The 141,572-nt window shown below is 44.5% G+C and overlaps 8 protein-coding genes and 1 pseudogene across 15 annotated transcripts; 4 read left to right on the top strand and 5 right to left on the bottom strand.

Moving 5' to 3' along the window:
* The window catches only part of LOC120730759, a 10,237-nt pseudogene extending 5,305 nt beyond the window's left edge, over nt 1–4,932 (bottom strand).
* Nucleotides 4,933–11,064: 6,132 nt separating this feature from the next.
* On the bottom strand, nt 11,065–25,171 carry LOC120730757 (T-cell surface glycoprotein CD5). Its single transcript, XM_040027231.1, has 6 exons — nt 24,987–25,171; nt 19,181–19,336; nt 15,558–15,680; nt 14,818–14,868; nt 12,155–12,220; nt 11,065–11,388 (listed from the first exon to the last, which is right to left on the bottom strand). The coding sequence occupies exons 1-6, from the start codon at nt 25,036–25,038 to the stop codon at nt 11,318–11,320; spliced, it is 519 nt and encodes a 172-aa protein (XP_039883165.1). The 5' UTR covers nt 25,039–25,171; the 3' UTR covers nt 11,065–11,317.
* Nucleotides 25,172–28,980: 3,809 nt separating this feature from the next.
* On the bottom strand, nt 28,981–40,979 carry vps37c (VPS37C subunit of ESCRT-I). 2 transcript variants are annotated; one of them, XM_040027230.1, is made up of 5 exons: nt 40,454–40,979; nt 39,745–39,854; nt 37,588–37,759; nt 35,350–35,432; nt 28,981–33,139 (listed from the first exon to the last, which is right to left on the bottom strand). In XM_040027230.1, the coding sequence occupies exons 2-5, from the start codon at nt 39,835–39,837 to the stop codon at nt 32,423–32,425; spliced, it is 1,065 nt and encodes a 354-aa protein (XP_039883164.1). In that variant the 5' UTR covers nt 39,838–39,854; nt 40,454–40,979; the 3' UTR covers nt 28,981–32,422. The 2 variants fall into 2 exon arrangements, with proteins under 2 accessions (XP_039883164.1, XP_039883163.1); XM_040027229.1 differs by having other exon boundaries at nt 40,244–40,972.
* A 17,271-nt stretch (nt 40,980–58,250) lies between these two features.
* si:dkey-9i23.16 (uncharacterized protein LOC571915 homolog) lies at nt 58,251–67,896 on the bottom strand. Of its 2 annotated transcripts, XM_040027224.1 has the most exons (6): nt 67,661–67,896; nt 62,949–63,015; nt 62,754–62,864; nt 59,653–59,709; nt 58,720–58,869; nt 58,251–58,585 (listed from the first exon to the last, which is right to left on the bottom strand). In XM_040027224.1, the coding sequence occupies exons 1-6, from the start codon at nt 67,879–67,881 to the stop codon at nt 58,478–58,480; spliced, it is 714 nt and encodes a 237-aa protein (XP_039883158.1). In that variant the 5' UTR covers nt 67,882–67,896; the 3' UTR covers nt 58,251–58,477. The 2 variants fall into 2 exon arrangements, with proteins under 2 accessions (XP_039883158.1, XP_039883159.1); XM_040027225.1 differs by lacking the exon at nt 62,754–62,864.
* On the top strand, nt 67,817–82,930 carry tmem176 (transmembrane protein 176). Its single transcript, XM_040027226.1, has 7 exons — nt 67,817–67,928; nt 78,123–78,251; nt 78,833–78,943; nt 79,065–79,121; nt 79,245–79,394; nt 81,430–81,546; nt 82,088–82,930. The coding sequence occupies exons 2-7, from the start codon at nt 78,126–78,128 to the stop codon at nt 82,145–82,147; spliced, it is 621 nt and encodes a 206-aa protein (XP_039883160.1). The 5' UTR covers nt 67,817–67,928; nt 78,123–78,125; the 3' UTR covers nt 82,148–82,930.
* A 6,949-nt stretch (nt 82,931–89,879) lies between these two features.
* Nucleotides 89,880–92,643, top strand: tmem109 (transmembrane protein 109). Of its 2 annotated transcripts, XM_040027228.1 has the most exons (4): nt 89,880–90,188; nt 90,303–90,439; nt 90,684–90,786; nt 91,743–92,643. In XM_040027228.1, the coding sequence occupies exons 2-4, from the start codon at nt 90,341–90,343 to the stop codon at nt 92,114–92,116; spliced, it is 576 nt and encodes a 191-aa protein (XP_039883162.1). In that variant the 5' UTR covers nt 89,880–90,188; nt 90,303–90,340; the 3' UTR covers nt 92,117–92,643. The 2 variants fall into 2 exon arrangements, with proteins under 2 accessions (XP_039883162.1, XP_039883161.1); XM_040027227.1 differs by having other exon boundaries at nt 89,882–90,439.
* zgc:165520 (uncharacterized protein LOC571872 homolog) lies at nt 91,402–100,671 on the top strand. Of its 3 annotated transcripts, XM_040027221.1 has the most exons (11): nt 91,402–91,407; nt 93,947–94,141; nt 94,613–94,687; nt 94,801–94,900; nt 94,981–95,055; nt 95,210–95,280; nt 95,532–95,640; nt 96,279–96,352; nt 97,171–97,305; nt 97,764–97,874; nt 99,062–99,174. In XM_040027221.1, exons 2-11 carry the CDS (start codon nt 94,112–94,114, stop codon nt 99,137–99,139), a joined length of 858 nt encoding a protein of 285 aa, XP_039883155.1. In that variant the 5' UTR covers nt 91,402–91,407; nt 93,947–94,111; the 3' UTR covers nt 99,140–99,174. The 3 variants fall into 3 exon arrangements, with proteins under 3 accessions (XP_039883155.1, XP_039883156.1, XP_039883154.1); XM_040027222.1 differs by lacking the exons at nt 91,402–91,407; nt 93,947–94,141 and adding an exon at nt 92,467–92,580; XM_040027220.1 differs by lacking the exon at nt 91,402–91,407 and having other exon boundaries at nt 92,776–94,141; nt 99,062–100,671.
* A 183-nt stretch (nt 100,672–100,854) lies between these two features.
* Nucleotides 100,855–118,030, top strand: kdm2aa (lysine (K)-specific demethylase 2Aa). Of its 3 annotated transcripts, XM_040027217.1 has the most exons (26): nt 101,029–101,808; nt 101,877–101,977; nt 104,307–104,445; nt 105,478–105,556; nt 105,641–105,687; nt 106,159–106,337; nt 106,441–106,547; nt 106,616–106,709; nt 106,880–107,033; nt 107,103–107,218; nt 107,289–107,415; nt 107,517–107,746; nt 107,832–107,909; nt 111,329–111,456; nt 111,665–111,788; nt 111,883–112,011; nt 112,844–112,927; nt 114,177–114,212; nt 114,293–114,398; nt 114,487–115,116; nt 115,200–115,353; nt 115,898–116,149; nt 116,235–116,398; nt 116,471–116,617; nt 116,960–117,178; nt 117,399–118,030. In XM_040027217.1, the coding sequence occupies exons 2-26, from the start codon at nt 101,894–101,896 to the stop codon at nt 117,578–117,580; spliced, it is 3,789 nt and encodes a 1,262-aa protein (XP_039883151.1). In that variant the 5' UTR covers nt 101,029–101,808; nt 101,877–101,893; the 3' UTR covers nt 117,581–118,030. The 3 variants fall into 3 exon arrangements, with proteins under 3 accessions (XP_039883153.1, XP_039883151.1, XP_039883152.1); XM_040027219.1 differs by lacking the exons at nt 101,029–101,808; nt 101,877–101,977 and adding an exon at nt 100,855–100,995; XM_040027218.1 differs by lacking the exon at nt 101,877–101,977.
* Nucleotides 118,031–123,337: 5,307 nt separating this feature from the next.
* spcs3 (signal peptidase complex subunit 3) lies at nt 123,338–131,330 on the bottom strand. Its single transcript, XM_040027216.1, has 5 exons — nt 131,079–131,330; nt 130,656–130,729; nt 130,103–130,179; nt 127,257–127,372; nt 123,338–123,563 (listed from the first exon to the last, which is right to left on the bottom strand). Exons 1-5 carry the CDS (start codon nt 131,219–131,221, stop codon nt 123,431–123,433), a joined length of 543 nt encoding a protein of 180 aa, XP_039883150.1. The 5' UTR covers nt 131,222–131,330; the 3' UTR covers nt 123,338–123,430.
* Between the last annotated feature and the right edge of the window lie 10,242 nt (nt 131,331–141,572).

Here is a 141,572-nt window from a genome sequence, read left to right as displayed (position 1 = left end):
GCTGTTCAAACTGACCAAGGCTCTAATTTCATGTCTAAGATTTTTGCTCAAGTTGTGCAGTCACTTGGCATTAAACATCGGAAATCTAGTGCCTATCATCCAGAGTCGCAAGGTGCGCTCGAGCGGTTTCATCAGACATTGAAATCGATGATGCAGAAGTTTTGCCTTGAGTCTCAAAAGGAGTGGGATGAGGGGTTGCCGCTGCTTCTTTTAGCAGTGAGAGAAAGTGTGCAGGAGTCGTTAGGATTTAGCCCTGCTGAGCTGGTGTTCGGTCACACAGTGCGTGGCCCGTTGCGATTGCTTAAGGAGAACTTCCTGTCCGACACTGTTGCTCCTAAGGAAAATGTGTTGGATTATGTGAGCTCTTTCAGAGAGCGTTTGCATAAAGCATGTGCAATTGCACGTGATGCTCTCATTGCAACACAAGGTAGGATGAAGAGGAAGTTTGATGTGAAGGCTGTGCAGCGAAAATTTGAGGTTGGTGATAAAGTTTTAACACTTTTACCGGTCCCTGGATCTTCCCTCCAGGCCAAGTTCAGTGGTCCGTATACGGTGCAGGCGAAATTGAGTGACACGGATTATGTCATCGACACCCCAGAACGAAGGAAAAAGTGTCGTGTATGTTATATTAATATGATGAAGCCCTACTTTGCTGGCGGTGTGTCGACAGTTGCGACTGTGGTGCCAGTTTCTGAAACTCGGTATGACCCTGTGGATGACGATTTGGTTTTCGGTGGTGCGGCGGGTTGCGCACGACTTAGGAACTCTGAAATCCTACGTGATTTACAGTCACATTTAACTGAGGTAGATGGTGATGTTCGAAATGACGTGTGTCGGTTGATTGAGAATCATCCTAATCTTTTCTCGGACACTCCATCCTGTACCACCGTGTTGGAGCATGATATTGATGTGGGGGACCATCCTCCAATCAAACAGCATGCCTACCGGGTGAATCCCACTAAACGTGCTCTTTTCCAGACAGAAGTTTCTTATCTGTTGGAAAATTGTCTTGCTGTCCCTAGCTCTAGTGCGTGGAGTTCCCCGTGTCTCCTAGTGCCTAAAGCGGATAAGACCCCACGGTTTTGTACAGATTTTCGGAAGGTGAACAGCGTCACCAAACCTGACTCCTATCCTCTTCCCAGGATGGAGGATTGTGTTGACAGGGTCGGTTCTGCGACGTTTGTTACTAAGCTGGATTTGTTAAAGGGCTACTGGCAGGTTCCCCTAACATCACGTGCGGCCGAAATCTCTGCTTTTGTCACTCCTGACCATTTTCTCCAGTACACTGTCATGCCTTTCGGGTTGCGCAACGCTCCCGCCACATTCCAGCGGCTCATGAACATCGTGCTGGGCGGTGTCTGCAAGTGTGAAGTGTATTTGGATGACATTGTCGTCTATTCAGACACCTGGTCAGAGCATATGGAGACACTCACTGATGTGTTCCATCGCTTGGAAAGGGCATCCCTCACCCTCAATCTCGCCAAGTGTGATTTTGGTAAAGCCATGGTGACGTACCTAGGAAAGCAGGTGGGTCAGGGGCAAGTGCGCCCTATCTCGGCCAAAATCCAGGCCATACTGGACTTTCCTGCCCCTCAGACTAGGCGTGAGCTTCGCCGTTTCCTCGGCATGGTGGGCTACTACCGAGGTTTCTGTCAGAACTTCGCGGAAGTCGTCGCACCCCTCACTAGCCTCACTAGTGTGTTGAAACCTTTTGTGTGGACCTCTACGTGTCAGAGTGCATTTCTAGCAGTTAAGACTCTCCTGTGCAGTGCGCCAGTGCTGGCCGCCCCTGATTTTGCACGCCCTTTCAAGCTGGAAGTGGACGCCAGTGCAAACGGGGCAGGTGCCGTATTGCTGCAGGAAGACCATCATGGTGTGGATCACCCGATCGGCTATTTCTCAAAGAAATTTAATGTCCATCAGCGGGGGTACAGTACGATTGAGAAAGAGGCTCTCTCTCTGCTGTTCGCATTGCAACATTTTGAGGTGTATGTCGGTGGCAGTCCCTCGCCTGTGATTGTTTATACCGACCACAATCCCTTGGTATTCCTCATGCGGATGCAGAACTCGAACCAAAGGCTAATGAGGTGGTCTCTCCTGGTGCAGGACTTCAATTTGGAAATCCGTCATAAGAAGGGCACTGAGAACGTGCTAGCAGACGCCTTATCCCGTGTTTTCCTTTAAAAGTAACTGTTCAAAACATCTATCAAGGAGATGTCTTTGATTTTGGGAAGGGGGGTGTTACGGCTGTGGCCATGTGTGGGCTGTTTTCTGTCTGTGTTTTCTGTACTGTGCTTAAGACTTTTCCAGGTCCCTCCCCTAATGAGGAGTCGTGAGCGACTGATTGGACCATGGAGCGGTTGACTACTTTCAAAAGGCCGCTCTGACAGCTCCGAGAGGGGGGAGAGAGAGAGTGGAACGAGCGAGTAGCCAGCCAGCCGTCGCAGCCCTGACCCTGGTGTTCCCAGCCCGTGCTTATCTTGTGTATTTGTGAGAGTGTGAAATTGTGAAAGCCGCTCCTAGTGAATTAGTTGAGCGCTTAGGCACTCTTGGGTTGAAGCGGAAGGGGTGAGCTGCCTTTTCTTTTGGAATCGTTTTCTCCTGTTTTCCGGGTAGGGAGCGAGGGATAGCTCTGTCATTTGTTTGTTCTGTTTTTCTTTCCTAGGGTTTAGTTAGTTTTCTCTGGTGGGACTTAGTTGGTTTTGTTTATTATTTTGGCCTGGGCTCACCCTGGAGCTATGCTTCTTTTCCTTAAATAAAAACACCTTTTTACTCACAACTGGTTTGGATGTTTGGCTTGGGAACCAGGGCGGGGATTTGTCTCTCTCTCCTCCAACCTTATGTGCGTCCCTACCCGCCTAGACTGGGGGCGTAACATACCTGTAACTAAAATGTCATCCAAGTAAACAGCAACACCAGGAATGTTTTGCAGAAGATTGTCCATAGTGCGCTGAAAGATAGCCGGACTGGATGCAACGCCAAACACCAGGCGGTTGTACTTGAACAGCCCCTTGTGTGTGTTTATTGTCACATATTTTTTTGATTCCTCATCCAGCAGCAACTGCTGGTAAGCATGACTCATATCCAACTTTGTGAATGTCCGACCACCCGCCAGTGTGGCAAAAAGGTCATCCACTCGAGGCAGAGGGTAGGCGTCGAGCTGAGAGGCTTGGTTCACTGTCAGTTTGTAATCACCGCATATACGCACCCCTCCGTCCTCTTTCAACACTGGTACGATCGGGGCTGCCCAGTTCGAGAACTCTATTGGCTCAATGACCCCTATCTGTTGTAGTCTCTCCAACTCTGCTTCCACCTTGGCCTTCATGGCGTATGGTACAGTGCGTGGTTTGAAAAAGCGTGGCCGGGCAAAAGGGTCCACACACAGCTTCACAGTGGTGCCCCGGAGAGTGCCCAATTCATTCTTGAACACATCTGCATACTTTCCCAGTAACTCTGCTATTACCGTTACATACCTGATTTCCCTCCAGTTCAGGCGGATTTTCTGCAGAAGGTCACGACCCAGCAGACTAGGCCCCTCCCCTTTCACCACCAGCAGTGTTGCTGCAGCTTCTTGACCCTGATATGCTGCATGCACCTCTATAGCACCAAGCAGGGGAATGCATTCACCTGTGTACTGTCTAAGGCTTATCTCAGTCGCTTGGAGGGCTGGTGCCCCGCCCGAGTGCCACAAGCTGTGGTAGGTGGCTTGGCTGATCACCGAAGCTGAAGCCCCTGTATCCACTTCCATTTGTAGCTCCTTCCCATTTACCTGGATAGTGGCATAGATGGGCTCCACACAGCACTTATTAAAGCCAACCAGATTAAACATGTTGAAAACACACTCATCCTCTTCAGGCGCCATGCCCTGCAGGTGATGTGTGTTTAGTTTGTGTTTTGTCTTCCATTCCTTCTTTGATTTCTCCTTAGCGCCCCTGCATTTCTTGGCTAAGTGCCCCTTTTTCTTGCAGTTATGGCAGGTACTGTCTTTGAAAACACAGTCCTTGGCAAAGTGTGCCCCCCCACACCGGTAACACTCCAAAACCTCCCTCGGTTTGCCCCTCACACTCCGAGATACATGATGCACCTCGGTTGAGTGCATATTGTTGTTAGCTTTCCGAATGTCTTTAGTGTTATTAGCTGCCGTTTCTATTGCCTGAGCAATTTCCAACGTTTCTTAAAGTCCAGTGTGGGCTCCCCCAACAACCGACGCTGCATGCCATCATCATTTATACCACACACCAACCTGTCACGGAGCATGTCATCCAGCACACCTCCAAACTCACAGTGCTCTGATAGCTGTCTCAGCTCCGTCACATACGCAGCCACCGAAACTCCCGGCTTGCGTGAATGAGTGTGGAATTTGAACCGCTGAACAATCACGGAGGGTTTCGGGCAGTGATGATTTTGCACCAACGTCACCAGTTCTTTGAAACTGAAGTCCCCGGGTTTCCGAGGCGTCGTCAGGTTACGTATCAACTTGTAGGTCCTCGCTCCACACGCACTGAGAAGAACTGACCTTTTTTTTCCTTCGTCTGAAATGTCGTTTGCCAAGAAAAAGTGTTCCAGCCTCTCGACATATTCAATCCAGTCGCCGTCTCCCTCGGCGAACTCCGTGAGCGATCCGATCGTAGCCATAGATGCGAAGCGGTAGTCCGACTGCAAAATCCGTAGCAAAAACTCAAAACTGTCCGCGTTCGGCTTTTATCCTCGTCGCCAAAAAGGTGTTATAACCTCAGGATAAAAATGCTCGGAAACTCAAGTGCCAGTTTTAGGACGTTTACTGACCACTTTTAGAAACAACCACAGCTAGTCGCACACATACAGGAAACTGTCCCACACCTAACATTCCAGCAGGGAGAACCCTGAAAAACCTCTGAAGGTTCCGGGATGCAATGCCCCCAAACATACATTAACAACACACTGTCTATAACAATTACTATTACTGAAGGATACTCGTCATACCAATACCAACTCGATTTTTAAATCTTAAAATGAAATGAGTAACAGTAGGGTGGACATTAGGTAAGGCTGCACTTTTTGCTGCGATCTTGTATAGAAAACTATTTCTGTATCAGTCATATGTTTTCTTTCTGTCTGTTAATAATCATGTGAAACTGCACATGATTATTTGCAGCTAGCAGGTTGTTAATGCTATCCATCAAGTCTAAAAACAGCATGTTAAAACGTCAAATATTAAACACAATTAAATTACGAGGGGATGGCTACAAAAACTCCAGAGGTGCGATGTCATCATGCTCTGCGTTCTTGACACCGGACTCCGTGAATTTACGAAGTCCAGACTAGCAAGAACGCGAGTACAGACGGGCGTACATAAGTATTTAGAAACAGCCTAATAGTCTAACACCAGCTAACAATGTTAGCTCGGTGGTGAGTAGTCTACATTAATAGTAACAAAAATCACACAGCAATAGTATGTCGCCCATCCCATTTCCAAGTAAGAAATGCATTCCTGCCCGTGCACTGCTGGCTCCAGGTCCATTTTGTATCTGACACCACTAACATTAACAGGTCGCTTACATTAGAACCTCTTCTCACATGTTTTGTTTGGGTTTCCAGCAATCAGAATCAGAGAAACTATATACATCCCAGATGGAAATTGAGTATAAAATGTTTTTTTAAAAGGACATGTCGTAGTCGAACCAGCCACTCTTAGGCCTGCAATATATGATACATTCCCATCCAACTGAGCTGAACCTGCGCCCAACTGTGTTCAATCACCAAAATTGGAGAAGGCATAGAGAGGGGATAGCCAAACAAATGAAATCGGAAATGACCGCCATGTATTCTATTTATTTCAACAAAGCAACTGTATTCTGATTACCAACGATTCAAAAGGTAACTGTAACAGAATACAGTTACTCACATTTTGTATTTTAAATACGCAATGCCAGTACATGCCGTTACTCCCCAACACTGTTTATGCTGCAACAGGTGTAGGCTGCTGGGGGATTCCCATAATGCACTGGGTGTTTCTTCTTCCCTCACTATGTGTTAACAGACCTCTCTGCACTAAATCGTACTTGTTATTAATCTCTGTCTCTCTTCCACAGCATGTCTTTATCCTGTCTTCCTTCTCTCACCCCAACCGGTCTCAGTAGATGGCCAGCATATGACCCCCTATGAGCAAGCACTTTGGCGACAGTGGGAAGGAAAAACTGTCACGGTTCTGGGTCTGTTGGACCCAGTATTTTGAGTTTATTATGTTTTGGTTTAATTTTGCATCATGGATTGTTTTCTTGTTCTCTTGTTGTGGTTGTGATGATTATTATTAGAGTTTCATGTTTCTGTTATCCATGTTTTAGGAATTGTGGTTTCATGTATAGTTCAGTTCCATGTGTCATTTTCTGTCTCTGTGTTGAGTCCGTGTCTCTGAGTTGTGATTCATGTTTCCTGTTTTATTGTGAAAGTCTTTGTCTTATGTTAGTGTGTGCAGCTTTGTTCCCCATGTCTCGTTAGCCCTGATCTCTCCCAGCTGTGCCTCCCTCCTGTTGCCGATTCCCCCGTTACTACCCTGTGTATATAAGCCCTGTGTTTTCCCATGCTCGGTGTCGTGTCGTACCATCAGATTGTGCCTGTGTGTTTCTGTTCTCCGTATTCAGTGTTCACGTCATGTTTTGTTTTCGTACCAGCAATAAAGCTGAGGTTTTTGAGTTTCAAGTTAGTGTCTGAGTCCTGTGTTTGGATCCTCCTCTCTGCCTTCCTGCACACAGAGCCCTGACAAAAACTCCCTTTAAACAGGAAGAAACCTCCAGCAGAGCCAGGCTCAGGGAGGGGCGGGGCCATCTGCTGCGACCGGTTGGGGTGAGAGGAGGACGACAGGATAGAAGATCACGGGTGTGTCCATGTCCTCCTAACAGATGTTGGAGCTGGATGTGTTGAGAAACAAGATCTTTTTGTTTCTTTGTGCAACATGGGCCAAAAGTGCGTAGAGGAGTTATTGTTGTATGAAGAAAGTTTAATAACTCAGTTAGTACATTATGAAATAACATTCTTCAGTAATAATATAGATAATCAAGATGAGGCAGTAACTTACCTATATATATATATACATATATGTAAGAAATAAGAAAGAAAGACACTGGGCAACAATGGCCTACATGGCAGAGTTCAAGACGAAACCCACTGCTGAGCAAAAGGAACATAAGGGCTCGTCTCAGTTTTAACAGAAAACATCTTGATGATCTCCAAGATTTCTGAAAAAACACTCTGGAGTAAAAGTAACAGCATTTCAGAAAACATCATACCACAGTAACATATGTTGGTGTTGGCGTGATGGTCTGGGGCTGTTTTGCTGCATCAGCACCTGGAAGACTTGCTGTGGTAAATTTCCATTTACCACAGCAAGTCTTCCAGGTGAGTTCTGCTGTTTACCAAAACATGATGGAGAATGTCCGCACATCTGTTCATGACCTCAAGCTGAAGCTCACCTGGTTCTGCAGCAGGCCAATGATCCAAAACACACCAGAATATCTACCTCTGCATGGCTTAGGAAAAACAAGATGAAGACTTTGGAGGGGTGGGGTCAAAGATGAGCGAGCCTAAATTACATTTTTAGGATAGGGGGCAAAGACATTTCATACAGGCCCATGTAGGTTTGGATTTTTTTCCCCTTACCAATAAATGCCTTCATTTAGAAACTGCATTTTATGTTTACTTGTGTTATTGTTGTCTAATAGTTACATTTGTTTGATGATCTGCAATGTTTAAGTGTGACAAACATAAAGAAAAATAGGAAATCAAGAAGGAGGCAAACCCTTTTTCACACCACTGTGTGCTCCAGTTTGTGCGATATATAATGTTAACATGTTTACATGGTTACTGACTTCGACTGGTTATATTCCAGTTTATTGTGACAAAGCCAACACACAGCCATGGTCTTTTCCTTTTTGCTTCATCAGAGTTCTGCTGAACTGTGCCAATGAGCATGGCTGCCTTCTGTTTGCTTTCCAGCACATTTACAGTTTCCATTCACAGAAAGAGTGATGGTGTCAGAGCCAGGCTGTTTTGGCTAGCAGGGAGGACAAGGCTCTCTCTGGAGCGTTCCTACATGGTTTGAGTGATTATATGAAAGATGGATTAGTTGCTACAAACTTGCCTGTTCAACTCGTGTTGCCATTGGCTGCCACCAGGCCTGAAATGGTAATCTGACATGCCAGGTATTTGCCAGGTGGCATGAAGAGCATGTGGGGCAATGGGTCAATATAGTTTTATAGCAGGCTAGGTAGTGCTGTGCACCAAGCCTACAACCACTGACAGCAGCCCATTTGTTCATTTTCATTACTGACACTGGATTACCCAAATCTCTTAACACAACCAGCCCCTCCCCTACCTCCCGTGTGCTCATGCATCTTTTCAGTTTATTGTTGAAAATGTGGTTGATACAGATAGACAAACAAAAGTGAAAAGACAGAGCGAGAGAAAGAGAAAAATAAACTATACATAGATGCAGCAATGTGATTGGTACATGAGCCAGTACCAACACGACTAAAGGAATGAGGTGACCTTTCTGGTCCAGTGGTGTAAAAATAACAATCAACATTAAAAACATAGAGCAGTTTCCAGCTGTACGTGCCCCCACATGCTCGGCCTGCAATCATCATCACAGTCCATGGAGCCGATCCCAGGCTCACCTGTCCCAGCCCCACATACTTGTCTTCCTGTGCAGTACCGCAGTTCATTCTGTTATAGTTTTCTCTGCATTTATGCCACATTATAAATTATGAAAAAGAAATAATGCACAATGCATTACCATTACTGGTTGTATTACAATACTCCCAGTAGCCACAGTGTATGTGGAGTTATTTTTTCTTGTTCAATATACAAATTCCTTATTGGAAGACTTTTATTCTTATAAAGCTTTTAGTTGGTATATCATTGGTTAGCTCTTTAAGACCACATGACAAAATGGCAATTAAAAAGCTCTATTTAAAATCTGCAACACAAAGTGTGTAGAAATGGTGATTGTGAGGTTATAGGAGAAAGGACTCCTCTACAGTGACATCACTGAAGTTTTCATCAGTAAGAAGCTTTTGGTTCAAATCCTTTCAGTGGTAGTGGAGACATTGTGTGACACGAACAGCTCAACCCCCAGCCCTCACTTCACCACACAGGAGATGGAAAAATGAGCATAGTGAACAAGGAAGGGCTGATAGAAATGAGAAGAGAACATGAGAGAGAGTTAATGAAAGACAAGAGGGAAGACATACAGATTGCACCAGAAATAACACAAACAGGAAGCTGGTGTCAACGGCAAAGGAAACCACATCTCTGCACTCGGTAACCACCTTCATCCCTGTCTCTCCCCATTTTCTTTGTCTTTCTGTCTTCTTTAAAATCAACAAAATGTTCAAAGAAACAATCAGGTCAACTTGGTTGAATCATTTTACTTATGACAAAAAGTTGCACTTAGTATAACAAACAGTACTATATTACCATGTTACACTCCAATTGTTCTTTTTCTGAAAATGTTTTGATGAGGAGAATATTTACAACATGTTGAAGATTGTTCCTGCAGTTCTCAGGGTCATCGTTGGTTATTCACACACAAAGAGTTCAAGTTGTGAAACTTGTAAGCAAGCAAAGTAAAAAGTAAAGTGAAAAGGACTGTGAAGCCGCTGAGGCCACTAACTGCACTAACACTAGAGTTATACTCAATCAGACACAACATTTAATAGAATAAAGCACAGAAAGAAAAACATTTATCTGCAAGTTACCATTTAAAAAGCTGGAGTGCTTGCTTAAAATAGCATTTTCTGTTTTCAATCCTTCTTGATGACTAACTTTCATATTAAACAATAAATAAAAAAACAAAAAACAACTTTAGACATTTCTAATTGCTTAGTGGATTCTTCTGAATCATTGGGTGATGTGAGCTGAACTCCACCCAGGAGTTTGTTGCTCATGAACACGTCAAAATGTGACGCAATTCAAAACTTTATTCAATTCAGTTATATTTAAACACGGAAGTTGTCTCAAGGTGCTTTACACTGTAAGGCAGAGACCCCTAATTAAAAATGTTTATGTGTGTGAGATATTAATAGATTAAGTGGATTAAACTAAAACTAAATGGACTGTGATGGAGATAAGGCTCTGCAAAACAGGACAAAGGATTTGGTTAAAGTTTGAGAGGATGAGGGCGACAACTCACATGTCAGAGATGTAGAAATGATTTAAATGGTCCTGTCTCTGTCTTATATTTATTCATGGTTAAGTTACAGGCTTTGCACAACATGTAAAACGCCATCTGTTTCAGTGTCGAGAGTAATTTGGACAAAGCTGCAGGTGGTGTAACCAAAAAGAAACAAAGACTTACATTCAGACACACAGAAACATGGGGAGCTTTGCACTAAGGTTATATACGACTGTTTTGGAATAGATGTGGTTTTATAGCTGTGTGATTGAGAAAAAAACTCAACTACATTAACGTAAACTTGGAAATCTAGGTGTGTGTGCTACATCCTGTATGTTTTATTGATATAAACTTTACATGATTGGCACTTGACAACAAACTATAAACAGATGTCTGATTTGATGAAGCTCCTTTTAATGACTTTGTTCTTTTCCAGGGTGGAATGACTGCACAGCATTCTCTGACATCACTCTCAAAACAAGAATTGGGTGAATTGATTTGGATGTTATCTACTACAAAACTGTGCGCTGTACAGTCATTCATGAATATTGTGTGTGTGTGTGTGTGTGTGTGCGTGCGTGTGTGTGCATGTGTGCGTGTGCGTGTGCGTGCGTGTGTGTGTGCGTGTGTGTGCGCGTGTGCGTGCATGTGTGTGTGTGTTTGCATGTACAGTCATTCATGAATATTGTGTGTGTGCGTGTGCGCGCGCACGTGTATGCGTGTGTGCGTGCATGTGTGTGTGTGTGCATGTGTGCGTGTGTGCATGTGTGCGTGTGTGCATGTGTGCGTGTATGCATGTGTGTGTGTGTGTGTGTGTGTGTGTGTGTGTGTGTGGTCTACAGTTTTTGGGTTGGTGTTGTAGCTGCCGGGCAGGGATGAGACCCTGTGCAACGTTTTTGTTCTCTCACAGTGGATCTCTCACAGTGGATCTCTCACAGTGGATCTCACAGTGGATCTCACAGTGGTGAGGCCACAATGAAACTCACTTTTACATAACTTTGAACCTATATTTGTGACTTCTTGATAGACTCACAAAATAGGTGAAATATAGTTACAAATGAAAATATACTACATTTCCAGCTCACATAAGACAATGATGACAGTGATTATGACGGAGGAAGATGATGGAGGAAGATGACGGAGGAAGATGATGGAGGAAGATGCAAGTCAGAGGTTGTAGTCACTGTTCCTATTGGATGAAGGCTCTCTGCTGTCAGAGATTACCAAACGATCCAGAGCTGTCGGCACACAGGAGAGACATCAGATTTAGAGCAACAAAATGAACTCTTGTGTACAGACACACACACACACACGTGTGTGTATTTATGGCCTTGTGGGGACATCTCGTTGACACAATGCTTTCCCTAGGTGCTAACCCTAACCATTAAAAATGAATGCCTAACCCTGACCCTTATCCTAAACCCCACCATAACCTAATTGTAATCCTGACACTAAAACCACATGTTGACTCTCAACAAGGCCTTCAAACTCGTGGGGACCTGGTTTATGGTCCCCACAAAGATGTTAATACCCGTCTACACACAGACACACACACACACACACACACTGTCTGGATTTATATATTATATATATTTCATATACTTTTCATAACAACATGCCTGGGTCTTTGAGAATATTATTGATGTGGCTAGATGCTGAAGTCGGTGTTTTTGTTAAATCGGGGATAAAAATGTTTTCCTCCGCCACGTCGTTTACCTCCTGTGGTCTGTTCAGGTTCAGTACTCCTCTTTTACAGACTGGACCAATAACTGATTTGGACAGTCCTAAAGTTTCCTCTACCTGTGATGTTTTTCTTCTGTTTAGCCTAATTATGACCTCTTTTATGACCTTATCAGTGACTTGTCCTATTACTTTTGCACTTGTAAAAATATGTACATGTATGTAACAATTAAAGTCTAAAATTTGAAATGCATTTTTCTCAAATATTGTAAAGAATTAAAGGAGGAAATAATTATACATATTTTTTGACTTTGTGTGTGTTACCAGGGTAGGAGTGTCTCTTATCTCCATCATTATTTTTAACTGCCGTTTTCCCTCGATGATAAGACACTGAAAGAGACATAAAGAGATGGGATGTCCGTTACTTTTTTATATGTCTACATGTTTTTCCTTTATTTTTCTGATCATCAACAAAGCACACAAACCACCCATGTACATTTATGAGTGCAGTCCTGTGAATAAGACAATTACATAAACTTTATGAGTCAATAGCTTGTGGAACCACCTTTAGCAGCAATAACCTTAAGTAATCATATTGTGCATGACTGTCTCTTGCAGATCCTTATTCTGCCTCCATATTCTTTACAAAGTTGCTTTAGTGAAGACCTTCAGTGTGTTTGCATAAATGTTTCTCTAAGGTCCTGTCACAGAATTTAAAATTTAATTCAATTCAACTTTATTTATATAGCGCCAAAAGACAACAACAGTCACCTCAAGGTGCTTTATACTGTACAGTAGACCCTACAATAATACATACAGAGAAAAACCAACAATCATATGACCCCCTATGAGCAGCACTTTGGCGACAGTGAGAAGGAAAAACTCCCTTTTAACAGGAAGAAACCTCCAGCAGAACCAGGCTCAGGGAGGGGCGGGGCCATCTGCTGTGATTGGTTGGGGTGAGAGAAGGAAGAGAGCCAGAGATTAATAACAAGTATAATTCAGTGCAGAGAGGTCTGTTAACACATAGTGAGTGAAAAGGGTGACTGAAAGGAAAAACTCAATGCATCATGGGAGTCCCCGGCAGAAGTGACTGCATTGGGCAATCTTAAAAGTAGAGATAGTGTCTGTCTCCTGAATCAAACTGGAAGCTGGTCCCACGGAAGAGGGGCCTGAAAACTGAAGGCTCTGCCTGTCATGGTGCCTGTGGCTCACCAGCTGATCCTGTATTAGGCAACATGTGTTTTTGATGTTTTTGCTCTTTCTCTCTCTCTCCTGCCGGGGCGATGCTCATTATGGGCTCCCCCCCCCCCGGCCCACGCACCTGTCATCTCCACACCTGCTGCCTATCTGCATAATCGTGAGCCCTACTTAAGATAGCAGCACTGTGCTAATCGTCGCTGGATCGTTGAGCTATCAGCGTCAGTCGCTCAGTAGTTTGAGAATCTGAATCTGTGAGTTGTTTCCATCTGTTCATCTATAACTAAGGTTTCTGTGTACAGATCTTTCCCTACCTGCCTGTCATCTCATGGAGGAGTGTTGGGATTTGTGTAACCCAGTTGTGGAGAGAGCAGAGTGATTCTTTGGAGCGCGTCTGATCCCCTTCCTTTCCCTCCAGCACATTGTATATAGTATCAACTGGTGTTGTCTGTATCAATAAACTGTCTTCTCTACAAGGATTTCTGGTCTGTGCATCAGTCCGTTAACTAAACGTGACACTGCCTCCCATTCTACTTTTAAATACCGCCTGTGCTTCGAGGTTTCTGGTAGTTAGAATGACTCGGGGGTGCTGATTCATTTAAACCAACACAATCATCCTGCTGCAACCAGGTTTCTGTAAGGCAGAGTAAATCGATTTGTTGATCAATTATTGAGTCATGTACTAACAGAGACTTGGAGGAGAGAGACCTCTTCAAACGCCTGGACTTTGTGCCATTGCAACACCTTGATTGTTTTCATGGTCGACCTTTCAGATTTTCTTTTTTCCTCATATTTGACCCAATTTGAGTCAAGCTTTACCTGTCATTCAGATGGCCTCACATTTGACTCTAGAGTATTATGCTATACAGAGGAAGTTGTGGCGTGGTGATGTGATTGTTTCCATTGTTGTCTCATAGCAAGAAGGCCCTAAGTTATAATTTACTTGCTGAATGGTTGTCTGTCTCTATATATTACAATCAGTCATATACAGAGTGTTGCCATCCTCTTCAATCAATCAAAGCTTTATTCGTCACATGCAGGTTGCCCTGCAGTGAAATGGGACCCCCCCCGACCATACACATATAGCACAAACATTACATGGGGATACAGGTCGGAATGTAATGTTTGTGCTATATGTGTATGGTCGGGGGGGGTCCCATTTCACTGCAGGGCAACCTGCATGTGACGAATAAAGCTTTGATTGATTGAAGAGGATGGCAACACTCTGTATATGTGACCAATGGAATAAGCCCCTGATTTGGATGGATGGATAGATATGGCTTAGATAGTTCATGGTCCGCTCGAGGACTGCAAGATGTCTGGGTTTGCTCAAAGAAATGTCAAAACACCCAGGAGCAACATCTCAGTTGAATCTTCAGGCTTGTGAATGCTGATTATAGTACAATATGAAAAAGACTCCACAAGTATAGGTTCTTTGGAAGGATTTCCAGGTAAAACCTCTTTTCTTAAAAAAAGAACATGGAAGCACAACTTAAAGTTGCATTTGAACAAAACACAAGACTTCTGGAACAGTGTTTGGATCAATGAGACCAAAGATGAAATCCTTGGCCATAATGCACAATTCCATATTTGGTAAAAACCAAAGACAGCAAATGTCTGGAAACAATCTAAAGCAACATTGTTACAAACAGGAGTTCCACAAGCCATCGGATCCATTGAGTCCTGTGAAACACTTCTTACATGACCATATATCAAACAGGGTACTATTTTGAAATACAGTATGTGATCAATGATATTAGAGCTGAGACTTAGAGTGCATGACTCACCGCTGTGACTCTGTGTTGGTCCTATCCAACGATTCTGCCTCCTGTCTGAAACTGGAAATCAACAGTGAACATGTGTGTCAGCACGTTAGCTATGCCATACTCTGGTTTCTCTGTTGTGTACCAATTAAAAACACTCCCAGAAAGTTGATTCTATTCATCGGTACATTTACAAAGTGACCAAATCTAGCACCACTGGCTAACAATGGGCTGTGAGGTCAGTTGCATGATCATTAATATGCAAATTGTCACATGACCACTGATCAATACCACGAGTACCATCCACACAGAGATGACTATGGCTGCAATCACATCATTGTAAGATGGTGACAGTTGTACCCTTAGGCCCCCTCCTTGATTCAGAGATGGTCTTTTCCAGAGATGGTCTCCTCGACTCCTTGATCCTCCTGGCACTTACCAGTGTACACTATATTACTCTGTTTGTGCCAATGGAGCTGATCCTTGGGGTGATTTTTTGCAAAATGATCCTATTGGTCATTGTGCAAATGTACTGTTTATTATGTTGAGGAAACCTGGAGTCAGCTGAGACTAAAGAAGTCACTTGGATTAACGAAATGGTCCCCTCATTGAAAACGCCATTTCCAGATGAGCAGAATGAACTTTCTTGGATTTCACTATCTGAATGACTGAGTGTGCATCAATTTGAATCTGAAGTCTTCCAACAGCACGTCATCTATTCTATTTTATTCTGACAAAGACCTGTGGACTGTGTGTGTACTCACATCTCTTCTGCAGGGCTTTTACAGTAGGCCTGGTGAAGCGCATCAGGAAAAGGATGAGCAATATGCAGAAGAGCAACGCTGTCATCACTTTGTAGGTCTTCAGCTGTGCCGCGTCCTTCTCAGCTGGACACACACAAACAGGAAAACACACATATTATCTGAATAGCACATATACTGTATGTATAAAAGCTGGTATTCTGTGTAAAGTACAAATAATAGTTTAACGCAATAGTATACAGATAATTTATTTATTTGATAATAGTACAAAGGTTTGGCATCATCTTTTTGAAATAACTAACATTTTTGTGAAGAATCTGCATATGTTGCTCCTAAACCTGCCATGTAGCATTAATGTGGTTTTACACAGACTGCTCCACGTTTTTATCAGAGTACAGCATGAAGCCAGTTAGACTTTTGGGAAGTTGCTCTCATCAGTTAAGTAGCAGAGGGGGTCATTAATTAGTTTCAGCTGCTACTGTGTTCACGAAATTACCAACATGTTCAGGAACAACAATGAGACAACCTCCAAAACATGAATGGTTTTACAGGTGGAGGCCAATATTTTTCCTTCCTCATCTTTTCTGACTGTTTTTTCACTAGTTTTGCAATTGGCTAAGGTTGGTGTCACTACCGATAGCATGAGGTGATGCTTGGACCCCACAGAGGTTGTGCAGGTAGTCCAGCTCCTCCAGAATGGAACATCAATAAGTGCTATTGCCAAAAGGTTTGCTGTGTCTCCCAGCACAGTCCAAGAGAAAGGCAGATAGGGCTGTAGAAGGTCCTTAATCCATCAGGAGGACCGGTATCTGCTCCTTTGTGCAAGGAGGAACAAGATGAGCATTTCCAGAGCTGCAAAAGATCCTTTGGCAGGTAACCGATTCTGATTGTTCTGACCAAACAATCAGAAACAGACTTCACGAGGGTGGCCTGAGCAGGCAACTGCCTCTAGTGGGCTCTGTGCTCACTGCCTGGCACCATGGAGTTGGACTGGTATTTGCCATAGAACACCAGAACTGGCAGGTCCATCACTGGCACAATGTGCTTTTCACAGATGAGAGCATGTTGACTGAGCACATGTGACAGACGTGAGAGGGTCTAGAGAAGCACGCTGCCTGTAACATTCTTCTGGATGACCGATTTGGTGCTGCATCAGTGATGGTCTAGGGACACATCTACATGATGTCACAGGCCTCTACAGGCTTGGCAACAGCACCCTGACTGCCATTAGCTTTCAGGATGAAAGCTCAAATGCTTGCACCCTTGGACCCTACACTGGTACACATTCCTCCTCATTAGGAGCATGTCCCAATGTTGTCAGGCATGCATACAAACACATGGGGGCTTGTGTGCATGCTCTATTGCTGCAAAGAAATTTAGGTAAAATGGACTAGCCCGCAGCACCTGTCTTTGAATTCAGCCCTCTGTAGGGTGATAATTTACATTTCCATCAAACAGTGTGGGATCTTCTCACTCCCCGGGCCATATCAGTTTAGATATCCAGCGTGGTTTGTTTCCCCACTGAGATCTGATTTCTTGTTTTCCAAGTCTTCCTGTGATTTTTTTCAGCATATTTATAGAAGACAAGTTGTCAGCTGCACTAAGTGAAACCACAGCATCATTTCCACCCTAAATGTGCTTGTGAGTGCAGTGACGACCCATGTTTACAGGTAATGTTTGTTAGTGTTTCTGAGGCCTGGCATAAATTAACAGAATCAATATAGATTCATGTATTTATTTTCCCTCAGTGCTGTCTAGACTCCAAGATCACAACTGGTTTCGGTTGTCGATCATAAATTTAAAAGAGTATCACATGTGTTGCAGTTCTTAAATGCACAACTTAAAGTCTGCAGAGAAAAAACAAGTCAAACCACACGACATGAAATTGGCACCGTTGAACATCTACAAAGATCTGCAGACAGCAGACCAGCCTTTGATCCACAGCACAGGCTGGCGTGTTGTTTGCTACTCCAGGGCTCTAGAGTGCGACCAATTTGGTCGCAAATGCGACCAAATTTTTCAGTGGTGCGACTAAAAAAAAATATTTGGTTGCACCTGTGCGACCAACTGTTCAGGGGTAGCAAAAAAAAAAAAAAAAAAAAAAAATCTGCAACCTTCCCTGTGGTCAACAACAGACACATTTTGCCCCTATCGTGGACTAAACCAATCAGAGATAGTAAGGGGCGGGACCTCTCTGATTGGCCGTGGTCCAGTTGAAAGTGCAGGTGGAAGTGGGAGGTGAGTAGCTTGAATAAAGCGATATCAATTCATTAAATCCTGACTTTTAAATATAACTGTGTTTTGCCAGAAACACCAGATTCTCAGATTAAAGCTCACAAAACCATTTCAACAACAACCAAACAGCAAATGAGAGCAGGTACACGGACTCCACACAAAGACGTAAACACAGACCCGACGCATCAGAATCAGCTTTGTCTTTCTCGGCTTTCTCACCCGACGGCCCGTAGACGGACACGCTGTCGGAGCTTAGCGATCCTGATGCGTCCGGTCCGCGCTGTGATTACGTCTTTTTGCGCTGATTCTGAGCTGCAGGTTTTGTCTCTCCAGCCAAACTTCACTGAGCCAGCAGCAAAAGAAGCAGCAAACTGCGCTTCACATTTGATCAATGTCGTCATGAATTTTGCTGTTTTGCTTCCACGACTATTAAAATCACACTTCATGCACAGCTAGCTCTCTCTCTATCTCTCTCTGTACTTCAAGAACAGTTTCCCGTCTCCAATCTCTGTTTTCTGTATTATTCATTGGCTTATTACCCACCAGTCTACCGTTGTTTACAGCGCTGTGGCTGCTGTCTGTTTCTTTCTTTTTTCACTTAAATGACCTCGGACAAGAAAGCCTATATTTTCTGTTGTTCAATACTGAAGAAATTTAAACTTTATATGCAGAACATTGTAGAATATTTTTAAGGTTATCTGCTATAAAAAGCCAGACCAGGAAAATCTCCTTCATGTTTTTCTGTTTTATTCTCAGTTACTTTCACACAAAGGCATCTGCTGTGATGTTCACAATTCTGATGAAGTCAGTGCTGATAAATGATCAGAATTATAATATTTCTGACTGTCTGAGGCTAAGTTGAATCGAACCGGGACTTTGAAAACCGGAATCGAATGGATTATAGAAATCAGTGATGATACCCAGCTCTAGTGAGCAGCCTAGGCACGACAGAAGTGGATGTAGCTGTAATAGGAAAAGAACTATTGCTAACTTTTCTGTTAAGGCCTGATCCTTCTGAAATTCATAGCCAGTGCTCTGACACGGTGTCATCAACCTTTGAATGCTGAAAAAGCACAGTGTATCCAGAAAAACACATTATATTATATAAATTATTATAAAATTTGTGTGCGCCTAACTTTTGTGCCGGTACGCCTAACTTTTTAAAGTTAGGCGTACCGGCACGCCCATGGCAAAAAGTTAGTCTAGAGCCCTGTACTCTCTCAGTAACGCTGTCACCTTGATGATCTCTGCCTTCAATCCGATCCAGCTATGGCTCTCTGATCTGACACGCATCTTTCAAATGATGCCTGAATTGTGTTTGTTTTTTTGTTTTTGTTTTTTGACCAAACAGGAAGCGGTGGATAGAAAATGCAGGATTACCACAACATTACCTTTACATTTGGTTGAAGAAGTGACTGCATTGGGCGCTTTATTCACAACGTTTGTAGTTTTAGAGGTGGTGGCAGTTGTCACAGGACTGCTAGTCAGGGAAATGGAGCTGACAGTGTAGTTTTCAGTTTGGGTATAGTCTGGAGTTTGGGTATTTCCTGGAGGACACATATCAGTTAGTATATATAACAAAAGTACAACAATAATGAATGTGTCCCTCTGTTGTGGACTTCAGTATGTGGACTAGAGACGCTGTGAATCAAACCTTATGAAGACGACCTGCAGGGAAGAATAAAGTTACAAGAAACATGGAACAAAATCATACATTTACAAGAGAAACAAAGATATTCTTTAAGATTATGTTTGTGAGAAAATAAAAAACAACAAACGAAAAGATTTTTCAAGGAACAGCATCCTTAAAGTTTATCTTCCATTGGACGGTCGTTGCTGTGAAGCTGACTATGACCCAGCTAAGCTCCTGCAGATTACAGCATATAAACCTTTGATCCTCAACAACTGCAGACGCACATTCAGGACCTGCTCTACACTGTTCCAAAAAATAGTAATGTCACAGTATCTTACTGTATATTTTACAGTTTTGTCTTTCTAGAATATCATTACATTTACATAAGTAGACTGTGACTTTACATGTCAAAGGTAAAATAACATCACTGTAAATATAGTAAAACACAATTTACTTGTTTTTTAAATATATTTTTTGTACATGTGCATATTTAGATTGTAAAAATACATTCAGAAATGTATCATAATCTCACAAATATTTGTCCGTTATTTGAAAGATTGAACTGCTATGGAAAAGTATGTAACATGATTCCTATAAGCTTGTGTTACATCACATAAGTATTATTATCATTGCTGTTTCTTCACCTACCGCCTACTGGTGGTGGCCAGAGGGGCCGATGGTGCGATATGGCAGCCTCGCCTCTGTCGGTCTGTCCCAGGGCATGCAATCCATTATTATTTAAGTTAACTGTATATTTCTGTACATTTACGTATTATGATTCATATTGCCACATTCAGTGACCTTGTTTACAGGTAATTTCATTGTTTGATCACATTAAAATGTTCCTAATTTAATGTCTAAAAGCACTTGGAAAAGGCAGAATCCCATGTGAAATGAGCCCAACAAACCCTATTTACATTACTGGAAATAACCGTATTTTCATGAGGAAGTTATTTTACGGTGGTATTTTGGCGCCCCAGCTGCTGGAATATTACAGTTTTTTTAAGATGTTTTTTTAACAGTGTACTCAAAGCACTTTGGAAATTGGTGAAACCAGAAGAAAAGACTTGATGCTACAAATTTATAGTTTTGTGAATTTTGTCCCGCATGTTGGAAATGTTATTTTTTAGAGCCGTAACAAACTGTAAAAAATGACATCAAAGTTCATTGATGGATATTTAGTTTTTAATCAGCGATGACTTTCTTAGTAAACTAGTAGCAGGGGTACGTGAGCTCTGATGTGTTTTTAGATATCACCTTCTTATTCTCGAAACACCAGAAACCATCTTCTATTTGGTGCCGCTGAGCTGTAGTGGTGACACAAGTTTCAGCGGCATGGATTTCAAAGCCTCTGCAAACAGAAGTGAAACTATGTGCACGACTAAACCGCTGTAGGGAAACATGTACAGATAAGACCTTTTTATATAAAGATGAACAGTACAGACTGACCCACATTTCAAACTTATCTTACTAATAAAATATGCTAATTTTATCTGGAATACATACAAAACATTTCATATGTATGCATGTTATTTTTAATTTATTTTTACTGGTATTTTTTTCTTATTTATTTTATTATTTGGCTTGTGTCACAGTCGAGGTCTGTGTGGATCAGAATGAACAGGAAAGCTTTAAAAAGCAATCGTTTTTAGGGACAACTAAAACAACAAACAACAAAGTGTAAATGTACAGTAGTACTACCATTAAAATATACCCGACGTATCAAACCAGTAAAATTACCCTTTGAGTATATCATGAACAGTATCAGGGTGCTACTCCTAAAGCATAATTCAGTGCCCGTTCGAATGTGAACTCTATTGTATGGTCATTTTTGGCTGACGATAACAACGACTGTTTGCGCTACGACAAGCAGATCAAAATGGCCAAAGAGGCTGACGGCCCCTCTGAAGCATTTTCTCTGTTTTCTGCAACAGTGTCGGGCAGCGATCATCCGAGGCTGGCTGTGAGGACCCTGAAAGCACCACAGGTGACCTTTGTAGACGGTCTAAAGCAGGGGTGTCAAACTCAAATACACAGTGGGCCAAAATTCAAAACTGGAACAAAGTCGCGGGCTAACATTAATATTTATTGAAAAAAAAATCTTCCTCCAGATTTAAGAATGAATCTTTTCTTATGGACTCAAATAAGTTTTGCTGGAAAACTGAATATAGAACAAGCAAAGCTTAATACTAAACGATATATATATTAGCTGTATAATACCAGTAGGCCAGCTCTAATAGGAATTTGGTATGGCTTCGCGGGCCAGAGTTTGACACCTGTGGTCTAAACTAACATCACATCCTGCATTCACCTTGAATTTATTCCCTCTTCCTGCTCAAAATGAGTCTTTGTTAGTATCTCGGACTCATTGTCTCATGTTATCGATCCACCGCTCAGGATCATTGTGCTGCTGAAGTAACGCGCCGATATTGAAGTATCTGTGGAGGGTATTTAAGTACGTTCTACTTTTCCAGCACTTGCTTTTACACTACAAGCCACAATCACACATTTATACAGTGCTTCTTCTTCTGTTACCTTTACTACACACACTCGCACCAACAGATAATCAACAGTTCAGTAACTTGCTCAAAGATATGAAGGAACTCTGCAGAAACCAGGAGCGATACTCAGATTAGTGGACGAACGCTGTGCTAAATCGTATCTGCCAGTAAAACTAGTGTTTAATAAGAGTGCGCTTTTCTCTGTCAGTTAAAGCAGGTTTCAGACTCACTGATGTCATTTCTAGTTTTTGTCTCATTCCAGGTAAATTATTACCTGTAAAAATGACTCACAGCACATCGTTATCTCTCCATATATTTACTTTAGTAACTAAACTCATGAAGATTTGTAGATTAAATAAGATCAAAAGTCCAGCTGACGGTTGTTTCTGGAGTGCATCATTGATGCCTGAAAGAGGGCAGCTACAACACATCGCACAGGCTGTAACTGCGCTGTGGTGTGAGCGCTGGTGATACTCAGTTGTAATAAAAATGAGTTCATGACCGTTTTACAGTTCACAGCAGTTTACCATTGATTTGTTGCATTGGTGTTATGACAGCATTTTTTATTTTGGTTAGAAAAATAGCTTTTTCTCATCACTATCCATTCCAGACTAGCGATCGACACAATAGCACGCAGCACCCTGAATACGCAGTCAGCGGTGGACAAACTCGGCCCAGCTGCTGGGATATCACAATATCAGCATGTTGGTGAAGACAAGAGTCATACGAACAGCACACATCAATGACGAGTCGGCACCAGAAATGTTTTTCCTGTGCTCAGATTAAAATCAGTCCAAAATAAAAGAAAGATGAAGACAAAGGATGATTTGGGCGATACTTTGCTAACAGCTTCCTAGTTCACTAAGATAACGACGAAGGTTTTGACGCCGAGTAAAACCAGCAGGATTGTAAATGCAGGGAGGATTTGTGCTTGTGTCGGTGGCCTTTAGCTGTGCTCTGTATTGTTTGCATCATCACGTACTGCATGAAATAATGTGCAGCAGACGACTTGGAATCATCAACATTTAACCTTTGAAATCTCTTATTTTAATGGATGTGAATAATCTGCATCTGGTCTCTTTATTCTCATGTTATTTGTAACCATCTTCTGTCTGGTTTTGAGGTGTTATTTTATTCTGTTTTTTACTTCTTTCCCCGTTTAAAACAAGTTTAAAACCATGTTGCAGTCACGCGTGCTTGGTGCAAACACACAAAATAAAACAGTGTAAAAACGATGCTTGAAAACTTCCTGCATGCAGTGTGGGTGTCTCCTGTAATTTATATTCAGCATTGTTGTTGCACGATGTTCACAGAACCTGAACGACCTTAAAGCAAATCAAATCAGATTTAAACATCCCACATTGATAGTTTTCAACATTTTCCAATCGTGTGAGCAATGATGATGCAGAACAGACAAGAATTAAATGTTTAATAAGAGGCTAAAATATATATTTAAATTTATTTTAATGTTCGGGTGTTTAACAGTAATTTTCTTATTGTCCTGGTGTTATCGAGCTCACGGCTTTATTAGAAAAATAATGAATTTCTCAGGTTTACGGCAAACTTTGCGATGCTTGAATTCAAATTGACGCTTCTGTCAGCAGTTTAAGGTCAGTAACAGCTTTTCATTAAAAACAAGATTTTAGGTGATGGAAGGATGAAAGGCCGATCAGACCTGCCAGGCTGTGGCGACGGTCGGCACAAAATCACCTGGATAAAAAGGTGAAGTGGAAGAAATGAATTAGAGGTCTCAGAGAGCGGGTCAGACGCCAGCGCCTTCAATGGAACGGCGCTCTGCACTCGCAGCAGCAAACGGACTGACACTGGAAGGACGACCCACTGACACCATGCTGGTGTGTCTCTTGTCTGTGTTTTATTTCCCAGAAGCCGTTTTTGTTGGAGTGCATCGTGAGGCTGACTGGGCCACACCGATCTTTGACGCTCCTGCATGTTTTCACTACTGATGGCAAATGACATGACGCACAGCGTTCCTCTCCAACGCCCGACGTGTGATATGTTAAAATGACTTTGTTGTTGAAAAGAGTAAACATGCTCAGTGCTAGTTTCCTGCTGCTCCTTTTGTTTCCATGTCTAAAGTATTTGTGAGTGTTTAGGGTCCGTGGACCACAGCTTTGTGCTGCTGGGAGACACTGGAGCCCACGGCGTCAGTGCACATGTTAAACTCGGTGAACAAATAGGAGGCCAGTATTCACATTATCTTTACTATACTATACTTACTGTACTATCTTTACTATTTTAAGTTTGTGAGGTGAAAATAAGTGTTTGCTGCTGCGGAGGTCTGCTTCACTTTTTGAGGAAGCACCTGTTAGTTAAGTTCAGCTCCACAAAGAGGCCTTCGGCAGAGGAGCAGGACGCTGCTGCTCAAAGCTTTGAGTTCTTAGTGACGCTGACAGTATTTAGCTCATTGTTGGTGGTGTGGTAGAGGAGACGCTGCCAGTTAGGTGAAACCAATACGATGAGATACAGCAGACTCTCCGGACTGTAAAATATCCAAGTTAATTATTGGTGACACGGACGTGTTCCCGTGAGTTAGTAACACAGTGACCGCTACCTTTATAGTCGTTTAAGGTAAGAAGGTGATCTAAAGGTTACAATGCAGGTCACTGAATGTTTTCAGCAGTGACACACGCACAACAACAGGGCTGACACTGTAAGATGGTCGTGTTGTTGTAGTGTGATGCAGTGATCACAGAGTCCTCCACACGCTCACTCTTTATCTGATGTTTGTTAGCATAAAATCAGCTCCGGGCATTCATTCATCCTCATGGTGAATATATGACAACATGTCAAACCACGAGCTCCACATTACAGCTCTAAGCTCTCGATTATTGCTCGCTCATCAAGGTTTGTCTGATGAAAGCAAAGTTAAATGAAAGGACGGACTTTACTGACCTCTCGCAACAAAGTGAGGAGTTTATCTTGTGCCCCTAAGCACTGCGTCTACAATGCATCCACAGTTACAGCGAAATGAGACAAACCGGTCTGACTGAGAGGCTGCTTTGCTTTTAGTATTCAGTTTGCCCCAAAATAAAGCAGACTTACCATTAGTCACAAGTAAGAGCGCAGAGATGATCACAAGAGCCCTCAGATCCATCACAGTATCAACGTGCCACCAGAAGGTAAGTGAGAAGGCAGACAGACGACACAAATCAGATCAAGGCAGCAACAACAGTAAACCTGATGTGAAAGGAAATGATGCAGAAGTGTCAAACTCCTCTGCCCTGCCCTCCCTCCCCCTTCTCCAGGCTGTGAATCACTTCATCCCCAGCCTGCTGCTGCTGCTCGTGCTTGTGCAAAAGTGCAAATTTCCTCCCTTCAAAGCGAGCTGAGTGAAGAAAGGCAGAAAGGGGTGGGGAAAGTAGCACGATAAGAAGCGAGGAAGAAGGAAGGGGTAGGAGGAAGAGGTGAAGGGAAGACTTACGTGCATGTGTGTATTCATTTTCACTTCAGCAGTTCTGACTCACAAGTCTCTGTCGCCCGCCGAGTCCGACTGCAGCAACATAAACCTGTTTTCAGGTGGCGTCGCTCTCGGTTAGCTTTAATTCTGAGGCTGAAATCTTACACTAGTGTGTCCCTCTGCTTTTCATAAAGACACCAACACACACACGCTGTGGAAGCTTCCTCGGACACCTGACTTTAGGGGTAACGAGCCCACACGTGTTAACATCTATACGTAAACACACATAACGTACATATTTACAGTCGTGGTCAGACGTTTACATCCACTCATCACGTGGTCCAATGTCATGTTAGTTTGGGGCTTTTCTTTTTCCAGGGTGGAACAGCTGTTCAGCTTTACAAAGAAGAGTTTATTTTGGATCATCCAAAATACACGAACTGTTTCAAAAGTATGTATTTATAAACCCCACTAACGTTTGGTTAAGTGTCTCTGTTGTAACTTGACTGGACATTTTTGTAGTCATCAACAACCCGCCTGACATTCAACCTCTCGAGCAGAGTTCTTTTAAAGTGGCTGGCTTCCCGGCACACAGCCGGCTTTGGGAAGGCCATTCCAGAAACAGATTTGTGGTGAGCTTTGACTGTAATGAAACTGTGTTGTTCCTGTGGCTGACTAACTGATTCAAATACAAACAACACAGTTTATAAAACAATGTCTGCATCTTTATTCTCCCCCTTGAAAAAAATCCGTGCACACAGCACACTCGTAGAAGTAAAATTTACACAACACATTACTCCTGAATAAAGTGGGATTAGCGTGAGGACACAAACTCTGTGCGGCCAGGGTGGCTGCGTTTCTGCACCTCCCACATTAAACAATGCTCAAAATAAAATCAATATCGTATTATACACGATACTGCACATTGTAGATAATCTAATGTATAACAGGCTTACAGCAGTTTTAAGATAAGTTTAAATTCTTATAACACAGCATAAAGTCACATGACCTCTAAAATTCACACAGCATATTTATTCATTTTTATTTTTTCTTCTCTGCATCTTTGTTGTGCATTTATTTGTTGTAGTGGTATTTCACATTGTAAAGCAATTTGTGCAGCCTGTTGGTAATGTGCTATATAAATTAAATAAATTTCAGTTCAGTTCATTTTTATTTCAAACATTTCAAACATGTGCCTTCACAATCATTACAAAATATCATTCCATTACTTGTTTGAAAAGGAGTAGGCTGAAGTATTTACTTATTTGTCCCTACCCCCTCAAGTTTTACCTCTCATTCATTTAATTTTTTTTTTTTGTCTTAAATTAAACAAACAATAATAAAAATATATATTCGAGTAAAATCAAGTGTTGGCTTTTTTAAAATTCTCTATTTTTAACATGTTTGATTTTATTTTCTGTTTATGTTATTTGTCTATGTTTAGCACAACGTTTGATTTTAAAGTGCTTTATAAATAAAGGTGGTGCTGAGAGTCGTTCATCATCACCCTTCAAAGGGTGATGCATGAAGAAGAATAAAAGCAGTGCAGCCATGTTATTAGCAAAACGTAAAGACAAGAAAACAAACTTAATACAAAGTTTTAACACAAAATACGGCACACTCAGACAGTATGTGTCAGCACACACTCAGTTTGCCGTGCTGTGTGCAGACACAGGCTGGGGGGGAATACAGTTTGGCTGCTGGAGCAGAGCCGAGCATCGAGTTGGCTGTTTGTGGTCATGAATGTAAACGTTTTCAGACATGACAAATTAAGATGTTTGTACCAGGTTATGAGATATAATATAATATAATATAATATAATATATATACACACACACACACATTAATAACAGTGAGCTCTCAGAGTACACGCTGTAATCTGCTGCACTGGGGAAACACAAGAACTGTGCTGCTTACAGCGAGCTACAGCTGCAGAGCGTAAATATCAAGCACATTGTCAGAGATCTTTTCAGTATAAGACATGAAGCAGTTACAATGTTCCAAAGTAAAAATTCATATAATATGAACAGTACAGGGAGGGACGGGTGGCTGTAGCTCAGGAGCTCGAGCTACTCATCTGCTGACGGGACGGTTGGTGGTTTGATCCTATGCTAAAATGATTTCATCAGAGTGTGAATGTTAGATTCACATAGAAGAAAGTGAGACGTGGTGTATAATGTGCTATAATCACTGCGGCTTTTTAAACAATGATGTGCTGTATACATATGACAGAAACATGTACATCTGATCCCACAGCCTAAACGTGAGCAGTGACCATCCCACAGCAGGATCTGGAGGCCCTGTGTGCGTGCTGTCATGTTAGCAGCAGATTAGCGTTTCCTTAGACTTCACCATGTGCAAAGATCCGAGCATAAATTACGACACCACAAGATGACAAGTTTGTGCAGGAACTGTGACTAAGTGAACTCATACATCATCCTCTGGGTCTGTGACAAACAAAAATATCTTGTGTTGTTGATTCATCTCGGCGTGGACTTTGCACACTACTTTACTCCGTCACCTTCGTCACTCTCGTTTTCTCTCATTCTCCACCTCTGGTTTACGGCGCCGTAGATACGACAAAACCCCCACAACTTTCAACTCCTACTCCTCTCTGCACTGAATTTCCCAAATGTCTGCGCATTTTCCCCTCACAGGAGCTGGCGTCATGAGCTTCACAAACCATCAACCACAGCACATCCACGAGCTCGTATCAGTCTCTCAGGCAAGAACGTGATGTTTGGGAATAGTGTTTGCAGCGTATACAACAAAACTCACTGACCCATCTCAAAGGAATTGTAAATGAAAAAGTCTTTGAAAAACCGTAATGTCTCAAATCAATATCATGGTATATCACAACACACTGTAACAAGTGCAGCACGTGGACTACTGAAGTGAAAGATGTGACATTTATTGACATATTAGTTCCTCAGACATGATCAGAAGAATGATTTTTTGCACATTGACACTGATCTATGAATCATTCAAGCATGGAAACTGCACCATGTACCATTTTTAAATGTATCTTTAGTAACTTTGTCAAAAAACACACCATGTGTTCCCATTTCTGTCCTCGAGTCTGTGAGAAATGAAAGAAAACACTTTGACAGCCATAAAATAATAATTTTACACCAACAAGGTGAATCCCAAAGTGCTAAAAAGGGAAACTTGTGAAGTACATCCTTAAAATACCTGAGGAGGCTCTGGCGTCCTGAGTCCAGCCGCTGTCTGTGAGTGGTGCATGCTGTGGAGTCTTACGTCCTTCCACGATGCCTCCTCTCCTTCGTTCCCAGTTTTCTGCTGTAAGTAAGCACGCTACCATTGGACGCCATCGTCCTGTGTTTGTGTTTCCATCCCGGATGCTCTCCAGTCCTCGGCCTCCTTCCTTCCACTTAGCGTGCAGTCTCATGGTCCTGGTGTGAAGCCCTCCACTCATGTAAGGCGCTTCCTTGTCTTGATATCAGTGGCTCCTCACTGATCCAGTTAAAACAGAGAACTTTACACACCTAACTTTGTGATGAGTGAAGGTTTTGATAACATTTAAGATTCATTTTCATGACTCGATGCATTCACACAAATCATTTTTATAGCAGTATGACTCCATGAATCCTAACGTAATAAAGACTCTGAGCATTTTACTTCAAATCAACTTGTTTAATTATTCACAACCAAAACAAGAAAGAAAACATTTTCTTTTTCCATCTACATCATCAGTAATATAGAATCCCTCCAGATCAGAACCATTAAATCAATCTGATATTTCCCTCCAGAATATTAATGCTAACTATATTAAGACATCTGCCTTGTGCTTGTTCTAAAACACTGTAAAACTATTGTTATTGTTGTCGTCATTTTTCCTAACAACACTGAAGTCCTCAGGACAAATCCACCACCGTCATGTCTTCATCGTATGTGAAAGCTCGTCATGCTCGGGTTATTGCAGCATCTCTATGTGAAGTCGTCACCTACTCGTGTTCACGTAAAACCAACTGAAACCAGTGAGACATCTGCTGTGTGTGTGTGCAGTAAGACTCCACAGGTAACACCAGAGGGCGACGTTAGCACCAAGAGAGGTGCAGCGTCAGCTCTCATCCAATCAGACGGCGCCAGTCTGTCAGCTGGTGCCACTGTGTGGACATCTGAGGTACTGAGAGCTGGATTCAGGTGAGCCATCACATGCACTCTGTCAGCTACAGCCCACATTTACCTGTGAGGAGTAAGGCACCCTTTATAAAAGACAAATTCACCTAATGCTGAAATATTTGTTTATATGTTAGTTTCTATCAAGCATTAATCAATTCAGAGTTGGCAGTAATCGTAAACCAGGAAAAGCAAACAGTGAACTGCCAATTACATCGACTACTGCCATGAAAGGTCTAAAGTACATTTGCAGTCACTGCCCTCGGGGTACCTGGTTCCTGCAGAGGAGCTAATGCTGGTCTGTTTCCTTCAGTGTCTTTGCTCCGTGACAGACATCAGCTCGGTGAGCGAGCGGTTTATAAAGAGAACCTTACTGCCGTGGCTTAGCGCTCTGTGGCTAGTAACAGACAGGTCAGTTACACGCAACAGCTGACTGTACCTGTGCCTCTAAGTGTTTTCTATGTGCAGACGGTACACGAGTGAGTTTCATCAGACTCCCTCCCTGTTCAGAAGAGCGAACCTTCCATCTTTGTTTCCAGCAGACCTTACAGCGAGTCTGATGCTCGTGTCTGTGGTGGAGCATGTGCTCCTTCACCACAGCGAGCCACTTTACACTTCTGCTTTCTTTCTGACAGCCAGCCGTCCATCACAGGCTCTTTCAGACAGGCGGAGGAACAGAGGATGGTTATACTAACCTGGTTAAATAAAAAATAAATGACCTGTCCAAACACCACAGAAACCTCTGTGTGACTGAGTGTACAGTGACTGTTTGCTGACTGACTGAACACCTGCTACTGCCACTGTGAAAGCCTTTGTGCTAGCAGTCTTAGCGACAGCTCTTAAAGCAGGAAGAGGTGATCTTTGACCTTGGCAGGGAAGTCAGCTGATATCCAACTTCTTCTAAATCATGTGACATCTGAAGAAGCGTGGCTCACACTGGCTACTACGATAATGACTGAATGTATCCGCACAGTGCTCGCCCTAGCATTAGCCAGCTCTCAGCTGAAGCCTGCACAGCCCGTCTTCAGGTACAGATTTACCGTGTTTTGATTAACAGCAGGTTCAACTTTGCTCTGAAAGGAAATCTTTGCGTGTCTGACATGCACTGAAACAAAAAGGATTTCTGCACACCGCTCTCCGCTGCACAACCACACCGGGATTCCTCCCCCTCTTTAACATCATCATCATTCAGTCGCCTGAACTCTGAGCTCGCTTCACTAATGCAGCTTTCTGGAGCTTTCTAGCGGTGCAGTATTTCTGAGTGCCAGATCACTTTAGATTCAGTTCAGTCACTTGGAGGGATGTAAGGTACAGCTCGTCACCAAAGAAATGTGAGATTTACGCGTTTGCCTGTCACAATGTTGGCACTTCAGTTTAAAAATACACACATACTAAATTCCCTTCAACACCTCCACCTCACCTACGATGGTCTGCAGTGCCAAAGTGTTTGAAGCCAACACAAAGCTTGACTTTGGAGAGCCTCCGTGGACCAATCAGAGAGGTGCAGGGAGTACACAGCAACATGAGTGACACCAACTAATCCCTTTGTGTCAGCTTCTCCACGATAAAACATGCTTATAAGGAAATCAAGAGTGTGACCGTTCTGACAAGCGACCCTTCCTGGGTTTCCCTTTGAATTACTTATTGGAAAAATACAAAACAAAAGATCGTGAAGATGTGTGGAGAAAACCAGAAACCTGCCTACAGTGTCGGTTCTCCAGCTAGTGCCCTGTGAGTCGTCTCCAGCTAGGCTTCCACTCACAGAAACAGACATGTTTGTTGACTTTACAGAAAAGTAGGAAAGGACATCACAGTCGGGATCAGGAATCTGAAGAATTTTCCAAGTCTGCCTGTTTCCTCTTCGAGTGCTTTAAGCAGGGCTGAGAGGAGAAGCTGCTGACACAGCTGCAGCTGGGGACGTCGCAGCACCAACGCTTACAGTAGCTTCCAAATGCTGTACATGTACTGTGACCTGGAAATACACGTGGTATTTTCTGTGTAGTGTACTGTAGGTTACACACGGTGGGCTCTTGTTTTAAAGGGGCAGTGCGCACACTGCTGCTGCTGTTGAGATAGTCACCGGCTGTTTCTACTCTGGTATCTGCTACTGGCATTGGTGTGCACTACTACAAACGTAGTACTGTGACATCTCTTGCTGCAGTTTGCTTCCTCTGTCCAACACTAATGAAAGGAAGAGGAATGAAAGCAGCGTCATCAGCAGAAGTTTCTTTGGTTAAAGGAAACAAAGTGGCCGCGTTCACATTCGCTTGCAACTGGAAGAGCTGAATATCCGGGCAGCTACAGATAAGAATATGGGAACTTCAAACCCTGCACTTTAACTTCATGTAAGAATCGTACTGTGTACCGGCCTTCTCCTTTTTAATGGCATCGTTTACGCCCAGAGGTCATCAAAGCAGAACATAAAGCTTCCATATCTCGTCGGTGCTCACAGAAAACAATGTGAACCACACAGACTATGGCAGGGGATGGGGACACTGTCACAGAGTGTGATTCTTGCCATGTATTTGTCATAAGGGGGAGTGCACTTGTGTCTATAAGGACTTTCTGATTGCCAAACAGCAACACACACACACACACACACACACACAAATGACATGGAAGAGGAGGGAGGAGACAACGATGTGCAGAAGGAAGAAGGTGAGTGAGCCAGAGACAGTGTTTGAACGCTTAAACACAAACGCAACAACCTGAGACCAGAGTAGGGGGAGTTGGTGGGTCGACAAAGGAAGGGCAACGAAATAAACAGAGACAGACTGATATTAGAGAAATAGTGCAACAAAGTAAAGCGAGAGACCTCTTGAGTCTGGGAGCATCGGAGAAAGGACAGGGCGAGGAGAGCAGGAGTGAGGGAAGAGAAAATGGTGAGACAGCAAAGGAGGAAAGATTTAAGAAGAAGAGAGACAGCGGAGCAGCAGTGCTTTCAGGAGTACGGCTGTGGAACTCCATATCCCGGTCTGTACATGGGTCTCCCTGTTGCTGACTGAGAATTGGAATAGGCTGGCCCGGATGGGTAGCTGTAGCCCCCGTAGCTGTAGGAGGCCGGGTAGGGCGCAGGGCCACTCTGAGCGTGGCTCGGGGTGTACTGGCCAAATGCTGAGCCCGGATGTGGCGAAGGAAAGGAGGGCTGGGCTGGGTAAGGGCAGCTGGCCGAAGCTGGAGGCCCAAAAGGGGGGCTAGGGCCAGAGTAGCTCCCTGCCGGAGGGAAAGCTGAAGTGGGACCTGGGTAAGGAGGGAACTGTGACGGGGCATTGGCTGGAACAGAACCTGCTGCTGCCACTACAGCAGGAGGAGTAGGGCCCGACACGGGGTACGGACTGTAGGGGAGCCCAGATGAGCCCCCTGCAGACGAGGACACGGGCTGAGAGGCGTTCTGAGGTTTGGAACTCGGCTGCTGTTGATTCGTCGTCGTTGCTGTTGTTGTCTGTTGATCCCACGGTGACAGCGGGGTGGCAGAGTCCTCTTTCAGGCATGCTGACGACGTCATGGCGGTGGCATTGCCCTCGCTCCTCTGTCGCAGGATTTCTTGGAGTTTCTCTATCCGTACGCGTCTTTTGTGAGCGAGCGAGCGCAGGGAGAGGAATCGGTCGAGGAAGGAGTCCAGCGGAAGAGATCCCTCCAGAAACTCATCTGCTAGAGCCTGCGGGACGAGACAGGTAAGACAAATGAGCGGTGCTTACTGCTGAGCAGGTATCAAACTACCTCTAAGGTCAAATTACTTGTAGTAGCCACAGACTAATGATGTGCTGCGGGGTGGGACCCACTGCTTCACAACCTGCACAATGTGACGGCACCCTGAAAACAAGCCCACAGCCTGCCACAGCCCAGATAAACAGCAGCCGCTGTTAAAGGAAGTGCAAAATCCTTCAAAGTAAAAGCATTTCTAGTTCGAATAGGTCTGCACTGCTGAGCTGCCCAACTAGATAACACAGTGTGCCCAGGGGCGCACTTAGTCCAGCTAGTCTTTAGTTGAATTTCCTGATGAATGAAGCAACTAATCCAAAACACAGCACGGAGACACGAGCTGTTCGGGCGACTGGACGAATATACCGACTATCGCCGATAGGCTGAGCCCATGAGTAGGTTTGCTAATAATAATGTAGCTAATAGAAGCAGTCAACAGGAAAAAAAAAAAAATAGCGCTGTTTTAACAACACCCTCTTTCATCTGCGATGCCCCTCCTCACAGGGCACTCAGATGCTTGTTGGAGCTGCAGAAGCTGGTGACAGCCTAACACACTCAGCTGGATGGTGGGCGCGTGCATGCTCATGTAAGTTAGTCGTGTTTGAGGACTTTGCTCACACTATACGTCTGCACGAGTGACACACCGCTTTGGTTACATCCTTAGGTTTACCTTTTTCATCCCAAATTGGTGATTGGCGAGTCAATGAGGCGTCATCACGACAAACACGATTGCATGACAGACTGAGTCAAAGTCTCTGAAATGTCTCTGTCAGCGTATTTTGGGCAGTTTGTCCAAAGTTCGTTCGTTCTGCGCTCCAGATTTTAATGGCGTTAATCACGTTAATGCAGCGTTAACGCTGACAGCCATAATTGTTTTTGGAAATGAGTTCGTCCATGTTTGGACTTCTGTGTTGTAAACACGCAAATCAGTCCGTGCATAATTACATTGCTCCGCCCATCAAAAAGCCTGCGCATGCGTAAATATATCGCCCATCGCCGACTATTGGACTGACGATGGTCGGTTGGAAATTTTTTATATATCGCCCAACCCTAGTCTCCACCATGCTGTCACAAACAGGTGGGTCGCATATTTACAGGCATCAGTGAGTGTGGCTGAGTAAAGAGGAGGAGCAGAGTCATCAGGAGGTCACGTGGACCCTCACGCTCGCTGCCTGATGGTGACGTTTAGGTCAGTCACATCTGACTGGAGCATAGTGAGCTCGTGGGAAGTAGAATCCCAGCTCACCCATCCATCGCTGCTTTTCAGGGGGTGGGTACCATAGGCAGCAGCTCAGACGCTCTTCCACGGGGACAACAAAGCGTTCCCAAGCCAGCTGTTGTCTGATCACTTCAGTGAAAGCTGACCACATCCTGACACCTGTGGCTGCAGCTCAGCTGGCAGAGCAGGTCACCTACTAACCAGATGGTTGGTGGTTTGATCCCAGTCTGCATGCCAAATATCCTCGGGCAAGAAACTAACTCCACGTTGCTTTCTGATGCATCCATCCGAGTGTGAATGTGTCCATAAATTTTTATGAAGAGAAACTAACTTTACACTGGCGTAGACGTTCACAGGCTGAGACCTTCTGAACCAAAGACATCATCTGATGGTGATTTGTGTGATTCCAAAACCTGCATTGATGTGTCAGCATTAATGGGCTCTTCACTCAGGAGCAAATTCACCGTACCATGTGCACTAACGCACAGCCAATCATGGCTACAGAATGCATCGTGTAATGATATCATACCAGGTCGTCTGTCTGCTCCATCTCAGAGATGGCGGCATCAAAAATCATTTTGATTGGTCAGACCACAGAACAGTCCAGTTAATCTGAAACAGCCTCAAAAATCCGAGTTAAAACTCATCAGTGTTTCATCGAATGGTACATGCATTAGTGGGTGAAGCAGGAAACGCTGCTCCTGAGCCCACACACTGACTTCCACCACGCTGTCATGTCTGCATGCATGCAGAGACTCATAGGAAACAACACATCCCATCTTCAGGAAACTCTTTAATCTATTCGTGATCGTCGTCGTTTAGAACCCAACTTTAAACTGTTGCCTTTCATATTACCTGAACATGCTGAGCCCACGTTAAAAACATCGACGCGTCTGCCTTTACGTTAAACGATGCACCTGCAACATGTTTGACAGTCGATCACTAACCTCTGACTCTTCTTCTGTTTTGCTGCCCTCTGTCTGTAGTCTTGAGAACAGCGCTTCTGGAGACACCTGACCTGCCATGCCATCTGAGGGGAGCAAGAGTTAGAAAGAGACCGAGTATGAGCCTGGGCGTGTCTGATGATGGAAACATTAAACGCTCAGACTGATGAGAGCTGTGGACTCACATTATTATAATGGATTAAAAACACAGGCAAACAGAGGCATGCTGGGAAATTCCCACCTGTGTGTCCCACAAATAGACTTTACCTGGGTGGGCTGCACAGGTAAAAGTCCAGCTGCTAAGGACAGAGATTCTGCAGACTGTTTCCAAACGAACGTTCAATAACGGTGCTGCCCAGCCTGGAGGTCACTGCAAACTCTCGGTACCTCAGCAGAGCTGGCAATACATTCAAGGACTACTCTCACCCCAGCAACCAACTGTTTGAACTATTACCGTCAGGCCGACGGTACAGGTCACATAAAACCAGGACAAACAGATTCAGGGATAGCTTCTTTCCCAGAGCTATCACCGTAGTAAATAAGCACAAAAACAACTGAACTTATTCCATACCGTCACTGTCATTATATTAATGCTGCTATCCTGTATATATCGTACTTACTATTGTTTTTTTGTACTTTTTATATTTTACATTTATATTTATTATTGAAACTTGCACCAAGGGAGTGGCACTCCAATTTCGTTGTACTCTGTACAATGACAATAAAGGCTATTCTATTCTATTCTAAGTGCACACTTTCAGCTTTGAATCAAGAGGGTTTATACACATTCTGAACGAACCATTTTACACACAGTGCCTCGCTCACTCTGGCTCGGTGGCTGTACACAGACTCAATACTGCCATGGTCCCCTCATGTATCGATCCATCTATCTGGCAGCTCCACCTGCACAGCGGTGGAGGAAGAACTACGACTCACTGCAACACTGCACATTCATCTGGTGCCAGTTTATTAGGGTTTGTATGTATTGGGCACATAAAGACTCAGCTCTCTGAAGCTGGCGCTCCCTCTGTTTTTAAACACAGACACAGATAACCATGTACTGTCGCACAATGAGCCACTGTCAAATCACCAGCTAACCTGCCAAGCAGGTTTTTCAACAGGTTCGAACTGGGAACCTTCCTTCACTGAGGTGACTGTTTATTACCGACTCACTCTTGTAACTCCGTCTGACTATCAGGTCCATGAGGTTCGTCCCACCCAGTCTTAGTTTGGCCCATGGTACAGGGCTGTCGTTTATATGGTGTTTTTCACTCTCACCTAACACTTCAAGGACATTTGAACTTTGAGCTGCATCCATGAACACATTTAACAGCCTCACATGCAAACCTAGATGGATGCATGAAAGAGTACCTGGAGTATCTTCTCCAAAGGCACTTCAAACATACAGATGCAGAAGAGAAATAATAAAATCCTGAGTCACATAAAGCAAGGCTTTCAGGGGCCACGGTGAGGGATGGGTCCAGTGCCCACACTGTGTGTACTACTACCACACCCAGGGCACTGGCACTGCCAGCCTCATACTAGGAGCACCTGTGGTATAAATGTGAAACTCTTTTCAGAAAGGCTGACCTCTCATTTTGAGGTCAAGGTCACCAGGAGTCATCTGAGACTTTCATTTTAGTAGATGTCAAACTCCCTTTACATCATCGCCTGACCCTGACCAGTGACACTCCCCTTTGTGTGTTTAACTACACATTAAATGATAAAGAAACGCTGCTGTAGTAAATGATGCACGGCGCTGACATTTTCAGAAATAAATGTGTAAAATGACACCAAGTGTACCTATGTAAAAAAAAGAAAGTCCTATAACAGACGGAAAAATAGGAGCAGTTTGACAACAACACCCCATCAGGTGAAAAACAAAGAAACGCTTCTGAGTGACACTTCAGGTCACTTACTAACCAGAAGGTCGGTAGTTCGATCGCTGCCTCCTGCAGTCTGCAAGCCAAGATACTCAACCAGGTTCAAGTTCATCCATCAGAGTGTGAGTGTGTGTGAATGTTGTAGTAAGAGCTCAGAGAGAGTAGAAGAGTGCTGTACGTGAATCAGTCCAGTTCCCATTTCAGACATTTATAGTCAACGTCCAAAAAGACAAATCTACTTTAACCTTTTTTGACAATCAGTGGCTTTTATGTGATCATCGCACGTGATGAAAACTCACTCAGTGACACAGTGAGTCAGGTGCAGTCAGTAGTGTGCAGTGTTCATCCCTCCCCCTACCTTTCAGGGAGCAGTGCTGTCTATAGGTTTCTCTGACTGCCTCTAGTTGAGAATATCTCTCCACCAGCAGCTCCTTCTGCGACTCCAAGCGAGGCTTCATGTCCAGGTTTTGCTCAGCCAGGCTGCGATTTGATGCCAAAGCCATTTCTCTCTCCAGCTGGATGTTCTGGATCTGAAAAAAAGCATGTGATGCAATGGGAATTATAACTTTAAGTGTCGGCATCAAACACGTGTCTATGTAGATCCTTCAGTGTGTCTGCATCACCACATATACAAGTACTGAAATGTGGCGTTTAGTAAGCCTCAGCAGTCTTCTCTAAAAGACCGAACGATGGACTGACTTGGTGGAAGGATGTCAGCAGATTCTCCTCGTGTAGAACATAGAGTCATATCAAAAGCACTACTGCAACCACAGCGACTAACACAGGAGCCTCGTGTGTGCTGCAAACGAGCCGGATTCTCCATCTTGTTCTTGGCGTGTAAAATAACTGCAGTAAATAAGTTTGTTAGGCTGACATAAGTGTGTGCGTGTCCTGTTCCTGTACTGTGAGTACGCGTCACAGCTGAGGGATATCTTTACAGTTTTAACACGAGCCTGTGTCTTTGTGTGTACAGCCCTGCGATGTGAAACAGCTGAACAACGTTCCTAACGCTGCGTTCAGTCAAGTCAAGACCAGGATGCAGCCCTGGACTGGACTTTGGTGGCATCAGTGGGACAGCTCTGCTGTCTGTCCGCTCTCTGCACAGCTCATCAGTTTTATCTGACTGCTGTTTTTCATGCGTGAGTACATAATGTTTATTATTTTGTGACGCACATATACAGCTATGGGGACATTTTTTCCACGATTACGACCCCAAAAACATCACACGACTTTCAAAACAGTCTTAATACAAGACGACTAGAACTCAAAGGAAACTGTGTCGCAGCGTCATTATTTACTGACTCAATATTACACATTCGTCAGTGGAAAACGTCTGTTGGCCTCTGGGATTAGCAGCATGTTTGAAAGTGTCACTGCAGTCAGGCTGGCATAAAGTGTTGCCCAAAAAGCCTTCGCCTCATTTCTTTCCATTTTGCTTCCACGCAGTCAGACGCGTCATTTTCAAAGTGAGCAACAGTTCTCAGGCTTTTCTTTGGACACTGGCTGTTTTCAGTACTTGTACCTGATCGTGTTCAGAGGAATGTTATTTGGTTTGTTAAGCCACCTAACTCTGACCTATAAATCACTCAAGCAGAAAAATCGGCTCACTCAAGGGATGAACCAGTATTGTGTCTGCACACAACAGGCAGCTTAGCAAAGTTAGAAATGTCATCTTCAGGCACTTTGTTGCTAGCAGCATGCCACAAAGCACGTCATTTCTTCCCATTCCTCCCAGTTGAAGTTATGAAAACTTAACACAGCGTGACAACCGACAAAGTGACTCTCTACAAGCTTTAACCTGAAACCCTGCTCTGTCTTGGCGTGCACTCAGTCCTTAAAAATCGGATTAAACTGGATGACAAATGAAGAAATGGCAGATAAACCACTGAGACTCCTCTCACAGGTGACTGTGCGGTCTCTGTTCACCTTGAGTAGCTCAGGTTTCTGCAAGCTTGTGTCAAATCAGCAGTTCAATGTCAGTATCTAACCTAATGGTTTCAGGAGATCTGCCATCATTTGAAATCATCAGAACACTTTCACAAAACAAAACACCTGAAGTATTCTGGACTCAGTTTGAACCAGCTCAGAGATAAGGGGACATGAGTCAGTCATTTGAAATAGGAGGTGATGAAGGACATGAAGTTCCTCGGAACAACTCAACAATTTTGCATGACTGCAAACAAAGCAAAGGTTACAGGGACAAAGGCAAATCCCTATTTGCTCACTTCTAGGACAATTATAATAACTCCTAACTTTATTATTTTGAAGAAGAAAAATACCACACAACTACTGAACATTTAAAACTAAAATCCTTCCCACTGACCGCCTCGTCTTTGTCACTTTTCACTGAGCTGATGTAACCTTGGCAGAAAGACTTTATAGACAGTTTGAGATTTAAATTAGAAACCAGTTGTAGGGTCACTGCAATGCCACATAATCAAACTCCTGACTTCTCATTAAGGGGATTTAATCGGCGTTTCGACAAAGGGGAAGAAGAATGAAGCACCAGTTTCACCTCATCGGACTCCAGAGCCATCGATTCCACCCTCTCCGGACTGTCCAGGAGCTCCTGTAGCTCTGATTGGCTGAGGTCCTGAAGCTTCTCCATTTGATTTGCCAGGATGGCTGTCCAACATAAACAAATCAGGAAAGAGACATTAGAAACGCTCGTTAGAGACAGAAAGTTGACATTTACAATCTCCGAGGAGCCATGAGCCGCTCTGAGGCAGCCCGGAAAATCAAGAAAACACTAACCACGTCCCTCGCTGCTGTTCCCTAAAGAAAGTCACCACGATGTAGGCGATATATGAAAACTGCACTTAGTTATTTTCCCGCAATATGCCATTAGACAAATTATAATACAACAAATTAGCCAATGACGGCTAACAGCTAGCTAGCATAATAAAAGCGCAGTACAAACATATGGAGGCAAGTGACTGTAGGCCCCAAAACACAACAAGCTGTCTGGGCGCACAGTGAAGCGAGAACACGGGTGAAAATGAGCCGGTACTTACACGACGCTAGCAAACCAAATTCAGTGCGGCACAGAGTGGCGGTGACATCCAACAGCACCTATTTATTCCAACTGACAGGTGACGTGACACGTCCTCGGGATCTGTAATCTGCCCCGGCTCGATCCACACACACAAACACCAACCGCTTTGTTTCCGACGCCCTTTGGCCGCAAAGCTATCTACTGCTAATCGACCGACGTCCAATCTCACCTGACGGCTCGGCGCTAAGCGATACGATGACAACAGTCGCTATGATCGCAATGTCAGGCACTCAGCTACCGTCAACTTCGAAGGAAGCTCAGCGATTTGGTGCTCAAAACCGGAGCTTAGAGTCACCCCCTCAGTCCTGACGACGACTGTCAAACGCCGGTGTCTTCCGAAGATGCCTACTTTAATAAACACTCGACTACAGTCGACAAAATGCTAGAATGGAGGAAGAATTTCGCTGAAAATAGGAAAGTTTCACTCCACACTGACAGAAACCGCCGCCATTTTTGGAAGCCTACACGAATTGCGGGTGGTATTCGGACAAATCCCAAACATTCTGAATACAGCGCTCGTGAACTTTAATTACATCGAAGTTTGTATGTATAAATGCTTCCCGATAATTATTATTTCTGGGCACACTTGGATGTAATTATTTTAACTGTGTCCGTTTCCCCTAGGGTGTCCCCCATAAGGCAGGGTAATGGTACAGTCCGGTGCTCAGCTGATATAAGGGAAACCCCTGCGTGACGGTAATGTTCCGTCCTCTGCTGTGATGTCCACTTTCCACAGCGGCAAAAACACCACTGAATCCATAAAAGCGAGCTCTCACGTATTTGGCTCGTATTGCAGGCGGGTTTGTGAGCAGTAATAGCTATTAATACTAATAATAACGTATTGTAGCACTTTTTCGAGACTTGTCTTCAAATGTTATGTTTTCCTAACTCAGTGGTTCCCAAACGTTGTTGCCAGGCCCCCCTTTGTTTTACAAGAAAAATGTTCGCGCCACCCCCGCGCGCGCACATGCACGCGCAAACACATCCTTTAACCACACACGCCCATATTTTGCTCCATTGCGGTTTATTTCACACCTCAAACATTTAGGAAACAATTAACTAAATACAGGTAATCTGCAGGTAGTAATAAAATAAACTACTAACTCTTTTACGCTGCGTCCGCACCTACACGGGTGATTTTGAAAACGCAGCTGTTTCGTCCACGTAAACGGCGTTTCGAATCACTGAAAACTAAGATTTTTTAAAACTCCTTTTTTGCGTTTACATGTGGACGAGGAATACAGAGTTCGTCATGCAACTGCAAGACTCAGCAGTCCATCTGCATCTAAAGGTCAAAGGTCACTCTTTCGAGGATGCCAATGTTCACATTTTGGACAGAGAGGACAGATGGTTTGAAAGAGGAGTGAAAGAAGCCATCTATGTCCACTGTGAGCGACCATCTTTGAACAGAGGCGGGGCTTACAACACCAACTCTCTGCCATCTATAATCCAGTTTTGAGATCCCTTCCCAGACGCCTTAACGCCCACTCACATCCTGGGCCATCTGACCTCAGGAAATCACATGATAAGGTGGGGCCAGGTGTCACAATGAACTCACCCGAAACTCTGGCTGATTGGGACCCACACCCAGTTTCACACCTTGGCTCAGGCGATTAGAGGATCATCAGGGGGTCCTTTTGTCCCTCTGTGGGGGGAAACTCCCACTAGGTTTAAATCTGGGACTCTCCACCATTTGACCTTAGAACTGAAGAAGCTTCTCGGATGAGAGGTGAAACGTCTTCAAGCAACTTCTTCATTTGCATTTCTGAAACTATTTGTTGAACACTGAACTTGCCAAAAGAAAAAAAACAGACTGAACATACCTTCTTAAATAAAACCAAATAAAACCTAATTAGAATGACTAATTGAACTCAATGCCACTTTTGTCCTTCTTTGTTAGGCACAAGCCAAAATGTCCCATCCCACCACATCCCAAACACATGCTCTGTTACTGGTTGACAGCTGATATTTTGCTGTGTGGTTAGCTTTACAGAAACCCTCCCTTCTACAGATTGGTGAGTGAAACTGTAGGTTTCTATGTTACTCGGCAGTAATTAGCACGATTCTGTGTCCACACAGTTTAATGATATTCAACTTAAAATAATTATGTTGAACTGAGAAAGCACTGGGTGACAATGGGAAGGGAAAAGTTTGTTTTAACAGGAAGAATAACTTTGGACACATTAAATAAAATGTAAAGAGGAAAACTGAAAAACCATCCCCTTAAGTAACAGCAGTGACACAGTGCACACGTTACTTCCTCTGGAATCAGAGATAAGCTTGTTGAAAGTGTCAGTGTTATTAATGTTACAACACTAATGCTGAAGTATTGCGCATTCTTGATTTTGCAGGGATATAATAACCTGAGCTCTTTCCCTGTGGATGATGAGAGTTTTTGTAACCATGGTTACTCATTGTCACGCACACCCGTGTACAGCACTCTGAGCAGCTGCATGATTTCAGGTTTACACCATCACAGATGTGTTCGCCTGTCCCTCTGACCTTCTGTCGTACTTCATTAGGAATGAATAAACAACTTCGAAGCACTGAGAGCCTCTGATTCACTTACACAAGTTTGCATTAGAGCCAGAGGCAGCTCCGTCTCACCTCACGTTTGTCTTTCTCGTTTACTTTTTTAAATAATTATTATAACCACTGTTGAAGTCTTTTAGCTACCTAATCACCACCATATCAGCCGGCTTTGCAGCACAGCTGCTGGAGTCCTGCACAGTGTTGAACCCAGTTTGTCACCACTCACAGTTTACAACAGTAAACTCACATATAACATAAAGCTCACAGTTATACTCAGCTGGTATTGATTTCTTTGATTAGGGTAGTTTGGTGAGACAGAGATGGAAGTGTCTCAAATGTGACTTTGCCCGTGATAACCAGAGATAAATGGATTCTGTCCTTTGATAAAGACCTGCGGTTATTCAAAAAGTTTCCTGTGGATAAGACGTGCTGATTCAAAGGATAACCTTCACTCACTAACACTGGAGTGTAAAAACTTAATCCTGTCTGTAAAACCAGTTTTGCAACGTTCTACCACAAAACTGTACAGGTTACTCTACACACAGCTGGCAGATGTAAAGGGAAAGAGCATCAGTGCTTGTGCAGCCTAGCTGCTAATCCCTGGGTAACTTCAGAAGATCAAGCCACTTCCAACATAATGGATTAAAGTAGAAATACATCCATCTTTTAACAGCCTATCCAGTATGTGCTTATGAAATTGCAGACACGGTTTCACATAAAGCTGCAGAAGTAAAATATAAATTAGTAACAATACACTAAATGTTTACTCTACAGGAATACATGCAGGGAAATTCTAGTTCAAAGTAAAGTGTAAATATGAAGGATTTTTCTGTATTATTTTATGTGTACTTTCCTGCAGTGAAAGCTACTGCGACATCATCTATTAGTCCTGTTTTAAGGGAAGGATATGACGAAGAGGGCGGGTCTGACTGAAACTGTTTGCCCATTTCCTGATGACCTGTCAATCATAAATCCTCAGTCTAGATTAGATTAGATGAAACTTTATTCATCCCTCGGGTGGGTTCCTCCGGGAAATTCAGTTTGTGTAATATAATGTAATATAAGCTTCCATTGTGAAACATAGTATCAGTACAGAATGCAGGTTTAGGCGCTTTGCATTTTTGCACCGCGAAGCTATCGCAATGTTTCTGTTTTATGTGATTTTTTTGTTTGTTTCCTTTGGTGTTTGGTATAGAAGTCATATCCTTTAATCCTTAAACACAGCTCTAACCATCTCTGTTTTATTTGTTTATTTTACTTTATTATTCACATTATTATCTGTGCCCTGTGACTGTCCAGGCAAAGAAGAAGGCCAAGCCACCTCGGCTCGGACCACAACCCCCAGGAGAGCAGGCCAGCAACCATCCAAAACGAGCAACGCCGAGTGGGGAACGGTAGGAGGTGAATCCCCACCCCCACAGGCCAGGTGGCAGCTGTTTTTTAGCCCGAATCTGAGTCTACAGGGGCGGCCACTATCATCCCCTCGTCCTGCGTGGTGGGGGCCGTGACGTGGGAAATCGAGAGCCTGGTGCGCCATGCGCAGCTGCAGGAACCGGACCCCGGTTCGGGCCCGCCTGACAAGCTGTTTGTCCCGTCGGCCGTGCGCGCACGCGTCCTGCACTGGGTGCACGCTTCTCGATTCGCCTGTCACCCTGGCGTGCGTCATACGGTTTCCCTGTTAAGGTGCTCCTTTTGGTGGCCCGCTTTGGCGAGTGATGCCTGCAAATATGTACTGGCCTGCAACACCTGTGCACGCAATAAGAGCCATCACCTGGCCGCTCCCGGGCTGCTACACCCCCTGCCTGTCCCGGGTCGGCCCTGGTTGCATATTGCGGTGGACCGGGTTGCCGCGTTCCTCTAACCACTCGGTTATCTTCACCATTGTCGACAGGTTCTCCAAGGCGGTGCATTTTGTCCCTCTATCTAAGCTCCCTTCTGCCCTCGAAACTGCTCACTTGCTCGTTGATCACGTTTTTCGTTTACATGGGATTCCTTTGGACATTGTGTCTGACAGGGGGCTTTTTGTGCTGCTTTGGGGGTGGGGGTGAGCCTTTCCTCGGGCTATCACCCGCAGTCTAATGGACAGACTGAAAGGGCTAATCAGCAGCTGGAGTCCACTCTGCGCTGTGCGGCCTCCTCTGACCCCGCTTCCTGAAGTAGTCATCTTGCCTGGATTGAATATGCTTATAACTCCCTCACCTCGGCTGCCACTGGTTTTTCTCCGTTTGAGATATGTCTTAGATATCACCCGCCGCTGTTTCCTCTCAGGAGGCGGAGGTTGCAGTCCCAGTGGTGCAGGACCATTTACGTCGCAGTCGGCGGATCTGGCGCCAGGCTAAGGCAGCGCTGCTCCGGACCGCAACTCGGACCCGCCATGCTGCTGATCGGAGGAGGACGCCTGCGCCTCGATACACGGTGGGCCAACAGGTTTAGTTGTCCTCTGCAAATATTCCTCTGAAGTGCATGTCCAGGAAGCTCGCTCCTCACTTCCTGGGTCCTTTCACGATCCAACGCATCATCAACCCTGTTTCTGTGAGGCTGCAGCTGCCGGCCTCCATGAGGGTTCATCCCACATTTCATGTTTCTCAACTCAAGCCTGTCTCTCACAGCCCGCTGTGCCCACCCTCTGGGGGACTGGGAGGGATATGGCCCGGAGGAGCGCTCCTGGATCCCTGGGGCCTTTATTGTGGACCTGGGTCTTATTACGGATTTTTACAGGAGGCATCCTGACAAGCCTGGAGGGCCGCCGGGAGGCATCCCTTGAGGGGGGGGGTTTACTATTACGAGTTGTTGGGCATGCGTGTTGTTGTTCCTGGGTTTTGTTTCCCTTTTTGAGACACAGGTAGGCGGGGCGGTGCTTGATGGTATTCCGGCACACCTGCAGCGCAGTGGGAGCATTTATGGAGCTGAGTGACAGACGTCTGGTGTCGGAGTATTGTCGCTTCCACAAGTGGTAACGTGCTTTTGCAAGGTTAATCTGTTGGTTCCGCGCTACTGAGCTGCATGTTTTAAGATCCGTCTCCTGCCTGCTTTCCCTCTGCACCAGCCTGTCTCGCCGCCTGCTCGCCTGCCTGTTTCTTTGTGTGCTGGCCCTCTTTGGATCTGTGACAGAGACTTACCTCGCGCCGGCCTGTGACGACTGCCTTACCTGTATTTCGGTGTTTCAAGTAAGCTCTCCAACTCTCCCCGTCCGCCTCAGTTTTACTCTCGACGTTATCCCCTAATTCTGTTTTGTCCCTCGTCCTCAGGTAGCTCCGGTGCGCCATCTATCCTCCCGCATACCTCGGCTCCGTTTCATCCCCTCGGCTCTGTCTCCTCGCACATTTACCCGGCCACTGTATATAGCCCCTTCCCTTGTAAATATTCCCCTATCACTGTAAATAAATCTGCTTCACCGCGATCCTGTGCCCGTGTGTGTTTCTGCCACTAAATCCACCCGTTTAAATTCCCCTAACAAGCTCCTTCATCATAATTATGCAAATTCTCATGACCATTGATCAACAACCACTGATCAATGGCCATGAGTACCATTCACAAAGAGTTGGGGAATGGCTGCAATCACAGCATTGTAAGGTTCAAGGTTCTTTATTCGTCACATGCATCGTTATACAATTACAACACACAGTGAAATGTAACCTGACACGCTCGTCGACTTGTGCAAAAGGGGGGGGGGGGGGGAGAACTTTTGCATCAGAATTATTGTCTAAAGGCGAAGAAAGATGCCCAACAGATTTACTTTACCAAATAGACCATCCCAGCCGTGATGGTCTATTTGATTCACCTTTTATTGTTTATTTTATTTTTTATTTTTACTTGCTAGATACAGGACAGACTTGAATGAGGAAAAGAAAAGGGAGAAAGGAAGAGGGGGAAAAACAGCTGAGAAGAGGGACGGGGATAAAGGGCAAAAAAACAAAAAACAACAAAATAAGCAGACAAAAAAACGCATATATCAGTCACCTGGATCACCTGTTGAGAAAGAAAAAAGAAAACAAGCAGAAGAAAACGAGAGCAACATAATACACAACATCACAATGATCTATGGGAATATAACAGTAAATACTAAATATTAAACATTATTGTGCAGCACGTAAGATCGACAGCACACAGTGTGCTTTGAGGTAGGAGCCAAAAAGGGTGTAGTTTGTGGGTGTGATCACCCGTGTGTACACCTGTGAGCATGGACGCGCTTGTTTTTAAAAGGTTCCTTCATGTAATGATCTGCTAGAGGGTGTGGGGGGGCCACAGCCCCGTCCTCCAGGGCATGAAGCAGGTATGGAGGAGATCAAGACTCCAGACATCCAGAGGCCCTCAGAACACAAGAGACCTGCGACCTGCTGGAGGAGGGGGCTAGAAGGAGGAGTTGGCCGTCCGACTGCGGGTCTGGAGTGTGGGGCCTCCCTGCTGCTGTGGAGTCGGGGCGGTCTGCCTCTCCCCACCGCAGGGAAAAGGGTAACACCACCTGGGTCTGGGTGCAGTTTCCCCCTCCAGGGGCAAGGGTACCAAGACCCGGTTCGTAGAGTACGCTTGGGGAGTGTGATCGTGTGTACAGCGTCTCTTTATGTCTGTCTCCATGTTGGTTGAGTGTGGAGTGAGTGCATATGAGAGCATGAGGGGGGGAATGGATGTTTGTATCTGTGTGTGCCTGTATGTCTGTGTGTATATGTCAGGTTGGGTGTCAGATGCCACCTCTCTGGGGACATCTCAGGCCCTCCAAGGTTTGGAGGCCTATCTCCCCCACCACCACTTCCCCTGCCAGTGGCGGACTCCCTCAGACATCGGTGCGTTGGTGGTTCTTTGTGTCTGGGGGTGGGCGTCCAGGTACACACCGGCTCACTCCTTGGTGGCCGCTTGTCGGGGCCTGGAGCCTGGGGCTCGCTCGGGCCACTTCGGAGGTGGGGTGCCCCCGGCCTCTCGGCCTGGGGCTCGGTCACTCAGGCACAGCTGGCTGCCGGCGGAGCTCACGGGCGCGTCACTGCAACCCCCCCTGGCTTCTGCTCCGCGGCTGCTGAGTGAGCCCTCATCTGGGACTCTCCTCAGCTCTTTCTGGGACAGTGGCGCGGCTGCCCCTCTGTTGGTCTTCCTTGGGGGAGAACATTTTAGAAGGCACTCATCATCAGAAAGGTTGCTGACTCCTGCTCTAAACCCACCGGCACAATGTACATTTCAAATTCCTTCACTTTTAAATATGTTCATGTTGTCTATTTTGTAAAATGTTCAGATTGTCAATTCTTATTTAATTCACTTAATGTACAGAATTCACCTGCTTGCTGCATACATGATACTACTGCACATTCACATAGAAGTCAGTGTGCCATATGACTGAAACATGAAACAAACAAACCCATCAGCACATAAAAACGAAAAATCACAGCCCGGTAAAATCCAGGTATGGTCATGCCGTCAGTTAACCCTTTGTGTGCCAGCTGTGCCCAGGTTTGCCGACCCCTGGTTTAGTGTCTAGAAGAGAGTCTTGTGTGTGTGTGTGTGTGTGTGTGTCTCTGTCCTTGCCCGGATGATGGTAAATGGCCTGTATTTCTATAGCGCTTTTCTAGTCCCTAAGGACCCCAAAGCGCTTTACACAACCAGTCATCCACCCATTCACACATGCGTGATGATGCAGAACCTTCTACCGGATTGCAGAAGTTGGAACAGTTTGTTGGCAGGATGGGACGGGTCCTTCAGTAGCTGCTCTAGTCCGGCATCTCCTGGTGTAGGTGTCCTGAAGCGGGGGGAGAGCAATCCTGCAGCAGCGTTCTGCTGTACGGATCACTCTCTGGAGAGCTTTTTGGTCCTTCACACAGCTGTTCCCAAACCACGATGTTCTGTGTGAAGATGCTCTCCACAGCGCCTGTATAGAAAGTCCTGAGGATCTTTGGAGAGACCCTGAACTTCCTCAGTTGTCGTAGGTGATACAGACGCTGCCTAGCCTTTTTGGTCTGGACCTGATTGTGGGCAGCCCATGTCAGGTCTGAGGAGATGTGGACACCAAGATACTTGAAGGACTGCACCCTCTCCACTGGAGCTCCATTGATGATAATGGGCTTGTAGTCTCTGTGCTGACCCCTTCTGAAGTCCACCACCAGCTCCTTGGTCTTGCCGACTGTTAGATTTGTATTGTTGATTGTCATTTATGCTTAGAAACATTCAACCACATATGCTTAGAAGTGTATAATCATTTGTAGATTGAAAGAATGTCTCATCCTAGGAGGTCTGTAACGGCTCTGAGTAGCATGAAGGGGGAGGGCGTTCACTCCCTCTACAGAGTGTTCTGGCATAGATCACACACCTCCTAGGAGAGGTCGTATCTTCTCTTGCTGATATATGGTATAGCAAACACACGTATATCTGTTTAAGTATAAGAGCCTTTTGTTCAGATGGACCGCTAGACTCCTGGCACCAGCTTTGGGGAGTCTTCACAGGGTCACATCTGGACCTCACACACATACACAGTATTTTTTGTTCACATGTATACCTATGTAAGATGTTATATGTTAATGACCCTATGCATATTCATGTAACCACAATAAAAGGAGTGCTATGGGGAGCCTGGCTGAGAGTCTGACGGGGGCTAGGTGGTGGGACGACACTTGGCCCCAGCTAGGTTTCCCTCATGCATGAGTAAACCAGCCTGCTTGTGTCTTGCTTTGCAGTGTAACTATATTGTCTTCAACGTTCCAGCGGATAGGTACAAGCTACAAACCTATCATTAATTGGTCCTTCGAGAGCCGGATCCCTGGAGTCGACATTCACCGAGGGGAGAAGGGGCACGCGGAAAGACTGACGTCAGCCAGGAAGTTCCTGTGGATTCGCCGTCTGTCTTTTCTCCTCGATGAATGGCGATCGGCGGGATTCGAGGCTATACTACACGCTAAGCAACACCAAGTAAGTTTAAGTCTTTGCCGCTGTGTGCAGCAAAGCATGCATCCACTGTGTGAGGTTGCGTTGAAAGTCTTTATCACTGTGTGCGATAAAGCACGTGCGTCCGGTGAGTGTCCGGTTTTGAAATCGCCCTGGGTGTGTGTCCCGAGCGTCCCTTCATTGGGTTTTGTCGCGCGAGTGGGTGAGCGTCCCACAACTGGGTCAGGGTCCCGAGCGGTCCGGTGTGAGTCCGGAGTAGGCCTATTTTGTGTTGTTGTCATTGTTGTCGTCGTCGTCGTTGTTGTTGTTGTTGTTGTGTGAGTGTGTGCGGAGCAGAACACGTGGTCTGTGACACCGACTGTTGTTGTTATCATGGGTTTCTAAGCAACCAAGAGTGAGTCGGAGGGAGACAGACGTTTGTGCTGGACTTTGCTCCTGGCAGCACAAAGTATTTAAATAAAGATGAGAGAGAAGTTTTCAGAAAACACACCAGCCTTGAAGAGCGTGTGGAGAAGGCCAGCCCACATCAGCAGCACTTGAGATGTGCTCTGGTGAATGGCTTTCCCCCACCCCTTGCTGACACAATGTTTATTCTTTAGCTTGCCCTGATCGACAGCAGCCTGTGTGCCAGACCATAGATTTAATTGAGGTGGATAGTTGTTAAAAGTAATCTACATTAAGCTTGTGGTTGCTCAAATTTTGTAAAATGACATATGAGGTGAAGTGATATAGATAAATATTTAAACTAATGAAGTGCATAGAGGCACTTGACCTGTGTGAAAGACTGTCGTCTTATTATGAGCTATTGTTGAGATATAGAGCACACCTGTGAAAACAACTAATATGCTGAACCCTGTATGAAACATCTAAAAGTACATGATGGAGAAGCTGTATTGAATATGAAAGTGTAAGACTTTGCCGCTGTGGGCAGAGCATGCAACTACTGTGTGATGTTGCGTTGCGGTTTTTTTTCTTCTGAGCTGATGAGCAAGCTACACATTATCAGATCAAGAGCTGTCTGAGAACTACTCAAAGAGAGGGAAACAGAGCTATGAGTGTGCAGCGTTTCCGTGAGCAGTTTTCCTGCACCTTGACTCGTGTGTGGAGTGTTCATAGCATCGGCATCATGTTTTTGTTTATTTGTTTTGTTGGGTCGAAAATAATTAAATAAACTTGTGATCATGCTTATGGATTACCATGGCACATATCACCAGCCACGTGATTTATTTATGCAGATGAAAAAGAGAAAGAATTTATATTGTAGATGAAAAATAATCATAGGGAAAAGGTTTTGTGTTGATCAGCCAAAAACAACCACAATTTCATTTTCTGCTTTTAAGAAAAGACTGTTCACAAAAACAGAGAGAGAGAGAGAGAGAGAGAGATGTGTGTTGATTAAGCAGCGATGATAATAATGAACATGTCTTAGTTTGTCACTTTCAGGTGAAAAGCAGACCTGAATCAATTTTCCACATGCAGCAGTCGGAAGAAAGTTATAGTTTAACATCATTGGAAACATGCAGGCCAAGTTTCTGGCTGACTTATTACAGCGCAATGTGTATGTGTCTCTCAACCTCACAAGCAAGTGCTCACTCCTCCCTGAAGACAAGGAATGCAGCTCCAAAGAGCAATAAAATGGCAGATAAAGAGACAGCAGCAAGTCCTGAGCAAAGAGTCCCAGCAAAGCAGCAGCAATGTGGACAAACAGCATCAGAGAAGAAGAGCAAACCCATCATCCTGACTGATCGGATGGATGGCACTGTGTCTACAACAAGCTGAAACTTCACTGTGCATGTGAAGAAAACGTTTGAGGAGAACTGAACAGTTGGAGTTTGACATTTGCCACCTGTGGAGTAAAATGGCAAGAAGAGACAGTGGAACACAGGACAAAGCTGAAGGAGAACTGCCGGCTGTTGGACTTTTGAAGTGGGAGAGGACAACAGAGTGAGAGGACAACAGAGTGAGAAGACTAGGTGAGAACACATAGGAATTATTTAATGTGGGAAATCAAAATTTGGGTTAGCAAACCTGGGGAAAAGAAAACTGACTGCTTAAGTTGGAAAATTGTGAAGGAGTCTGAAACACTGCAAAAATAGAAACATATACAAAATCACACACACAAGCACAACATGCATTAACCCTACTAACACAAACACAAGAGAGCTTATGAAGATTAGACAACATCTTAAGCGTGTGAGTCTGTTTATCATCTTGTCCAAGTCACCTCGTGTGATGCAAAGACCAGTGGACTCACAGCACATTAGTTAAGAAATGATTAAATAATAGCAGAGAAGTGTGTAGGAAAGGCAGTTTTAAGAACATGCTCTGCTGGATATGCAGCTCCACAGACATGCATTAAACCTGCCTGATAACACAAACACATGTAATGAAAATTAGCTTGTTATCTTTCATCAGTGTTAAAATAGTGTCAATTTAGCAGACACTTGTTATCAAATACTGAATTTATCCAATGCAAAAAATTGACTCTCTAGGTTGCAGGACAACAGTTTAAACTTTTGTGGGAAAAAAGATTCTGGTTTGACCAACCAGTGATCAGACAATAAATTTAGTTGTTAATATAGTAAATTGGGAGAAGCTTCCTGCTTGATTGATGCAGCACAAGTTTACTACTAAATTTACTGTATGAGGGAAATTCTCTTTTAGTGATAACATTTTGAACATGCATTTCTGTTGCCCTGTCATCCTAGTGGGTTAATAGCTGATTCAAATTAGTTGATCGTTCTTAGATTAATGAAAGGTGACTGAATTCTAGCACGAGTGAATGAGATGTGTTGGAGTTGTTGTGTGTTGAGTGGAGGCTTTAAAACACTGAGTTTCCTGCTTTGATGTGCGAGTGAATCCTGTATTTAGATACACAACTCTGAATACGTCAGAACAAACGTCTTTTGTGAAGTGCATGACAGCATGTCACATGTTTTATGATGATGGGAAAAAAGGAAAACTGAATAAAATAGATCTGTGGCCTAAATGAGTGAAGAGCGCAGACCTGGTGATTAAACTCATAAGTTAAAGAAGACATTAGGCTTATGTTGTGTGTTGTGCAGCTGATGGTTGGTTTGGAGTGAATCTAGCTGATGATTCTTCTGTTGTGAAGTTGATGAGGAGTTTGTGTCATGACTTAACAAGGCCTTTTTATTTTGATACTTTCACAGTGCACTGAGAGTTTGGTTTGATAATCTCTGTTATTTTTCATTTTATCTTTTGAACAGGCACTGATTTTGTTTGTCTATTTCTTTTCTTTAAGCGGATCTGCACGTCAGGAATTAAAAGTGCTATACGACCTGTCGAGAAAGCCGTTACAAGTGAGGTTTCTCCACATTAAAATGGGCTCTGGAGAAAGCCACTTATTTGGGACAATTATTAAATGAGTGTCCCAGCCTAAAAAGGATTCAGCGATGTAATCCGATCTAAAGTTCTTTTTCTTTTGAAATGACGTCATTTTGCTGGAAGTGGAAACTAAATGCGACGACAAGTTCCACTATCAGCAAAGAAAGAATGAATGGAAATAAAAACAAACTGACTGACTGGTAAAAGCTGACAGGACTTGACCACGACTCAAGGTTAACCTCCACCTAGACAGGACAAAAGGGTGGATGAATTTATGTGTGTTTCCTTTTACAGGAGCGGAGAGATGACAGCAACATCCGAGGTTGCGTGATGATTTAACCTTTTAAATGCCATTTTTATGTTTGTGAACTCTGAAAATTTAACCTTTTTAGTTTAAATTCTCTGTCTGTGAATTTACTATGTGTGTGTCATTCACTACCTTGTGTTGCTCACAGAGATTACTGTGAGAAAGTGTATACACCTGCGCAGCGCTAACATTTACATTTCTTTTTACAGCAGATGGTTAATCATGTGATTTATAAGAGGATTAGTTGATGTTTTCCTACTACAGGATTTCTGGGTTTATATGTGAATGACATTCTTTCCACAGCTAGGGATGGCTAACTTTATGGTGTTTTTATGGCACCTCTGGAATGTGGATGGCTGCCGCCTGCCCACCAGGATAATCAGTGTGTGTTGCTAATGTTTGTTTTTCTGAGACTGCATGTAGAAGATTCAGCTGAAGTGGACAAGTGACATGAGAAAAATATATAAGGGATTGTTTATGGAATACTTGAAGATGGGCTATTGAGCTCATAGTAATATATGAGTGGAGTGACTTTGCTTAAGAGCAGTCACTGATTATATTAATGTTGCCTGAGTACATGGGATGATCCATGTCTGAGGCGACTTATGAAAATAATTGTAGTTTACTGATTTGAGAAAACCTGCACATGACACTTGTCTTGCTGATGTTGAATGCTTATTGTTCTTATGATACGATTGTTTACAGGTATGAAGTTTGATTTTACTTCCAGATTTTGCTTTCCAGGTCATGATGGTGTGTATGCAGGCTCCTGGGAGAGCCAGGTGTTAAGCAAACTTAATATGCAAAACACACTAACATCTTTTATTGCAGGGTTACGGAGCTACTCCAGCGGAGATGCCCTGATGTTGCCTGAGACATGATCTAGCTGACCTTTTTCTTTATGACAGGGATCCGGGTTTGATGAGTTGACTCGTGGGAGTGTCCATGAGTCAAGAGGAGGGGTCCAGGAATTAACATTAAACAATGTTTTCTATTATTGTTGCAGTGATTTGTGTGATTAGCCGTTTATTTACAGGTATTAAACCTATGCAAGTGGTGCATCCATGTTCAGATGAGGCTTTGCTGGCCTATAAGTGAAGTTCACTGAACTAAAGACTGTTGTTTGATGATTGTTGACATGCTCTCCAAATAGAAGTTTTCCTCCTAGCAAGGAAATACAGGTGCAGCAGTAATCTCCTGAGAAATCTTAAGAGGCCCAGTGAGAAGCAAGAACCATTCCAGGCATAGCTGACAGCCCAGGCAGTGGTTGAGGTCAAAGGTCGAGCTGGTTGGGGCCCATCATGAGATCAGACTTTGGAGCCACAGCAAGGACCATGAAACTGCGTTGGAATGAGAGCTGTGCCAAAAGGGCTTTCCAGAGGCCAACAGAGGAGATTGTGGACAACAGACGGGCACCTGAAGGATGAGGGGAGCGTGCCAAGCTCCATCGACAAGCGCAGAGGGAGTCTAAGGATGACATCATGATTCTGTGAAAAGCACAGGAACCAGAAGCTATGGTGGTGATGACGGCAGTTTCCTATGAGGTCTGCAGCTTTGGAAAAAGCTGAGACCCATGTTGACAAACAACAAAACCAACTGGTATGTTTGAATGTCTATTCTACATACATTTGGACTCTGGTCCTATGGACAATGATGGAAACAACTGGAAGAGACATTCATGACGCCCTGCAGAGCTTAAACCACTCTGCAGAGAGACATGTGATGTGCACACCCGGAGGAAGCATCACCAAGCTGAGATGTTTTTGAAAATGTTACTTTTTATTTTCACTATTAAATTAACAATTTCTTTGTTTGCTTGTAGGATGCAGGTTGCCATTGGATGAGATTAATGAGGAATGGGATAACTGCTGATACATTTGTTAAACTGTGTACTTTTACAGTAATTTAGGGTAATTTGACATATGCTGAGTATAAAAATGTTTGCATTAAAACTGTCAGACATGAGGTATTCATAACTGGGAATTTTTCTAGCATAAAGGTCAATAAGGGGGGAAATGTTAGATTTGTATTGTTGATTGTCATTTATGCTTAGAAACATTCAACCACATATGCTTAGAAGTGTATAATCATTTGTAGATTGAAAGAATGTCTCATCCTAGGAGGTCTGTAACAGCTCTGAGTAGCATGAAGGGGGAGGGCGTTCACTCCCTCTACAGAGTGTTCTGGCATAGATCACACACCTCCTAGGAGAGGTCGTATCTTCTCTTGCTGATATATGGTATAGCAAACACACGTATATCTGTTTAAGTATAAGAGCCTTTTGTTCAGATGGACCGCTAGACTCCTGGCACCAGCTTTGGGGAGTCTTCACAGGGTTACATCTGGACCTCACACACACACACACACACACACATACACAGTATTTTTTGTTCACATGTATACCTATGTAAGATGTTATATGTTAATGACCCTATGCATATTCATGTAACCACAATAAAAGGAGTGCTATGGGGAGCCTGGCTGAGAGTCTGACGGGGGCTAGGTGGTGGGACGACACTTGGCCCCAGCCAGGTTTCCCTCATGCATGAGTAAACCAGCCTGCTTGTGTCTTGCTTTGCAGTGTAACTATATTGTCTTCAACGTTCCAGCGGATAGGTACAAGCTACAAACCTATCACCGACGTTCAGCTGGAGGTGGTTGTCCTGGCACCACGATGCCAGATTCTTCACTTCATCCATGTAGGCCGTCTCATCGTTGTTGGAGATGGCACCCAACACCACTGTGTCGTCAGCAAACTTCACAAATGGTAAATGGCCTGCATTTGTATAGCGCTTTTCTAGTCCATAGGACCCCTACATTCAGTCATTCACACACTGGCGATAGCAAGCTACATTGTAGCCACAGCTGCCCTGGGGCGCACTGACAGAGGAGAGGCTGCCGGACACAGGCTTCACCGGGCCCTCTGACCACCACCAGTTAGCATCTTGCCCAAGGATATTTGGCATGCAGCCAGGGTGCAGCCTGGGATCGAACCACCGACCTTCTGATTAGTGGCTGACCTGCTCTGCCACCTGAGCTACAGCCACACAATGGTGTTGGAGCCATGTGGGAGTAGAGGACACATCCCTGTGGCACTCCTGTGTTGATGGTGATGCTGTTAGAGACGCGTCTACCCACCCTCACCACCTGAGTTCTGCCAGTGAGGAAGTCCAACACCCATGCACACAGACGGCTGTTGAGTCCCAGATCCCTGAGCTTTGTGAACAGTCTGCAGGGCACTATTGTGTTAAACGCTGAAGTGTAATCAACAAACAGCATTCTCACATAGTTACCCTGTTTCTTGTCCACGTGGCTGAGGGTGGTGTGCAGGACGTGGGCGATGGCGTCCTCGGTGGATCTGTTGGGTCGGTGGGCGAACTGCAGCGGATCTGTGGTGTCTGGAGTATGTATGGTATGGAGGAGGAGGAGATGGTGACAGATGTACCCTTAGGCCCCCTCCTCCATTCAGAGATGGTCTTTCCCTTTTCACGTAAATGGCGTCCTTGACTCCGCCCTCAAACCAGCGTTCCTCCCTGTCCAGGATGTTACATCCTCATCATTGATAGAGTGTCCACTGGCCTGTAGGTGTAAATAGACTGCAGAGTCCTGGCCTGACGAGGTGGCTCTCCTGTGCTGTGCCATCCGCTTTGCCAGAGGTTGTTTGGTTTCCCCGATGTATAAATCCTGGCAATCCTCCTGCACTTACCAGCGTACACTATGTTACTCTGTTTGTGTCGGGGGACCAGTTTTTGACGCAGCGTGTTTTGGGGTTTAAAAGCCACAGAGACGCAGTGTTTAGAAAAAAATGTGTTTCAGCTGCTCCGATACTCCTGACACATACAGGATCACTACAGGTTTTCTCTTAGGCAGCGGTTGTCCTTCTCTCCTGGATCGGCTGGAGCTTTCTTTAGGAGCCTTTCCAGCTTTGACAAAAGTTCAGCTGGGATAACCACATTTACTCAGGTGAGTAATCGCCTGGTCAAGGAACTGACCTCCCAGCCCATTGTTCATTCAGTGGTGCTAGTTTCAGTCATTGTGTAGATGTACTGTTTATAAGATTGATGTTGTCACTTGATGTTGATGAAATGTTTCTCCCACTGAAAACGTCCAGATGAACATAATCAACCTTTTGGCGGTATGTAGTAGGAATGTCTGTTCACAGTTTGTGAAATGTAAGAAATTTGCCTTCTAGAATAAAGTTCTTCTATCCTGCTCACTCTTGTAAACTATACTTTGAAACACTGTCTTCCCTTCGTGCCCTGAAATATGCATTCATAATGGGGCAAAAGTGACAAGGGGGCTACCTTGATTTGGTGGTGGGCCATACCACATATAAATGGTATTTTTAAGAAATGGGTTCTCTATTGTTTTTCAGCTTGTTTTGCAGTGTTTTGCAGAATAAACACTGCTCAAAAATATCAAGAAAGATAACAAAAAAAACCCTGCATCAGATCTCAACCTGGGGGGCGGAAGAAAAGTCATGCATGATATCTAAACTGATATGGACTGGGGAAGGTGTGGAACAGAAGTGAAACAGGCTCTGTGTGGTATGGAAGAACTGACACATGACTGAGAAATGCAGCAGAAGCTATTAAAAAGGATATATTCTTCATTTACTAAAGATAATTATTTAATATAAGTCAGGAAAGATATTGAAAATTAAAATATGTAACAGCATAACTGATGTATGGGTTAGGGTCACATGTTTCAGCCCCGACTAAAGGTTTTATCAACAAAAGTTTGAAGACTAACAGTGAGGCCATCTGTCTACTGAAAGCAGACTGGAAGCTGGGAAAAGGGAACAGTGTGTGCAATGCTAGGCCTCCCCATCACCAGGAGCTCAACAGAAAATTAGATGGTAACTTAAGTACAACCAAGCTACCATTCACAAAGAGGTCAACCTGTGAAGACCACATAATACAGTGACAACCAGTAATCACATTTATTAATGAGGGTCTTTGTTATACAGTGGTTACAAAACATAAGATATAGTGAAAGTAGTTGTTTGTACAGAGGGTGGGATCAGTGGATGTTCTGACTTGTCAGTAAAGGAAAAGTCAGATTCCATTAAGTTTTCTTACACCAGGAATCAAGCTCAGGACACCAAAGTAGAATGACTACTACAGTGGTTTTGGTTTGTGTGTCTCAGTTTGTCTTCAGTGTTTTGAAGGCGGAGATAGAGAGGAGACAGTGCATGACCACAGCACCGGTGTCAAAGAGCAGCAGCAGCAGCGTCACACTCCAGGAGTAGTCCTGCAGAGCACAAGAGAGACAGGCTGTACTACAATCCACAGGACTTTTAGGATTAGAAAGGGAAAAATGAAAAGAGATCAATGTGTCAAAATAAGTGAAAGGGCAAAAACCAAAACATAACTGATGACACTGACTGCCAGTAGTTGTGGGAGGCAAACACTCGAGTAGTAGTCATCCGAGCATGTGACTTCTCTGGGTGATGTGTGGAGGGTGTAGTAATACAGGCCGAAAGCAAGCAACGTCCCCAACAGACCAACCACATTGCTGCAGACACAACCTTGAAGCTGCAGAGGAGACAGAGTGATTTTATTAATCATGTGAGATTATGTAATATACAAAATGCTCATTTTATCAGGAATGTAATCAGGTATTGGGACACTGTGAGACATGATAGCAGTCTTAGTCTTTTGGCATGTTTCTTATACTTACTCTACACGTTTCAGAACAAACTAATTTTAAGATTACACAAACCTGAGTAACATCATTACTTTAAAAACTGTATTGTTGAAATGTAATGATTTTACACCACATGCAACAGGACTAAAACACTTTAGCTTTTTCCTCATCAAATGGGCATCATCAGGATGTTTTTGGGAAACCTGAGTGCCTTTGTGTTCTTCTTGGTCAGCATTGGGTTCCTCCTAAGCCTATGCCCATGCATTTTTGCCCAGTCTTATAACTGAGGCAGGTGAGGTCTGCAGGTCTGTAGATGATGTTCTGGCTTCTTGGAGTAATCTTGCTCTCACTGTCCCAAAGCATTACAAATGTCTTTGTAACACTTTCTAGACAAGGTGTGGGGAACTCCAGGCCTCGAGGGCCGGTGTCCTGCAGGTTTTAGATGACAGCTGATTTAAATGGCAAAATGACTTCCTCAACATGTCTTCAAGTTCTCCAGAGGCCTGGTAATGAACTAATCATGTGATTCAGGTGTGTTGACCAAGGGTGAGATCTAAAACCTCAGGACTGTGGCCCCCGAGGCCTGGAATTGCTCACCCCTGGTCTAGACCGACAGACATCGATGACTATTGTCAATCTGACCTTCACATTAGCATTTCATGCCAACTCACTAGTAGTCTGCTAGGGTTCTTTTCATTGGCCATTGTCAAGGACCCCCCTGCCATAACCTGCAAGACACACAAGAAATATAACTGGAAGGTTAATGTTGCTTCAATGATAAATGATAGCAAGCAGGAGCGCACAAATCAAACAGTGTACAAGTCAAATATGAAACAGTAGAACAAAATCCTCGAACTAAGGAATTCTTTCATTTGTTGGGGGCGGGGGGTACACACAGCACATGGTTTAATTCAAAATCACTTACAAAAATATTTTAAAATCAAAAGCTTTTCCATTTTGAACGATGAGAGATTCCAGTTGTTCTACAGTTTGTGGCCTCCTTTACTGTATGAACTCTTATGATGCACCATGCTTTTGGAGTACATGTAGGACAGGATTCACACAAGGCCTTCCCTGAACAAAAACAACATGCGTACTGTGTGTATATGCAGGCAATGGGCAACTTTTTAGCTCTTTTCTACTGCACTTGATCACTTAAAGCACTTTATACAACATGCCTCATTCATACAAGTACTTTTTTCTACCCAAGTGCTTCATATACAACATACACCCACTCCAAAGGACACTTTGTACACTCTGTTCATTCCCATCAGGCTGCAGGCCAAAAGACAATTTAGTCTGCAGGCTGGAGCCACGAGAAATCAAAGCACCTACTTTCCAGTTAGTAGTAGAACTGGTCTAATGTGAGGGACTAAATCGATCATTTGAGATTAAAAGATGTTCAGTCTCATGCTCCCCCAAAAGTGCAACAATCTGATTGTTGCCATGATGAAGTCAGTTACATTATGGCAAGGACCCGATGCACACAGTGTGTGGAGGCTGTATGGGAATTTCTTTTACTTATGTATTAATCACATTATTTTATTGTATGATACCTTGGTGCCACTGGATTTTAACATGTCTCACACTCATACAGTAAGACAGATGGTGGGGGTGTAGTAAGGAAGTTGGGGGAAGCAGACAACTCCACAGGAAGAGTCTTTTGTGTCTTCGAGGACTCTGGGAGGCAGCAAGGGAGTGTGAAACAGCTGTGCACTGCCTTTTGTTCCTGGAGGAGGTATTTAACTGGGAGCCATGCTGGGCTCAGACTCTGCTGACCGTCTGTCCCGCGATCATGCAGGGACTTCATCAAGCTTGGGTTTCTGTTTTCTTTTGTGTTTTGATTAAAGAACGTTAGCTACCGCTCGTCTGCAGGCTTTATTTAGATGGAAAACTTCCACAACAAAAGTGAGAGTCCATTTATTCCTATTAGCCACAATGACAACAACCACAGTAATAATTATGATTTTATACTGCGGTGACTTTTCAGTCGAGGTGAACTCAGTCCTCCTTCTCTGGCCTCTCTCACAGACAGTTTTGGGCTAATGTAGACAACAGGGCTGTCGACCCAAAACGGCCCCCAGGCTTCTGTTCGAGGCATCCATCTACAGATTAAAACTGGCCAGAGGGGCCGATGGCGCGATATGGCAGCCTCGCTTCTGTCAGTCTGCCCCAGGGCAGCTGTGGCTACACCTGTAGCTGCCTCCACCAGTGTGTGCATGTGAGAGTGAATGAATAGTGGCATTGTAAAGCGCTTTGAGGGCCCTGAAAAGCGCTATATAAATGCAATCCATCATTATTATTATTATTAAAAGGGAAGGAAAAGTAAGGGTGTGGAGTAGGGGTTCCCCACAGGGAACTGGTCAAATGCCGTGTGGGATCTGTCACAAAGTGGAAATTTGTGTTTATTTTATGGTTTATGTTGTTTTGATCATACTTGTTTTATCCTGATATTTATATTGCAGTCCCAACAGCAAGAAGAGTTAGAGGGGGAGGCGACGCGTGTAGTCAACAGCAGGCCTACCAGCCTTAGTGGCTACACATCCACTGACCTGGATCTGTGGCATCTTTGTGAGTGAGATCAGATAGGTTGCTGGTCTGCACCACGAAACTAAGCATGAACTAGCAGCAGTTGCCAGTCAGACCCAAAAACTGCTTCAGCTCTTTTTTGGTTCTGGGACGATGGCTGTAGTTTTGTGTGTCTGCAGGCGCACCTGCCTGCCTCCCAGGTGATGCCCCAGATAGTGTGCCGCCCTCCATCAATGTGCTCACTTCTTTTTGGGTTGGCTATAAGCCCTCCTGCCTCAGGGACTCCCGGACACAGTAGCCCTTGGTCAAATCCAGCGTTGTGAAAAAACAAGCAGTGCCTAACTGGACCAGTAGCTTGTCAAACTGGGGCATGGAATAAACATCAACCTGACAGCTTGTGGTATTCCACACAGAGCCATAAAGACCCATTTCTCCTCACCACAAGTACTATGGAGCAACACCAGGAACTGCAGGGCTCTATCACTCCCACCTCCAGCATAGACGCCACCTCCTTCTGATAAATTTGTCTTACATGTTCAGGTAACCAATAGGTGCGTGACTGCACCGCCATGCCAGAGCACATTTCAACAGTGCTCTATGAGTGTAGTACAACCAGGCAGGGGGAGAACACATCTGCAAAGTGCTGTTGCAGTACAGCAACATCTGCTATGTGGGCCTGTGTGAGATGGTCATCACAATGGAGGAAGACAGGAATGGTCGAATCTGGCACCTCTGACGACTCATCTTTCCTTCACCAGTCTCATCTGAGAAGCAGTTCCAGCCTCTCTATACGCTTCGACTTAGTGGTATATCTGCGTGTCCCTGTCCGATCGCACTACTTATTAGTCAAGATCACCCAATCGCCATGTGACCACAAAGGGTCCTTGCCACTTAGCAAGCATCCTTGAGCTAGAAGAAAGAAGCAATACAATCAAAAACTGTCTGAGCCTAGCCCCTCTGTTGTGCAAGCTCTGCTGACGTTCCTGGGCCTGAAGCAAATTTTCCCGGGACAATCTCCCATATGGGTGTAGCCCTGCTCTCAGGTTCTGAACGTACGCCCTAGAGCAGGACATCTACACATTGGAAGGTTGGTGGTTCAATGCTTGGCTCCTCCAGTCTGAGTGTCAAGATCCTGGGCAAGATGCTAACCCAAAGTTGTTCTCTGAAGCGTCCATCAGAGTGTGAATGTGTGTGAATGTTACGTTATGGCTGCAAATTGGTGGAGGAATCATGAAGTACATACCACAATTCCTAAGACTAGTGGCAGTATGAAGAGTTTTGGAAGACTTTGGTCAATGTAAGCAAACGGGGCAGAGAACAGCACCTGGAACAGCCCCAACAGGATGGTGAGCACCTGCGCAAAAGACAACCACTGAATAATATATATGAAGTTACAAGTGAGCTTCAGTCAAGCAGCTTAGTTGTGTCTAAATCTCACCGCAACACTCTCAGGGTCAAACCAGGCAAAGAGGCGACGTAACCTTGCTCCCTCAGAAGCCATGTCACTGCAAGACAGGAAACAGTATATCAAACTGCAGTATGGACAGTATATCCACACAAATGTGGACACAGGCAGGTGAGAATCAGTTCTCAAACAGTTCAGAAATAACAATGAGACTAAGAGCTTCACTAAGTGCTACTGGTAGACTAACCTAAACATCACACCAGTGTAAGAATTGGTGGATGACTGGATGTAGCGTAAAGCGCTTCTCAAATATGAAACAATAAAACCAGTGTAACAGTATGATTAAGGTTAACATAAATATGATGAACTGTTATAAACACATGCACCTGAAATCTTTACAAAACATTAAAAAGAAACTCTTCCACTGTGAAAAGGAAATCCTCGGCTACACGGGAGTAAACAGGAGACCACTTCATTTGCAGACAAAGTCTTTAACCTGCACACTTACCTGGTACTCAGTATGCTACACAGAGACATCTGCATGCTGTCTTATGCTTATATGAAGATCAGAACTATGATGAGTCACTAATTGCCAAATTTGTAAAGTCTACTAATCACAAAGTGGGGTCCGTCTACAAGACATGGGGCACAATCTGGAGGCCAAATGGAGAACAATAGGAACACGCTATGATGTTGCCAAACGTTCAGTTGTTAGAGTACTTTTGCTGTTCTGGGATTTATTCTTCCCGATTTCTCTTTTCTGCCAGAAAAACAAACAAACAAAAAAATCAGCTCTGTTCTGGTCAGAACTCAAAGTCAGATTTATTCTTAATCCCACTAAAAACATAAACCAAGTGCGGCTAAAAGAATAAAAACATACCCAACCGGACAATAAAGCAGATTAAAAAAGAAAAAGGCTATGCACAGACCCACATACGTATGTGTGTGTATGTGCTGTTTGTTTGGAAAGGCTCTCATGCATCGGTGAACAGAGAACACAATGAGATAGGGAAAGATAAAAGTAACTGCGTGTTAGTTCATTAAAACCACATGTCAGAATCCTCTTGGGAAGAACAGGAATGCTGCAGGACAAGAAACAGATGGTGGTGAGAAGAAGGAGAAGAGGGAAGGAAAAAGAGGAAAAGGCATGAAGCGGGAAAACAGATTGATAGGCAGGTTAATAAAAAACTCTTACAACAACGTTTTCTCCTTCACTACGCTGCCAACATTCACTCCTTTGTTCATGTGATGCATTCTTACCAACGTGGGGATCCCAGTACAGTTCTGCATCCCAAAGAAGCAGAACTTTGAGAAAATGGGATTCCAGTTTTACATTTAGTAGAAGTAGTTTTATTCTTTGTATAGTATTAATATTGAAGAGGGAAGTGCTGTAATAGGGTGATATGGTACTACAAGGTCATTAAGATAAGATGGGGCCTGATTATTTAAGACCTTGTATGTGAGGAGCAGGATTTTGAATTCTGGATTTAACAGGAAGCCAAAACAGGAGAAATCTGCTCTCTCTTTCTAGTCCCTGTCAGCACTCTTGCTGAAGCATTTTGGATCAGCTGAAGGCTTTTCAGGGAGTTTTTAGGACTTCCTGATAATAATGAATTACAGTCGTCCAGCCTGGAAGTAATAAATGCATGAACTAGTTTTTCAGCGTCACTCTGAGACAGGATATTTCTAACTTTAGAGATGTTGGACCTCGATCTTAAAATACAATGAGACACCTCGATCACTGAGAACAGCATTTCCCGTATGGATGCAATGTTTTTAAACAGATGTGTATTGATGTTCTTTTCACTTCATCTACACAGTCGTTCCACACTCTGACACCTGCGACTGTGATGCTCTGATATTTCACATTAGTCCTTACTGCCGGCGTGCTGAACATGATGATTTGGTGACATTTGGAACAAGTTCTGAATGTTGTGGGATAAAGAGTGTGTGAAAGGGTGTTCTAATGTAAGAGTTTAATGTGATAAAAAAGTGTATTGGATGGTTCTTTATTCTCTGTTATTCATGTATATGTGGTGTCCAGTGACTGACAGTGTGCATTACAGTTCAGAGGATGGAGATAGGGTACAGACAAGTGGAAAACATAGTGAATATGGGCAGCTACAGACAGAACACATACAAAGCTCTGTCAAGCATACTGCTTAAAGTTTAGTGTTCTTGGTGTTCTTGGTCTATGTGAGTTTTGTAGGCTTTGACTGTGGAACCTCACGATGTTCATCCTTCAGACCAGATTGGATGTGAGTGTCCATCTTTAGATATCATATACTTTAATCTACTAAAGCTCCAAAACTGTGGAGCAGCAAACCACCCACTCCTCACACCTTAAACAGGTTTAAACACTGTTAACTTTACACAAGCTGCTTTTCCTCTGTAAACCACTTTGTGACTGTTTTATTTTACTTTTATTTTTTAAATCCTTAAACTCGCTATATAAATAAATGTAAACTTTTTCATTTACAAACATTTTACCATACACTTCTATACAACCAGATCTTTATACCAGCCAGAGGAGTGCGCCCCCTGTTGGTCATTGGAAAGAAGAACTGATTTAATGAAACGTGTGTGTAACATCAAATCTAGGACAGCACGGATGGAGCTGCCATTGACTGAATCCTGATTTGGACCCTTTCCAAGAATCTTCTTCTTCTGTGGGGATTCCACGTTGTCACAGTCTGTGGATGTTGGTGTCAAACACTGCTCTGTAACGAATGAGTATGAAGTACAAAGATATGAGCTGTTTGTTGAGCTGAAGAGAAGGAAGTGTCGAGATATACTGTGAGAAACTGCTGAATGTACAAGTGTGTGTGTGTGTGTGTGTGTGTGTGTGTGTGTGTGTGTGTGTGTGTGTCTGTGAATAGACCATGCATGTGGTTATATGAGCTTTTTAGGGAGGGTCGGGTTCTTCTTCTACTTTCCTGTAGCTGAGCAGATTGTCACATCAGAAGAAGACTGGACTCAGTGAGCAGCATTAACAACGACCCAACATTAGTTTAATTTCTGGCTTATTCTCTACTTATTTTTTGTCATGTTGAATTAAAGTATGAAAGGAACTGAGAAGTTGGTGATGAGTCACTGCTTCCCCATTTGGACTTTTGGGCATGGCAGGAAAGGATTTCATCAGGGCATGCTTCCTCTTCTGTTTCATTCAGCTCAAGAACAGTTTCAGAAATCAGCATTAGGATAAAGTAGAGCAGTTAAGTTCGAATACAATCAGGTGATTTAATTACATGATTCCTATCATTTGCTTAAATACAATATTTTGCACTTTAAAGTCTAAATTTGTGGACATTTGTAAATCTTTAACCTAGCCTTTTTAGGCTCTATAATCAGGAGGGCTACTTGCACTTGACTAGATTTTCATCATCTAGATCAGGGGTGTCAAACTCCAGGCCTCGAGGGCTGGTGTCCTGCTGGTTTTAGATCTCACCCTGGGTCAGCACACCTGAATCACATGATTAGTTCATTACCAGGCCTCTGGAGAACTTCGAGACATTTTGAGGAGGAACATTTAAATGACCAAATTACCAAGGACACATCTAAAACCTGCAGGACACCAGCCCTCGAGGCCTGGAGTTAGACACCCCTGATCTAGATGGATCTACTCACCAGTTTCTGCACTTGCTGTTGGGGAACACCCTTTGGAATCAGAAACTCAAACCCTTCAAATGGACAGTCGCTCCACACTTCCTGTACAGGAGTGAACGGCTGATCCACATTTCACAGTTGTAAACTGGAGCCATAGAGGTGCTCCAGAGTATATAACCACAGCACAGTACAGACAGGGAAAACTGTTGTTTCGGGTAAACAGCTGCATGAAGCCATTTCAAGTCATTTTCCTGGGCTGTTTGTTTTGTGGAGCTATAAGGCATTACTACAGTCTCACTTATTATAGAGTGCACTACAAACCACCCACTCCTCACACCTTAAACAGGTTTAAACACTGTCTCAGTGCCTGGGCACATGTGTGTCATGGTTAACTTTACACAAGCTGCTTTTCCTCTGTAAACCACTTTGTGACTGTTTTATTTTACTTTTATTTTTTAAATCCTTAAACTCGCTATATAAATAAATGTAAACTTTTTCATTTTTTTACTTACTAACTTCTACCATACACTTCTACACAACCAGACAAAGCAGGTCCTTATCCTACTTTATAAAAATGGAAATCCATTTACAAAAAGAAAACAAAGAAAACAAAAAAAATCTTTTCTTGTGATGCAACTACTGCAGACTACAACTACACACACACACACACACACACACACATATATACACACACACACACACACACACACACACACACACACACACACACACACATATACACACACACACACACACACATATATACACACACACACACACACACACACACACGCACACACATATACACACACATATATATATATATTTTTTAAATGAGCTTTATACAGCAACAACATGTATAATAAATATGAATAAAAACACATCAAACACTAAAAAAATTTACTACAAAATGAATGCGTCTATTTCCATTTTTATGCTTTTTTCCCTCTTTAAATATCTAAAAATAAAAAGTTTAGTGCACTTTGTACACTCACTGTGTGTGTGTGTACACATTCTTTCTAATATGTACATGAATAGTGCCAAAACAACAGAACGTGGACTGTGAAAGGCGCGTGGGCTTGTGTATCCTATTCAACTGTCAAAGATGAAAACACAAATAAAAAGCAGCCCAACCTTACCTCCTGTAACAGTCTGAGGGTCTTAGGATTATTCCACAAAGGTCTGTGTATCGCTGCTTGTCTGGAATGTAGGAAAACAGAACAAGAAGCGAAGGAGGCGCTCTGCTGGATGGGAGCCAGAGACGGAGAACAAGTTCGCTCTGCCCCTCCCCGTCTCCCACCAGCTTGTTTGCTCTTATAAACGTCCCCTCAAACACGGGTTTGAAAAACAGCAGGCGCATTAAAAGAAGAAGTATTCAACTGAAGGCTAAAGTGATCAGCAGAAAGGGTAGGAATGACACAATTTGATGCTTTTTAATAACTGCAGAGCTTCTTAAAAATACAGAGGTATTTGGTGCTAGGCTTGTTTTATAGGAGATGACTGATAGATCGAACAGAGCACAGAACCGTTTTCGCTTAAAACAAATTAAGATGCGGAAGAAACAACCTTAGGCAGGATGGCACAGTAGCCTTTTGCGTCTGACCTGATCACTTCCTTCATGGTAGAATGTGAGTGCACGCTGTTTTAACTTTTAATGGTAACTTTACTTTTGTGGATTGCTGTATAACAGAGGTAGGTTCCACTAGTCACCTTCTAAACTTTGTATTTAATACTGTGGCTGTCCTTTTTATTCATGTAGATTTGAACATGGCAAAACTGAATTAAAATTTGAAATTGATTGAATGTATCTGTACTGTTCTCTCTATGTGTTGAACTGAGCGTGAACATAGATAAACAGCCAGCCAAACTCAAGAGCCAGGGAGGTGAGCGTACTTACTCCTCGAACATAGTGTTGAACTGACATCATTGAACTGGAGTGAAACTAGAAACACATAAAACTAAACTCTTAATGATTGTCATATAATCAGCAGGTAAGTGTATTTAGCCACTAACATAGGAGACTTCAAGATAAGCATCCTGTAGATATACAATCTGATATTAATACAAAGAACAATAAGCAGGTAGTGGGCAAGTGTACACTTGTATCATTAGCTCAGAAGCTGCGACCTATAACTACTGCACTTCAAGGAAGGTACAAAATAATGTCTCAAACACCCCATTACTAATTGTCTAATATACAAAGAACTGACTGAACTGGCAAACAACTGCATGGTGCGTTACCGCCACCACTGATATGGAGTGTGGACAGGAATCGCGCTCAAAAACAAACAAAACCAACCTACTTCATATCCTTCCAAACTACCTTCTCTCAAAAACTGAAACAGAGCCTGACAGCTTTTATTCCCCAACTCCTTTTGCAATAACTTAATAAGATCTAATTTCAAGTTAATGTTACCGAGACTTTGGACCAGTTGTCTCCTCTCTACCTTATGCTTCCGACACTACAAAATACCATGCTCCAAAGTTTCCTCCTCTCCACAATAGTTACATGTCCTTGAATTATGTTTCCCTATAAAGAACAGTGTAGAATTCAATCTTGTATGTCCAACTCTCAGTCTTGACTCAGTCTTGACTCCTCCTCCTCCCACCTTCCCCTCCTTTCTTCTTCCCACTGTTTCTGCCATCTACCCCTCATTTCTAGCTTAATAACAGTCTTAACTTCCACCTGACCAAAACTCACCGCCAGATCAACTATCCTATAATTAGTAGCTTCCTTTACTAACCCATCCACTGCTTCATTCCCCCTTACCCCATAGTGAGCTGGGAACCCATGCAAACACTGACAGACCCATCATATGTATTCTGAAAAGAGTTTGCTGAATCTCTTTTAAAATATCTGATCTACTTTCCGAATGACCGCTCTGTAGACTGACCAAGGCTGCTCTTGAATCTGAACAAATAATTGCTTTCAATGGCCTCAAATCTTCCACCCACTGAACCGCTAATAGAATTGCTATCATTTCTCCTGTAAACAGATAATCATTAATCCTCTTCCCAAGTTCTACCATAAAGTCCAGAATTACTAGTGCTACCCCCACTTGACTGGCTGGATTCTTTGAAGCACACGTATATACTTGTATATACCTGCACATACCCACATTACTGTTCAATGTAACCCTGAACTGAATTTAAGTCGAGACCGCCTGCCCTGTCCTTACTCTTCTGGTGCAATAAAGCAAAACCTACAGCTGCTTCAGAAAGTATCCATGAAGGGATTACAGGCCATGGCACTTGTTGACAGATGTCTAACTGATCCAATTTAAGTTCCTTCTTTCTTCCCCCAACCACCCATCTGTTATGCCGCTCTGCAGCCTCTAATCTCCTCAATGTGTTCAGCTGGTGCTAACTGGCCACACCTAGTCAGGTGTGGATAAAAGCATACCTGAGGTAGGCTTCCCAGAAGCTCACTAGTCTTTGCCTTGGTGGCACCAGCCATTTTAGCCAACCTGCAATGCCATTTTAAGATAAAACCCTCTTCTCACTAACACTGTGGTATTTGTCTCCTTTTCTATGTTGTGGCTTTAGAGCAGGGTCGTAACATAAGGAGACAAATAGCACCAGCTGAACACATTGAGGAGATTAGGGGCTGCAGAGGAGCTGGTTGCGTAACACCTCCTCCCTCAAAAGGGTTCCTCTAGGACCCCTAAATTTTTAAAAAGCCCCTCTGGACCTTGATCCCTCAAACATAAGCTTGAGCCGAAGCATAAACTTAAAGCACTTTATCACCAGCTCTAACATAGAACTAAATACTCACATTTCTTTAGCTGGCATTTTTAAACAGGGACGCCCCTGCATGAGGATTTTGAAGTTACCACACTGAACACACAAAAAGTAACATGTGACCAACACAAAGGAGCACGACAGTCAAACCCTAATAATTACTTGATCTGCTACAACACAAAACCAAAAGTAGCAACAAATAATCACAACCAACTGATCTGTTGTCTCCACCACACAAATGGTCACATACAAGTGGCCCTATACCACAACAAGTCACTTTAAACTCCAAAGTTCAGTAAAGAAAGCATGCTAGTGACCAACCACAAACAGAGAGCTATGGCCACACAATGATTGCTCAAAAGTGATCTAACCAAAGTAGCCACATGCTCTGCCACAATAAAGGCCACAGCACAAAACACTCACCTTATGAGGATGCCATTACCATCCATCCACACTGACATTAGATGCACACACATGATGTACACGCAACGCCAACTTAAAAACGGCCTACCTGCCTCAGCTACAAGACCAGAATTAATGGTCTCAAACCTCCTGCCAAGTTTGGTGCCGCTGATTTACTATGTGCAACTCCCAACCTAAAACGCTAAAAACAATAAAACCCTAACTTTACCTACCTAGTCTTCAGTGGTGTACCACCAAACAACAAATGAAAACAACAACAAAGCAAAACAACAAACAAGTGCTGCGATGGAAGGGCAGCACAGCTACCCAGCTAAAACACACTTACTAAAGGGACGTTGCTCAATCACAGTGAACACCTTCACTCACCCACTTAAAAGTAAAACAAACTGATTTCAGTCCCAAAAAAATGTCCAAACAATCCCGGACGAGCCCCCACTTATGTTACGACCCTGCTCAAAAGCCGCAACATAAAAAAGGAGACGAATACCAGAGCGTTAGTGAGAAGAGGTTTATCTTAAAATGGCATTGCAGGTTGGCTAAAATGGCTGGTGCCACCAAGGCAAAGAACAGTGAGCTTCTGGGAAGCCTACCTCAGGTATCCTTTATCCACACCTGACTAGGTGTGGCCAATTAGCACCAAACTTCTTTTCCAATTCTCTAGACACTGCTATTGGGCTCAATTGCACTTCCTGATCCTCCTTCCTGAATTTCAAAATTATCTTAAATTCCTCCCTCACCATCTTCTTCCTCATGACCCTGAACCCTTCATCCGAGCTGTTCTCTTCCAAACTCTGTTTACTGGTCTGCAACCCAACCAAACTTGCCTCCTCTCCCCTGCTTCTCCCTCTTCCTGATCTTCCCCCGCCAGCAACCAGGGTCCATTCACCAAAATCCATTTCATCATCCTCATCTACCAGAGACACCATTTGAGCCAGTCACACACCAGTTTATGCCAACTGCCAAACTCTGTGATCCAAATCCGTAGTCCAAAGTCCAAAAACCAAACAATTCACTCAAACCGTATGGAATGTCCACCTTCAAATTTCCCGCACCTCCCCACCGATACTCTCTCACAGTTCCTGGGCCGACAGTCAGGTGATGCTGGAATCCTGACCCACTGTTCCTGTCTATGCACATGTCAAGATAAAGGCTTTCCTGTCTATCTGGATGTCAAAATAAAAGCTTCACAATTTTCTGATGTATAACAATAGAAATACAATTTCCACTTATTTGTCTCATTAGCATATGAACATATTTAAAATAGAACGGTATCTATATATGTTCTCGGACCTTGTCTGAGGTCTGAGGTTCAATATCAAGACAAATTGCCGTCTTGCTCTTTGCTGAGATGAGACAGCGGGCGTAGCTCCAATGAGGAGCAGGATGTGGCTTTCACTCTTTCAGAAAAACATGGAAAACAAAAATCTTTAAACTAACAGTTAAAGAAAAGTGTGTATGTCTCATTTGCGGGGCAACCGGTGTGGGACTGCACTTTTAGCAGGGATCTCGTCCATCCATCCATTCGCTTATCCTTTTCAGAGTCGCTGGAGCCTATCCCAGCTGTAATAGGGCAAGAGGCGGGGTACACCCTGGACAGGTCGCCAGTCTGTCGCAGGGCCAACACACAGGGACAGACAACCATTCGCACTCACATTCACACCTAGTGACAATTTGGATTATCCAATTAACCTATCCCCACAAGGTGCATGTCTTTGGACGGTAGGAGGAAGCCGGAGTACCCGGAGAGAACCCACGCAAACACGGGGAGAACATGCAAACTCCACACAGAAAGACGCCGGCCTGATGGTGGAATTGAACTCAGGACCTTCTTGCTGTGCGGCAACAGTGCTAACCACCGTGCCACCTCAGTGATCTCGTATAGAAAAATATTCCGCGCGTATATAAAACAGGTCCGCGGCTCTGAACCGTAGTAAAGGGACCTCTGGCTAATACGTCGGGTTCGTGTCGGGCTCGTAGCTGAAAACTAGCTTCACTTTGTTGTCTGGGTCAAGTTTGCTAGTGAGAGACAGAGAGAGGCGTTGAAAGGCTGCTCCAACGGAGCTTATTGTTTCAGAGGAAACACGAACACAGTGTACAGTCGAGTCTTAACAGCTTACTTACAGCTGGGCTCGTCAGGCTCTCTTCTTGGCTGCAGTGGTTGTTATTATATTTACATGCTTCCAGCTCCCGTTTCTGCTCGGTGACAGCTCGTACTTTTCCACTCTCCGTTTTTTTGCACATGACGGGTATAGGGCTATGCCTGTAACACTCTGCTCATATTGCCTTCATATTAAATAATTTTTTGAATAATAATTTTTTTTTTAAATATTTCTTCACGTCATTATGCGGCTGCAAGTAGAGGTGACATGGGCCGTGACATTGAGACACAGGCATTGAGCCTCTTACTGCGTTTCGCTTGGGTTTCCACCGGCGTGGAATTACCAAAAATAGAGAGGCCATAGCCTAACATATGAAACAGGAAAAGACCGTCGTGTAATCCATTTATTTCAACAAAGTAACTGTATTCTGAATACCACCTTTTTAAACGGTAACTGTAATGAAATACAGTTACGCATATTTCGTATTTTAAATACGTAACGCTGGTACATGTATTCAATTACTCCCCAGCACAGGGGGCAACTGTGGCGATGGCAAAGCGGCACAAAGTGGAGAGACACTTCAGTGAACTTCATGCAAGCCTCCATGCTAACTACCCACCATCATGAGCAGAAAAGTCGACGAATTAAAGGCAGCTTTGGGCAACCAGAAGTCTTTTTTTTTTTTTTTACAAGGCTGGTGAAAAGTCACAAAAAGCAAATGAAGCTTCATTCAGAGCTGCAAAGAGATTTTGGAGGGCACAGTGATAATAATTGCAAACACTCTGTTCAAACACTTGAGAAGAATGGTCCTAATATCAATTACATAAATATGTGTAACTGGGGGCGAGTACAGTGGTGAGAAGAGTGTCAGCTATATCTGAGAACTTGACCAGGATCTGGTTAGGAGTTCAACATCCAGCACGATGAGTCTGTGGACAGCAGCAGTACATCGCAGATGATCATGTCTGTCAAATGGTGTTTGATGATTTCACACTACTGCCCCCAAAGACAACAACAGAGGGAGTTGACGTCTATATGCAGTGAAGAGGTTCTTCATGGAGAACAAGGTACCATTAAAAAAGCTGGAGTCGGAGACTACTCACGGGGCTCCTACCGTGACATGCTGACATGCAGGCTTCGTTGCTCAATGCAATAGTAACACAGACTTGCCAAAATGTCTGCCTAACCACTGCACCATTCACCAGCAGGCGTCCTATTGGAGGAACTTTCAGCTGAGCACGGTGACCTGTTACTACACAGAGAGATCTGATGACTAAGCAGGGGATGGGTGTATGTCATTTTTTGTCACCTTTGGGTGAAATCAAGGAGTTCATGCAGTTCGTGCAGACCAAAGGGAAAGACATCTCAAGGACACTGAGTGGATGCTTGACCTTGCATTTTTAACTGATATCATTGGGTCCTGATCCATTTGAACTGTCAATCAAAAGGTAAGACAGTTGCTGACATGATAAGTACCATAAATGCATTTGAAGCTCAGAAGAACATTTTTTCTGTACATTTACAGTCCTGCACTTTCCCTCCATGCAGTCAGTGCTGAATGATAGTGCTTCTTAATGGCAATGCTCCCATTTGGGGCCTCGACCTCAAGGATCGGGTCTGCCTGCACAAACAGCACAGTATAGTGTACACTGGAGGATTGCTGTGATTTATACATCGGGGAAACCAAACAACCTCTGGCAAAGCGGATGGCACAACACAGAAGAGCCGCCTCGTCAGGCCAGGACTCTGTAGTCTATTCACACCTACAGGCCAGTGGACACTCTTTCAATGATGAGGATGTAACATCCTGGACAGGGAGGAACGCTGGTTTGAGGGCGGAGTCAAGGAGGCCATTTACAGGGAAAAGGGAAAGACCATCTCTGAATCGAGGAGGGGCCTAAGGGTACATCTGTCACCATCTTACAATGCTGTGATTGCAGCCATTCAACTCTCTGTGAATGGTACTCATGGTTATTGATTAGCAGAGGTGGGACCAAGTCATTGTTTTGCAAGTCTCAAGTCTTTATCCTCAAGTCTCAAGTAATGTCAGGCAAGTCAGAGTCGAGTCTCAAGTCACTGGTGTAAAAGTCCGAGTAAAGTCACAAGTCTGAAATTTTGAATTTCAAGTCCTTTCGAGTCTTTTAAAAAAAAAAAAACGAAAAAAGAATGTTGCAGTTATGCTAAATGTAAATATTAGACCATGTAATTTTTAAATCTGTGTTTTTCTCAACGCATGACAAAAATATCATACACATTAAAAAAAACTGCATCACCAACGTAGCCTGGACAACATTTGCTAGTTAGATGAAGTCAGATATCTCATCGTAGCATATTTATATGCATATTTATAATTATATGGTTCTTGGAGTGAGCGCATACACTCATGAAGTTTAGTAACTTCAGGTCACTGCAACAAGCCCAGGTACAGTTTACCGACGGATGGGTGCAGGACCTTGAAATGCACCGTGTAGAAAGTAAAGACCATCGTACGTATCATAAGTTTACCAGTCTCACAAATCGTCGTCATAAATACACATTCGTTAACCGTTTATTAATATAACCTTTGAGCTCAATGGTAATTAATTAGCAGTGACAATAATACTGTATGCTGTAATCGCACTGGGCAATTAGTGATACAAAACTACTGTTTTATCCTGTGAATAAAAGTATATGTTTTTATCAATGTACCATAATAACAGAAGCGAAACGCAATATTGTGTCAGGACAATTCACTATTTATGCACAATAAATAAAGGAGCATAGCGCGACAATTTCTGTTCAGCGCCAGACTTGCTTGTAACCTATATCACTAATTATGTTATGAAAATGACGCATTAACTACAACAGAAGACTTGCCTTTGTGGGAATGCTTGGAGCAGACTAACCTGTGAGCTGGAGTGTTCTGGGACGTTATATTTGGTCTTTGAATGGCTGCAATCCAGTCGCCTCTTTGTTACTTCGGAAACATGGCTCGAACAATTTCTCTTCAACGACGTAATCCGATAACAATCGATCTCTTTACCCGTCGGCTTCCCGTGGCTGTCATGCGACCGGCTATTGCAGTTAATAATACAACAGCTTCTTGACATTTTTGTGTTTCTTTTTATCGCTGTATAACTGATTTCAATTGAAAGCCTGCGTGCGCTAGTACCGCTTGCCACGAGTTCCCAGAATCCTTTGCGGTTCTACCCGTGAATGACGTCACATTTTCAATCTCTATATAATATGCATGTTAAATTTTATATTTGGGGTGAAATATCAAGTCTTTTCAAGTAAACCGGTTCAAGTCCAATTCAAGTCCCAGGTCATTGGTGTAAAAGTCCAAGTCAAGTCACAAGTCTTAGAACATTTTTTCAAGTCAAGTCTAAAGTCATAAAATTAATGACTCGAGTCTGACTCGAGTCCAAGTCATGTGACTCGAGTCCACACCTCTGTTGATTAGTGGTTGTTGATCAGTGGTTGTTGAGCAACAGTCATGGCAATTTGCATATTAATGATCATGAAACTGTTTCCTCCATTTCTGGGAGTTTGAGAACAGATTTAGTGACTTTGAGGTACATGGAACATGTTTGTTATTTATTTAAATCCTTTGATGCAAGTGGAAATGAACTAAAACAAACTAAAATAATATGCAAAAATGTTAAAAATAACAAAAATTCTAAGATGTAATAATTTGTTAAAAATACAATAGATTTGGTGATCAGTACAAATGTTATAAACTTATTTTAAAAATGTGTTCAATATTAAATAACTGATCATTTGTACAAACAAAAGGCTCTTTGCCCCCCTCCAAATGGGGTCTGCACAGCTAATGTAAGTGCTAGGAGCTTAAGTGTACCTAAGTCATAATTCTGCTCAGTGGAAGACAAATGATAGGAGAAGAAAGAACATGGGTGGCACTTACCATGTGGGTCACCACACTGGGAAAGGGTTGCCACTGCCCCACAGTCACAAGTGTGTAACTCCACAAACTGTTTGTGTGAGTCAGGTTGGATCAAAATAGGAGAGGAGCTGTCTCAGTTTCATGAAGGCATTGTCTACATCTGCTGTTCATACAAAGCAACAGTGTGAAAACACACTTTTCTGCCTTGACACATGCTGATACAAACCAACCTCACATGCTCACAATACTGCTCCTTGGAGAAGATGAGAATATCATCAAGGTATACAAACACAAAAAGACTGTAATACATATTGTTTACTAGGGCCTGGAAGACTGCAGAAGCATTCGATATCTTAAAAACCTTGATCAGGGATCCAACGCTTACAGTGCCAGAATGAATGGAAGAATAGACAAGGTCAGGGCTAGTTCTTGTCTTTAGCATGTTCACAGAGTTCATGATCAATTCTTAATCTCAGTGAAATGGTCTTGACGCATCCTCAATCATCCAGGTAAGGAAATCCTAAAAAAGTTGATTCTGTGAAATAGTTCCTCAGGCCTCAGGCTCATCCCTTTGAACAAGTCACCAAAGAGTGGGCTGGTTTGCAAATTCCAGATACAAACAGTGGTAGAGAGTGGGCAGGCAGGTACGTTACTGCATTGTCCTTCTCTTTACCGATTGGGAATTCTAGATGTGGTTTCAGAGGAAAGCTGCAAACCCTTTGGACAGACTCAGAGACAGACTCTTAGGACAAGAGAGGAGAAGAACGAACACAAAACCCCAAACCTGACAACCAAACCATAACATGCTTGAATAAATTGACACATTCGATTCTTGCTTTCGTTTCCTATCAGCAATGATCATCAAAATTACATACAAATGAACTTCTTCATATCATTCAAATGTCTTGAGATCCACTAGTACAGAGCCAAAGGTGATGGCTCACTGGAACACAGACAGACTGTAGCTTCTAATATCTTAATACTTGCCCATTTTCATGCATTGTGCAGCCTCAAAGTCGAAACCAATGTTCCTGTCTTAAGTCTGTAATAGTCACAGAGGACAGGTAGTTCTTCACAATGTTAGTACTTATAGTAACTGCAGGTAAGGCTTTGATTTCTGGATCTTTTATAGCATCTTGCAGTGTTCATGAACCCGATGCTAAATGCAACTATGCTACATCTCTGTGCTTGCATTTTACAACAGCATGTACACAGTTTTAAAAATGATGGTGAGTCATTGTTTTGCCTTTTTTCCAGGAGATGGTAGTAAAGAGAAAATATCTGCTATCTACACACTTTGTTGGGATATAATTAAATGGAACATAGACTACTAAAAGTCTGCATATGTGATGTAGGAAAGTTCTGCAGCTCCCCCAATGTTCCCTGCACAATTCTGCAGAGCATGTGATTCGATTTGAAAGATGAGTGCAGTGGGTGCTTTGCTGCTCATTGCAGGTGATGGCAGTGTCAGTCTCCAGGGATCTCACAGTGCGGGTGCTGGCAGACCCGAATACTCTCAAGCTTGCTGAGAGACAACAGGCACTGAAGAATGCCATCCAGAAAGGAGAACCCAAATGTCTGGGGGTGAGTTTTGACCTCTGTGTGTTTGTATATGTGTGGATACAGAACGTCTGTGTTTTGATTTCTTTTTCCCTCCCCATGCATTTATATGCCACTTCTACATGTCATTAGCTTTTGTCCTTTCCACTCCATAGTGTGTATTTTGTCCTTGCCTACCTTTGCAATCCTTTTGGTTCATTACTCCACAGCCAGTCTTGGCCGATGGCTGCCCCCCCCATTGGTCAAGTTCTGGTGGCGGTTGCATCCTATTAAAAGGGAATCCTCTCTTTACATCTTCGCTAAGTGCTTGTTCACAGCGGTCATCTGATTGTTAGAGATGTCTCTGCAATGCTGTGGGGTCTTTACATTGCAATATGAAGCACCTTAATTCAGTTGTCTTTGTTATTACTGGTGTACAAATGGAATTGAATGGAATTACCACCTCCATGTTTCACATGGATGAGGATGCAGCATGTTCCTGTATCATAACTTCTGTCAGAGAGCTGTTTGATAGTAATCTGTGTGTGTGTGTGTGTGTGTGTGTGTGTGTGTGTGTGTGTGTGTGTGTGTGTGTGTGTGTGTGTGTGTGCGTGCGCACATCCCAGGTTAGTCAGGTGATGCTAGGACTGATGGTCATGTCCTACTCCATTCCTCTGCTCTTCACTGAGTTCACAGAGGTGGTCGTCCTGGGAGTTCCTTGGTGGAGCGGCCTGATGGTGAGTTTGTGTGTGTGTGTGTGTGTGTGTGTGTGTGTGTGTGTGTGTGTGTGTGTGTGTGTGTGTGTGTGCGTGTGGGGGGGTTAATGGTATATTAATAAATGAATTTTCCTGCTCGCAGTTCATCACAGCAGGAGGAATCGCAATATTCTTGGACAAACACTGCACCATGAGGATTGTGAGTCTCTTCTAAAACTTGAAACATTGTTTCAGCTAAGTTGAAAATAACTGAACAACAGCACATGATTTAGAAAAAGCTAACATACTAAAGTAAAATGTTTTTGGGGGGGCGGGGTTTCAGCTGCAGCTGTGTCTCATGATAAGCATGGTGTCTGTTATGCTGTCAGTGGTGGCTGTGATCATCTACTCTGTGGACATGAACAAGAATCCTGAGGAGCCTTGTATGAAAACTACAGAAGACAACAGATGTGACGAAAAGCACTACGAGACGGTTGGTCCTTAAACTATTCTGGGTGTCTTTCAGTACCTGTCATTCTGGATTTCTTTGTACTTAATTTGCACATTTTTGTTGTGTGTCTATCATTTTTGTGTCCCTGTAGTCTTTTTCTCTGTCATTTTGTACACTCGTTTTTTTCTCTTTATAGAGATTTTTGTGTTACTTTGTATTTATTTTGTTGTCTCTTAGTACGCGTTTCAGTTTGTAGTTGTTTTCTGTCTTTTTGTAATTGTGTAAAGCATCTTTTTTGCGCTCACATCCTGAGTAATAGTGACATGTCCAGTGTATGGATTGCATATCCCCATAATATATAAAATGTAATTAGAAATAACTTATTAAGATGAAGTGCTTCTACAGTATAGTTAGATCTATACGTAAAAAAAGTTCCAAACAATCCGTGCTCCGACCCATAGCTCCAACACACACTTCCCTCTTGTGCTCCTAATCCGTGACTCCGTCCAAGTGAAGAAAAACGCTCCCGCTCCCTGGTAACAAAACAAACACACATGTCGGCAAAGGTATCCGCAACAAGTGAGGTTCAAAAACACAGAGGAACACGGCCATACTAACGAGGGTAAACTCAATAATCCAGCATTGACTGTAGCTCAGCCGCACTGCTAAATAGGACGCTCATGGAGAAGGTAATCAGTGCAGCTGGTGATGGCTTGATGAGCTGCAGTTGCAGCTGCATGTTAAGCACTAAAAGCAAAAACTGAAATCTCTGCAGAAATATTCAGAGTCACAGCCTCAATGCAGTTGGAGCCCCGAGTCTTCTTTGAGTTTCCACAAACATTCCGGGTTTTAAGCATTTTATTGGACTTCTCTTGTACGACACCATGATTTGTACAATACTACACTGTACAAAGTACGAGTGAGTGGTTTATGATGTGTGTGTCTGGCCCACTCAAGAAAAGTAGCTGGTTAGTCTAGTGGTAAGACTACACACCTTTGGAGCGGGAGTCGTACGTTCGAGTCCCACCCAGTATCTAGTACGTGTCTATGCTAAAAAACCAAGCCCTGGAATGGTGAGGCTATGTCCGCAGCTAGAGCACAAGCATTTCTGTAAGGGGCTGTGTTAGAGTGACCTTAGGGTCCTAACCAAGGCCGTTCTTCAGTGTTAATGGGTTTGACTGGAGGGCCAGCTCTGTGGAGCGTTTTACTGATTGACGAAACATCTGTTAGGCCAAGGACAGTGCTGACTACTATATGAAATAGTGGTGATATTAAAAACAGATACAAGCCTGTGTTTGAAATCACTGTGTGTGCTCAGAAAGATTCATGCAGCAGCTGGCAGTTAATACAGTCCACTGTGGCCACAAATGCAAGTTAAAATTGTTCCATGCAAAGAAAAAAACAGATGTAAACACAGTCGAGACACGTCTCCAACTTCCCTGGACGTGAGCTGATTTAAGATGGACTGATAAGAATTGGAAAACTGTCTTATGACACTTATGAAACAGTTTTTCAATGGGCAGTTATCTTGTTGGAGGACACAGACTATAGACAGCGTTTCTGATGGTGTAGGAGTGCAACAGTGCATCTATGTTTAGGTTTTACATCTGTGAAGGACCAACTCATTCTGAACATACATCTGGGTTGTGGAGCAACAAATGCTGTCATGCAGATGTTTGTTTGGGGGTTTTTACAGATGATGCTTATTTACCAAAACCCATTCTGCACATATCCAAGACACAGCTTAATAGTCAATGAGCACGAAACTGGCCTGTCTGGAGACCACACACAGAAAACATTTGGACCATTATGAAACAAGAAATATGATAAAGAATTTCAAAATAAGAATCTCCCACTTGCCTTCATACTCTTTTCAATAAAATATAGAATATAGACTTGAAATAATTCATCATTCATGTTAATGATCCATCCAGACATTTATTCATTAGTTTAAGTAGATCGATGGATGGATTACTTTGCTTGTATACAGCAAAAGCACAAGTAATGGCACCGAGCATGGATAAATTGTGCAATAATTAATGCATCTTGTGTGAAATGTATGTACTTTTCACAACAGAGGCTGAGCAGGGGAGTGAAGTCGTCCCTCCTCGTCTTCACTCTGGCCCAGACAGTCATCGCTGCCATTCTCTGTGTCCTTCTCTTCAGGCAGAGGCGTAGCTTCGTATCATACACTGTAAGTATCCAGCTCTCAAACGCTTCATAGTCTTCATACTCAAAGTGCATCTGGATCTGAATCTGCAACAATGTCAGCTACAATACCCATCTCAACATTTTGTTTGCTGCATGACAATCCTCTGCAGGTTAGAGCAGGATAAACAGGCTGGTTTGCTTCACTGCGATGGGTTTAAAGTAAAGGCCAGTGTGTGACTGGTCCACAGTGGCTGTGGGTTCATGGTCAGAGATTCATATGAATTTTAGCTGATGATGCTGAGATCCTGAATTCCACCTTCACATCAACTTCATGCTTTGCACAAAAATAGAAATGCGCTGCAAAGAACTACTATTTGCTGTCTTACTTTGAGTACATGTTGGAGTCTGTAATATTTACTTTTACTCAAGTAAATGAGTTGAATCAGTACTTCAGCCTTTACTGGAGTATTTTTTAACAGTAGTATCTGGACTTCTACTTAAGTACAGAATGTCTGTACTTTTGCCAACTCGGTTGTGATTTGGAAAGATGTCTGAAACACCGACTCTCTTTATTTCTTTTGCAGCCTCTCGGTGAAGCAGCTCCACCCACTTCCACACTGCTTACATCGCCCGACCTGAACTGATCAGTTATCCTTTGACTGATTGATCATCTGTGTCCTGATGATTGAAAGTCTTGAATTTGTCTAACCCCTTACATCTACCACTTATTTACTCTGCTACCTGCCATGTTTACACAAGTGTGCCAGTTCTGTCAAGGGCCTTTCACACAGACGTAATAACTGTTCAACACTGGATTAATGGTTCATGGACGGCACATCACAGTCTAAGTGCAGCCATGTGTGCAGGGACGCATTTTTATCCAAGACTAAAGACTTTTTATTCTGGTATTCTCCTCTAAGACAACCGTACTTGTTATGTGTGGCACATGATGTCACATATGAATGTGGAGCGTTCGGCTATGTCCAGTCACAACTGCTGAATAGTTGCCCAAGGGGCCATTAACAAACAATTTATCCCCAAGGGGCAATTGTTTGTTAATGGCCCCTTGGGGATAAATAAAGTCTTCTGATAGCATACAGGGACCATATAGAAATGCACTGCCTTGAAAGAAAAAATGGATCATGGTTTTTGTATCTGAAGAATTTCATAGCTGAAAGATCCTGATTTTGTAATCAACAGAAAAGGTTCTGCAATTTTCAAATGACATAAACAAGAAACTTCACTAAATGTGGAAGAAACGTACCTGCATGAAGAAGGCACCCAGTCAGAAACAAACCCTGGGACTTCTTCACAGTCCAGTCCAGGTTTTTTTCCTCTTTCAGGTTTAAACGTAGGTGTGGCACATAGGATACAACATTGTGTGCAGTGTTGAGACCATGTTTCAAATAAAAATGTTATTGTGATAAGATTGGTGTTAAGAGAATTGTTCGTGCCATCTTTGACAGTCTCTCCAGCGTGTCCTGGGTCTGCCCCGGGGCCTCCTCCCGGTGGGACATGCCTGGAACACCTCGCCCAGGAGGCGCCCAGGGGGCATCCTTGCCAGATGCCCGAACCACCTCAGCTGGCTCCTTTCGATGTGGAGCAGCAGCTGCTCTACTCTGAGCCCCTCCCGGATGGCCGAACTTCTCACCCTATCTCTAAGGGAGAGGCCAGCCACCCTTCGGAGGAAGCTCATTTCCGCCGCTTGTATCCGCGATCTCGTTCTTTCGGTCACTACCCACAGCTCGTGGCCATAGGTGAGGGTAGGGACGTAGATCGACCGGTAAATTGAGAGCTTCGCTTTTACACTCAGCTCCCTCTTCACCACGACTGACCGGTGCAGCGTCCGCATTACTGCAGCCGCAGCCCCAATCCGTCTGTCGATCTCCGGCTCCCTTCTCCCATCACTCGCGAACAAGACCCCGAGATACTTGAACTCCTCCACTTGGGGCAGGAACTCATCCCCGATCCGGAGTGGGCACTCCACCCTTTTCCGGCTGAGAACCATGGCCTCAGATTTGGAGGTGCTGATCCTCATTCCCGCTGCGTCACACTCGGCTGCGAACCGCTCCAGTGCGAGCTGGAGGCCCTCACCCGATGAAGCCAACAGAACCACATCATCCGCAAAAATCAGAGATGAGATTCTGAGGCCACCAAAGCGAAAGCCCTCCGCCACTTGGCTGCGCCTAGAAATCCTGTCCATAAAAATTATGAACAGAACCGGAGACAAAGGGCAGCCCTGGCGGAGCCCATCACCCACCGGGAACGAGTCCGACTTATTGCCGGCAATGCGAACCAAGCTCTTGCAACGGTTGTATAGGGATTGAATGGCCCGTAGCAATGGGCCAGACACCCCATACTCCCGCAACACCTCCCACAGGACACCCCGAGGGACACGGTCGAATGCCTTCTCCAGGTCCACAAAACACATGTAGACTGGTTGGGCAAACTCCCATGCACCCTCAAGTATCCTGGAGAGGATAAAGAGCTGGTCCAGTGTTCCGCGACCAGGACGAAAACCGCATTGTTCCTCCTGTATCCGAGGTTCGACTAGCGGACGAACTCTCCTCTCCAGCACCCTGGCATAGACTTTCCCAGGGAGGCTGAGGAGTGTGATCCCCCTGTAGTTGGAACACACCCTCCGGTCCCCCTTCTTAAAGATGGGGACCACCACCCCGGTCTGCCAGTCCACAGGCACTGCCCCTGATCTCCACGCAACATTGCAGAGACGTGTCAACCAAGACAGCCCTACAACGTCCAGCGCCTTCAGGAACTCGGGGCGGACCTCATCAACACCAGGGGCTCTGCCACCAAGGAGTTGTTTAACTGCCTCAGTGACCTCGCCCCCGGAAATTGGCGGGTCATACCCCTCATCCCCAGACTCTGCTTCCTCCTCGGAAGACGTGTCAGTGGGATTAAGGAGGTCCTCGAAGTATTCCTTCCACCGCCCGACAATTTTCTCAGTCGACGTCAACAGCGCTCCGCCAGCACTATACACAGCGCAGGTAGAGCACCGCTTTCCCCTCCTGAGACGCCTGACGGTTTGCCAGAATCTCTTCGAGGCAGTCCGAAAGTCTTTTTCCATGGCCTCTCCGAACTCCTCCCACACCCGAGTTTTTGCTTCAGCCACTGCCCGAGCCGCATTCCGCTTGGCCTGTCGATACCTGTCGGCTGCCTCCGGAGTCCCACAGGCTAACCAAGCCCGATAGGCCTCCTTCTTCAGCCTGGTGGCTCCCTTCACCTCTGGTGTCCACCATTTGGTTCGGGGATTACCACCACGGCAGGCACCAACCACCTTGCGGCCGCAGCTCAATGCAGCAGCTTCGGCAATGGAGACGCTGAACATGGTCCATTCGGACTCAATGTCCCCAGTCTCCCTCGGAATGCTGTTGAAGCTCTGCCGGAGGTGTGTATTTTGACAGTATTTTGTGTAAAATTTGAAAACGTCATAAATGAATAAACACATCAAACCCACTGTGTGAGACAAAGGCACACTGTCAACACTGGACTGTGCAACAAATGAAGCACCTCTGTCATCAGGTGTTAGCGTCCTCACTTGAGACTAATTTTATAGCTCACAGGTATGTATGTAAAGTGCTCTGAGTGGTCAAAAAGACCAGAAAGTGTTCTATACTAAAGCAAATTTAACAACTTGCCCAGAGATTAAAGTGGAATTTGAATAGTGGGAGGACCCAAACTTCCAGTTCAGCAGTGCTGCACAGGGGAATGGGCCACATTGTGATTCCTGTTGTGAGTTTCTGTCACAGTCCTTTTGAGTTCTCTCAGTTTCACTTGGAGCTTTTTTCTCACTTTTCTTATTCACCTTAGCATCTCTGTGGAGACACTTTACAGTATGATTGTTTCAGTATTTGTTAGTTTGGTCAGGTTTGTTGTTACAGCTTGGTTGAAGAGGCTTTGGAGGCTCCAGAGTGTCGCCTGGGTTAGACTGACGCAGGGCCAACACAGAGATGTTTTCAAACTTACACGGTGGTTTGTGAAGGACAGCTACTCTGTTGTTAACCATTTTATCTTGCTATATATACTGCAAATCTGCAGTGCTGGCATTTCCTGTTCCATTAAAAATGGCCAACCTGCAGACCTTCTTCGTAAATAAAGAATAACCAGCTCTTTCTACGGTGAGAATTAAAGTTTATAAGATGACAAAAAAGACATTTAAAACATTATGAGGGCACTTACAGGCCTCCTGCTGCCATCTTCAGGACAAAACGCTGAAGCATTTTAGAACATGTTGGAATAAAATTTGCTGTATTTCTATTTTTGTTTGGTTTTTATTGCCTGGAGTTGTTTGGATAGTTTTCCTTTCTTTACTGGGTTCGTAACAGTAGTAGTCAGTGAAAGACTAGAACCAAACTCTACAGATTTATTACAAGATAGAAAAATGACTTCATATTTGTTAGGTTTATATTGTGGATTGTCATTTATGCTTAGAAATATATAACCATATATTTTAGAGGTGTATAATCGTTGCATATTGATAGGATGTCTGATCCTTAGCAGTCTGCAAAGCCGGTGTGCCTCCCTCTGATATACGTACACATCCCAGGGTCATGAGAGAGTTCGTACCTTGTTTTATGGTAAACTCATCCATGTCTGCTTTGGTATAAGCGCCTTTTGTTTAGCTGAACTGCTGGACGTCCAGGCCAGCAGATTTAGGGGAGTTGTTCACAGGGTCACATCTTGACCACACACGATATGTTAATGAAGCTATGCATATTCATGTAACCTCAATAAAGAGCAGTGCTACGAGGGAGCAGACGAGAGCGATGGGGTGAGCGACAGAACGCTTGTCAGTTCTCTCCCTCGTGCACAAGTAACACAGAACTTTGGTGGCTTGCGTCTTGCTTTAGTAGAGTTGTTGCGTTCCAGCGAGGGGTTTGTGCTAGACAGACCCATCAATATTTGTCAAAGCTAAAGAAAGGAGGCCTGACTGTCCGTGAGCTTAACTTGTAGTTTACTTTGGGTGCCAGTATGTATGCTGAAGTCTTAAAGACGTATCCATACATTGATCATACCTCCACAGCAAAGGAAAAAACTAATCTGATGCTCAGCATTATAAAAAGTACTCCGTATAACAGTCAGCAGTCTCTGGGAGGCCGAGCACTTCAGAAGGTTGACAGACCAAGACTCTACTAATCCAGCTGGCTGTGTGGTCAAGCGGAGCAGTCCACAACCATCCACACCGGCTGTAGAGGTGGTGTGATCCCTGGCTGCTCCACTCTGCAAGCCAAAGTATTTCTGGGCAAGACACTGAATCCACGTTGTTCTCAGATGTGTTCACTGCAGTGTGAAGGTCACATGGAAAGCACTTTCATTCATACAACACAAGTGCTTGTGTGACCAAGTGGTCGGTGGGGCTATTTATTATAAAAAAATAAAAGTGTAATACAATGACACCACCTAGGGGAATTTCACCCCAGGAAATAAAATCGTTTGGGAATAAAATACCCAACAACGTTTGCACAGGTTCAGGGATGCACACTGAGGCCGGCTCAAACATTAACAGTTTCATTTATTAATATAAAATAAGATGAAACCACAATGACAGCACTGAATGTAGTGTCATCTAAAACTGTCCCAAATTACAATAAAAATAAAACCGACAGCTGGGACTCACCAGCAGCGTGGACCAAAAAGAAAACCACACAAAAACCCCTCTGTAGTCTATTCACGCGGTGCTGTACAACAAAGGAAGCGTGGAAAACGACCCGCCACCTGAGGTCCCGCTGGAACACCCTCAGTTCGCTGAAATAAAAGCACAACACATACATATTAAAAGGATAAAACATGGGACGCCAAACAACAGGCTCTCTATACAATTCAAAAAAGAATTAAAAGAACTGAAATCTTTAATAAAACAAACAGAACAGATTGGAAACACTTGCACTCTGCGAGCCAGCCCACAGCTGATGCTGCTTCCGATTGTCCGTAGCCCCACTCAGTCTCCTGCAGCTCTCCACAAACTGGGAGCAACCAGGGGAGGCAGTACCAGTTTTGCAATACCAGCACAATATGCAGCTGAGGATCGCCCTAGCCAGCCGCGGAAGCTGGAGTGCAAACAATGGTTTGCAAGGCAAGACAAGAGTGGCAGCAATCGAACCCTATAAAGAAGTAGGGTTCTAGCAGCTATAATATAGGCGGCTTATCCCAAAACCGGAGGCGCTATACTGCACGGTGGACGTGATTCAAACGCTTCTCCCCACCACGGCTGGAGTAAAGAAAAGCGGCCGCGCTACAACAAGCCGCAGAAATATTACTAGTTTCACTACTTCTGAGAGAAATCAGAGGTCAAAAGGAAGCCTGCCTGCAGCTGTCACACGATCCGTCTCGGTAAACTAACCTATAACGATAGGCCAGCATTTACTGCTGTGCTGCGCCAGAAGCTCGGGAGGAATGAACCAACAAAAAACCGGCTGCCCTTTATACAGGCAGACACCACCGATCAATGTGCAGGTGGGTTCCTAATTAGCCCAATCACACGACACAAGGAGCGAGTGCAGCGGGAAGAGAGAGAGAAGGTGAAGCGAGCAAACAACCAAGAGAGAGACACGCGCAGCCCATCCGGCCACACTCGTATGAGTGAGTGATGTTGCATGAAGTGATCAAAGTGCTCCGGTACAATAGATAAGTGCTGTATTAGAACCAGTGTGTTCCCACTGAAGGATTTTGGATGTCCTGCAGCAGCAGACGACATCCAGCTGTACGTGTCTTTTAAACCTGAAGATGTTTCTAAGCTGCAGATTCTAAATGTGTGCTTAGAAACCATCAAAGGTTGGATGGCCGACAACTTCCTCCAACTTAATGAAGAAAAGACTGAAGTCCTTGTATGTGCTCCAGACAGACATGTACCTGACATAATGAATGCTCTTGGTCCTCTTTCAACATTTGTGAAACCGTCTATCAGGAACCTCGGGGTAACCTTTGATTCTGCTCTTACCCTGGATGTCCACGTCAAATCTCTGGTTCGGTCCTGCTTCTATCATTTAAGAAGCATTTCTAAATTGAGCCCCATAGTATCTCATACTGAACTGGAGATTGTTATTCATGCATTCATTTCATCACGATTGGACTACTGTAATTCACTGTTTACATGTCTAAACAAAAACTCCCTGGAGTGTTGCAGATTGTCCAAAATGCTGCAGCAAGGCTTCTGACAAAAACATCTAAGTACTCTCATGTAACACCGTTGCTTATACAGCTGCACTGGCTCCCCGTTGAATTCAGAGTCCATCTTAAGATTCTGGTTCTGACCTTTAAAGCTCTTCAAGAACAAGCACCAGCCTACACCATTGAACTTTTACAGCCCTATGTCCCTAGCAGGTCCCTGAGGTCTTGTGATCAGGGCCTACTTGTTATTCAGTATACAAGACTGAAAACCAAGGGTGACAGAGCTTTTGCCACTGTGGCCGCCAGACTGTGGACTCTCTTCCTCAGAACTTAAGATCTGCAGACTCAGTGGTCACTTTTAAAAAGCAGCTAAAACATCTTTTTAAAATTGCATTTTGTTAACTTTTGACTGTTTTTGTTTTATACCTTGTAAAGCACTTTGTGATCTTTTATCTAGAAATGTGCTATATAAATAAAATTGTACTTACTTACAGATATCACTGAATACGTTTCTGTGTTATTTTTACTGCCATATGGCAAAACGTGTGTTACATGTTAAAGCTTGTTACCTTTTCAAACAAGTAACATTAATGCTGCCATCTCTTAAATGCTACCATTCGTATCATAAGCTACTGAAATGCACCCATGAGATGCATGTCAGGTTATTTTGAGAAAAATCGTTTTTCCACCTAACTGGGGAAGTTAGGTGGAAAAACACCGAACAACTCACCTGGAAGAACCAGGTGAGTGGACAACTCACCTGGTTCTTCCTGCTCTTAAACAGACTCTCTGTTGTCTCTCTCTCCACCTCCTTACTCCTTCTTTGCACTGACAATCACACACTAATTGTTTGAACTAGAGAATCACATCAAATTATTTGCTATTATAATTGCAGATAATTACTGCTGTGATGAAATCTAGGGGTGTCTGGGCACCCCTCCAAAAAGGTCTAAACTGGCCTACTGGGGCCACAACCAGTTTGTGGCTGAGCAGAAAGAGAAGAGAGAAAAGGAGAGCATGAGAACGAAACACAAGAACCAACAGTGGCATATACTTCCCTTTCCTCGTTCCTGTTTCTTTAAACTGTTTTATTAGACTGTGTCAGCTGCCAGAGGTTTTTACCAGTGTTCCTGTGAGGTCTGCTGCACCATCCTGTTTGAGCATTGAATTTAAATATTCTCTAACTGCACCCTAACATTACCAACATGAGAGAGAACAGACTTCTCACCTGCACAGATAAACAACGGCAACAAACAACCGCAGCTCAGTCCGTGTGCAGTGCAGCGTGCTGTTGTACTGTAGAGTACAGGACTACTGTGATTTACAATAGAGCACTGTGATGTGTAATAGAGTAGTGTTGTACTGTAGAGTACTGTGATGTGTAATAGAGTAGTGTTGTACTGTAGAGTAGTGTTGTACTGTAGAGCACTGTGTTGTACTGTCGGGTACATAAGACTGTTTCATGTTGCATGCAGCTGCACACTCGTCCCAGCAGGGGGCAGACGTCCTTCATCATTCATACGGACTTTTTCCACATCCTGCTGGAAAAACTTGACCGCGGTAAAGTTGTGTACTTGTAGCTGGATGTAGTTTCCTTTGTAGTTCTTCGGAGTAGACCGTGTGATTAAGAAGCAGTGCTCACGGAAGCGTTTTTGGCGGGCTTTGTGCTCTCAGTTTAGGGGGAGACGGAGTTTGAGACTCTACCAGAGACCATGCAGGAAGTCCGGGACACCCTGGCTGACTTGGCCGAGCAGGGCACGACCTACCTGGGCAGGCTGGTCGGAGAACAGACGCTGCTGTCGGTGCAGAAGGTAAGAAGCGGAAGTAGTCCGGTTTCCGTGGAGCGGATTCTCGGCATCCAGTTTTGAACTTGTGTGTACACGATCAGGTTTTATCACCACACTAGCCCTGATTAGAAACCATAATAATTCGACATAAGCAGTTTAGGTTCAGAGAGGGGACTGTTCGCTCTCGCTGACAGTCACATCAGTGAACTTTGGCCTTTTCTCTGTGTTCTTACCCTCACTGTTGTCTGAAACAAACCTGCCTCTGCAGGCTTTCTCTCAGGTCCTAGCTGTGGTTGCAGGCAGCGTGGCCGGTGCTCTCAATGTCCTGCTGCACTACGTCTCACAGTTACTGCAGGCCTCTGGGATCCAAGGTGAGCATCGTTTGTTTCTGGGCTGCACTCAAGACCAGTTCAAATATAGCAGAAGTGGGTGCTGCCACCTTGTGGTGCCATCAAAGCCAGAGACTGTGGGCAAAGTTGTTTTTCCAGCCTTGACTCCTCTTTTGGATAAAAATGTTTGGTAGGTGCTTAACCTGCTGAGCATAAACCTTTTAATCAGAGATCCACGGAGCCTTGGACCTGTATCTGTTGGATGGATCAGCTGAATGACTTTATTAGAATCGAACTGAAGCTTGCTGCGCTTCACATAGAGGCGAGAATCTCAATATGAGCAGCTCCGTACAAGAGCCGGTTCATTCCAGTAGTTTAACTCGCTGGCACTGTTATTCTGCCTGCCTATTGATCCTGGTTATTGGTTCTCCAATCAGCTGATTTCAGCTGGTGTGCAGGAGGAGGAAAATAATGGCTCAGTCTGCAGCGTGAGCATGGATGTTACTTTTATTATTACTGCACAAGGACGAGAGCGTGATGGTAAAGTAAACTGGACACACGCAGCTGCATTCTGCTGCTAACAGCATCAGCTGCACAGACAGCATGCTAACATGTTTGCTCTGTGCGCAGACCTGAATACTCCGACACAGATCACACGTGTGCGTCCTGCAAACCAGCAGCTGGGTTTATGTTGTTAAATGAGACCGTGAGTTTCAGGAAAGGAGTAATGTGAAATTAGTGTAACACGTAACTTTGTAGAGTAATAACTCCAACAAGGAGAGGAAACACTTTCAGCATGCACAAACATTTGACCAGACAGCGTGTAGTTCATCTGCATGATGTAATGTCTTTGGTATGCTGTCAGAGATGGTGGAGCCTCTCACAGCAGAGCCAATGAGAACCCGGTGATAGCTCCCATCTGTAGCGTCGCAGTAAGAGTGTCAGTGGAAATGAGCAGCTTTGTATGAAATGTAATTTCTGGTGCTTTTTTTCCACAGTTAGCCTTCCTACCAACAAAGTGACCCCAGAGGGCCTGATCTTCGTCATTCAGTGGGTCCTCGCAGCTCTCATCTGCTACTGGCTGATTTCTCTTGCCTTCCGATTGGTTGCCTCCACTCTGATGTGCGCCCTGTGGTTTCTGAAAGTCGGAGTCACTTTAACCTGTTTTGTGCTCATCCTGAGCGACTACAACGTGGGCACGGAGGTGATGGCCATCCGACTGGCTGTCCTGCTGTGTGTCTGCGTCCTGCTGGACGTCGGGACTCGGGGAAGTTCCAGTGCGGCTAATCAAACTGCTCGCCTCGAGGAGCAGGTGAAGATCCTGGAGAGACGGCTGAGGGAGATGGAGAGGTGGACGAGGACAGAAGAGTGACGGAGAGAATCTTCTGACATCCAAGTCAAACGACAGTCGCCCGAGGATCTCTGCATTTAGGATCGTTCTTCAAATTCACAGAAAGCACGGCACATTCCCAACAGACTGCTGAGCGGGAGCAGATCGAGCTCGTCGACGAGTTGAATGGATGCAGCTCCCTCCCAGATACGCCCACATATTTGGATGAAGTTTAATGAAAAACACTTTCTCCTCTTCCACCGTTCCTCTCCCTAAACACAGTGCTCTCCCAGAGCCCAATGCCTCACCCCAACTTCTGTTAGATTTGCCCTGCGAGCAGCAGCTGGTGGAGGCGCTCGTTACACCAGCAGCTGCATCGACTGGCTCTGGCTCCTCTACGTGTGGTCCTGTCAGATCACAGAGGCGTTTTCTTCTCACTGAATGTAGCTGCACTTCAGCTGCAGTGAATCAGGAGGAGGTGCAGGACAAGCTGACACATCGATCAGGTGATGGACTCCTAATCTCAGGCCTGTTTTCAGTCATTCCACTAATAAATAACTTTTCAAAAACATGCGCTCCTTTTTCTTTTCACCAAGTAAAAAAACAAGTTTGAGCATGACGTCGCGTCACACAGTCTCTCGCTCAGAGTCGTGCTGGAAGTAGGGCCTTGGTTCTGGTTGGACTGGTGCATGTCTACTTTTACTTTAACTATATTTAAAAATGGGGATGTTGAACCTGCAGCGTCTGAGCTACCTGCAGCGTTAACAAAGAAACAGATGAAGATGATGAATGGTGCTGGACTGATGTAAATGTAAGGTCTGCTCCTGAGTCTCCCAGGCTCAAATCCCAGCTGTGGAGGAAAAGGTGCAGGTAGCGTGGACACCTTCAGGATGTCTGATCTGCTGCAGTCCCAGCCTGTCATTTGTGTTCATTTTTTAATCAGCGTAGGCTCCTTTGAATCATTTGCACAGGAACAGATGGGACCTGCACCTCTTGACTGTTTCACAGACAACACTCACGTACTGAGAGTTTTTCCTCCACGTCACAAATGTTCCATTGTTCTTGTGATGGGTAAATAATTAGCAAACAGCTCTAGTTATGGTTGTTTTGTAGCTTCAACACAAACGTGGAAATGTTGTAATCAAAGCACCAAATAACGATAAATGCGCTGCAGGATCGGTGTGGTGAAAGAGTCGTACTGCCATCTGTGACATGAGAATAAACTCATTTGTTACAGACGTGGAACAAATGGCTTAAATGAGCATTTTGGGTCCAAGCAGTCCCTGCTGCAGAGTCGGGGACAGTCATCCTCCATGAGGGTGGGGTTGTCCTGGCAGTGACGAAGCAGAGACCTGGTGGAGCAGGCTGGGCAGCCTGGCCTGTGATGGAGTGCTGGGTGGGGAGCGTGCCCCTTCCTCCACCGCTGAACACGTGCTTCACGGTGCTGTGAGGTGGGTCAGGGCTGGGACAGCTCTGCTGCTGGGTCAGACTGGCTCGTTCGTGCATCCGAGGGACAGCAGGTCACAGGAGACTGCTGCCTGCTCTTATCACTCAGCCCCCCCGCCGCAGACGTCATCCTTATTCATGGTGCTTTCTTATCTATACAAATAATAAGACACAGTAGTAACACATCCTAAGACAAAGGCCAACTTCTGCTCTCCTTTCCAAAGAGAAAATCCACAGGCTGCCGTGTGGGAGGAGGGACCAGGAAGAGGTTTATCGTGGTCAACACTGTCGTCCTAATCCGCTCTTAGGGGATAGAGGCTTAGTGGGACCTCAGGTTAGGTTGATCACAACTTGTCTCAGACACAACCATCCACACGAGCAAGGCATTCATTGGTTTGCACGCATGAGTTATTTCACCCTCAGAAGTCTGTTCTCTTCTTAGTTGTGCCGGATTCATTGAAGCAAACGTTTCTGTGGGCAGGTGTAGAGGCAGCAGCCCTGTGGACCTCAGAGAGCACACCTGCCACACTCCAGCTACACACTAGCTGTTTCTTTCTTTGTGTTTCTTTAATTCAACCAAGACTTCTGAAGATGAAAGACCGCCTGGCTCAGCTGAAGGAGGTAAGCAGGACTGTGCCGCTGTTTGCCTTCTCGTCGATGGCGCCTGTGTTGTTCGCACGGGGCCTGACTAGTCTGTACTATAGATGTCATGGTGCGAGGCGACTGCCCCGCTGTGGAGCTCAACTGAATGTCAGAGATGTTAGCCGCAGACGTGAAACTCAAAGTCATGTTTCCAAAAGATACAGGAACTGCTTTCTTCTCATTCTTTTATATTCTGACTGAATTTATAGTGAAATCAGTAAGTCCTCATCAATCTTTCTTTAATGTGAGGAGCTGCTAATCACACAAACGACAATTAATCATCGTTTATTTTAGACGTGTCAGGCACTGATTCAAAGTGCAGCTGGTGTCATGTGACTCACACACAGGAAGTCGTTTCAGGCTCAGTACAAATGTTCTTGTCTTATCACAGAGACAGAAAACGTCAGTTAATAGTGTGTGTGTGTGTGTGTGTGTGTGTGTGTGTAACAGAAGAGCGATGCAGGTGGTGATGATATTGAGGTTCCTGTGGAGAGTGAGGCTTTCATGGATGATTTCTTTGCTCAGGTATGCAGTGTGTCTGTCTGCTCCACTTTACATGCATCATAACACAAAATGCATTTCTACTCTTTGATGCCTCTGTGTGCGTGTGTGTGTGTGCGCGTGTGTGCGTCTGTCAGATTGAAGACATCCGCAGCAGTATTGACAAGATTGACGAGAGTGTTACAGAAATCAAAAAACTCTACTCCACCATCCTGTCTGCCCCGACCTCCGACCAGAGTAATGCAGATAACGTGTTCAAATGTGCTGCCTGTGATTCTCAGTGTGTGTGCGTGACGCTCCATTTCCACCTCTTGCAGAAACACAGGATGATGTCGAGGCTCTCACCAATGAGATTAAAAAGTCGGCCAACAACGCAAGAAACAAACTGAAGAGTCGGTATTGGTTTGGTTTCCTTCTCCGGCACACTGTCTGGTTCCCGTTTGTACAAACATACGTGTGATCAGAATGTGTCTCTGTGGCACGCCTAATGTGTTGTTTACATGTGTGAGTAAAAGCAGTGGTGAACATTGTCCGTGTGTGCGTCAGGTATCGAGCGCCAGCTGGAGTCAAACGCCGACGAGAGGGCCTCGGCCGACCTCAGGATACGCAAGTCACAGGTCAGGCAGTCGTACAGTAGCTCTGATTCACCCGACCCAACCACACAGACAGAGCATGCTGCTGTTTCTCTTGTGATGCCTAAAACATCCACACGTCACGTTCAGATCCACCGAGTGTAGCAGGCTGCACACACACATCCTTTTACATTCAGTGCCGGTGCAGTCCTCTGTCCTCAGGCGCCACTGTGAAGCTCGCCCACCGTGTGTGTGAGAGCCTGTCATTGGAGTGTCTGTGTTCTTGTCTCCCCCAGCACGCCATTCTGGCCAAAAAGTTTGTAGAGGTGATGACAAAGTACAACGAGGCTCAGGTGGACTTCAGAGACAAGAGCAAGGGACGGATCGCCCGCCAGCTGGAGATCAGTGAGTGCCAGCTGCTGATGATATGGTTACGTTTAAGCTTGATGTGGAGGAAACCACAGCTTCGGGATCCTTTATATTTCCCTTTTTTTTACAATATGTGAAGAGATTCACAGCATAAATGATCTAAATGCTCCTTAAAACCTCACGGTCGTTCCCCTGGACCCTAGTCACGGTGCTAACACTCCTGTCCTCTATCGTAGGTTTTATCAGGTTCAGGCCGTCAGACTAAAGAGAATTCGACTTTCTTTAAGCACTGACAGCTGCTACGCTTTAAACATATTTATGTGCCAACTTATTGTTGTGTACTGTGCTCAGATACATGTTTTAGTTTTTAAATAAAATGACAAATATCTGACAGAAAGAGCCGTGTGTGTGAATGGGTGGATGACTGGATGTGTAAAGCGCTGTATAAATGCAGGCCATTTACCATTTACCATAAAAATAGCCAACGTGGTGTTTTTATGGTTTTACTGTGTCACGTCAGCCCTAAAGGTTAACAACCACCTTTTACATCAATCAAAGTATTAATACAACAGGCACCTCGTAGTATTCTCAGTGTAATCACATGCTGTTGTGTGTACAGTCATGTTTCTACTGGCTGGTGCATGAACAAGTTCTTGTCTCTGTGATCTGTTCAGCTGGAAAAACAACGACTGATGAGGAGTTGGATGAGATGCTGGAGGGAGGAAACTCTGCAGTCTTCACAGCAGGGGTAAGCCTGCATGCATGTGCATGCACGTGCATGCATGCGCACACAAACACCTGCAGCAAACCAGCGTCTTTGGCCAGAGGCACGAACTCTTAGTGGGTTGTGGAGCGCAGAGGCTGTTATAAACCAGGAACCATTGTCCTGCTGGTTTGTGTTTGATGGTGTCACTGTGATCTCCGCTCCACTGTCATTTAATGACATCTCCATATGAATTCTCTCTGTGTGTTACATGAACACTTGTCAGGGAAATGTCCCCGCCCCTCCCTGAGCCTGGTTCTGCTGGAGGTTTCTTCCTGTTAAAAGGGAGTTTTTCCTTCCCACTGTCGTCAAGTGCTGCTCATAGGGGTCACATGACTGTGGCAGTTTTCTGTCTGTAGGGATCTACTTTAAAGCACCTTGAGGTGACCGTTGTTGTGATTTGGAGCTGTAGACTGTTCTAGCACACGGGTCAGCACAACTTTCATTTCACAACTATTTTTAATTATAAGGAGAAATAATTAAGTCAGCTAATCAACAGAAAACAAATTGTTATGTATTTGATAGGCAGTGCAGTCATTCCTCATCAACATGTCTCCATTAAATTCTCGGCTTTTCAAATGCAGTGATTTGTCTCGGTGTGTGTTTGTTATGTAGGCACGTTTCTTACTATTTAGTGTCGTTACAGCAAACTGGGAGATGTTAGCTGGACTTACAGGCAGATGTGATTTGTTTTAACCTGTAGTTTGGCACTAGCAGACCCTCTGTTTGTCAACATCCACTTGTTTGTGGTGTATTCTTTTAAGTTGTGTTTCTCTGGTCACCTCACACTCCCTCCCCCACAGATCATGGACTCTAAGATCAACCAGCAGGCCCTGAATGAGATCGAGGCTCGTCACAAAGACATCATGAGGCTGGAGAGCAGCATTAAAGAACTCCACGACATGTTTGTTGATATTGCCATGCTGGTTGAGAACCAGGTTTGTGAGATCCTGCAGCCCAAAGTGTTCTCGAGCATTCACAGTTCTCGATTAACAAACTATTCTCACCCTCTGAGCTGCACTTCTTCCATTTTAGCCGTGTTATAAAACATGCAGGCTTGCTTCTCCTTCTTCCACTTTCTGCTGACTTGCATGGTTTGTGAAACTGAATAGTAGCCCTGTTTAGTTCTACACAGAGTCGTGCACAGCACAAGTTACTGTTGAAAAACTTTAAAAGAATAACTCGCCCTGTTTCCCCAAAAAGCCCATCTTGCACAGAGCTTGTTTAACTGTGACTAAGCCCTTTCATGACTGAAGCTTCAATGTGCAGCCGATAGGAAAAGTCATGTGTTTCTGACACAGTGGGGTACGCTCCCACTTCCTGTGTAAACAGCAGACAGGCACAAATCTTACTTTCATTAACTTTGTGTTGTCTCTCGTGTTGTGTGCCCTGCTAGGGTGGGATGATTGACAGAATCGAAAGCAACATGGACCAGTCAGTGGGCTTTGTAGAGAGAGCCGTGGCCGACACCAAGAAGGCTGCCAAATACCAGCAGGAGGCCCGCAGGGTGAGTGCAGAGAGGAGAGAGGGACTGTGGGAATGCGTTAGTGCTCTGGGTCAGTGTTTCCTGTAACGATGGCATCGGCCTATCCTCGAGCAGACAAACCACTAGTGAAGGTTAGATGCTGAAGTTGCACACGCTGACTGTACCCGTGAGTAAGAAACACCTGCTGCTGTTCCTGCTGCAGTGCGTCTCTGAGTAGCTTACCATCTGAGCCATGTTCCTGCTACAGCGTGTCACAGCATGTTACAGCGTGTCACAGCGTGTTACAGCATGTTACAGCGTGTTACAGCATGTCACAGCGTGTCACAGCATGTTACAGCGTGTTACAGCATGTTACAGCGTGTCACAGCATGTTACAGCGTGTTACAGCGTGTTACAGCGTGTTACAGCGTGCTACAGCGTGTTACAGCGTGTTACAGCGTGTTACAGCGTGCTACAGCGTGCTACAGCGTGTTACAGCGTGCTACAGCGTGTCACAGCGTGTTACAGCGTGCTACAGCGTGTTACAGCGTGTTACAGCGTGCTACAGCGTGTTACAGCGTGTCACAGCGTGTCACAGCGTGCTACAGCGTGTTACAGCGTGTTACAGCGTGCTACAGCGTGTTACAGCGTGTTACAGCGTGTTACAGCGTGTTACAGCGTGCTACAGCGTGTCACAGCGTGCTACAGCGTGTTACAGCGTGTCACAGCGTGCTACAGCGTGTCACAGCGTGCTACAGCGTGTTACAGCGTGTTACAGCGTGCTACAGCGTGTTACAGCGTGTTACAGCGTGCTACAGCGTGTTACAGCGTGTCACAGCGTGCTACAGCGTGTTACAGCGTGTTACAGCGTGTCACAGCGTGCTACAGCGTGTTACAGCGTGTTACAGCGTGTTACAGCGTGCTACAGTGTGTTACAGCGTGTCACAGCGTGCTACAGCGTGTTACAGCGTGCTGCAGCCACGTTCAGATCCTTCTGGGGAAAAATGTCTTTTTGTGAAGCAAACGGGTTAAACCTCACTGGCTTGTGTGCTCCGGTCACTTTGAGACTGTTGTGTTTTGGGCACTTTAGGGGCCTGTTCAGACCCTGGGGGCCTGGGCTGTAGATGTAGGGTGTGCTTTAGTCTTGCTCGGCCCGACCGGGAGTCATCTCGTTTAACACCACCTTCTGTCTCTGACCCCTCCCCCCCCGAACCAACTTGTCTCTCCAGAAACAAATGATGATCTTCTGCTGCTGCGTGATTTTGGCTGTGGTCCTGGGTTCATTTGTCTACAGCTTCATCAAATAGAGACCCTAATGAAGAAAGTCTCCCACCATCTGAGGCCACGGGAGGCTGCAGGACACTCAGTTTGCTCTAATTTCATTACATATCAGGAACAAAGCGCCACATTTATGATCAGTTCAATCAGAAAAACATGACGACAGCTTTCTTCTTCATGGCCTCGCTCCAGTCTGTGTTCCTAACCTGTCCAATAACAAACTGAATATGACTGTGTGCACAAAACAGAAAAGAAAAGCTGGAGACCTTTCAGTGCAGTGACCGACACATCAATAATCCCACCAAGAATGTCCACATCATAGGGCTACATGCATGTTTAATGTGTTAGCATCAGCTCATCGTTACTTAGCTGTGCTCAGTGCAAATGTGTGTGATACGTCTTACCCTAACCCTGCTGCAGTTGTTCTGCTGTGGAGCGATTTTTCAGAACCAAACTTGGAATTTGAAAATGTGCAGCATGAAAGGTCACCAACAATCAGGGCCAAGCCTGTGAATTACTGAGTGTGACTGCTAGCACACTCCATTTCATTTTCATTCACTGATTTGTCCTCTTATCATATCCATATTCAGGAAAGTGCACCTGATTTGTAAACAACTTTTGAATAATGCAGCCATGAAAAGCTTTTATTAGGAAGATTAGCTGTTGTGTTGCTGTGTAAGGAATAAACAGCAGAGGGTGTCCATTAATATTAGAGTGATTACAGCAGGTGCTGGTACCTGACACACCTGTGCTGTAGACTGCATCCTGCCCCGTGTCCACAGCAGGCCCGTCGAGAGGCCTTTAGGATTCACAGTAAAAATCCACGTAGTGAGCTTTTAACCTTGAAGTGATTAAAAATGGCTCATCTTAGATGGTGTGACTCAGGAACTGATGTTCATTTTAAATGTGTAAGATTAGAAATACAAATCATTTAATGATTCAGGTATTTGGTTTAGATCGTTGTTATTTGTGTTTATTACGACTGAACTCTCATGTTTGTATAATGTGCTTGTGTGTCTGTTTTTATGCTTGTTATTCTGGCACTTGCTCTGACCCACACTGTGGTGTTGGATGCAGTGCAGCCCACTCGTGAACTGAGAGCCTGCTCTCCTATATCAATATTTTTGAAAATGTGTATTCCAATAAAATTCCAATTGGAAGTTTTCTGAGGCGTCTGAACAAACTGATGGCAGACGATTTAGTTGCGCAGTGTGTTCAGAAAAATAACCTGGAAGATTTGTCCTGCAGGGAGAGGTCATCGATAGTCGACAGGCAGCTGTTGTGTGACAATGAACTATCACAGATTTTATTCATCTTCAAATTTGATCCTAGGACCGCTAAATATCAAATTCCGGGGATTGAGGTGTGCATTCACAGGGACACGCTGTAAGGTCTGGTCTGCCGATGCTTCCAGCGCTTCATCGTTAGCTTCTTTGTACACGCTGTGTGTTTGTGTCTGCTGCTGACTGAAGGCCGTGGCTCTGAGCACGGCGAACTATTTGTAAAAGTGCATCGTTTGTAGTTTTCTTCACTTTTTGAATAAAAGTCAATCTGTCAGTTACTACACTTCCACTTCCATTTTATTTCACCTTAGCGTTTGCCGACGTTTTCCTCTCGCTCGCCGTACTCAAGCTGTACGCGTTTGACAAACAGTCCCTGCCACCAATCACGAGCGCTACGCAACATTCTCCAGCCAATCAACAGTAAGCTGTTCAAAGTGCACTTCCATTTATGGGGCTGCGGGCACTTCCTTGTTGGGTTGAAGGCTACAAAACGTGTCCGTCCGCCGTGTGCCTCTGAGAGAAGAAAACAGGCCACAGAGGGCGTAATACGTCTCCGATTACGGCGGGTGTTTGTAAGTGGACGGATCTCCGCTGCGATGGGGGTAGGCATTTAAAACGCATTATTTTTGTGTAATCGTGTTATTTGAAAGTAATGACTAGTTGTATTGAGTGATAGGCGGTGGTTATTGTGATAACTGTTAGCACGATAACTGTTAGCGCGATTGGCTAGTTCTTTTGACTGATTACGCGTTTGTCCACTAGTCGACCTGTTTTGACTATATCGACCAATTAGATGTGAGTTTGTTTTGGAAGTGTGCTGTTATTGGTTGCTTCCCAATTTCTTTATATGTTGATTGGATGGCCATATCCAATCAGAAATTACAGCTCTTTCGCGTGAGTGGCACAGCTGTAGTCCAATGAAAGGGTCGTGGGCATGAGTGTGAATGGTCCAGTGTCCGTTTGTGGGCGGGGTATAGTGAAAATGGCGGCTGTTCGGAGAAGAAACTAACTTTATTACTATGCTAGGACTAAAGCAAGTAATAGTGCCAGCTTCTTGTTGTGTTTTTTAAATGTTGATAGCCGTTCCGGAGTCATGTCGTTTTGTCTCTGTAGGGTAGTGACAGGGCAGCTACGTAAGCTAGAGAGGAGTGTGGCTGTTAAAAACCAGATAAAGAAGCTCGAACATTAAACCGTCCTGTCGGATTTTCTAAAAGCCAGCGAGTCCGGCTCTGTATGCGACTAAATTGTAAGAAGTCGGTGAATTAGAGGTGGGCAGCGAGCCCTGCCAGGACAGCACAGTGACTGCTCCTGTGGGACCATCACTGCCCACTGGTGTCTGTAGTGGCACTCAGGACCCGCCTTTGGTTCCATGAATGAAAATGGATGATTCCAAACCGCGCTACAGCAAAAGACTGGTAAGTGTCGGGCAGATTCCAACACGCTGGTTCTGCTACCTCAGCCTGAGCCCTGTTTTCTGTTACAGCGGGAGACCACTGCAGGATGCAGGGACGCAGAGCAGTCTCAACGCTCAGTGTCTGCCTTCAGTCAAATCACTGCAACTTTATCTCTGAGCTTCAGGTTCACGTGCGTCTTGTGCAGTACCATATCTGACAAAGCTGCATCACAGTATGCGCCGGGTCCGTGAGGGTGAAGCACAGCGGGTGGTATTGTTGGAAGATATGCTGTAGAGCAGGGTGTCAAACTGAAGAGAGCTGTGGGCAACTCCCTCTCAAGTAACTGAGTCCTTTCATTGATCTACCAAATAAACACAGTGGTCCTCTCTCTGGCCAACACATGGCAGTTGCTATCGGGCAGGTGTGGAGTGGTGATAACCAGCACTTTGCTTTCATGTCCAAATTTTTTTTCTCAAGTGTGTCTGTTTGTGAGTAAACAGACACGCCTGCTGCTTGCAGTTTTGTGTACCTGCAGACTTACTGTTCATGTTCCTTAGAAGTGTTTTGAAATCGTAGGCAAATTCATATACAGAACTTTGTTATTTACTGTGAAAATGCAGCTAATAAGGAGGTAATTGAGGGAAACTCTATAGTTAACCTTTTAGTACTTGTACATTATACAAAGGAAAATGCTGAATGACTTATAATGACCAACAGCCAAAAGTACTAATGAATCTGTGCCTGAGGCATCAGTTAATGAAGAGTGTGTGTGTATGTTAGTATGAGGGGTTAGGATAAGATGGCACCCAGCGCCTTTCCCCATCATTTTCAACTCCAGGTTTATTTTCTTTAAAAAGGACCTAATAAGGTAAGAGTCCTAAGGAACATGAAGACGGTGATGGACGCACGTTTCACACGCGGGTTCAGTGTACGTGTGTTATCAGTCTGTACCCCAAGTATCTGTTTGACATCATCATAATAATGATGCAGGGCCAGGATAAATGTTGCAGCCAGCCTGAGCTTTCAGTTAGCATTATAAAAGAAGTCAGCAGGTGTTTAAAAAGAGTAACACTAGCAAACCAGCATGAGTGAAATAAGTTGGCTGTTAATTTATGTTGATAACTTGTTTATTAACACTTAGAGCTCGTGGTTTGCTCCAGAAGACTCTGCTATAAACAACTATACATCACAACTGGGGCAGGGCAATATGGCCAAAATACTTATCACCATATTGATTTAAACATTTGCGATAACAAAATAACTGACGATATAATTGACACGAGACAAAATACTTTCCATCTCAACTTTATTAGTGCAAAAAAAACATCAATGTATTTTCACTTAAACAAGCAGCTGTTTGTTTGTTGTTATGCACATTAAAGTTGTATAAAAATGTAACAGTGCAAATTCCTTGCTGACAGTTTAACCAATCTGTCAGCAAGACAATCCATCCAGTGGTGCGGCTTCATAGTTCAGCAAAGTCGTACTTTGATAGATTCTTGAGCGCCGTGTTCGGTAATAACGACGGCCCGCTAGCATGCGCTACCAAAAATAGTGCTTTGTTGTGTATCTGACGGACGAAAGCTAAACCAGTTCCACACCACTGAAGCTGCAGCATTTTTACAAACCAGTTCTGGTTCGTTTCATTCAATGATCCGCTTTCGCTCTTCTCGTTCTCCGTCGCCGCCATGCTTTTTCCTCCATGTGCGTATGTAAACAAAGGCACTGCGCATGCGCGTTTTACCCATATTCTATCGCCATATTTCGTTTTCTTATTATTGCCCAACATTACACCGGTATTCCCGTGAACGGTATGATATGGCACAGCCCTAATCACAACAATGTGATGATCAGTTGCAGTCTCGATCCTGGACTAACATGATGATGATGATGATCACACATGCCTCTTCCTCCCTTTGCTGGAGTTCACACCTGTGCACGTGAATCCGGTTAAGTCCTGCGTGTGTGCTTGTCTCCGTGTGTCGGCCCCGTGGTGCGCTGGTGTCCTCTCGGTGTCTGCTGTGGGAGGCTACAGCCTCGGGCCCAAAGTTGGATCGTTTTGAGGACAATGAATCTATTAAAGTGCTGATTTTATAGTTCCTGGTGCTTCACGATGAAGCCGTTTTCATCTTCTTGGTCAAAAAGAACTGAGGTGGGCCCTAACGTGGACTGCCATTCAAGCCCATTTCATTTATACCCATTCAGTACTCAGTAGCTGCTGTCAGGCCTAGGATACAACAGGGGTGATCCCTGTGAGTGAACACTTGGCAGTGCTGGGAAGCTTCCCCTACAGAACCTAATGCTCATGAACCATAATTAGAGTTTTCAGATATTTGGCACGAGGCTGTAGAAATGGTTACCTATTATCCTTTTAGCTGCCACTCTGTGAAGCGCCACTTTGGACTTTTTCTTTTGTGGTTGGTTTGATAAGAAGGACTGTCCAGTTTGGGTTAATGTCCATCCAAAGCACTTCAGTCCTCTGTCTTTTACCATCCCTCTTACTCTGTTCTCCTCTCTAGCGTGCTCGTAACCAGCAGCGTTACCATGATGATGGCATCTCGGATGAGGAGATTGATGGGAGGAGGATGTTTGACCTGGAGGAGAAGGTTAACAGTGAGAGGTTCAGCTCTGACCGAGTGCTTCGCATGGATGGAAAAGGTTGGTGTGAACACTGTCTCCATCGTTCTCTCCCAAAGGGAGGGAGTGTGTCCTGGGTTCTGTCCGTCCAGCAGTCCAACAGCCACACCCACATCAACATATTACGTTCAGCGTTTGTGTGACAGTAGACATCAGCTGATTTAACTGGGTCAAGGTCGTATCACATGGTAAAAGCGCTACAGATGATACTACCCATAATTTTTGCCTGTAGCAGCTCACACTAGGGGACCCTGCAGTTGGGCAGAAACGATCCCGTCTGCAGAGTCTGTGCACTGTTAAGCTCTTACCAGGTGCGTTGTTCGGCTCGTCCACATACCTGTTGTTGCAGCGTTGCTGATTGGCTCGATCCTCGTAATATAAACTAGGCCACTCCCCTTGTCAAATCAAACCAAATGACTTTTATTGTTGTGTGTGTGAGAGAGAGATGGCTGGACGTGTACAAACACACTGTATTCGTAGGTATAGTGTCTTTGTGTTTCTTATATGGGTTTAAGCTTTGAGTCTTTGCGTCTGAGCTTTATTTTTCAGAGCCTGACGCTTTTTTCTTTGCTTCTTAGAATCTTATAGCGAGGGAATATTTAAATGAAGAAACATGTCTTATAAAGCAGCAGTCGTTGCTGCACTGAGGTGGTGTCACAGAAATTTGAGAGATCGTGCTTGAAGAGTGAGATATGCCAGTTTATTAGGAATGCCACACAAAGATGTGCTTTCAGGACCCTGGACAGTGCACACGGTGTTCACTGTGATGTCATGAGCTGTGCTCATACATGTGACTGTAAAAGGTCAGCTGCATGCACTCTGACATCACCTCCCCGTGAAATCTGCAAATCCCAAGAAACCTAACACACCAGTCACAGAGCGTAGAAATAAACTCGTGTCAATCCGGCGTTTGTGGAGGTTTTATCTGGTGGAAGGATGGAAGCTGGCCTAATATAAGAAACAACAGTACTGTCCTAATTATCCATAGGACAGTACTTCTTGTCCTATGGATTATAGTCCTGTGTTGAATGACGCTTGTATATTTCTCTGCAGACTTTACATACGCATTCATTCAGAGAGGTGGTCTGAGGGACCCCGTCGTTTTTGAGAAGCCTGATGGACTGGGAATCAAGTAGGCCCCTGTGTAACTTCAGTGTTATTAAATACGTCTATAAACTGAGCTGATGTAATGATGTTGTGTCCTCTGGTTCTGCAGGATGCCAGATCCTGACTTCAGCGTCAATGACGTCAAGATGTTTGTCGGTAAGGCTCGTTCAGTTACACACTGCTGCTAAGCATCAGCTTCAGTCCTGGCTTTGCCTCGCTGTACAAACGCAGTGATTTAGGTAATAAATGCTGTAATTACACACTTATTTAAAATACGGGGTTTTCTATTAAAAACAAAGAAGAAATTGAACCCAATTGTTGAAAATGACTGTCAGTGATACTAATTAGAGGTGATTTCTAACTGAATCATGTCCATAGGTGTACAGGTAGCTTCAGATTAGCACAAACTGAATTTTATTCATATAGAGCCGAATCAGCCAATGAGCCTGTATGTGAAACACTCACTGCTGATCAACTTAAGGACAAAATGATAAATAAAGTCATTACTTTGAATGTTGTCTTGATGCTCCTCACTCGGTGAGGTTTCTGGAGAAGCTCAACATCCGCCCAGCTGTTGTGAGCAGCCTCTTGTGTCACGCTGTGTCTAACAGAAGGCTCCCCTCTCAGGTAGCAGACGCATGATAGATGTGATGGATGTGAGCACTCAGAAGGGGACCGAGATGTCCATGGCCCAGTGGACACGTTACTATGAGACCCCCCCGTGTCAGAGAGAGAAGCTCTATAATGTTATCAGCCTGGAGTTCAGCCACACCAAACTGGAGAACTGGGTCAAGAGGCCTGCCACAGTATGTACCTGCAGGCCTGTTTGACTGGAACTGCTGACAGGAAATAAAAACCTTTAAAGTGATTTTAATCTGTTTGTATTTTGTCTCACGTTTGCACGTGTAGGTCGATCTGATCGACTGGGTGGACAACATGTGGCCTCGGCATCTGAAAGAGAGACAGAGAGACTCGACTAACTCTATCAATGACATGCAGTACCCCAAAGTACAGAAGTAAGTGTCCTGCTGTAGGCAAGTGTGGCGGCAGGATGTGAGCCGTGATGACGATGATGTCTCCACAGGTACTGTCTGATGAGTGTTGAGGGCTGCTACACAGACTTCCACATCGACTTCGGTGGGACTTCAGTATGGTACCACATACTGAGAGGGAGCAAGGTGAGGCCACGAGGGGTCGGCTAAGAGACTATCTCTTTCCCGTTACAGCTTCGGGTCAACGCATAAGTCCTGTTGTCAAGTATAAAGAACAGGCTAGAAGGGGAGGGGCCTCCTGAAAGTGTCTGTTTTGTCCCACAGCAGAGCACAGTGAATTACACTTTTGTTTGCAGGTGTTTTGGCTGATTCCTCCGACTCCTCAGAACCTGGAGCTCTATGAGAACTGGGTACTGTCAGGGAAACAAGGAGATGTGTTCTTGGGAGACAGAGCGTCTGACTGCCAGAGGATTGAACTGAAGCGGGGCTGCACCTTCATCATACCCTCAGGTACACACTGACGTGCACTCACTACCTGCAGAAGCAGTCCCGTGGTATTATAATCACTGTGTGCTACAGGTTGGATCCATGCCGTTTACACCCCGGTGGACTCGATGGTCTTTGGAGGAAACTTCTTGCACAGCTTTAACATCCCCATGCAGCTCAACATCTGTAGTATCGAGGACAGAACGCGGGTAGGTGAGCAGGCTCTGCATGAGCTGCTGAATGAACGTGAATAGACTTTAATCTTTTTACCTCCTGCAGGTTCCAGCGAAGTTTCGTTACCCCTTCTACTATGAGATGTGCTGGTACGTGCTGGAACGCTACGTCTTCAGCCTGACGAAGACCTCCTACCTCACCCCAGAGTTTCAGAAACACTCCCTGGGCATTGGTATGTACACAGCCCGCAGTCACTGCCCACTGGGGGACACACATGCGTGTTGTGTGGGCCATACTGGTCAGTTCTGAGTCTTTCTTATTTCCTTCATGAAGGTCTGAAGAATCTGTGTGGCTCAGATCCAGTCAGTGAGCAGCTGAAGACTGAGGGGGAGGGTGTTGGCAGTGAGGAAGACTCTGAGAAGCTTCCACTTAAGGTCCACCTGACCCCCCTTGAACTGGAGGGACTCTGGAACCTGCTGGGTAAACTGGAAGCTCTGCCCTCTAACAAGAAGTGTGTCCCAGCAGGGATACACAACGCCCCGGCGCTCATCACACACATCAAGGTATCGCTCCTCTGTATGTCGTCGTGGAGCTCCACGTGAGCCTCGCGGTTCTTTCAGTCACGCTCACGTCTCTGCTGTCCTGCAGGCACTACTGAAGGAGCACGCTAATGACAATCCCAGCATGTCGTACACAGGACGGCCCATCGTCAGGTGGCCGAAGAGGGTAAGCGGTCTTTATTCACCAACAGACTGCACACTTGTCATGGTAACCCTGCCTCTGGTCCGTGGAGCACTCCGTCTGTGCAGAGAGAGACTGAGTCACATGAAGGAGGTTTATGATCCTGTCCACAGTCCTGTGAAGTACGCCTCGTGACTCGGTAGTTTTTAAAACCTTTAACACACATAACAGTTTCTGTGTGTGCTGTTCATTTAACTCTGCGTTACAGACACTGATTGCAGATCCTCAGCTCTGCACTCTGAGGTGTTTGTGCCGACTGTGGTCATAATACACAGCACCAAGTTTGGACACGTGCTAACACGTCCACTCTGGTCTCGTCTGTCCAGCAGAGCTAACCGTGCGTGCGCACAAAGATGTGTGTCAATCGAGCGTCCAGATGTTTGTTCGGACATTACGAGCAGTCGTAAAAGTCCCTGTGACCAGCCGTGCAAACGGATCACCACAACAACAATTTATTTATATAACGATAACATGCACATAAAGCCAATATTCAGCTTTTTTTTTTCTTTCCCCCATCTGTTTTCTTATGCTTCACGGGGGGGGGGGGGTCACCCACGTCACCCGGAGGTAAATGTGTTTCCTTATACAGCCAAACTGGGACAGGGTAGGATGACTACCAGTTGTTTAGTCGTTCGCACACTTGTTCTGTCCTGACCTTTAGCGATTGATGGTGCATAAGCTCGGATAAGAAGAGAAGCAGCAGGGAGGAGGGGAAACAGGAAGGCCTCAGAGGAGGTTCATGGATGTAGTGAAGGAGGACATGCAGGGGGTGCTGGGACAGGGTGAGATGGGGGCTGATGGTCCGCTGTGGCGGCTTCTGAAGGCAGCATGTATACTTTCTGTGTCATCGTCCCAGTTTCCACTGCTAATGTCCGTCCCAGTGTGCTGGACTGCTGGTAACTGACTTTGAATAATCCATCAAGTCCAAGTGATCAAAGTCATTTTCTAGTGTAAATAATTAACCCTCATAATGTCCTCCTGATTTCCACACAGCTGTGGTCCTCAGGGGACAACAATGTCCCCATCTGGTTTGACTGATGCATAATTAATATGAAGTTTGTTTTTCCCACACTTTTAATTAAAACTTAATTCATATTTCTTTATTCCATTTCAAATGTAAGTCTGATAAAAACCTCATAAAAATGAATTTTTTCTGTTTTCGGGTAAAAAATAAATTAAATCATCAGTTATCGTGAGGATCGTTTCACAGCCAGAGTCGGTTGCTTTAACAGATGATCACAGACGGGTTTATGTCAAAGTTAATTCAGAAAGCTGTTTTTAAACTACTTCAAGTTTTGTACTGGCAGCAAATAATCACATCTGTTGTCCTCTGGGCTCAAAATGACCCCGTTTGCTTTGACTGTTTATAAAGCAACAAGTATAAAATATCATCCATCTCTGTGTTTCAAGGTTTTATTCAACTTTATTCCAACTCATTACCTGACAGTTTTCTATATTTTGGCATGGTAGGACACCAGGGCATGAGTCTGAGTGAAGGCAAACTTTCATGAGGACAAAGGCGTGTCCATATTTGACCCAAGTGCAGGAGGAAGCTCAGGTTTATTCCTCTGCACTGGTCCCATCATGGACAGCTTTCTTTCTGCAGTTGCAGGCCAAGGGTCATATACAGTAAACAAGCTGTTACAGGTGATTGTTTTCTTTTGGAAACCTGCAATGTTAGGGACAACTCGCGTGTCCTGACTGCAGGACAGACGGTTTGCCATCGCACACTAGCATGTACAGCTGGACCTGCATCACATGCTGCCCATGTTTTTATCTCACAGTTCCCTGGTTTACTTGGGTGTTCTGTTGGACAGAGTCCTCTGAAGGGGACTTGGTGCTCATACAGTCACATCAGTACCAGGATCTTACATCACAGCAGGAGAAACACCCACTTGTTCCATACACCTCACAGGAGCACGTTTGTGTCATGAACGACGATCATCTATTGTGTCTTTATCAAGAAATTATGTCCTTTTTTTGCTTCTATGATTAATCTTGTGCCACCTTTAAAACTTCTCTACCAGACTCAGGATGTCATAAACTGGCCGTAGCGACTCTACTGGATGCGCGGCAGTAAGAATCAACACACCCACATATGCCTACAGCTGCATTCGGTCCATTTTTCTTCCTCTCTCGTTGGCCCTCCTTGTTCGTCATTGAGTTGGCTGTAGAGCAGGTCATCTGCTAATTGGATGGTTGTTGGTTCAATCTCTGTGTGCTCTAGTCTGGAGTTCTTACCAAGGTGTCCTTGGACAAGTTACTGAACCCCAACTTGGCCTCTGATGCATCCATTGGCATGTGAACGTTAAAAAGCAGAATACAAGCAGAATACACTGTGTGTAATGCTTTCAGTACTCGAGTAGAAAAGCCACTGAAGGAGTATGGGACCTGGCACATGTGCTTGGACTGTGGTAGATCATCTTTCTCTGAGGCACATGAGAGAGTCATGCATCGTCTGTCACTGGGAAGGATAGAAGACCAGATCAGTTTTCCTCACGTTACTGCAAATATTCCTCTGTCTCAGCTGACTCCTCTTTCCTGCTTGATTCTTTGTCTTCATCATAATTGAAATGGAAGATGTGCAGTCCTCTGACACATCTTCTATTTCAGTTTCATATTCTGAAACTTCAAGAAGCCCAGTCACTTTCTTTCCAAGCTTCTCAGACTACCATGTCCTGGATGCCTGAGACCCTGCTTGAACATAGTTCAGATTCTTCATCACTTTCCTTCACTTCATAGCCTTCTTCCACTTCTGCAGGTGGCTGATGGGCTTTTTCAGCAAAAGGGTAGCATGTGCTCTAAATATTGGCAATATTTTCTATATCTTCTAACCCTGGATCTTCCTGAACATTGATTCTTCCTCCTCATTATATTAAAGACAACATGTGCTTTGTTCTACTGCTCATTCTTTTGCACACCATGATTTAAAAAAGTAGCTCACAAGCCTCCAGTGCAGTGGAGGCCTGTGAGCTACTTTGTGTGTATGTGTTATTGTAGGGTCGACCTTACAATATGAAGCACCTTGATGTGACTGTTGTTGTTATTTGGCGCTGTGTAAATAAAACTTAACTGAATGTTGTTGTGGTTGTTGTGACCTTTGCTTGACCCCACACATCAGTGATCCAAGATCAAAGGTGTTTGAAAGCAGTAGGTTGTTTGCAACACTTTGTACTTTGGGGACTTTTGTCCCCGAGGACCACAGGTGTTATAAAAACCCCATAAATAAATGAAATTACTTAAAACTTATTCCAGTCATGCATAGCACAGTAATGAATAACTTCTGTTATTTTCAGACCATCTGATGAATGAAAAACACATTTTTGATAGAAAAAGATTTCTTTAGAAGACAAATGTCCCAAGGACAACACAAGGGTTAAAGTGTTTTTCTCTTATGCTTCCAGCCATCATGGTACCAACCTCCTCCCCCTCCCCCACCACCACCTCGCCCTAAACTGTCCTCCACTCCCATCACTCCACGACCTCAAAAACCAGCGTCTTCCATGTCCGTGTTGAGACGACGCAGGGTCAGGTAAGGAAGTCGTACCTGTGTCAAACCTTTTGTTACTTCAGTTCATATAAAAACACGATGCAGTTTTTCTTCATAGTTAAGACAACATACCAAATGTTTCAACTATTTACAGTGCAGTGAAATGATTTTCACGTTTGGATTTCATTATGTGCCACAGCCGCGTGCTTCGTTTTAAGCCATCCTGTTCTGTCATTGTGTGTGTGCGCAGGTGTAAACGCTGTGAAGCCTGTATGAGACCTGAGTGTGGAGACTGCAACTTCTGCAGAGACATGAAGAAGTTTGGAGGCCCAGGGAAGTTAAAGCAGACCTGTGTCCTACGACAGTGTCTCTCTGTTAGTAACTCGGTCCTTGTTTTCATTAGTCATTGTCTTTGTAATTAGCAACATGTATGCGTGTGTGAGATACTTGACGACCCGTCTCTTCCAGCCGGGCCTGCCTCTGTCTGCGGTGTGTGAGATCTGCAAAGAGCCCAATCAGGAGGAGACCGGAGACCCCTCCCTCACTCTGATGGAGTGCTCCAACTGTGCCCAGATCGTCCACCCTGCCTGCCTCACAGTACGACACACACGGAGCATATAGCAACTCAGTGGGATGTGCTCGTCTTGTTGTTGACAGTTCAGCGCTCGTAGCCTCGCGACATCTTAAATAGAAGCTGGATCCTTAGTAACTACGTAACTTAGTAACTATGACAGCATGTCTGAAGGCACAAACATGAAGGTTCCAGGTTGTATTGAGGCTACCACACGTACACGGGTATTTTTGAAAACTGAGATTTTCCGTTTTAAAAAATAATCCCGTCCACACATAAAGGCAGAAATGAAGGAAAACGCTGCTATGAACATGCCAAAGCAGCAGGTGGCGCTATATTCCTAACCGTGTAGAAATGTTGGCCAATCAGAAGTCTAGAAGCCTCGGTGGGGAAAAAGTAAACAAAGCTGGGGCATAGAAGCAGAACCGAGTCGTATGTGTGGAGGGACAGTAACTGTGTGTGTATATGTGAGCATGTAAACACTGCAGAGAGTAACGGTAACAGTGTTGTAGAAATTCATTTCACCCAAACAATAACGTGGCGCACAGTGTGACGTCACAAAAGACGCACACCTTTGACGCTGCGTTTTCTCCATTTTTCTCGTCCACACGTAAACGCAAAAAGGGAGTTTCAGAAATATCCACCCTGGCCGGAGTTTTAGAAATCTCCGTTTTCAGTGACCGAAAACGCCGTTTACGTGTGGACGAAAGGAGCAAACGCATAGAAACATCTGCGTTTTCAAAAATACCCGGGTACGTGTGGACATAGCCTTAGATTGTGACTCGGGCATAAACTGTGTCTTTCTTCTCATCAATCCTGTGTGCTAGCATGAGTAACTGTCTGCATGTTTGTCTGCAGGTTCAGGGGGAAGGCGTGGTGAATAAAGACCTCCCGAGCTGCTGGGAGTGCCCGAAGTGTGTGCAGGGCATCACTGATCCAGAGGTACACAATGCATTAATTAGCCACTGTTACAGCCTGGGTGTATATATACACACACACACACACACACACACACACACACACACACACACACACACACACACACACACACACACACACACACACACAGTGTGACAGATCTAATGGGCTTATGTCTCCTGTTTGTTTTTCATTATTATTATTTATTTTTGATTTAATTCCGTCACAGTCATCAGGCAGTGATGAATCGCTGGCTGCTGGCCACCAACAGCGTATCCGCCCCCACGGCCCCCTGGTCCTCAGGCTGGGTCCGGGGCCCTCTCCTAGCGTAGGGGGTCCTGTGGGCCCCCATCAGGACGGGGAGGTTGTCCGCTGTGGTTTCTTCCCTGCTCCTTCTCTTCCTTCCTGCTCTTCCTCCTCAGCGTCACTTCTCTTGGTGGCGGCCCCTCTGCCTTCTCAGCCAATCAGCTCGAGACTGGTGAGAGGTGCCGCCTGTTTGTGCATAAATCCACCCGTCTGTCGCTTACATCACTCCTTTTTCTTTGCCATCTTTTTTTCTTTCTTTCTTAAGAGAAGAGACACAAAGCTTGGTCTAAAGGATGTCAGCGAGTCAGTGCCCCGGGCTTAGTGTCCGTGCTGGGACGCAGTGAAGGTCTCATCCTGACTCCAGCTGTAAAGCAGCAAATATCCGTTTATGGCTGCACACATATGTTATACTGAGGGTCTGTATAATTAACCTATGACACACTGAGGTGTTTTATATAAATACAAACGTGGTTGTTGGTGTTCTGTGGGCCTGCTGAATCAGCACTGTCTGACGTTCTGTGAACAGGAAATGGATATTTTGAACCATTTCCTGCGAGCGTGCTAATCATTCTGCTGCTCCCAGCATCGGAGAGCAGTAAACAAACACGAGTACCCTCTGCATCGTCTCATTGCGCTTGTGTTCAGTGACAAATGGCCTTTCTCTGAAGCTAGATAGGTACTGAGTCAAAAATGAGTGTCTGATCGTCAGCGCTAATTCTGTGGTTGTGGTGGAGGTCGCTCTCAGCTCGATAAATGCCGACTGTGACAGGATTTCATGTACATGTCTGATGGTGTGCACACCGTGAGCACTGATTGGTCCATGTAAAAGCATGCTGATGTGTGGACGGGTTTGTAAGGGATTAAAAAACCACGTGTCTGATGTTTGTGTTGTTCCAGTGTTTGATCGAGATTTTGAGTTGAGCTGTTGGTCATTTCTACTCTGAAAGAATCCATTTTGTCTTTGCAGCAGTCTAAAGGTGACCGAGGTGACAGCCTTCCACTGGTGAGTGTTCCTCAGATCCCTACTCTAAGATCATTTGTTATGTCTCCCATCACTTTGATTATTCCTCCCACGCTGTCCAGAAAAGGAAGTCCTCCTCTCTGCTTGACGCTCGTATGGCTAAGATCTACAGACGCCAGCGCCACAGCCGCGATGGAGAAGACTCTGTCAGTGACGATGACGATGAAGGTTTGTGGCTGTTAAAATCTGTTTTCATCGATTCAGTTAGCGACAGCATCAAGAAAACAGAGTTGATTCTTTGTTCTTCCACGTGCAGCCTCTCAGAGAAGAAAGATGGCACTTCACGCTCGGGGTGGGACTCACTCTTCCAAGAGGGCCTTTGGCGCTAACAGGAGAGGCCTGCTGAGAGGAGGCTCGGCCCACAGAGGCAGCAGAGCCGGGCTCGTGAGTCCGGGATCATCTTCTGTCCTCAAGCTCAAGCGAGGGGTTGGCATGAGGGACGCTGGACGCCGAGGACGAGGGGTCAGGTTGCGCGGAGGTTCCAGAATGCAGCGAAGAGGAGATGAGTCTGACGAATCTGACGAGGACGACGATGACGACGAGGATGATGACGACGACGACGAGGACGACGACGATGATGAAGAGGATGAGGAAGAGGAGGACAGCGAGGACGGAGATAAAGAACAGCATCGTCGACACAGGAGACGGCGCAGGACCGATGATGATGAGGATGAAGACGTAGACAGCGAGGGGCAGTTTGACCCTGAAGAGGAGGAGATGGACACTCTGGAGGATGATGAGGAGGAAGAGGTGGAGGAGGAAGGCCGCTGGGATTCGGACCCAGAACCTCCGGTCCTGCTGGTGTCTGATCTGAGCGATGACCTGCTGAGTGGCTCCTACCTGACGGTGACTCTACAGCGCCCCAACAAGGCCAAGAGACAGTGTGGTAAGAAACCAGCACAGCAGCTTAGGATTGGCTCACATCTGCAGGCGCAGCATGAGTAACAGAAGGCTCTTTTCATGCCTCAGGCTCCATAGTTCCAAAGCTGGAAGCAGCCATGGGCCCGAGGACTGCTGCAGGGCAGCAGGGCTTTATTCAGAGAAAGGGCGCTCTGTCCAAACCTGCACGGCTCAGGTGCACAGACCCCGCGGCTGACAGCATAACCCCACGAGGACCCGGCAGGTAGACTTTAGCACATATTGAGCTTTCGTGTCACGTGTTGGTGTTCCATCCATGATTCAATGATGTCCGATACCTCTGAGCTGTCCTGGGACAGTCAGCTGCTGTGCTCATGTGGCAGAGCAGGCTGGCGGTTCCACCAAATAACCTTGGGCAGGATACTAACCCCATGTTGCTCTCTGATGCATTCATCAGAGTGTGAATGTGTGTGAATGTTAGACAGTTAGAATGAGTGCTTGTGTGAATGGGTGAATGAATTACGTGTATAAAGCGCTGTATAAGAACCAGTCCATTCACCATGATTGGGCTGTCTGCTGCTGGGCAGCTCTGCACAGTCCACTGTTTAAAATATTAAACGACAGTCACTGGATAAAAGCACAGAAAAGAGGCCAGAGTGGAGATCTTATTGGGGATGAGTCTGTTTGGATGTATGAACGTTAGATGACCAGACTCGGTCCATAACGGAGTGACTCAGCTTTTTCCTGCCTGTGTCAAATGTGCGTGATTGTATCGCACATAAGAACTACGCTGTGCTGTGTCGTCATAGGCCTCGCCTGCGTGGTAGCCGTGGTGAGAGAGGCGCTCGAACTCGCTCCGCGTCTTCTTCAGAGGAAGAGGAAGCTGCTGCTCACCCTGCGTCCTCCACCCTGTCTTCTCCATCGTTGCCGTCTCTGCTCTCCTTTAAGGATGTGGGCAATGAGAGAGGCGGGGAGAAGGAGGTCTGGGTGTCTGTGTTCAGATACTTGAACAGAGCTGAGCTGCTGGCCTGCATGACTGTCTGTAAGGCCTGGTACAAGTGGTACGTTACCCTCGCGTCACCTTGTTCTGTACATGCAAAGCTCCGCGCTGCTTCTGAAACGACCACCGCTTCCTCCCCTGTGCAGGAGCTGTGACAAACGTCTGTGGAGCCACTTGGATGTGAGTCGGTGCAGCCCGCTCAGCAATCAGGCCCTCGCAGGCATTGTCAAACGACAGCCCACCTCTCTGGACCTTTCCTGGACGCCCATGGCCAAGAGACAGCTGAACTGCCTGCTAACGAGACTCCCAGGTACGAACGCGCGGCGTCCCAAAGCGAATGTCTCCTGTCCTGGAGTCTTACTAAACCTTTGTTTGTGTTCAGGTCTGAGAGAGCTGAGTGTGACTGGTCTGCCCTGGTCCTGTCTGTCGGCAATGGTTTCTCCCACTCTGCCCCATCTACGGCTGCTAGACCTGCGCTGGTGCGACGGCGTCACAGACGCCCAGATTAAAGAGATCGTCACGCTGCCTGGTCAGTGGCACAGTGGGCTCAGTGAGCTGTGTTTCACCCCACTCCTCCTCCAAGCACTGGGAGGGGCTGCACCGGCACTGCTTGTAGTTCAGTGGCCGCACTGCCGAGCAGCTCGGGACATGTTCTTTAGTGTGATTGTGATCAGCTGAAAGCTTGTGATTGGGTTTGTTTCATCAAGCACAAAATGTTTCCAGGTGTAACCAGCAGAGATCTAAAGAAGCACAGAAACCTTCATCCAGACACATGTGACCAAATCAAAAGTAGTAGTAGTACACCTGTACAGCTCATGGGATACTGTGTGATCAGAATACAAGCCAGAGTCTGCTGTGTGTGTGCGCGCAGGTTTGGAGTCATCCCGCAGCAGACTGAGGAACATGGTGACGCTCCGCCTGTCCGGTCTGGACATCACTGAGTCCACTCTGAGGCTCCTGCAGCGCCACATGCCGCAGCTGGAGAGGCTGGACCTGGCTCACTGCAAGGATTTAACAGACTCCTCGGTCGCCCTGTTGGCAGCAGCTGGGACTCACACACGCAATAACCTCACCGAGCTCACGCTGGCAGGTTTGAACAAACACACTGATCACTGTTGGCTTTTTCACACACCTGAGTATAGGAAGGCTGCTGTTCCATTGGCAGACCCTCATCCCTTTGATTCCTGCAGGAAACAACTTCTGTTGGCCACTAATGATGACACGTGGTCGTTCATAGCTGCTCTTCTTTCTTGATCCAAAGCCTGAAAATCATATGAAGACATTAAATGTGTGTCTGTGTGTGTTTGAAGGCTGCAATGAGCTGACCGATGGCTGCCTGTCCTATCTGAAGCGCCTCTCCTCTCTGACCCTGCTCGACCTCAGAGGCTGTAAAGGCGTCAGCAGACGAGCCTGCGACGCCTTCATCTCCGACCTGTTCCACGTAGCTGTCTACTGCATGATGGAGGAGAAACTCATCCAGCGCCTGGATTAACATGAGCACACACTAAACACAAACATTTTATTTATGATCACACAAGCTGCCGACGTTGGACTGAAGCATTAAAGCTGCCAAAAAGGCTGCCTTCAAGTCCCCGTGTCGTCTGATGTCATTGTTCAAGCATTTCTGTTAGTCTGGTCTACAAGAAACACTTGTACACTTGAAACGTGTTATCTGCAAATGCTGCCAAACTATCACCAGGAGATCAGATTGTTCCCTGAATCTCGAGTTACTGCCTGAATACGAAGCTCTGTTACGTTTGCGTTTCCTTCATGTCTAAAATGTTCACCTAACGTAGAACCCCTGTTTTTGTTCAGGGGACTTGGGAAGTTAAAGTCTTGGTGGTCAGTGTTTTGCTCTTCTGCGTCTTAACACTGATTGCCTGTGTACATATGTTGTTTGTTTCATATATGACAGTGTAGCATATAAAACTTTAAGAGTCCACGTTTCTGTGCCCATTTGTTAAGCACTGTGTTTACAGATGTGCCGAAGCAGCCGGTGTATCTGATGAATTGTGTCCCACATGGAAACATTGGATCAGGGAGCTGCAGCGTGGCCACCAGCTCAGCGCCTCCAGCAGGCACCCACATACGCACTGACACTGCTTCATATCTGATTAGTTGGGCTGTTTTCTGAGTTTGCAGTGTGTCAAGACTACTGCAGGTTCAAAGGGTGAGGTGTTCTGATAACAGACTTTCCAAGAACTATCCGTCAGTCTTCATCCTCCTATCCAGCACTAGAAGTCCAGACCTCCGTCTTATCCGGGTGAACACCAATGAGTTCCCAGGCCAGCTGAGAACTCTCCAGCATGTTCTCGGTCTACCACAGGGCCTCCCCGAGTAGGACACGCCCGGCAACAGGTTAGGCTTTAGAGGATTAAAGATGGGAACCGTCCCAGTCTGCTAATCCAGAGAGATCCATGCAATGTTGCACTGGGGTGTCAGCCCATCCAGGGCCCACACACTCCTGTCAGCACCAACTTACTCAATGTCTTCTCTTATATAGTGGTTTTCTACTCTGCTTCATGCAACACACGTGCACCTTTACTACCTTCACCTGCTTTCTATCAAACATTCACAGAGCAGCTGGTGATTGAACCACCAACCTTCTGATTAGTGCCTGCCATTAGCCATCACATCTCAAGTCTGCAACACCCACTCCCCTGCACGCTATCCCCTCCTGAATCAGCGGACAGTCTGCCAGACTACCTTGATAACAAGGTAGTCTGGCTAAATGACTGTTTGGTTACGTGTAAAGCTCTTTGAGTTGTCAGCACTTTATTGACACCATTAAGGAAAGGTACAAAGAGATTATGAAAAGTGACACTTTTCACATAAAACTAATGTAAAGTAGCTTTACAATTCAATTTTATTTACACAGCGCCAAATCACAAAAACAGTCGCCTCAAGGCGCTTTATATTGTACAGTAGATTGTAGAATAATAGATTCAGAGAAAACCCAACAATATTTTGACCCCCTATGAGCAAGCTCTTTGGCGACAGTGGGAAGGAAAAACTCCCTTTTAACAGGAAGAAACCTCCGGCAGAACCAGGCTCAGGGAGGGGCGGGGCCATCTGCTGTGATTGGTTGGGGTGAGAGAAGGAAGACAGGATAAAGACATGCTGTGGAAGAGAGACAGAGGTTAATAACAGATATGATTCAATGCAGAGAGGTCTGTTAACACATAGTGAGTGAAGAAGAAACACCCAATGTATTATGGGAATTTGAGGACTTTGTTTTCACAGGAGCTACAGTATCCAGAGTCGTACGTAGTGAGGAGGTAAAATTATTAATAAGATGATCGACCTCTGTTGGAGCAGCGTTCAGATAGCTGCTCTGTGTTGGTACAGGGCATTGAAGATGATAACAGTGGGTGGATTATATTCTTAAACAATAGCTGTGTCCAAATTCATGGGCTGCATCCTCCTGAGGACCCGGCCTTCACGGGGTAGGCCGGAAGTAAACGGCCGTGAAATTGGACGGTCTCGCCTTCTGATTAGCGTCACCGCTGTCTCAGTGGAGTTTAATAAACTCAGCCGTCTGCTCCTTGCTGTCTAAAATATTACAGGACACTGGCGTAAATTCTCGACCATCTCACACTTCTGTTTAATCAGTTTTCTGTTTGACGTTTAGTCAGCTGTGTAAAAACCAAGGAGGAACCCACCTGGGAGATTAATAAAGTTTTATTTTGTCTAATCTAATAACTTTAATTTCAGCCAAAGGTCAGGGTGCAGTTCCCCCCTCCAGGGGCAAGGGTACCTAGACCCGGGGCTTAGAGTACGCTTGGGGAGTGTGATCGTGTGTACAGCGTCTCTTTATGTCTGTCTCCACGTTGGTTGAGTGTGGAGTAAGTGCATATGAGAGCATGAGGGTGGGAATGGATGTTTGTATATGTGTGTGCCTGTATTTCTGTGTCTATATGTCAGGTTGGGTGACAGACGCCACCTCTCTGGGGACATCTCAGGCCCTCCAAGGTTTGGAGGCCTATCTCCACCCACCACCACTTCCCCTGCCAGTGGCGGACTCCCTCAGACATCGGTGCGTTGGTGGTTCTTTGTGTCTGGGGGTGGGCGTCCAGGTACACACCGGCTCACTCCTTGGTGGCCGCTTATCGGGGCCTGGAGCCTGGGGCTTGCTCGGGCCACTTCGGAGGTGGGGTGCCCCCGGCCTCTCGGCCTGGGGCTCGGTCACTCAGGCACAGCTGGCTGCCGGCGGAGCTCACGGGCGCGTCACTGCAACTCCCCCTGGCTTCTGCTCCGCAGCTGCTGAGTGAGCCCTCATCTGGGACTCTCAGCTCTTTCTGGGACAGTGGCGCGGCTGCCCCTCTGTTGGTCTTCCTTGGTCTCTTGTGTTCTGGGGGCCTCTGGATGTCTGGAGTTTTGATCTCCTCCATACCTGCTTCATGCCCTGGAGGACGGGGCTGTGGCCCCCCCACACCCTCTAGCAGATCATTACATGAAGGAACCTTTTAAAAAACAAGCGCGTCCATGCTCACAGGTGTACACACGGGTGATCACACCCACAAACTACACCCTTTTTGGCTCCTACCTCAAAGCACACTGTGTTCTGTTGATCTTACGTGCTGCACAATAATGTTTAATATTTAGTATTTACTGTCATATTCCCATAGATCATTGTGATGTTGTTTATTCTATTACTCTTGTTCTCTTCTGCTTGTTTTCTTTTTTTCTTTCTTTTTTGCCCTTCTCCCCCGTCCCTCTTCTCAGCTGTTTCTCTTTCCCTCTTTCTTTCTCCCCTTCTTTCCCCCAGTCAAGTCTGTCCCGTATTCAGCAAGTGAAAATAAAATAAACAATAAAAGGTGAATCAAATGGACCATTATGGCAAGGCTGGGATGGTCAATTTGGTAAAGTAAATCCGTTGGGCATCTTTCTTTGCCTTTAGACAATAATTCTGATGCAAAAGAGCCAAACAGGACAAAAAAAAATAATAATAATTTCAGCCAAACCGATTTACTCACGAACAAACAAAACACTGAAAAAAGCCCAACAATAACATTTTTAGGTTGTCTAAGTGACTTATATATCACGTTTAACCCGAGCAGGGAAAGTCCGCGGTGATCTGAACATGATGTGCCGGGAGTTGTGCCGTTCTCTGCAGCTCTAGTGATGCTCGAGCTCTCGGCGAGCTATCGAGCTGGTGGGTAACAGACGTCTCCGAAAACGTCAAAGCACTTTTGCAAATGTCTTGATAAACCGAGCAGATATTTGAAGTTTACACACCCACATCGCCTGAAAATATGTTTAAAATTTATTTTGTGACCCAGAAAGATGTAATTTTAAAACTTAGTAGCGGCCGCCATTGCCAGAAACTGGAGTTTGGCTGGGCCACGCTATGAATTCTGGGATATGGTGGGCCACGAAGGACACACCCGACCCATCCTTCAAATTCGGGGAAAAGGAGGCTGCATTTGTCGGCTGCATTCGGAGGAGTCTACGAATTTGGACAGCCTTCGGCCCGTCGCTGTGATGTAATCGGTCTACAAACCCGTCCTCAGGAGGATGCAGCCCATGAATTTGGACACAGCTTTAGTTACAGCGCTTTCAGAGAGACATCTACTGTGATGAAGTCTACTCTCCACCGCTGTGTAATCAATTATTGTAAATGTAAATGTTATCAGGAAATGATCAGACAGGAGAGGGTTTTCAGAAATATAATTCAAATCATGCATCACTACATTGCCATATTTTAATATCTATAAAAAGAAAGCTGACACTTGTGAGACTTTATCAAAGGTGTGAGCATCACAGCAGAGGCCTTTGTGTCAAAGTAACTGAGGATAAAACACAGAAAAGCATGAAGGAGATTTTCCTGGCCTGGATTTTATAAAAATATTCTGCAGTAGATCAAAAATGAAAGAAGACCATGAATCAACATCTGAACATCACCTGATGCTGCTGAAGTGAAACAGCAAAGTTACAGAGGTTTGATTAGAGACACAGCGTTTTGCAATTTTGCATAATTTTAAAAAGTTTAAATTTGTTCAGTATTGAACGGCAGAAATTAGGTTTTCTTTTCGGAAGTAAGTAAAAGGAAAAAACAGCGTCCGACAGCCTGTAAACAACGGTAGACTTGTGCGTAACAAGCAAGCGAATAATGCAGAAAACAGGTTTTTAGACGGGAAACTGTGAGAGAGACAGAGAGAGAGACAGAGAGAGAGAGCTGTGCATGAAGTGAGATTTTATCCTGGTGGAAACAAAACAGTAAAAGTCAGAGTGAATTCATGACTATGTTTATGTGAAGCGTAGTTTGGATCTTCTTTTGCTGCTGGTTCGGTCAATATTGTTTGGAGAGAGATCAAACTAACAGCTTCAGAATCAGCGCAAAAAGGGCGTGAACACAAGCGTGGACCCGCTGACAGATCAGAATCAGCGAGCTGTCGGCTTTCAGCCCCGACCGTGTCCGTGTCGTCGGGTGAGAAAGGCGACATCTCGCTGATTCTGATCCGTCGGCGGGTCGAGCTTTGTGTTTACGTTCTTTTTGCGCTGATTCGATCCATCGGCGGAGTTTCAGGGCAAAATAAATTTATATTTAAAAAAATCTATTGAGGATTTTAATGAATCGACATCACGTTATCCAAGCTAGAATCGATTTTAAACGGTAAAACGATAATCAAAACCCACCCCTAGTTGCCGGTGTCTCTAGCTTCACATGTCTGAGAGCAGAATCACCAATTACCAGAGTTTGACCCCCGGCGGGTGTGTCGCCGAGTGGGGAAAAACGGTTAGACACATGAACGGGTTGGTTGTGTACCTGGGGCTTCTGTTTAGGACTATGCTTCCTCTTCACCGTCACCCAGCCGCCCTCTTTCCCCAGCTGCTCGGGGTCTGCCGGGGAACAGCTAGCGGGGCCTACGCTATCTTCGGCTGCACCAGCTACAGGGGCCTGGCTAGCTACGGGTGAATGAAGGGTGCGAAGCCTAGTCTCCAATTCAGTAATCCTGGCCTCCAGAGCTGCAAATATGCTACATTTGTTACAGATATCATTACTGCTAAAGGAGGCCGAGGAGTAACTAAACATCTGACACAATGAGCAAGAAAGTGCAGGAGGGACAGGTGAAGTAGCCATGGTGCTAGCGAGTTGGTTACGAGCTAGCAGCTTTACAATGAATACACACATCCACTGTATTAGCCAGAGCTGCTCCCTCAGACCAGACGGAGGTACATGAACACACCGATGCTGACAGCATCACTGTTTGCTCGTCAGAACACAGAAGAGCTCTTCACAAACACACACGTTCCAATTTCAACTTTTATTACAAACCAAAAACTCAGTTACATCTCGTTTCAGCGGTCAGAGCACAGTCAATGCTGGATGTGTGCATCTCTAATAGCTCTTGGTGGTCTCGTAGGTCTCTGGGAAAGGTATGCTGACGTGTCCACTTCCAGCCACCAGGGGCAGGATTCCAGCGTTGGGAACTACATTCCAGGACAATGTCAAGGTGATGTTCTTATTGGCCCTGACGACGAGAAATAATGACAATCAGCCAATCATGTTCAACGTGTGTGAAAAGCATGTGAAATAAGAGACGACAAAGGCTCCGGGAAAAACTGAACTGCATTATGGGAAACAAATCTCCTTGTCAGAATACTCAGGATGTTTCAAATTTCATACGTATCATTTTTTTAAACTCAAGACTGGGACTCGACTCTGAGACCGTTACCATTTCCATCAAGCTGCTGGTAGACCTGTCTCTATATCAGTCGGGGACTTTAAACATGATCAGTCCTACCGTCTGTAACATCAAACATTTGGGTTCAAATGTTTTTTCTTAAAGCCAAGCTCCAACATTACAGCTTTATTATGAGCCATTGCTGCTAAACGCTACCTTTGATTCAGTTCAGTTTTATTTATTTAGTGCCAAACAACATCACAGCTGTCACCTCGACGTGCTTTATATTACAAGTTAAAGACCCTACAATAATACAGAAAAAAAACAACAATCATATGAGCCCCTATGAGCAAGCACTTTGGTGACAGTGGGAAGGAAAAACTCCCTTTTAACAGGAAGAAACCTCCAGCAGAACCAGGCTCAGGGAGGGGCGGGGCCATCTGCTGTGAGTGAGAGAAGGAAGACAGAACAAAGACACGCTGTGGACGAGAGCCAGAGATTAATAATAACTAAGGATTAAATGCAGAGAGATGTATTAACACATAGTGAGCGAAGAAGAAGCAGTGCATCATGGGAATCCCCCGGCAGCTGAGGCCTATTAGTAAGTAAGGGAGGACTGAGGGTCGCCATATCCAGCCCTGCTTTATCATAAAAGAACATGTGTGAGGGAGGGACTGTGTTTGTGTGTCAGCTGAAGGTGGCAGGAAAAAAATGAATGGAAGTCCAAGTTAAAGCCTGTACAGTAAGTATGGGCTGAAGTCACATTCCCAACTAGAACATTCAGAAGAAAGATGAGGAACAGGTCCTAAGATCTAAGCCCGTTAATGATCATGTCTTGAGTGCATTCAGAGCTCAATGCTGATGGTTTAATGCTAAGGATCTCCTCTGATAGATGGTACCGCTGCCGCTAACGAGGACAGAGTCTGCCTCCATGAGTCCACTTAGGTCTGAGTGATGAACATGTCATCGGAGGTTCATGCCTGCCTGTTCTTTGTGACCGTGTGGAGCCAAGAACCAAGCAGACTTGGCCCCCTAACCCCTGTTGGTATTTAATGAGGCCCACCTACTACCAAAGAAGACTAAGTAATATGATGATGTGAGCTTGATCGGAAGAGCCTATCAGGTAACATGTTTAGCATTAGGAAACACTGGTTACAATTATGCTCAGAGAGAAAAATAGAGGCCAGTGTAATGAACAGTTAATAATAATAACACATTTTATTTATAAAGCGCCTTTCAAGACACCCAAGGACACTGCACAATAGATAAAAAACACATGATAGAACAATGACACAATGAAGAACAATAAAACAAAAGCACAAGATAAAACAAACAAACAGTGGGTTCACAGTGAATATGCAGATTTGAACAGATGGATTTTGAGTTGAGATTTAAACTGGGGGAGAGAACCAGTGTTTGTTATATCTGGGGGCAGAGAGCTCCACAGCCTGGGAGCAGAGCAGCTGAAAGCTCTGCTTCCCACGGTGCTGAGGCGGGAAGAAGGCACAGAAAGCTGGATAGAAGAAGAAGATCGAAGTGAACGGGCAGAAAAGGTGGTGGTTAACAGGTCAGATAGGTAAGGAGGAGCGAGGTTATGAATGGCCTTGAAGGTGAGCAGAAGAAGTTTGTATATTATTTGGAATTTCACTGGGAGCAGGTGAAGTTCCTGAAGAACAGGTGATGTGCTGGTAGGAGGGGTTCTGGTGATAATGCGAGCAGCAGAGCTTTGAACCAGTTGAAACTTATGGAGGGATTTTTGGGGGAGACCATGCAGGAGAGTTGCAGTAGTCAATACGGGAGGTAACAAGACTGTGGACAAGGATGGACGTAGACTGGGTGGAAAGAGAAGGAAGCAATCTGTTAATGTTACGTAGATGGAAGTAGGCAGAACGGGGGAGATTATTGACGTGAGATTTATAGGAAAGCGAACTGTCTAGGATGACACCAAGGCTCTTAACCTGAGGAGAAGGGAAAACTGTGGAGTTATCGATGGTGAGTGAGAAATGGTTTGCCTTCAAAAGGTTGGATTTGGTGCCAATAAGGAGGATCTCAGTTTTATCCTCATTGAGCTTTAGAAAATTAGAGCTAAACCAGGATTTTAACTCGGATAGACATTCTGTAAGGGAAGAAGGTGGGAGGGAGGAATCAGGTTTGCAAGAGAGATATAACTGGGTGTCATCAGCAAGGAGGATGTATATTATAAAGAGAAGAGGGCCTAAAACTGAGCCTTGGGGTACACCAGAGGTGACGGGGAATAGATGAGAGCGGAAGGACTTCAGTTGAATAAATTGGGAGCGGTCGAGGAGATATGATTGAAACCAGGCGAGGGGTGTGTCAGAGATGCAGAGAGAGGAGAGTCTGCTTAGAAGGACAGAGTGACAGATGTGTCGAAGGCTGATAGTGATGGGATTTCCAGCTCTTTTTAGAGAACCGGCTCTTTCGGCTCGGCTCACTAAAAAGACTATTTCAATTTTCAGCTTTTTCCTTTTAAACAAATTTAAAGTGAAACAACACAAAACACTGCAAACACAACACAATTAAATATACACTAAAATATGAAAACAAAAGAAGATGCATATTCTCTGTCATATGGACCTGCATGAATAAACTTTCTGAATCCTTTATCATCTGCAACTGAAAATAGTTGTGGATGATTACTATACCTTTCTAATGTGACCTTGTTGTCCCTGCTCTCTTTCTCTCTCTCTCCCTCCCGCTCTGTTCCTGAGCTACTGCGAGTGTAACTACCGCCCCTCCCCCCTCTGCCCAGCGCAAAGCACAAGGCTCGCGTGTGGAGTGAAGCGGGAAAAAAGTGCGAGACAGAGAGAGAGGGTGAGAAAGAAAAAAAAAACCCCACGGCTCCCAATAAGGAGCCGGCTCGCGTCGTTCACGTCAAAGAGCCGGCTCTAAGAACCGTTTCGTTCGGGACCGAAACATCACTAAAGGCTGAGCTCAGATCCAAAAGGACGAGAATGGTGAGAAGACCAGAGTCAGCTCCGATTAGAAGATCGTTAGTGACTTTAAGTAGAGCAGCTTCTGCACTGTGACATGAACGGAAACCAGACTGAAATCTCTCGTAGATGTTATTATTAACCAGGTGTGAATGAAGTTGAGCTGCAACCACTTTTTCGAGTATTTTAGAGATGAAAGGCAGATTAGAAAACGGACAGAGGTTGTTAAAGTTGTTAGGATCTAAAGAAGGTATTTTCAGTATAGGAGTGACTGAAGCAATCTTGAATAAGGAGGGAACGATACTGGTGGTGAGTGAAGAGTGAATATAGCAGAGATGAGTGGGAGTAAGGAAGAGAGGCAGGATTTCACAAACCCTGCAGGCATAGGGTCAAGATGACACGTGGCAGGCTTTGATCTACACAAACTCAGAAATATCAGATAAATCAGGAAGATGAAGAGTGGAAAACAGCTCAAAAAGGAGAAAAGGTTCTGGAGAGGACGTAGACACAACATGTGAACTGAGTTGCTGGTGGATGTTATTGATTTTAGTAGTCCAGAACATGTGTTGATACACATCTGGTATCTCACCTCAGTCCGTTTCCATCGTCAAAGAAGAAGTACTTGGACTTCATGTCTCTGAGGTTCAGCTTGGTGTTCTCACCTCGAAGAACGATCTTATCCCACAGGACGACCTGGTTCAGAGACTGACACACACACACACACAGATTAATTCTACTGCAGGACCTCCATCCATGGTCAGGCAGCGGTTCATCTACCAATCAGAAGGCTGGTGGTTAGATCCCTGCCTCCTCCGGGCTAAAATGTCTTTGTGTGAATGTAGCCTGTGGTTAAAAGAGCACGGTCCGATGAAAGATTGTTAGGGGCACTTTCTCTCACGCATGTACGAGGACATAGAGCAGCCTGTGAGATGAATGCTGAATCTGCATCCCTCAGAATCACTGAATTAAAGTCTCATTTTAACTTTCTGCTGTAGGTTATCTTTACAGCCGTGTTCCTCACAGCTACAGCTAACCATGTAAAGCACTTTGTGCTACATCTTTGTATGAAAAGTGCTTTATAAATAAAGATTGATTGATTGATTGATACAGACACAAATTTCCAAAACACTGACACATGACAATGTTGTGGTTACACTGTTACAGACACACCAGCTGATCCTACTAAAGTTGTTGCGTGACTGTCTGAGCTCCACACAGACGCTTACACACAGATCCTGCAGCTGTTTGCAGTCACACACCTTCAGGGAACTTCTGGAAACAGCTGGGAGACTTGGGCTCACTCTGATTAGATGAACTACTGAGTTTTGTTGTTGTTACACACACACTCTGCAAACACCTTTCACGTACTCTCTTGCTCACTGTTACGTATCAAACCCAGGGCTCGCAAAATCGCTAGCCCGACGTCCCAGGGCTAGTGATTTTTTCAGTCGGGCTACCAAAATCTATCTCTGCCCTGTCGTAGGAAGGAAAAATATATGTCAATGCTTTTGCATTCTTTCAGAAATGTAGCTGGGTAATTATGTCATTGGCTTCGGTGAGCCACTGTCAATATGTGACATATTGAAATCGCGTTTGAATTTGCGCTTGTTTTTTGCTTTCACTTTGCAATCGTGCAAACTGTGTATAGAGAGCGACAGCACTGATTGGTGAGTGACGATAATTTGTGCACCAATTCCTCTGACATCGTCTTATTAATCGTTAGCTTACTACGCAAACATGACAAGTGAAATCTCCCGCAGCTTAAACATGTGAGAGGTTGATCGCGCAGAGAATCGCTGAGCTTATGTGAGTGCGTGTGTAAAAGCAGCAGGATATATATTTTAGTTCTGCTGAGCCAAATAAGACAGGTCAGGGTGAAGAAGTGACAGCCAAAGAAAAGCTTACCACAAAACGGAGAAGTTATGACAAATCAGACTATAAGGCAAAAAGAAAGTGCAGCTTTATGGTTTCATGGACAAAAGAATTTCTGTGGCTGCAATATGATGAGCTAAATAACCAGGGCTGCACATAAGTGGTCTGCAGGTGCGCATTCGCTGTCAAAATAAAAAAGATAAGAAGTTGCAACGCGTGTTTGCATACATAAGATTTTCAGGAGGAGGACAGACGTTTGTTTAGAACTCTTAAAGATGTCGAAGAAGCTCCTTTAAGCAATTACTGTGATGTTCCTCCACCTCCAAAGAAATGTCAGAAGGAGTCCGAACCACAAAAGAAGCGCGTATTCTCGGAAAAGTGGTTGCAGGAGGTGAGCTGGCTTCAAACAAATGATGAACGCACAGAGATGTGGTGCGGAATGTGCCGTGAAAATCCCACTCTAGCGGACAAAAACACTGCTTTTTATATGGACGCAAACGCGCGCTGCAACTTCTTATCTGGTGCGTCTTTTATTTTGACAGCGAATGCGCACATGCAGACCACTTATGTGCAGGCGTGTAAATAACATAATGTTCTGCCGGGTGTGTTGTTGGTTTTCCCTCGATTTCTGAGTCGACAAGCGCCTTTGTTACTGGGACCAGTCATTTTAAGAAAGGCCCCCATTAGAACCCATGAGAAATGCAAGAAACGCATTATTGCTCAGTCTGCAATATCTTTCCCAGAACAAACACCAATTGAAAACTAAAAATAAACCTGAAAATCTGTTTAGAACAGCTACTATGTTGCAAAGAGTGAACTACCACTGGCACAATGTAGCAGTCTGTGCAAACTTCAAACAGCAAACGGCCTCGATCTTGGTTCCACTTGTCTCTTACCCGTGACTTCAGTGGAAATGTCAGATTCAGGATCTGACACAGACTGATTCATGTCCTACACAGTTCTTACAAGTTCATAGAAATTTCTGTTCAATTAGAACCAAGTATTTGAGTTGATGATTGTAATTTTTATACAATGTTGTAATTTGTGTTTCAACTATTTTTGATTAATGTTTTGTTTCCTTTACAATATTATACATTAAAGTATAATATTGTAAAGGAAACAAAACATCAATCAAAAAATTGCTCTCTTTTTTATTCGGGCTACTTAAATTTATTTTGGCTATCAAAAACTGAAGAGTCCCTGCCCGAAGGGCTACCAGGGATTTAGAAATTTTGCGAGCCCTGAAACCACTCCTCTGACAGCTAAAAACCACCCAGCTATGTATTGTTTGCCGTCGGTGATCTGTATGGACCGCTGTCACTGACTTGTGCAAAAAGCCTCATGTTCAGCATTCTCATAACAACGTGATGATGAAGATGAGGTGAGACGAGTGACTGAATGCTTAAAGTGATCAGAGTGCTGGCGTGCATTCACACATCAGACTTGTAGTTTGACCTGCGCACTAACCGTCAGACACAATGTGATGCTTTGATAAGCCATATGTAGCGTGCTTCATGCCTGCTTCTTACTAAAAGGTCGAGGTGTGTGTGCATTAGGACTTACATTGCTCTTTGTGGCATACTCAGCAGACAGATAGAGAAACAACTGCTTCACATTCCAATCAAAAATTGGCTGCAAATGTGGGAGAAGTTAAGGACCATCAACAGAACAGAGAGAGGAAAACAAAAATGAATCCGAGCAACTTCACTGCATTGTCAGTGCCTAAAACAATGGTGTACATCGCCACGGTAACCAGGGATAATCTGGTGTTAACGCGACTTGAACTCAAATGTGAATGATTCAGCAGTGAGCGTGCAGGGTTATTTTGGTTTAAGAATCAATGTAATGACTGTATAATTACAAGTCTTTGGCTGGAATCTCTGTCAGACCTACTGGCATTCATTTAGTAACACCCAACACACACAGCTGCTTCAAACTGTTCTTTAGTCTCAGGATGGAGTTTTTAAAAAAGACAACAAGTCTACAAAGAGCTGAATGAATGCACAATCATGAGCAGCCACACAGTGCACTCTTATTGCAAAGATTCTCTGAAGCAGCTGCAACACATGGCAAGAAGAAAAGATCAAACACAGCAATGCTTTAATAGGAAGGATATCAGCTGAAAGGTCAAAGGTGATGAAACCCAGGTCACTTCGTTCTCGGGGTCCAGTGAAGTCATCAACGTTCTTCCTGTGAGAGAGAGAGAAGTTACAAACGTCACTCGACATGTAGAAGTTGGGACGGACGCATGCAAAGGTGAAAGAAACGACTGCTGTTCCTCACATGACCCTAAATGCTTCTGTGTTTACCTCTGTACTACAGAGCTGTATAGTACAGCTCTGAACTACCGCTCTGCACCCCTTCCAGGCACAGTGAGTATCCCGAGGCTGAGGATGCTGTCCAGGCTCAGGACCGCAGGCCACAGAGCGGCTCCCGCCAAACAGCTAGCATGTAAACCAGCCTGCAGCCTCTGCTACACGGAACAAAGACACGATAGAACCTGGTGTGATGCTAACAGCTGTTGAAAGCAGAGACTTACAGCATGACTTTAGAGACGTGGATGTCCACAGGAACCCTTCTGTCTTTAAACGCTGTGGTGATGAAGCAGCCGAAAGTCAGAGCCGCCATGACGCTCAGGGAGAAGGCAAACAGCGAGTTAGCTCTCGACAGGACCGTGTTCATATTGGGATTCAGCAAGTACCACACGGACACTAATTCAAACGACAGACTTGTTCCAAGCCCTGCAGCGGATGTAGCGTTAGCACAAACCGGAAACGTAAAGTTACGTGGAATAAACACATACTTCCGGTTAAGGCCTTTCAAAATAAAGCAAATTTGAAGCGTTTTCGGCCAGAAGACAGTTTTAAAAGAATCACAGTCTAAGTGAAGCAGCATAGGTGTGTAGTCCAACATGGCTCTGACTCACATTAAACATGGATCAGTGTTTGTGACTCTCGGCCGGGTTTAAACATGTGCACATGTGTGTTCGCTCGCCTCGCGCGGCGGCAGGAACCGGAAAGAGCTTTGGAACGATGAGAAAGCGGAAGCTCTCACTTCCTTATTCAAAACGTTCCGTCGGTTTAAAATGAGGCAAATGAACTATAACCTCTGTAACACACACACATTCGTTTTCATATCTCAGTGGGGACATTTCATTGACAATGCCTAACTTTAATCATCAGCCTAAACCATAACTATTAACCCTGATAAAATATTTTAAATGAACTTTATTTAGAACAATAACAATGACTATCTCAAAGAGACAAGGGACATATTGAATCATTCAGAACAGAATCACACCTCCTTTTTCTTTTCTCCCGATCAGAGGAATACACATCACTGCCACAGTGCCGTTGGTACACCACAATGAAATCGACAATAACTGACAGTAAACATACATACACACATATACAGGGAGTGCAGAATTATTAGGCAAGTTGTATTTTTGAGGAATAATTTTATTATTGAACAACAACCATGTTCTCAATGAACCCAAAAAATAGAATAGAATAGAATAGAATAGAATAGAATTCAACTTTATTGTCATTGCACATGCACAGGTACAGGGCAACGAAATGCAGTTTGCATCCATCCAGAAGTGCTTTAGTGATATAGATATATTACAATATATATTAGCAATAATATAGATATGTGAGTATAATACAGAAATGGGTCTATTATGGTATGTTATAATGTACACGGTATGAAGTATGTTGTGAATATTCTATAACTATAAGTATGTACAGGCTGTAGTGAGTACAAGCTATGTACAGGATATGAACAGGATATAAATATGAAAAACTATACAGAATATGAAATAAATAACTTTACAGAATCTGAGATATACAGCTATACAGAAATGGGAACTATGCAAGTTGTAAACAGTTGTAGGGTTAAAAATTATCGAATGTACAGAATGATTATTTACACAGAGCTATACAGTAGTGCAGTTAAGATAAGTGAGATGTGTAGATAGTTCTACAGAGGCTATATAAAGTGCTAGTGGTTGTGAGTGGTGGTTCAGTCCATGTTATTATTGTGTGTTTGAGGGTACAGTTGTCCATTGTGGGTGTGTGTATGTTCAGTCCATGAGTTTAACGTGGGTCAGATGTCAGGAGACAGAGTTCAGGAGTCTGACAGCTGTGGGGAAGAAGCTGTTCCGGTACCTGGTGGTCTTAGTCCGGAGGCTCCTGTAGCGCCTCCCAGAGGGCAGGAGGGTGAAGAGTCCATGCTGATGGGTGACTGGGGTCTTTGATGATTTTCCCAGCCCTTTTCAGACACCGCTTCCTGTAGATGTCTTTTATGGCAGGAAGTGGTGCTCCGGCGATGCGCTGGGCAGTTTTCACGACCCTCTCCAACGCCTTCCGGTCCGAGGCAGAGCAGTTCCCGTACCAGACTGTTATACAGTTGGTCAGGATGCTCTCGATGGTGCAGCGATAGAAGTTCACCAGGATGTCTGAGGACAGGTGGTTCTTCCTCAGAGTCCTCAAGAAGAAGAGGCGCTGGTGAGCCTTCTTGACCAGCTTGGAGCAGTTGGTCGTCCAGGTGAGATCCTCGGAGATGTGGACTCCCAGGAACTTGAAGCTGCTCACACGCTCCACAGCCGTCCCCTTAATGTGGATGGGTGGATGTGGGTCAGCATTCCTCCTGTAGTCCACGATGAGCTCCTTGGTCTTCTCGGTGTTAAGCAGCAGGTTGTTTCTGTCGCACCACTCAGCCAGACGATCCACCTCCTCCCTGTAGGCGGCCTCATCGTTGTCACTGATGAGGCCAATCACCGTGGTGTCATCTGCAAACTTAATGATGGTGTTGGAACCATCAGCAGGTCGGCAGTCGTGGGTGAAGAGGGAGTAGAGGAAGGGGCTCATCACACAGCCTTGTGGTACACCGGTGTTCATCGTGATTGTAGATGAGCAGCGGTTATCCAGCCGGACATGTTGGGGGCGGTTGGTCAGGAAGTCCAGTAACCATTTGCAGATGAGGGAACTGATGCCCAGGTCTGTCAGTTTCCTGATGAGTTGTGAGGGGTGGATTGTATTGAATGCTGAACTGAAGTCTATAAACAGCATTCTGGCGTAGGTGTTGTTGTTGTCCAGGTGTGAGAGGACAGAGTGCACTGCGATGGAGACTGCATCCTCTGTGCTCCTGTTCTGGCGGTATGCGAATTGGTGGGGGTCCAGGGTGGGGGGGAGACAGGATTTGAAGTGTGCTAGGACCAGTCGCTCTAAGCACTTAGTGATGATGGGGGTGAGTGCTACTGGGCGGTAATCATTGAGGCAAGATGGGTTGGAGTTTTTGGGTATCGGGACGATGGAGGTGGATTTGAAGCAGGTCGGTACCACAGCGTGGGCCAAGGACAGATTGAATATGTCTGTGAGCACTCCTGCAAGCTCCCCAGAACACGCTCTGAGAACACGCCCGGGGATGCCATCAGGACCTGCAGCCTTGTGGACATTGATCCTGCTCAGCACCGCTCCTACATCGGTGGGGGAGAGAGTCAGAGGTTGGTGGTCTGGCGTCATGTCTGCTTTGGTTGTGGTTGTGGGGTTCCCTCGCTCAAAACGAGCATAAAAGTTGTTGAGCTCGTTGAGGAAGGAGACATCAGAGGATGCGGGGGAGGGTTTGGTGGTCCTGTAGTCTGTGATGGTCTGGAGTCCTTGCCACATGCGTCGGGGGTTGGAGTTGGAGAAGTGTTCTTCTACCTTCTTTTTGTAATGGTGTTTGGCTTTTTTGATGCCCTCATTAATATCAAAGCTGAATGTTTTTGGAAGTAGTTTTTAGTTTGTTTTTAGTTTTAGCTATTTTAGGGGGATATCTGTGTGTGCAGGTGACTATTACTGTGCATAATTATTAGGCAACTTAACAAAAAACAAATATATACCCATTTCAATTATTTATTTTTACCAGTGAAACCAATATAACATCTCCACATTCACAAATATACATTTCTGACATTCAAAAACAAAACAAAAACAAATCAGCGACCAATATAGCCACCTTTCTTTGCAAGGACACTCAAAAGCCTGCCATCCATGGATTCTGTCAGTGTTTTGATCTGTTCACCATCAACATTGCGTGCAGCAGCAACCACAGCCTCCCAGACACTGTTCAGAGAGGTGTACTGTTTTCCCTCCTTGTAAATCTCACATTTGATGATGGACCACAGGTTCTCAATGGGGTTCAGATCAGGTGAACAAGGAGGCCATGTCATTAGTTTTTCTTCTTTTATACCCTTTCTTGCCAGCCACGCTGTGGAGTACTTGGACGCGTGTGATGGAGCATTGTCCTGCATGAAAATCATGTTTTTCTTGAAGGATGCAGACTTCTTCCTGTACCACTGCTTGAAGAAGGTGTCTTCCAGAAACTGGCAGTAGGACTGGGAGTTGAGCTTGACTCCATCCTCAACCCGAAAAGGCCCCACAAGCTCATCTTTGATGATACCAGCCCAAACCAGTACTCCACCTCCACCTTGCTGGTGTCTGAGTCGGACTGGAGCTCTCTGCCCTTTACCAATCCAGCCACGGGCCCATCCATCTGGCCCATCAAGACTCACTCTCATTTCATCAGTCCATGAAACCTTAGAAAAACCAGTCTTGAGATATTTCTTGGCCCAGTCTTGACGTTTCAGCTTGTGTGTCTTGTTCAGTGGTGGTCGTCTTTCAGCCTTTCTTACCTTGGCCATGTCTCACACACACACACACACACACACACACACACACATATGTATATATATACATATATATTAGGGGTGCAACGATATTCGTATCGATATTGAACCGTTCGATACAGTGCTTTCAGTTCGGTACGCATATGTATCGAACAATACAAAATTTGTTTTATCAACTTTCCTTCTGACGATGCTGTCTGTGTTGAGCGCTCAGTGAATCTGCGTTCGACTACTCTGCCTAGGCTGCACTGTCGAGCGCAGATCCACTGAGCGCTCAGCACAGACAGCATCGTCAGAAGGAAGAGCGCAGGGCAAGCTAGCGAGACAGAAGTTAAGCTCTCCTTGCAACATGGCAAATTGAACCTCCTCCACCCTCATTCAGATCTGGCGTTTGGAATTATTTTGGTTTTCATGTGACGTATGACCCTGAAGGTAAGCGCGTCATGGACTAAAGTAAAACAGTATGTTGGATGTGCCACGCAATGCTCAATTACATGGGTGGGAGTTAGTGTGTTAGCGCAGTTAGCTCGTTAACGTGTTGGCCGTCCAGCCCCATGCACGGGGCGATCAGGGGTAGCTCGTTAACGGAGATTTGCCGTGTTGTGGCGTTAACGTCATTTCAACGAGATTAACCTGAAAGCACTAGTGGGAACACAACGAATATGACTGCACATTTACGCCGACATCATCCTAGTGCAAAGACAAAAACAACAAGCATGCTACTGACTTTAGCCGAGTCATTCAGACAGCCGTTAGCACATGATTCTCCTTATGGGGACCTGATATGTTTAATATGCTGCCGAGAATATAGCCCAGAAGAAGCGGATAGTATAGCTTTTATTTTGGAAAGAGACATTTCTCTGTAATAAACTCTCTTTTCCAAAGATGAGTGATTCCTCAATCAGATACAGGGCTCGCAAAATCGCTAGCCCGACGTCCTGGGGCTAGCGATTTTTCCAGTCGGGCTACCAAAATCTATCTCTGCCCTGCCCGTCGGCCTATCGTAGGAAGGAAAAATATATGTCAATGCTTTTGCATTCTTTCGGAAATGTAGCTGGGTAATTATGTCATTGGCATCGGTGAGCCACTGTCAATATGTGACATATTGAAATCGCGTTTGAATTTGCGCTTGTTTTTTGCTTTCACTTTGCAATCGCGTGAACTGTGTATAGAGAGCGACAGCACTGATCTGTGAGTGATGATAATTTGCGCACCAATTCCTCTGACATTGTCTTATCAATCGTTAGCTTACTACGCAAACATGACAAGTGAAATCTCCCGCAGCTTAAACATGTGAGAGGTTGATCGCGCAAAGAATCGCTGAGCATTATGTGAGTGTGTGTGTAAAAGCAGCAGGATATATATTTTAGTTCTGCTGAGCCAAATAAGACAGGTCAGGGTGAAGAAGTGACAGCCAAAGAAAAGCTTACCACAAAACGGAAACGTTATGACAAATCAGACTATAAGGCAAAAAGAAAGTGCAGCTTTATGGTTTCATGGACAAAAGAATTTCTGTGGCTGCAATATGACGAGCTAAATAACCAGGGCTGCACATAAGTGGTCCGCAGGTGCGCATTCGCTGTCAAAATAAAAAACACGCACAAGGGTTAGGGTTAAATTTAAAAACTGTACTTTTGAGTTAAAATATATATTTATAATTTTAATAAATGACAAATTAAAAAGGCATGAACATTTTTTTTTGTATCGAAAAAATATCGAACCGTGACACCAAAGTATCGAACTGAACCGAACCGTGAATTTTGTGTATCGTTGCACCCCTAATATATATATATATATATATATATATATATATACACACACACACACACACACACATCTACATAATAATAATATAAAAAGATGAATAACCAATACAAAAATAAATAAATAACAATTAAAAAAGAATGAAAAACAAGGAACAGAAATAAAGGAGACAAGGGGGATCATAAACTCTCTAAAAGTGAGGTTCCATCAACAAGACGCATAACTTAAATAAGGGGCTAAGACAAATCAAACTCTTCTAAAAATCTATGCAGTTTGATTGCTTGGGGCTTATTTATTAGCTTCAGAGATTTACGGGACAGGGAGAGTTCGTCTTTATGAGCAGGCCATGAAGGGGGGGATTTAGCATATCGGCATTTATGAGTGTAATACTTAGTTATAATAATGGGATTGTTAACTAAAAACTCACTATTTTTGTCCTTAGGGATTACTCCAATTTGAATACTTTGAAAAGACCAAAGATCAATATTTCCATACTGGGACAATATTAGGACATGGAGAGATTTCCATAAGTTCTGGATTGTCCCACATCCATAGAACATGTGCTCTGTTGTTTCCAAAGCTGTTTTACAAATATAACAGTTGTCTAACACAAATTTAAATCTGTCTCTCATAAATTCGATGGAGGGGTAAATATTTTTTGTAGTTCTAAGATGGACTTCTTTAAATTTGGGGGGAATTGGAAATGTTAAATATTTGGTTCTGATCAACGAGATCTCAGATTTGTTAAAATCTTTAAAGATGAGTGAATGTTTTGTCCTACCTGGATATAAGGTGTTAACCAAATACCTCCTCAAAAACTGATTATTGCATTTTTCATTAACCAAGTCAAGACCATCTAGTTTAATTTTATGTAAATTTGGAGTCTGTATATTTGAAAAATTGTTCTTTATTGTATTGACAAGGACTGTTGGGATATTCTGTGAAACCTTTTTATAGAGCTCGAACGAGCAACTCATGTCATATTTCTCATTAAGCCTGTTTAATTTAAGTATATCTCCATTTTCATCCATTATATGTGTCACAGACCAAATTTGTTTTGTCATCCATTCTTCCACAAACATAGATTTCCCCCGATTCAATATCACCCTATTATTCCACAATGGAACGTTGTGGGGACTAAAGTTATGTTTAAACATTAATTTCTAATTTAACAAAACTTGTTGATGAAATTTGGAAAGTTTTATGGGTAGTTTAGAAATTTCAAAATCACATACTAAAAGGAATTGGATTCCCCCAACTTTGTTGAAAATAAGAGATGGTATCAAGAACCAGATCTCATTATCATTTTTTAAGAAAGATCGGAGCCAATTAATCTTTAAAATGCCATTCATTATTTCAAAATCGATTGCTTTTAAACCCCCCTCTTCATAATCTTTTATCAAGTCCCTGTTACTGATATAATGATGTTTATTTTTCCATATGAAATTAAAATTCACCTTATTGATGTCTTTTATAATTCTTGGTGGGATGGCTAGGGAATAAGCTGGATAGATTCATCTGGACAAAGATTCAACCTTGGTCAACATTATCCTGCCATATAACGTTAAATCTCTCTGTAGCCAATGGTTCAGAGTTTTTTTGCATTTGTCAGTTGTATTCTGAATATTCTTTTCTTCACTATCAGCCATGCATTTAGTTATCCAGATTCCAAGATATCTGATTTCATTTTTGACAGGTATATCATACAAAGAAGAGTGAGAACAATTGTGGATACTCATGAGTTCACATTTGTCCAGGTTCAGCCGTAGTCCAGAAGCATCAGAAAAGATCTTTATTGTATCTAAGGCCAATGGAATTTGTTCTTTATTTTTTAGAAAGATTGTTGTATCATCGGCAAGCTGACTTATTATTAATTTGTGATTATTTATGTCTAATCCTTTGATGTTTGAGTAATTCAGTGGCTACAATGAATAAAAGAGGTGAGATGCTGCAGCCCTGCCTGATACCTCTCTCCACCCTGAACCTGGGACACGTGCCTTCTGAAAGAGAAACACAACTATTAATATCAGTGTATAACATAGTGATCATATCCAGAAATGCATCTCCAAACCCAAAATGTTTAAATGTCTTAATAATAAAAGTGTGTTCGATAGAATCAAATGCTTTATGGACGTCCAAGAACAACATAAAACCATCATCCTTAATTAGGTAATTGTAATCGATGAGGTCCGAAACCAAGCGGATATTATTTTGGATCAACCGTCCTTTGAGAAATCCTGATTGTGTCGGGCTAATTATTTCAGAAATACCTGTTTTTAGTCTTGTTGCTAAAACTTTTGTAAAAACTTTGTAGTCTGTATTTAAAAGTGTTATAGGTCTTAGATTACTTAGTTTTTTCTTATCTTTCCCTGGTTTTGGAATTAATTTTATAACTCCCTGTTTCATTGTTGCCATAAGCTCCTTTTGATTTATACATTCATTTAACGCTCTGAATAATAGTAATTTTAGGTCTTCCCAAAAGTGCTTATAGAAATTAGTTGTTATTCCATCTGGTCCCGGTGAGCGATCAGATGCCATGCTCTTAATAGCAAAATCAAATTCTTCTATAGTTAGGTCTTCATCACAAATTTCTCTAAAATTATCATCAATTACTGGAATCCAATTACTGATTTTGTCAAAGAAGGAGGTGACATTTTGTTCTGAGTATGAAGACTTATAAAGGTTACTGTTTAGGGTCTGTACATTCCTCTCCGTTGATTATTAGGTTACATATTGAATTATATTCTTGTCTACATTTTTCTAGATTGCAAAAATAGGCAGTGTTCTTTTCACCCTCTTCTATCCACTTGGCTTTGGATCACAAATAAGCAGCCTTGGCTCTATAAAGGTACATTTCGTCCAATTTAGATTGTAAATTATTAATTTTTCCTTTTTCTTCCTCAGTCCAATTCAATTTGCCATAAAGATTCATAAGTTCTTTTACTACATTTGATTCCTCTTCTTTTCTTTGTCTGTTTAACTTTTTACCGAATGCAATTGAGGTTTTTCTGATTCTAAATTTAAGATATTCCCATTTGAGTATCGGTGTATTGATGGCTTCATCATTCTGGATATCTACAATTAATTTTTTAATAGAATTACAATACTCCTCATTTCTTAGCATCTGACAATTAAATTTCCAATAATCCCTAAATGTGTTGTTTTGGTCTTTGCTTTGTAGTCTTAGAATAATGGCGCAATGCTCACTTAAGGGACTGTTAGAGATGACTGTTTCCTTAACATATTAAAATTAAAATTGAGTTGGATACCAACCAATAATCAATACGTGACCTGCTTTGACCATTAGGTTTGTGCCAGGTGAATTGTTTTACATCTTTGTTTAACAATCTCCATACATCTATTAATTTAGTATCATTAGCGAAATTTTCAAATATTGGGTTTTTATGTTCTCTTGAAAATTTTGAAGGCCATCTATCCAACCATTCATCAGGAGTCACATTGAAATCACCTCCAACTACTATATAATCAGTAGGGAATTTGGTGTAAAGTTCCTTTATAACTGTAGAAATTTGATGCAGCAGGTTCTTATTCTCTTGCTCATTGTTGTATCCATAAACATTAACCAAAATAATCAGAGTATTATCGGTATTTAACACACAGGCAACCCAGTGTCCATCTTTGTCTGCCATGTTGCACAAAAGCCTACCAGGACATCTGTTGAAACAAATAGCAACCCCAGCCGACCTGTTTGTACCATGACTAAACAATTTATCTCCCCATTGTTGTGACCAAAATTTCACATCAGATTCCTCAGAATGAGTTTCCTGGAGAAAAAAACAATTTGCCTGTTGCCCCTTGCAGAACAGAAAAACAGCTTTGCGCTTAATTGAGTCTTTAAGTCCCCTTGTGTTAAAGGAAAAAAAGAAATATTAGTTTTTAATTGGAACACGGAACACATGAACAGCTTTAAAGAGGAAGTTTAGGAGATGGAGTAGGAAAATCTTGAGGTAAAAGTCCCATCATCCGAAATGTTCCACTGTATATTCCTTTCGTAGTCAGATGTCAGCCCATACCTGGAGTCTCTACCCTGATGCGTTTGCCTTCTATGAAACCAAAAGGGCCCCTGAAGCCTGCAGCCTTGCCTTCCTTCCGAGCCTGGTCGATTTTTGGCCACAATGCTTGTCTGGATCTCTAGTCCTCTGGGGTCAGGTCTTCAGCAAAGCGGATGCCTTCTTCTTTGCACACGGGAGAAGCCTTTGTTCGCCTCCAGATGTCATCTCTCACGGCACGTCGATGCTTATTCTCCACCGCTCTTCCCACTCTGTGGACAACATCAACTGCTTCTTCCATCTTCATCTTTAGGTCCGGAGCAATCCTTCCTAGAAGTTCCACCACTTCTTCTCTGATATTTTCATTTGTTTTCTTCTTTTTCCCTTTGATACGGAGACACCATCTTCTTTTGTATCTTTCCTGGCTCAATACACGATCTTTAATATCGTCATTATCTTTTTTGATTGATTCAATCTCTTTTTCCAGGTGTTTTATTTTCTTTTTGCATTCTTGCAGCTCCTCTGAATTAAACTGCACCGATTTAGCGATGGAAGCCAGCATGGCGCTATGTTGTTGAATTTGTTTGCTAAC

The sequence above is a fragment of the Simochromis diagramma genome, unplaced genomic scaffold, assembly GCF_900408965.1.
Source record: "Simochromis diagramma unplaced genomic scaffold, fSimDia1.1 OVJJ01000446.1, whole genome shotgun sequence".
Lineage (NCBI taxonomy): Eukaryota > Metazoa > Chordata > Actinopteri > Cichliformes > Cichlidae > Simochromis > Simochromis diagramma.
This window is presented reverse-complemented; position numbering and strand designations above follow the sequence as displayed.

Bases quoted from the DNA above. Each gene is read 5' to 3' on its own strand.
- tmem176 (XM_040027226.1), top strand. From the start codon at position 78,126: ATGGCAGTGTCAGTCTCCAGGGATCTCACAGTGCGGGTGCTGGCAGAC. The intron at 78,252-78,832 runs GTGAGTTTTGAC...CGCACATCCCAG, and splicing joins GAGAACCCAAATGTCTGGGG to GTTAGTCAGGTGATGCTAGG. The intron at 79,122-79,244 runs GTGAGTCTCTTC...GCGGGGTTTCAG, and splicing joins AACACTGCACCATGAGGATT to CTGCAGCTGTGTCTCATGAT.
- kdm2aa (XM_040027217.1), top strand. From the start codon at position 101,894: ATGCAGGGACGCAGAGCAGTCTCAACGCTCAGTGTCTGCCTTCAGTCA. The intron at 107,416-107,516 runs GTATGTACACAG...TCCTTCATGAAG, and splicing joins GAAACACTCCCTGGGCATTG to GTCTGAAGAATCTGTGTGGC. The intron at 111,789-111,882 runs GTTAGTAACTCG...CGTCTCTTCCAG, and splicing joins TCCTACGACAGTGTCTCTCT to CCGGGCCTGCCTCTGTCTGC.
- zgc:165520 (XM_040027220.1), top strand. From the start codon at position 94,112: ATGAAAGACCGCCTGGCTCAGCTGAAGGAG. The intron at 94,688-94,800 runs GTATGCAGTGTG...TGCGTCTGTCAG, and splicing joins TGGATGATTTCTTTGCTCAG to ATTGAAGACATCCGCAGCAG. The intron at 96,353-97,170 runs GTAAGCCTGCAT...CCTCCCCCACAG, and splicing joins CTGCAGTCTTCACAGCAGGG to ATCATGGACTCTAAGATCAA.
- LOC120730757 (XM_040027231.1), bottom strand. From the start codon at position 25,038: ATGGATCTGAGGGCTCTTGTGATCATCTCTGCGCTCTTACTTGTGACT. The intron at 19,337-24,986 runs GTAAGTCTGCTT...TGTGTCCTCCAG, and splicing joins GCTCTTACTTGTGACTAATG to GAAATACCCAAACTCCAGAC. The intron at 15,681-19,180 runs GTAATGTTGTGG...GTGTGTGTCCAG, and splicing joins TTCTTCAACCAAATGTAAAG to CTGAGAAGGACGCGGCACAG.
- si:dkey-9i23.16 (XM_040027224.1), bottom strand. From the start codon at position 67,881: ATGCGCCTGCTGTTTTTCAAACCCGTGTTTGAGGGGACGTTTATAAGA. The intron at 59,710-62,753 runs GTATGTACTTCA...TGTGTCTTGCAG, and splicing joins CACTAGTCTTAGGAATTGTG to GTTATGGCAGGGGGGTCCTT. The intron at 58,870-59,652 runs GTGAGTTGGCAT...TCTCCTCTGCAG, and splicing joins AGAACCCTAGCAGACTACTA to CTTCAAGGTTGTGTCTGCAG.
- spcs3 (XM_040027216.1), bottom strand. From the start codon at position 131,221: ATGAACACGGTCCTGTCGAGAGCTAACTCGCTGTTTGCCTTCTCCCTG. The intron at 130,730-131,078 runs GTAAGTCTCTGC...TCTCTCTCACAG, and splicing joins CACGTCTCTAAAGTCATGCT to GAAGAACGTTGATGACTTCA. The intron at 123,564-127,256 runs GTGAGATACCAG...TCTCGTCGTCAG, and splicing joins GACGATGGAAACGGACTGAG to GGCCAATAAGAACATCACCT.
- vps37c (XM_040027230.1), bottom strand. From the start codon at position 39,837: ATGGAGAAGCTTCAGGACCTCAGCCAATCAGAGCTACAGGAGCTCCTG. The intron at 35,433-37,587 runs GTAGGGGGAGGG...TGCTCCCCTCAG, and splicing joins ACAGCACTGCTCCCTGAAAG to ATGGCATGGCAGGTCAGGTG. The intron at 33,140-35,349 runs GTTAGTGATCGA...CTCGTCCCGCAG, and splicing joins AAACAGAAGAAGAGTCAGAG to GCTCTAGCAGATGAGTTTCT.
- tmem109 (XM_040027228.1), top strand. From the start codon at position 90,341: ATGCAGGAAGTCCGGGACACCCTGGCTGACTTGGCCGAGCAGGGCACG. The intron at 90,440-90,683 runs GTAAGAAGCGGA...CTGCCTCTGCAG, and splicing joins CGCTGCTGTCGGTGCAGAAG to GCTTTCTCTCAGGTCCTAGC. The intron at 90,787-91,742 runs GTGAGCATCGTT...TTTTTTCCACAG, and splicing joins GCAGGCCTCTGGGATCCAAG to TTAGCCTTCCTACCAACAAA.